The 144,179-nt window shown below is 31.0% G+C and overlaps 6 protein-coding genes across 7 annotated transcripts in view; 3 read left to right on the top strand and 3 right to left on the bottom strand.

Annotated features, from left to right (window-relative positions):
- LOC134838004 (uncharacterized) overlaps nt 1-2,939 on the top strand; it is a 42,110-nt gene extending 39,171 nt beyond the window's left edge. The window contains exon 4 of the mRNA XM_063853436.1: nt 2,124-2,939. Coding sequence (XP_063709506.1) covers nt 2,124-2,608 — 485 coding nt within the window. The 3' untranslated portion in view covers nt 2,609-2,939. The remainder of the gene's footprint in view (nt 1-2,123) is intronic.
- LOC134838001 (coiled-coil domain-containing protein 174-like) overlaps nt 1-8,332 on the bottom strand; it is a 13,074-nt gene extending 4,742 nt beyond the window's left edge. Inside the window, exons 1-3 of the mRNA XM_063853431.1 lie at nt 8,221-8,332; nt 7,767-8,146; nt 7,382-7,707 (exon numbers count right to left, since the gene is read on the bottom strand). Coding sequence (XP_063709501.1) covers nt 7,382-7,707; nt 7,767-8,146; nt 8,221-8,262 — 748 coding nt within the window. The 5' untranslated portion in view covers nt 8,263-8,332. The remainder of the gene's footprint in view (nt 1-7,381; nt 7,708-7,766; nt 8,147-8,220) is intronic.
- Nucleotides 8,333-8,536: 204 nt separating this feature from the next.
- On the top strand, nt 8,537-17,510 carry LOC134827984 (activating signal cointegrator 1 complex subunit 3). Its single transcript, XM_063840906.1, has 6 exons — nt 8,537-8,850; nt 8,914-11,542; nt 12,421-15,569; nt 16,049-16,295; nt 16,348-16,555; nt 17,348-17,510. The coding sequence occupies exons 1-6, from the start codon at nt 8,723-8,725 to the stop codon at nt 17,500-17,502; spliced, it is 6,516 nt and encodes a 2,171-aa protein (XP_063696976.1). The 5' UTR covers nt 8,537-8,722; the 3' UTR covers nt 17,503-17,510.
- Nucleotides 17,511-17,554: 44 nt separating this feature from the next.
- Nucleotides 17,555-19,327, bottom strand: LOC134827985 (alpha-1,3/1,6-mannosyltransferase ALG2). Its single transcript, XM_063840907.1, has 2 exons — nt 19,213-19,327; nt 17,555-19,160 (listed from the first exon to the last, which is right to left on the bottom strand). The coding sequence occupies exon 2, from the start codon at nt 19,156-19,158 to the stop codon at nt 17,923-17,925; it is 1,236 nt and encodes a 411-aa protein (XP_063696977.1). The 5' UTR covers nt 19,159-19,160; nt 19,213-19,327; the 3' UTR covers nt 17,555-17,922.
- Nucleotides 19,328-19,617: 290 nt separating this feature from the next.
- On the top strand, nt 19,618-21,192 carry LOC134838097 (vacuolar protein sorting-associated protein 16B). Its single transcript, XM_063853554.1, has 3 exons — nt 19,618-19,754; nt 19,821-21,038; nt 21,102-21,192. The coding sequence occupies exons 1-3, from the start codon at nt 19,692-19,694 to the stop codon at nt 21,147-21,149; spliced, it is 1,329 nt and encodes a 442-aa protein (XP_063709624.1). The 5' UTR covers nt 19,618-19,691; the 3' UTR covers nt 21,150-21,192.
- A 16,054-nt stretch (nt 21,193-37,246) lies between these two features.
- Nucleotides 37,247-131,116, bottom strand: LOC134827074 (protein eva-1-like). 2 transcript variants are annotated; one of them, XM_063839609.1, is made up of 10 exons: nt 130,975-131,116; nt 69,351-69,470; nt 67,931-68,067; nt 52,134-52,272; nt 49,732-49,881; nt 49,461-49,604; nt 46,738-46,983; nt 39,450-39,706; nt 39,117-39,282; nt 37,247-38,136 (listed from the first exon to the last, which is right to left on the bottom strand). In XM_063839609.1, the coding sequence occupies exons 1-10, from the start codon at nt 131,057-131,059 to the stop codon at nt 37,892-37,894; spliced, it is 1,689 nt and encodes a 562-aa protein (XP_063695679.1). In that variant the 5' UTR covers nt 131,060-131,116; the 3' UTR covers nt 37,247-37,891. The 2 variants fall into 2 exon arrangements, with proteins under 2 accessions (XP_063695679.1, XP_063695680.1); XM_063839610.1 differs by having other exon boundaries at nt 39,117-39,279.
- Nucleotides 131,117-144,179: the final 13,063 nt, after the last annotated feature.

Below are 144,179 nucleotides of genomic sequence, written 5' to 3'. Positions count from 1 at the left end.
TAAAATAGCCAACAGTCGTTTGTTTAAAAAAAAAAACGAGAATTAAAAGTATTGAAACTGAATAGCTTAACTGCATTTTAATGTATTTTTTATTATTTAAGATAATAATTTTTTTATAATAAAATCCGATTTTACAAGATTTTTCCGAGTTTTCCATGAATTTTCCAAGTTTTTAATTAGTTGCGGCTTCCATTCGGAAAATTATTGAAAATTTCCAAAAGTTTGGAACTTGAATCAAATTTCGCTCGAATCTCACTCATTCTAATGATACCACGACACTCGGAAGGACGGACAGACATACCAGTAAATAATCGAATTTTTTGAAAATACATTTTAAAATGCGATAAAAAAAAGTTTAAATTGTCTCAATCCTACGTGAAACGAAGACGAAACTAAATTTGTTGCGTTAGTAGTTTTATTTGTTTCTTTCAAAAGTAAATAAATAAAGTCTTTGGCGAGAAAAGTTTCTCGTGCAATTATATGTGAAATATGTGTTTATCGAAAGTTTTCATCGGGAGCTCCCAGAAACTTTAATTAATGTCTTTTTACATGAAAATTAGCATGTCAACGTGGAAATTCGCGCAAATATACGCACAAGTGTGAAACGCTTGTTTTGAAGCATCGCAGAATAATGACAAGCCATTGTGAAATATCAGCGACATATGCTGCTTGTTTCTGTTTTGTGGGGGGTTGGGAGTAGGGAAAATAGACACATTCACATGATAAGACGACAAAATAGCAGAGTGATATTAAATTTTCAGCTAAAACATTGTAGATACATACAAAGTATTTCAAAAATGATAACAAGCTAAATTGGCTTAGAACGAGAGAGAGAGAGAACGAGAGACATGTGTGTCATGTAGAAGCTAATAAAGTGACTGAAAACAAGACTCGTTGCTTATGCTAATGTGTCTCTGCTCTAATTTGGGACAATTTGTGCTCGGATTGCATTGAGAAAGTAGAAAAATTTTCGTATTCCAGACTTTTTGAGATGTACGATCCTTCAAGCTGAGACAAAATTAATTTTGTCATGTGCTTTGTTCTCCTGGATTTGCTTCTGTCTGTGATATTGAATCCTTTTATGTATTTTGCTCTTTCATTAAAATACACAAACAAGTTTGTCCTTGTTCTAACGTCGAAAATCAACATATAAATTTTATAATCAGTTTAACAAACAGAGGAAGATGCGGGAAAAATAAGAAATTTCAATTTATTCATTTTATATGAATTTCAAATTTTTTATTTTCAGTTCTTAAATAAGACTCTCATACTTTTACATGTAGAAAAATTTTTATTTATTAAAATTTTAATTATTTTATTAATTGAAAAATTCAAAATTTCGTAAAATTTCCATTAAAATTGAAAATTTTGAAAATTAAAACCTAACAATTGTGACTTATTGAAAATTAATTTTAGTAATATCAAAAATTGATCTTTTTGAAAGTTCGAAAGTGCAATGGCAAAAATTAAACAAAAAAGTTAAAAATTTCATCAATTACAGTTTTTGGTCTATTTTCATAATTTTTCAAGAAATTTAAAAAAAATATAATTTTTAGTAATTTTTGTATTGAAAATTGTATTTTAACATGAATTTTTTTATCCAAAAATATTTTGCATCAAATTACTGAAATTATAATTTTCAGATTTTTACGACGATTATTTTTTATAAAATTTTTATTTCTACTAACTTTATTTAATTTTTAACTTTATTCAATTAATTTTAATCAATCAATTTTAAATGTCCAACACACTAATAATATTTTGAAAACTCTCAAAAATTATTAAAATTTTGTCATTTTGTATGAAAAAAGTATTTCAAAAAAATTAAAACCGTACAAAAAACTGAATAAATTGAAATTTTTTCAAGTTCCCGCATCTCATAGGAGGCTAAATATGCAACGACTACATGTATGCAAATGCCTCCAAGGAAAAGTTTTGCTTTTAGTTGAGTGAATCGATACATAAAATAAATAACGATAAAGGGAATAATTGATAAAGGTTTTCTAGTTCATTAACTCAATTTAAGGAGTCAATTTCGATGACACACGACATTGAATTCCTCTGGTATCAATAAATTTCCTCAATTTCTAATTTCTCTCCACCTTTTCTCTCTCTCTTTGTAGGTCGCCGAGTAATCCGAACATGCGAAACTCGCACATTGAACGACACCAAGATGGCTAACGGCGTCATTTACTCTTACTGCAACTCGAATTTGTGCAATTGGAAGAAGGCAGATGTCACACGACGCGAACAAAAGGCCAAAGACAAACAAGAAAAGGAACGAAAAAAGGTGATTCTCCAAAGTCCTCCCACAGACGACGAGGATTTGGACGAAGCCTCGGGCATGGGTGACCCCAGTAATTATTCTGGAGAGCGACAACGTCAATATACCGTCAAACATGCAAACAATAACTACGGTGGCGGCGGCAAGGCGAAAGAGATTATGCAAATAACGCTCGCACCTGCGACCGAGGCACTCAATCACACGACACCGCGAACCGTGATGGGCAGCAATAGCGGTGCGAGTTCAAACGTGTTATCATTGGCACTTATCTTGCTGGGAGTTAATTTATGGGCACTGCGACAAAGCACAACCGGAAGGACTTAAATTTTTTTTTTGACAAATGCATGTGTTCCTCGCTACCATATATACTTGTTTTGCACTCCAGACCGCAAATATAATTTATTTTCACTTGACACACGAAGAGTCACCCACAAAATTACAACACGTGAAAAATCCTAATTATTGTTAAAATTTTTTTTTTTCGTGACACGAATTATGTTACATCACATATAATATTGAGTGTGTTTGCAGATTAAAAAAAACCGCAAAAATGTTGGGGACTCTCATTAATTTATTCGGTTTTAAAAACCTTTTTTTGGTACATTTTCTGTCAAAATGAAATACAAAAAAATATAATTAATTTATTAAATAAATACATGAGATTCAAAAAAGTGTTAAAAACACTTGTTTTTCACCATAAAAACAACACATTGATTTCACGATAATTTATTTAAGCGTATTGTTGTAGACAACAATAAAGTCAAATTTGTGATCGTAATTTTAATATAAAATGAAAAAATATATGATGATGAAAAATTATAAATTTTATTATTATTTTTATTGTAATAATATAAAAAAAAACTTGCATATTGTAATTTTTATTCAATAATTGTGTAAAACTGAATAAAAGCAATTTTAGCATTTTTCATTTAAAATTTAATTATAATACACAACAAAATATAATTGTTCCAGTAAAGTAAATGAATGGCCAAATTTGTATGAAAGTCGCCAAATAAATATCAACAAACTCTAAAAAAATAATCTTTGCTTAGGAGTTGATGTAAATGTTAAACAATAAAAAAAATTTTGTAGAATTTCCTTTCTACTTATAAAAAAATAAATACAAAAAAGTTAAATTAATTGGCATCAATAATAAAATACATATTACAACATTGAACACACACACAAACCATAGATAGTTAATAAAAATGAACTGTAGTGGTAGCTAATAATAAATAAAATATAAAAAAGATAAAAAAAATTATTGTGAAACAGATAAATTGAAGACACTTTTTATAGATGCTAGGGTCGTCATATGTATTAATTTTAAGTTATCTCTAAATTAAATTAATATTATCTGTATCTCTAGGTCCTAAAACATATTGTTAGAAAATAAATAATAAAAAATCCATTATTACTATACTGAATATATGAATAACTGCAAATTGCCCAAAATGATGAAAGAAAATACAGAAATTTCCCCTAAGTAAACTTTAAGATATAAAAATGATAAACTCAATAAATGCCAGTTTCGAAAGAACCGAATATTATAGAAAGAAGAGATTTTTGTGAAGTTTTATTTTTGAGAATATTTTGAAAAAATGGTAAGTTTCGAAGATGAAAATTCTTTTTAAACATATTTTAAATATTTTATTTCGTTTATCATTTTTTTGTTATACTTTAATTTAAAATTTTTGGTCTTTTTCACAAAATATTTTTTTTTGTTGTCGATTTGTGCTTAAATTTAATTAACAATTAACAATTTGGATAACTTAAAATCAAGAAAAAAATTGATAAACGGTCAAAAATGGTATAAATTTTTTAAAAAAGTAATTATTTTAAAACAATTTCTTATCATAAAAAATTTGGGATAAAAATTTGAACTGCCTTAAGCAACGAAAATAATTTATTTTATGCTCAAAAACATTTATTTTTCAACAAAAAGCTTAAGAAGAAAATTAATTTAAACTTCATCACAACTTCTTAGAGCACATTATCTCAACTACATTAAAACTTACAATCATCATAAAGTCCATTCATTACGACACCAACCGAAAACATAAATAACGCCAAGCAACAGTTTCAAAAGAAAATTAAACGAGAATCAAATTAAAACTCTAATCCATAAACCGTAATGTTAGACTCCAAGCAGCAGCTTACTGCACTCGTAAAATTAATGTTCTCCGGGCAAAATCGTTGTTCTTGCACAATATAAAATAACATAATGAATATGTTACGAAAACAGCTAAAAATCAACAAAAAAGTATCATCAAAACTAGAAAACAAACCAGATAGACGACTTTTGCAGAATGATAAATTTATCACATTCTCTCGTAGCGTAATTTTATAATAGTTACACAAAAAAAGCCACAATTTATTTATGAAACAGTTATTAAAACCTCAGACAGTGTATATTTAAATAGATTGTACTAGTTGCTGTGAATGAATAGGAAATTTTTTGAAAATGTAACCATAAGCCAAAATGCCAAACCTTTTGAAGTGAGCCAACAAAAATTTATTACTGGTGTGTTTACCAGAGCAAAGTCACAACTAAACAACAACAACGACAAAAAATGTATAAAAATTTCTCTGGTAGTGTCATAGGACAACATATTTATTGCAATTTCATGCGGTGCAAGAACAGTGCTCCAGCAAAAGTCGAAGAGCTACGAGTAAACAAGGACTCGTGGAAAGTTTTTTCGTGAATTACTGTGGTTTTTATAACAGTATAAAAAATTAATGTCTCGCAATTGTATCTACGAGACACATGCGAGACATGAAAAATTTGAAACTTTGGCGATCAAAAAATTTTTATTTTTCAATATTTTTAAATTTTTCTCGAAATTTCGTAATTTGAAAAAAATCTAAATTTTTATGATTTTCAAAAAATTATTAAAATAAAAATTACATTGAATAGCTAATTTCAAAACTTTTTAAAAAACAACAAAAACAAGTTTTTTTCAATAATTATTTTGAATTTTTTTTTTCGTAAAATCTTAAAGAATCAAATTTCAAAAATTAAAAATTTCACAAAATTGAATAATTTTCTGAACAAAAAATTACCAAAATAAGCATTTTTCTTTAAAATTCGATAAAATAATAAAATATAAAAGACGGTTAAAATCAATTAAAAAATTTTTGTAAAGTGTAGAATCTAAAAAGTTGCCATAAAAATTGATTTTTGATGATTTTTAGAGTTGAACAAAAAAAGGTTTTTGTATGACAATAATTTTTTTAGTTGAAAACAAAATTTAAAAAAAAACATTTAATTAATTTCGAGTTTTGAAATTTTTCATGGCGTCTCGCGGATAATTTTTGGTAGCGAGACATAATTTCTTTATAATGGACATTTCTAAAATAGAGAAAGAAACGACGACAACACAGTAAATGAATGAAAAACTTATTATTGTGTCCCATTGTAGAGGGACAATAATCATTATGATGTTTATATTTCATTATACAATCATAGTTACATATGTGCCTCTCACTGTGTGCGTGTCTGTTTGTGAAAAGCAGGCAACGTAATAGCTATTCTTCTGTCGCAAAATAACACCACAAACTCATTTTGTATTTGAGAATGTGGAGAAAAGACACACATTATGGTTTATCTCCAACTACCTAACGTAGTGTCGCATTAGACGAAAGAATTTTTTGATAAAATAATAACAATAAAATTGTATCCTTTTCTTCATTTTCTGCATAAAATTCTCGTTTTTCGCTTGAGGGTGAGCAAAAGTGAGACATTTGCAAAGGAAAAGTCGTAACTATAGTAATAATATAATAATGAGAATAGTTTAGACTTTAGAGCGGTTGCCAAGCTTGAAGGTCTTTTGTTTAGAACGGCAGAAAATTTCAAAAAGTACTGCGGAAAATATTAACGTTTTATGAGACTGCAACACGTGTAACTGCTAAATTGTTTCACCTTAGCATAAATTCATAAATCATTTCAATTGCCATTCAATTGTAGGTCGAGACAAAGTACACCGGAAACTTTAATTGAAAGAATTTGAGGTAATAAATCACGTAGTAAATTGCATTTTTGGATTTGCAAAGTAGGCAATTAGCATCAAATAATCTGTTAATTTTTATTTTAAAATAAAATCGCGTAATTTGCTTTTTGATTAGACGTTCCAAAATTATTTTGATATTTTTGTACCAAAAAATTTTTTGGAATAATTTTTTTAAAAAAATAATAACACGAATTCAGCCTTTTTTCACTTTTTGCAAATTTTCACAAATTAAATTTTTTACAATTTCTCAAATTTTTGTGTTTTATTTTGCTAAAAATTTTATTTTTTTAGTTTTTAAAAAAATTTTCATAAATTTAAAATATTAATTTAAAATTTAAAATGATGGAATTTATACAAATTTAATAAAAATAAGAAATATAAATAAATTTAAAATTTTTCAAAAAAAAAAAAAGAAAATAAAAAAAATGTTTTTGAAAAAAACTAAAAAAATTACCTGAAACAAAAAAAATAAATTAAATTTTTCTTTAAAAATAGATACGAGAAAAGCCCAAAAACAACAATTTTTCATAATTTTTGCCTTTTTTAACTTGCTTCAATGAATTTTTGATTTTTAAATTAATTGAGGTTCAAAAATTTTAAAATCAAATTTCAGTTACTTATTTATGTCGATTAAATTAATTACCTTAAATTTTGAATTCGCATAAAATTTTTCAAAAATATTCAACTTTATCTCATTTTCGTTGAACAATGCTAAATTCGATAATTTTATGCCACACGTCAAACTTTCATAACTTTACTACACGTTATTTCCGTTAATTTCACGTTTTATTCACTCAATTTACGCTCGCAATTCAAAAATTTTGCTGACATTGTTCAATTAACGTGACAACTTTTCCCTGCTCTCGGTCATAATTTTGTAGTAACAAACACACAGCAAGTCCATGACCTTGCATTACAATGTATGAAAATTTTATGAGAAGCAATTTGACGAATTTTATTAATAAAATAGTACATCGGAAGTGCATACTGCCGTTTACTATCGTTAAACAAAACAGTAACTAGGTTAATGTATTTTTCATGCGATTTTTTTTATGAATTACGAACATGAGATGAGCTTTTAACTTACCGTCGAACAGCACATCTTGATAGTGCACAAATTCCTTTTGCATATTTTCTGCTTCCTGTTTCTCCCATTGTTTCCGTTGCTCGATAAATCGTTCGCCGATGTCGTCTGGCTGCGGAACATGAAGAATTTTTTCAATTTCCTTCGAAGTATCCTCGCAATTGTCGTCGCTTTGTTCTTTTTGCTTCACGAATTGCTGTAAGACGCTCGTTTGTTCTTGATTTCGTGCCGCGACGACTTTTGACAGTGCTTCGTCGCGTTTTTGGAAGTCAGCTAAGTCCTTTTTAAGGCATTTTCGGGTGCGACCAAGACAATCTGTGTATTCGACCCTGTGAAAAAATTTAAAGTTAAATAAAAAACTTAAAAATAAATTTATTTAAAAATTTACCAATCCTCTTCTGGGTACGAGCTCTCATCAAAAATGTTCGGTTTATCGTTATCGTCGTCAGATGACTCAGATTCTGAAGGTATTCGAGGTTCTTGTTGCTTTTTACTGAACATGACAAGGTTAGTTTCGTCGCTAGTTGAACTTCCGCCAGCTTTGACCATTTTTTCGTAATATTTCGCTTTTTGTTCTAATATTTTTTTCGATCGCGCCAGTTGTGCATGGTCTTCTAGCTCAATTTCTTTCCTTTTTTCCTCTTTAGACTTACTTTTACTCTCTTTTGGTGGCTTGACGGCTTTTTTGGGGACAAAGTTGTTCAAGTTTTTCCTTGATTGGCTCGCTTCTGCTTGTTTTCGGAGTAGTTCGGCTTTTAAACTGAGCAGCTGAAATAAAAAAAATTAGAAATATGTTGAAAAAGTGGAAAATTTTAAAATATTTTCATGAAATCAACACTTACTGTACTCTTGTCGATGTTAATTCGCTTATTGGGATCGTTCATTTTGCTTTAATTGCTGTAAATTCAATTAATTTTGATTGATTTTTAGTAAAACGTTTGTCCGCGAACTGTTTGTTTTGGTTGTAAACAAAAATCAGCTGTTAAAACATATGATTTTGCAAAAGGCCTATTCTCAGTGCCCATTTTACCGTGGGTTCAGTGGCGTATTTGAAGAGGGGAAACAGGAATATCTACGCCACTGCGTTTGGTTGATAAGATTTTTAAGCGAGAATCATTTCGCAACCTTATTTAATAGAATTTAGGCTCTTAAAGCCTTAAATTTATACAAAAAGTCAACCAAATACCACTTTAGCTATTGAGTTTTTTGGAGAAAATAATTTTTAGTGGGAACAAAACTCCAAAATCAGTAAAAAAAAGTTGTCAAAGGTTGCCACGATACAATTTCTTCCCAAAAATTAAGGAAAATTTGTGGAAAAAGTGATTAAAATCCACTGCATTCACGATGTCGGAGCGACCGAGACTCACCCGGACGATGCGAAGCTTCACCGACTTGGATGCTGAGCGAGATTTGGCCTTCCGGACCGAAGAAAAACGAAAATTACAAATGGCAAGAGCGAATCAAAGCAAAAAGTATGTAAACAAAAAGCCGGTTGTTCATCAAATTTCACAAAAATATTTTTTTTATCTTTTTAGGGGAATGTCATGGAAAAATTTGAAGTTACTGATGAAAAATGAAACAATTCCCGAAAAATTTGCGAGTCTGGAGCCCAGAATGCAGGAATTATGGAACTTATCTAAGGAAATTGTGGGTTCCGAAGAGTCAACGGAAGTAATTGATGATGCCGCTGTGTTCCTTCTTCGCTTATTTCTGGACCAAAAGCTCGTTTTATTGAAACACTTGAGTGAGATGAAGAAAATATTCGGTCCCTTCAGCAATCAACTAGCGAATAAAATTTGCAAAGTAGTTTATGAAGCGAGTGATGATGTAAATGAAAAAGTTCGTGCCAAATTATTCGAAGAAGAGACCGCTCAAAGTGGAGTTCCTGGAAAAAGTTTCAAAATTCCGTTTGAAATCACGTTACCGCGTCCTGTGGACCAAGACGCCTCATTTTTGCAAGATTTAACGCCAGTTCCCATCGGAGCGCAGTCACTTGTCGCACAGGAATTCACGATGAAATTCGATAGCAAAGCTGCGAAACCGAAAAAACAGGTGCAACCAACAAAACCTGCCACAATTGAGAAACTTTCACCCGCTTGGCTGGCAAAACACATCAATCCAGATCTGCTTTCAGCTCTTATTAGTTTAATCAAGTCACCAAAATCGAATGAAGAGTTGCAAGGAGAACTTTTCGACATGATGGGCTTCGACAAATTCGAGGAAATTCAAGATATTCTAAACAATCGTCGAAAAATCGTACAAAATCTGGATGCGCACGACAAAAATCAACTTGTAATGGCAAAGGAACGTTCCAAGGTGGGCATTCAACCACATGCGCCTTCATATCTCATTCCGGCAGTTGTTCATACGGACAAAGAAAAGAAAGTTTTGAAGCAAATCCGAAAGGAGGAGAAAAAAGTGAAAAAATTGGAGAATGGCGGTGACGATGATCGCTCAAATGAACTAAATCCCGCACAATTACGACTTAATTTGCAAAAATCCTACTTGAACACTCTCGTTAATAAGCCCATTTTGCAACCAAAAACCAAATCGACGTCTTCCAGTGGCACGCGATACCCGCATGTCTACGACTCGTACGCGAATGCAAAAGCTCACATTGGTTTCCTGGCCGGCGGAAAAGTTACATTACCCGAAAATGCCGAAAGACATGACACCCGGATGTATGAAGAGGTCCGCATCCCCGCCAATGACCCGCCACCACTGAATGTCGGCGATATTCGCGTCAAAATATCCCAACTTGATGAAATCGGGCAGATTGCGTTCAAAGGAACGAAGGAATTGAACAGAATTCAAACTGTGGTGTATCCAACAGCGTATCATTCTAACGAAAATTTACTTATTTGCGCTCCAACGGGTGCCGGTAAGACAAATGTGGCAATGCTGACGATTGTACGAACGATACGAGCTCATGCGGATCAAGGAGTAATTCATCGGGACGCCTTCAAAATCGTATATGTTGCTCCAATGAAGGCCCTGGCGGCTGAAATGACGGCAAATTTTGGCAAGAAACTCGCTCCCTTGGGAATTAATGTGCGCGAATTGACGGGCGATATGCAATTAACGAAAGCAGAAATGGCTGCAACGCAAATTTTGGTGACAACACCGGAAAAATGGGATGTTGTGACGAGAAAAGGCTCGGGTGACGTGGCATTAGTGAGTTTAGTGAAACTTTTGATTATTGACGAAGTTCACTTGTTGCATGGCGAACGAGGACCCGTTGTGGAAGCACTTGTCGCTCGAACGCTACGTCTCGTCGAAAGTTCCCAAAGTATGATTCGAATTGTCGGATTGTCAGCTACGCTGCCGAATTATCTCGATGTTGCGAGATTTTTGGGTGTTAATCCCATGATCGGTCTCTTCTACTTTGACTCGCGTTTCCGTCCAATTCCGCTGAGCACGCAATTTATCGGCGTCAAAACGATCAAACCGCTGCAACAGATGCAGGACATGGACACCATTTGCTTCGACAAATGCGTGGAAATGCTGCGCCAGGGACACCAAGTGATGGTTTTCGTGCATGCGAGAAATGCCACGACCCGAACTGCCACAATTATCCGCGAAATGGCACAACAAAAGGGTTACACGGGACTTTTTACGTGCGAAAGCAGTCCGGAATACGGAAATGCCTTGAAAGCAATTTCCAAAAGCAGAAATCGTCAGTTGCAGGATTTGTTTCAGTCGGGATTGGCGATGCATCATGCGGGAATGCTGCGTGCTGATCGAAATCTCGTGGAGAAATATTTCCAAGATGGTTTGATTAAAGTTCTTGTTTGTACGGCGACACTTGCGTGGGGCGTGAATTTGCCAGCTCATGCAGTAATTATTAGGGGAACGGAGATTTATGATGCGAAACATGGTTCGTTTGTGGATTTGGGAATTTTGGATGTCTTGCAGATTTTTGGACGTGCTGGAAGACCGCAATACGATACGAGTGGCGTTGGAATTATTTTGACGACTTACGATAAATTGAATCACTATTTGTCGCTGTTGACGAATCAGTTCCCGATTGAGTCGAATTTCGTGAATTATTTGAGTGATAATTTGAATGCAGAAATAGCACTTGGGACGATCAGTAATGTGGAGGAAGCGATCACGTGGTTGAGTTACACTTATTTGTACGTCAGAATGAGAATTAATCCGCAAGTAAGTACAGTTTTAATTTAAATTTTTAAGCAGAAATTTTGTAAAAATTATATGAAATCTTGAAATTTTAGGTAAAAAATTTTGAGATGTAATTAATTTTTATCTTAAAAAAATTTTCAAAAATCATCAAAAAAAACAAAAAAAAATTTTGAACATTCATTCATTCAGAAAAACGATTCGGTAAAAACTGAAGGAATCACACGATAAAAATGATTTTTATTGTATTTTAGCAATTTTTTTTAATTTTTCTAAATTAAATTTTTTAAAAATTAAAAATTGGTTTAATAATTTCATAAATACCTAAGGCTAAGAGTTTCTTACTTCCTAATTTTTAAGAACATTGCCAATTATTATATTTTTTTTTTTTTGTAAATTTTTTATCAATGAGTTCAGTTGAGTTCAAATCAGTTCAAAAACTTTTTTTTCTTTTCTTATTCAAAGTTCTAGTGAATAATATTTTAATTTTTGAAGAAAAATAACCTTCTAAAATTACTCAAAAATTTCTAATTTTTTTTTTAATACTTAAAATATTATTTTATCGGCCTAACTTTTTTAATTTTAGAAGAAAAAAAAATTAAAGTAAAATTTTAAAAAATTATTACAAAAAATTACTATTTTACCAATTTTTTTGCCAAAATCTAAAAGGGTCTGAAAAAAAAATATTTAAAAAACCAAAATGAATATCACAAATTGAAAAATTTATATAAAAAAAATTATAATAAAATTATATAAAAAATAAAAAAAAAAATAAATTAAAAAAAATTAAAATTTTTTTTATAATAAAAAAATGCTAATTTATTTTTTTTCAAACTGTTGTTTTGCTTCACTTGCTTTTTTTTTAATAAAATAATTTTATCAATTTTTTATTTTTATTTTAGGTTTATGGCCTCAACTACAACGACGTTTACGAAGATCCATCATTAGAAAAACGTCGCCGCGAGCTCATTCACAACTCAGCAATGGCTCTCGACAAGGCAAAGATGATTCGTTACAACATCCGCACCGGAGATTTAAATATCACCGATTTAGGTCGCACCGCTTCCCATTTCTACATCAAATACGACACCGTTGAAATTTTCAACGAAATGTTGCATGCAACGATGAACGAAGGCGAAATCCTCAACATGATGGCAAACGCCAGCGAATTCCACCAACTCAAAGTACGTGACGACGAACTCGATGAACTCGACGATCTTTCGCACGAATATTGTCACATCCAGATCAAAGGTGGCAGCGAAAATATTCACGGCAAAGTCAACATTCTCATGCAGGCATTTCTATCACGTGGCTTCGTCAAATCCTTTTCACTGGCCTCCGATTTGCTGTATATCACACAAAATGCCGCTCGGATCGTCAGAGCTCTCTTCACGATAGTTTTGCGACAAAATAACGCAATTTTAACGAATCGCCTCCTGATGATCAGCAAAATGTTCGAGCACCAAATGTGGGATTTCATGACGCCATTGAGACAATTTCCAATAATTTCGTACGAAATGATTGATAAGATCGAAAGTAGGAGACTGAGTGTCGCAACAATTCGCGAGATGACCGTTAACGAGATCGGTGACATGTTGAGGAACCAGAAATTTGGGGCGATTGTGTCACGATGTGCCTTTGAGCTGCCTTTGTTGGAAATTGAGGCGACAATTCATCCAATTACGCGTACAGTGCTGAAGATTCGCGTTCAAATTACTCCGGATTTCAAGTGGAACGATCGAATGCACGGCAAAAACGTTCAATCTTTCTGGATTTGGATCGAAGATCCGGAAAGCAACTTCATTTATCACTCGGAATATTTCCAGGTGACGAAGAAACAAGTGGTTCGAAGGGAAACGCAAGAGCTTGTCATGACAATTCCCTTAAAAGATCCACTTCCGCCGCAGTATTACATCCGTGCAAATAGCGATCAATGGCTTGGCAGTAGTAACGTGTGTGCTTTATCCTTCAAACATCTCATTTTACCGGAATTACATCCGCCCCACACCGAATTGCTGCCTTTGCATCCACTGCCGAAAACAGTTTTGAACGATCACATGTTCGAATCTCTCTACACCTTTGAGTATTTCAATCCGATCCAGACCCAAATCTTCCATTGTTTGTATCACACGGACAATAATGTGTTACTAGGAGCTCCCACGGGCAGTGGAAAGACCATCGCTGCGGAAGTTGCCATGTTCCGCGTCTTCAAAAATTACCCCAAGGCTAAAGTTGTGTACATCGCACCACTCAAGGCTCTCGTTAAAGAACGAATTGACGACTGGAAAGTCCGTTTGGAACAAAGACTTGGCAAACGTGTCGTAGAATTGACGGGCGATGTCACTCCAGATGCTCGTGCGATCCGCGAATCAGCTGTTATTGTCACAACTCCCGAAAAATGGGACGGAATCAGTCGTTCCTGGCAAACACGTGACTACGTAAAAGATGTCGCATTAATCGTAATTGACGAAATCCATCTTCTCGGGGAAGATCGAGGTCCGGTACTCGAAGTTATTGTTTCTCGTACGAATTTTATTGCGTCTCACACGACACGAACACTAAGAATTGTCGGATTATCCACGGCCCTGGCGAATGCGAGAGATTTAGCGGATTGGTTGGGCATCAAAGACATGGGATTGTACAATTTCAAGCCTTCTGTGCGTCCGGTGCCGTTAGCTGTGCATATCAGTGGTTATCCGGGCAAGCATTATTGTCCGCGGATGGCTACGATGAATCGTCCTGCGTATCAAGCCATTCGACAATATTCGCCATGCACGCCCGCACTCATTTTCGTGTCTTCCAGACGACAAACCCGATTAACGGCCTTGGATTTGATCGCATTCCTCGCTGGCGAGGACAATCCGAAGCAATTTGCGCATTTGCCGGACAATGAAATGGAACAAATTTTAGTGGGGATTAAGGATAGCAATTTAAAACTTACTTTGGCGTTCGGAATCGGTCTGCATCATGCGGGTTTGCAAGAAAGAGATCGAAAAACGGTGGAAGAGCTCTTTTTAAATCGAAAAATTCAAGTTTTAATTGCTACGGCTACACTTGCATGGGGTGTCAATTTACCCGCGCACTTGGTGGTTATCAAAGGAACGGAATATTACGACGGGAAACTTAAGCGGTATGTTGACATGCCAATTACGGATGTTCTCCAGATGATGGGTCGTGCGGGACGTCCTCAATTCGGCAACGAAGGAGTTGCATGTGTCTTGGTGCATGATGTCAAAAAGAATTTTTACAAAAAATTCCTTTACGATCCGTTCCCGGTCGAAAGTAGTTTATTGGCGGTCCTGCCAGATCACGTGAATGCCGAAATTGTTGCCGGAACAGTTCAAACGAAGCAAGCTGTACTGGATTATTTCACATGGACTTACTTCTTCCGACGACTTTTGCGAAATCCCACATATTACAACCTCGAAAGTGTCGAACCGGAGCAAGTGAACAATTTCCTGATGAATTTGGTCGAAGACACAATTGATACGCTGCATCAAGCTGGCTGTGTGGAAATTGACGAAGACAATAGAACGCTCTATCCAACGTCAATGGGTCGCATTTCCTCGTATTATTACTTGTCGTATCAAACAATGCGACATTTTGCGGATAATTTGAGGGATAATATGTCGTTGGAGGAGGTCATGAAGTGCATGTGTGATGCTTACGAATTTTACACGCATCCCGTGAGACATAACGAAGACAAGTACAATGAGGAACTTGGCAGCAATTGTCGCTATAAGCCAGATGCCTTGACTTATGACTCGCCATATACGAAGGTCTTCCTCTTGCTGCAAGCTCACATGTCACATTTGCCGTTGCCGAATGCAGATTTCCTCACAGACACAAAATCCGTGTTAGATCAAGCGATTAGGATTCAACAAGCGATGATTGATATTGCAGCGGAAAAGGGATGGTTGGCGACGACGTTAAGGATTCAACAGTTGATGCAATGTACTTTGCAAGCGAGATGGTTGGATGATCCAGTGGTGATGTGTTTGCCGCATATCGAGGAACATAATGCCGATTTGTTTGACCGAATTAAATTGGAGTGAGTATTTTGAATAATTATTTCTGAATTTTTCCTTTTGAATTTAATTTTTTTGAAAAGTGGAAAAAATTTTTTGATAATTTTTTATTTAAAAATATTAAAAAATATTCTTTTCTTTCGTTGATTTTAATAAATAATTTTAAAATTTTAAGAATTCATATGAAAAAAAAATAATTTATTTGATTAAAATAATTTTTTTTTATTTCTAGAAAAATCCTTTTTTTAAATTTGAAATTATTTTAGTGCAAAATTAAAGTAATTATAATTATAATTATAAGATCTATAGATCTAAAAATCGTTAAAAATTAAAAAAAAAATAATTTTCTTTAAAATTCTTTTCAAAGCTTTTCATCCATTCTTAAAATATAAAAAAATCACATATTTAAATAAATTTTAATTAAATAAAAAACAAAAGGCAGCAAAATGTCAAATAAATTAAATTTAGTCACTTTACTAAAAAAAAATAACTTATTTCACAGATATCCAATTCTTACCTTGCCAACTTTAAAAGAAGCTGTTGGAAGAAATTATGAAGCATTAGCCACCGCATTACGTGGTGAACTTGAAGAACCCCAAATTGAACAAATTTACAAAGTAATATGTGATATGCCGTCATACCATGTCGATTTATTTGTGCGTGGATGCTTTGGAGATCAAATGGATTACCAACAGCGACTAGAAAAGCAATGCACGAAAGATGATTGGTTGGACATTCATGCTGGAATGGTAAATTTTTTTCCTTTTTAGAAGAATTTTTATTTCATTGCCTTTTTTGTAGGAATATATTTTGGTCGTTGATATGTGTCGTTTAGGTAGAATGACATCCAAATATATTCACAGTCCGAAATTCCCGAAACCCAAGGACGAGGGATGGTTTCTTACACTTGGCTGCATTGAGGATCGTGAATTATTGGCATTGAAGAGAGCTGGATATCGTGGAAACAAATCGTCACATCAAATTTGTTTCACAGCGCCGGAGAAATTAGGTAAGATTTATTTTTATTTTTGTTCACTTGAAATTTATTTTAAATTTTTTTGTCTTTTGCTTCCTTTTAAAAGTCAAAAATTTAATGCTGCACATTTTTGTTTAACGTTCAAGGAATATTTTTTTTAATATTTGTATTATTTTTGTAATATTAGTATTGCAAGTTGTAAATTTTTTCTCGAAAAGAATTTTTTTGTAAAAATTTTTTACAAAATTAATAAATTTTTAAAAAATTTTCGTTGTTTTTAGAATTTCGATTTAAATTTGATTTCAGAGCAATTAAACTAAAAAAGAATAAAATTTTAAAAAAAATTTAAAAATTACCATTTTTGGCTGATTTTGGAAAAAATATTTTTAAAGAAGGAAATTCTTTATAATATAATTTTTTTCATGAAAATTTTTAAAATGCAAATATGCCAAAAAACGGTCATTTTTATGAAATTTTTTTTTATATTTTATTGGATTTTTGTTTTGAAATGGGGCATCGTATTTTATTTTTAAAAAAAATCATTTGATTTTCATTTACAAACGGCAAAAAATTTGTTAAAATTGAGTAATGTATTACAAATCGTATTTTATTTTTGATCTCCAAAAAATATTTGAAATTGCTTTGTTTTTAAAATTTCTTGAAAATTATGAAAAACCTCAAAAAATTTTCAACTTACAATTTTTTTAAAATTACTGCACTGGGTTTTAAATTTTTAAAACGGAACAAATCCCAAAGAGCTTAGAAATAATTTAAAACAGCCTGAGAAACAAAATTTAATTTAATTGTAAATAATTTCCTTTGCAGGTCGCATCATCTACACCCTTTACATCATGTCGGATGGCTACATTGGATGGGACCAGCAATACAACATCCAGCTGAACGTCATTCCGAAACCGCATGTGCCTCCCAACGACGACTACGAAATAATGAAAAACAAATTCGAAAGACTTTTTGAGTAACTTTTTTGCTGTAAATTTTTTAAATTTTATTTGTACATCTACTTTTGAAATTGGTTTACGTACTTGCATGTAACTTTTGATTAATTTATTATTGTTAAGTAGTAGTAAATAGTGATTGATAAGAGTAACAAATTTTTGTTATAAAAGGCGCATGAAGAATTTTCTACAAATTAAAAGTTGTTAATAAATATTAAAAATGAAGATTAAATGCAACAACAACAACTCAATTTTTTTTTGGTTCACTAAAATACATCAATTTTTACAAACATCACACTTTTTTGTACAATTTTCGGGAGATTTTTGTCCCACTTTTTATCTGAGTGACCGTGCCGCTAGAAGTTGCATGAGACACACGCCAATCAAAATGGAATATTTCTTCATGTTTTCACGACGCTTCATGTCGTCGTGTTTCTGTAACTGTTATTTGTCTTTGCGCGTGTTTTGGGCCAAATTCTTCACGATGCTGTCGAGTTTTTCGCTAAACGCTTCAAAGGAGAATCTTTGTTGGACACGTTTGTGACCCATGTCGCCCATGCGTTCCAGCAGTTTTGTACTGCGAACGAGTTTGAGCATCGCTTTGGCGAATTCTTTGGCATTGGCGTCACACAAATATCCGGTTTGCTCGTCGATGATCGTCTCTGTGGGTCCGCCCGAGTTGACGGCAATTACGGGTTTGTGCATGTACATGCCCTCGAGTGGAACAATACCAAAGTGCTCGTTTGATGGCGTGTAGATGAGGACTTGGGACCGTTTAAGAAGCCATAATTTCTCACGATCACTGGGAGAAAGGAGGAATGTCACTTTGGAGCTGAGCGACAACTCTTCGCACAAATATTCGAGTTCTTCGTAATGCTCGACGTTTTCGAGGACACGTGTGTCATATCCGCCCGCAACGATGAGATAAACTTTTTCCCATTCCGCTTTCGTGAGATATGCTTCGAGTTGCTTAAACGCATACAACGCAAGTCCCAAATTCTTCTTCCGCTCATACCGGTTGATGGAAAAGAACACAAAAGCATCGTTCGGGATGTTAATTGGCGTGTCGCTGTCTTGCGTCTCGGTATTGTCAAAATATTCCGTGTTCAATGACGGATACAGCACCTCCGGAATGACATCCAGCGTCTTGAAAGTTTCCTTAAACACGCGACTTGTGAATTTGCTGTTCACCAAGACGCCATCCGCTTGTCCCGTGGTCTTTTCCTCCAAGTAATTCAAGGGCCAGCGATAAAGTTGCTTCAAACTGCCACCAGGCTTGGCCAAAAGTTGATCCGGAAAGTGGCAGTAAAAGAGTATTTTTGGGTTGTGTTGCGCCAAACGGAAAATCGGGATGCCCAACGAAATTAAATCGATGAAAATGAGATCGTATTGCTCGTGTTTCGACATGCAGAAGACGTAGTAGAAGGCGGCGTAGACCATGCGGAAGTACGCGCAAACAGCGTAGAATTTCCCGAAAATATTACGTGGCAAAAAGTCGCCAACTGTCATGACGTCCAACGTTCCGTCTTTTGTTTCCTCGAAACAGTGGTTCGGGTCGTGGTGATTTGTGAGCATTCGTACGGTGTGACCTTTGTTTTGGAGTGCGAGGGCAGCGTCGACCACAAGGCGCTCTGCACCGCCGATCCCCAAGTCCGGATGAACGAAAAGTATTTTTACCATAGCTGAAAAATAATTTTTTAATGATTTTCTTTATAATTTATGAAAATAACTCACCTTTGCAGCTCTTTTTTTATTGAGGGAAAATATTTTATTTTAATTTTATTGATTTTACTTGATTTTCACAATTTTCGTTAAATTTTCACAACAACACTGAAAAAAATTTGCTTTGGCGAATAATTTTCTACACGACAATCTGTGTTTCCAGCTTTGAATTTTTTATCATGAAACAGATTTTGAAAAAAATTTTTAGTGAAATATTTTAAAAAATTATTTTTTTAGTACAAAAAAATTAAAATTAATTAAAATCGCCGTAAAAATCATTGAAAAAATTAAATTTTTAAAGAGTAGATATTAAAAATTTCATCAGAGCTGATATTCGGGTGGAAACAATCCCAAATAACATTCGACGAGTGCTTTATTTGTAAACAAAGACACCAGCTCATATTTCAAACACACATTTTTTGATACGAAAATACTCTTTTTTCATTTTTTTGTGATATTATTAAGAAAATTACTTGGAATCTCGTTAAATTATGGAAGAAGACGATTATTGGAACTCTTCCGCCAATAAGTCATTCATTTTTGATGACATGGAGGTGAGTTGTCATTCTTTGTTTAAATTTTCCTCTCACTGATGATGATTTCACTTTCTATTTTTTCAGGGAGCTGCTTCCGATCTTCAAATAAAACATGACAAACTCGTGTTTGACGATGCAATTTCCGAGTCCAGCTACGAATTTCAGACGTCAGAAGGATTTCCGATGCGATCGTTGATTTCTGATGCCGATTTAAAGACAATTCTGGAGGAACAGTGTCGCAATGAACCTGTTTTGCAGAAAAATATTACGTTGGAAGAGGAGGTGAAAATTCTACGACGTGAAAAATTCGAGCGTTTACAAGGGGCGGATGTGGATGTCACCGTTACGAAAATGATTTTGGGCAAACCGTGTTCGTTAGAGGCTTATAAATCGCTGCGGGACAAGGAACGCTTGCTAGACGAAGCGATTAAAAGTAAAAATGGAGACGCGATATTGCATGTCGTGTTATTTCTCTCTCGCACGTTGAAGAAAAAGCTTTTTTACAACGTTCTGCAGCTGCGTCCCGTTGCCTTGACCTATTTCGTCAATTATTTAAAGCTAAAAATGCAGATAAACGAGTGCATGGACCTTCTTGCGATGTTGGGAAAAAATCAAGAGGCCGCAATGATCCAATTTGAGGCAGCTGCGTTGTCGTGCACGAACATCGACACGAAAAAATCCAAGTTGACACGGATTTACAGCGATTATTTCTCGCAGCCGGGCACAAATCCGTTCTATGCGAATTTTGTAGCGACTTATATTCATCTGCTCGAATTCCAATTGAGCGAAAAGGCAGCTGGGCATGCAAATGCCGACACAATTGTCGGAAGTCCCGTACTGGAAACGCTGAATTACGTGCTTGGACGTCATAAATGGGCAGCAGATGTGACGACGCCCGACAATCCATTCAAATTTGCGGAAATTTATTCCGTTATTCCGGCGCAATTCGAGTGGGTTGGACTCACGGAACGGAGTCGCGTGCAGGCATGGCGTGATGTGGAGTCGCTATTTGAGAAAAAATCGTGGCACAAAGCAAAAACCTTCCAAATTCACATTCCACTGGAAAAGGCAATCCTTCAATTGTACAGCTTGAATGCTCCGAGTCCGGTTTTGAATCATTTCATCAATAATTTGGATGATCCGCAACGGAGATTGGTTCTCGCAAAGAAGGTGAATTCGATAAGGAGTGTCGTGGATGCGCTTGTGGCTTTAAAAGACAAGACTGAATTAGAAAATTTGAGAGATAGTTTGGGGCAGGGGACTGAAGAGTGGTTTTACGCGGAAGCAGCACTAAAATTAGTCGTAAGTATTTATTAGAATTTCACTTTTAATCAAAATTTTAATTGATTTTTGATTTAATTTTAGTCAAGCAAGTGGAAAACGGACGTCTCTTCTATTAAACTTATCCGATAGTGGCAATAAATGACATTTAAATAAATTTTCTTATCAAAAATTAGGACATTTCTTCATCATTTTCGTCTTTGAAGCAGTATTGCAGTTCAAATAACGAATGAAGGATCTCTTCGACGCCTTCAACGGCTGTTTCGTCACCATCATTAAAGCCATTGTACAAATCTTTCAATTTTGTCATCAAATTATAGTACGTTGGCTCGTATCCTTCGCGTAAATTATTGATATCGGCAGTTGTTGGTTCAAATGAGGGACAGTTTGGAGAGCATTTTCTCGATTTGCAACGGAAAAACGTGGTCATAAGACGAAAAACATCATCAGATCGATAAATTACGAATTTTGCATCGTATCGAGTACGTGTCTTGCGAGTAAATTTAACTGGAAGCAATTGAAATTTCGATTCATCCTTGATTGCATCGACAAATAATGCTTTTTCCTTTGCAGTTAAGAGAGTTGTTTCCATAATTTGTGATTCGTCAAGGATTTGAAAGCGAATGGCACCGATGGCTTTTGATAATTTTGCTTTTACGTCAGTTTCGCCAAGCTTTTCACGCTTTTTGACATAATTTTCGAGTGCTTTAACCAAAAATAACTCGTTTTCGATGTTCATGATGTCCAATTTGTAGATTCGTTCGATGATTTGTGGCTTCAAGTTCATAAAACTGGCAGCTTCGATGATTTCTTGCGTGAATTTCGATGCAAAATCCAAGCAACTCTCTTCAATTAATGCATTTTCGATCGTTGCTGTTGATTCGAAGAACAAGTAAAATGCATCTACATCTCCATTTTCCAATAAATGCTCCACCACATGGTTTGTCAACAGCAGAAATGCTCGGTCACACTCATATTTCGATGCAAATTCGTACAACGACATAACCTCATGCAACGTTTCACTTTCGAAATCTTTGTTTAGCTTTTCCAGATAAATGATTTCCAAAAATTTGATGAATTGCGAAGGTTTTAGCTCAGTAATTGGCAGATTGCATGTCAAATGATGTCCTAATTTGCTAGAAGCGGCATTCAGTATCGAGCTGTGCGCAAAAACCACGATCCGGTTTGGGGTTTCTGCAATTTCGTCAGTTTCCATGACATTCTGGTCATGTTTCAGAGAAAATCCGACGGCAATATCACAATTTGTGCCGATTTTGTGCTCTTCAAACAGTTGAATGCGAGTTTTGGGGGTGCTTTCCATGATTTTTCATCAAAAATTTTACGCACGAAATGCAAGGAGAAACTTTGCTTTTTGGTAAATTGATGGTAACGCACCCTGTCGTCGAATTTAATTGAAACCTAACGATCCTTAGCTCACTTTTTTACGGTCCACAGTCTATCGAGCATGTCAATCAAAGTCAATTACGACATTCCTTCCAGTGTTGTCTACAAAGTTTACGCATTCATAATCACTTCGCAGTGAAAATGTTGACCTTTCAATATTTTTTTGCGCTATCTAAAATTACGAAAGTTCGTCAAAAGAAGGAATGTGACGGGAAAAAACGAAGGGAGAAAAAAATTGAAATTATTAAAAGTCAAAAAGCATATCGTTGTCGTTGGTTAACACACTTTTCAAATGCCTTTCGGCAAATTAATTACAACTTTATTCGTTGTCTTTATCTCGCGCACAGTGTCTCTGTATAATTTAGCAATATTACTTTTTTCCCTTCTTGTTTCGTTTATTCAGCCGTTCTCTCTCAATTATTATTATGATATGATACAACATTGTTTTTTTTTTGCCGAGACGAGGAAAAGTGAAATAAAAAGTTTCCACGTGTTTCTTATCGTCCCATATTTACAAAGTTTTACAAAAAGCACGGAAAAGCAAGAAAGCGGAAGCAAAGCGTATGTAAGTATATGAATATCAATATTATTCACTCATGAAGTCGAAATCATAAAAGAGGAAGTTGCAGAGACACGTTAACTTTTGTAACAAATTTTATGTTGTTCATCATTAAAAATCACAGCGACATCATCCACGACAACAATACACGGAAAATGTGCGGAAAATTTGTATTTATTTGCTGTTGCTTATTATCGCTCTCGTTTCCAACTTTTTGCAATGATGTCAATGTATTTAGCAGAGAAAATATGAAAGACAATGGAAACGCGTATGTATGGTAAAGCCACTTTTCAAACAAAACTTCGTTATTGTCAGTTTTTGAAACCATAAATGAAAACCTATTTGGTTTAATGTTTAATTAAATCGCGCAGGGAGGTGCGGGAATTGTAAAAAAAGTGATTTTTTAAAAATTTATTTATTTTAATTTGATTTATTCATTTACTTTATCATAAGGCCGTTTCAATTTTTTGTCCTCTACCCCATTTCAAAAGCCGAAATTCCAATGGGGCATTCCAATACTTTCAAGAATTTTCAACAAAAAAGAAAAGAAATTTTCAACAAAAATTTTTTTAAAATTTTTTGACACTTATTTTTTTGAAATTTTGCTGTCTAAATTTTTAATTTGAAATACTCTGATATCAATTTCAAATTTTCAAATCTCAATATTTTTACCATAAAAACAACTAAAATTTTCATTAATGATCAAAAATCGTTATAATTTTGTCATTTTGTATGAAAAAGTTTTTCAAAACTCTTTTTTTTTTATTTTGCCCACCCCCCCATTTCGAAAAAAGTCTTTGGGACAAAAACATCGAAAAATTTGGAACGGCCTAATTTATTATCAAAATTTATTTTTTCAAGTTGCAATTTTTTTTGTGAAAAAACCTAAAATTTGAAAAAAATCAATAAAATTAAATTTGTAAAAAATTTTCAGAAATTTAATGAACCTTAGCAAATTCGGTTTTTTGTTCACAAATTTTGACTAGAATTTATTTTGAAATGGGAGTATTGGTAATGGCCAATTTATTATGATTTTTTAGATTGATTAATAATTAGTAAAATTTTTTGATTTTTAAAATTCTATAAAGTTTTTGAAATTTCTTAAATTTTTTTTATTCCATATTGATTTTGATTATGCTGGATCAATTTTTTTATGACATACAATAACGATTTTGTTCATTTTTTGTGTGATTCTAATAAAAACTTTAATTTTTCAAATTTTTTTATCAAAAAAAATGTTCAAAAATGTCAAATATGTTTCCATTTTATAATTAATTTTTGTTTTTTCCCTGAATTTCTTTCGACAAAAATGAAAATATTAAATTTATTCGTCTAACACTAAAAAAATAGTGTTCATTTAATATTTTTTGTTCATTTTTTATAAGACGAAAAATAATTAAAAATTGAACAAATTAATAATTTTTAGAATTCCCGCATCTCAGAATGGAATAAAGAGCGAAAAACGAAGAATATTTTAATTGTAATCGTTTGATATTAATATTCATCCAGTGGCGTTTTGGTAAAGGTAAAGTAAAGAAAACGACGAGATGAAATATGCTTTAATTTAAATATTTTTGCCTTTCCACTACCCAAGCACTGAAACTCGAGACAAATTCTGTTGCAAAAATATTTTCAATTAAATTTCTCGCATTTAACGAAATTATTTTCATTATTTGTCTTCTTGAATAGTGGAGAGGAAAAAAAACATTAGCATGGCTTCCGAAAACATATTTACTGTTGTGTGTTTATGAACAAAGCGAAACCGAATGAATGATGAAGCAGAAATGAATTGATAAACAAACTGATTTATCGACAGATAGATGCAGAGATGAATTAATCAAAATAACAGAAAATGATGAGAAATATCAATAAATAATCAAGCAGCTGACCTATAAACGTGTTTCGGGGTGATGACGGAAAGTTGAAACAAGAAAACGGTAATTAGAGATGGTGGTTTTCCATATATTTCTTGCTTGTTTGGCACGAGGTGAGGCGGTGGATGCATGAGCAAATAGACAAGAAGCTGTGAGTTTCTGCGAAAATAAATATTTGAGTTGGTTTCTGTTTTGGTGGTGTCGTCTTGTTTCATGTAAATCACTTTTGATTTGAAAATGACAAAGGAGACGTCTGGTAATTTGTGAAAATTTTCATTTACAATTCGTGGTAATACATATTTGATGACAATGCGGTAGAATGTTAATTACTTCAATAAGAGGATTAGGAAATTCTATTGAATTTAGAGGAATTTTTTAAAAGCGACTTTAACATTTTAATAGGTTTTGTAAAAAAAAACGAATGCACGCTGTTTGACTTGTAAAAATTTTCTGCGGCGAGAATTTTTAAAAAATAAATGTTTCGCTCACAACTTTCATAAATTAGTTTTTTTGCATGACTTGTAGGTACTCGTTTGTAAATTTCATTTTTTTTTTAATATAAATTTTAAATGAATGTTTGTAAATTTAATTTTTTTAAATTATTTTTAAATGTATTTTTTAAATATATTTTTTTAATAATTAAATAATTTTTAAACATAATTTTTTTTTATCAACTCGCTGTCATTTGTAAATTTTATTTTTTGCACTGGGATTCGGTTTAAATTTACAGTTATAATTTTTTTATTGGGGAAAATTGTAAATTTTCCAAAGTTCAAAATAAAATATTGCTATATTAATTTTCCAAAATACCTATCTAAATATAAAAATAAAAAAATTTTTATAAAATTAATTAATTTTTCAAATTTTTTTCGTTAAAAAATCCAACAAAAATATTTATAGATTTATGATAAAAATTGTCGTTTTTCGAATTTTATACTTAAAATTGTTAAACTCATTTATAATATTTAGAAATTAGTTAAACTTTTTAATATTTAAAAAATTTTATACAGTTTTTTAGTAAATTTAATTTTAAAAGGAAAATTTCAAGTTACAAATTTTAAAAAATTAAAAAAATTAAAAATTTTCTTGATGAAAATTATGTTTCAAAAATTCCAAGAGCCTAAAAAGATGCTAAAAATTAAGCCTGATATTATTTTTTGTTAAAAAAGCATTTTTTAAATTTATTTTTTTTCAAACATTAGAAAAATTCCTATTTAAAATATTTTAAAAATTGTCGTTTTTCGAATTGATCGTTCTTTAAAATTTAAAATTTGTCCATAAGTTCGTTAAAAGCTTAAATTTATTTTTTTTCAAACATCCTATAAAATATTTTCGTTCTTTAATTTAAAATGATTTTTTTTTAAATTTTAAGCTTTTTATTTCTTCACATCCAAAGTATTGAGAAATATTTTTTCTAAAAAAAAGAATATAAATCAGAAATAATAAAAAAATATTTAAATTTAGATTTAATTAAAAATTTCATTTTTACTGCCAAAATTATTATTCTGTACAAAATGCAAAAAATTAAGGAAAAACAAATTTTTGAGCAAACTTTAATTTTTGTTTGCCTAAGTTAGCGTAAAAAATTGTTAAATAATAATTAGAAACTAATTTCTCATCAACTCCATATTCTTCCTCATTTCTCGGTAGGTATCACAACTACTAAACATTCATTAATAATGAAAAACAAAACAAAATTACATAATGTAATAAAAAAAGGTCCAGCTTATTTAAATAATAATCCAGCTTCTCTCTGCCACGCAGTAGATGATTTTTAAAGTTGTCATTTTGTTGAACAAAACACTCTTCTTGTCCTACTTGCACAGATAGAGGAAAAAAAACACAGATAAAAGACAACGTCAACAAACACAGTAGAAGAGCAAAAAACACGAAAAAGGTGAGTCACTTAATTATGTATTATTTTTTTTTGCTTCTCTCGGTGACTCTTGGAGTTTTTCACTGTATTTTTCAGGGGACGTTCCTGGTTGAGAATTTAAAACTACTTAAAAAGTTGTCTTTGAAGTACTTCCACAACCCGCAGGACGACAATGACAATGTTTCATACATGCGACGACGACGACAACAAGTGTGTCTGTTTGTGTAAAAGTTTACAATCTAAAGCCCCATGTTATGTGGTTTTGTTTTGTCTTTTTCCAACCGTTGCAACAACGTGTGTAAAAGGTAGGAAGTCACCGCATGTTGTGTTGTCATTAAACCGCTAAATTACAAATGAATATTAATTAACAGTTTTCCACTTTAATACCTTTTTTTGTCAGTGTCATCATCGTCATCATCATCAGCGTCATCGCTGTATCAAGAACAAAAGGAGCCACAGCGACGACACAAAAGATGTGCAAAGTAATTTGCTGTTGGGGAAAAATAAAATTTTTTGTAGTTTTTTTTTCATATTCTTTTGAGGGAAAGGTGTAGCCACAACCACCGTAACCACGACAAAAAGTAACAATTTCCGGTAATTTATTAAAAAAATATTGTTTGCGCCTCACCCAACGTTAGTCGGCCAACTTTTATGAGAAACTTCATTATTTATTAATAATTTTCTTGATCTTCTAGTTAGACATGAAAGATTAATGAAGTTCCGAAAGATGTTATCAAGTTCATGCAAAAGTAATTTTTATTCTTTCTTTTTTTTTTATAAATATTCATAGAGTCCTTCATTTTTTTTTAATTTTTTTTTGCGCGCCCAAGTTAAACAAAAAGCGAGCATTTTAATTGCCTTATTAATCAAAATTAAATCAGGTAGAAGAGGTTTTAATCTACTTCTTATTTTTATTATTGCTATTCTTCCTTGGAAATGGCTCTAGTTAATTACGTTTTTTTTATTAACAACCCTTTTTATCTTTGAACATAATGAGCTCATAGCACTGGACCTAACAACCGACATAATATATTACCGATTCTTTCTGCGAGTGTCTGGAGTGAAAAAAATAAATATAAGTACGCTACAATATATTGAAGTGCTTTCTTTAAAAAAATAATAATAATAAAGAGAAAATACTTTTAATTTTCTTATTAAGAGAAGCGTCTTCGTTCGTGTGGTGACTTACTTTTTGTGTGGTCGTCGTTATTAATACTCTTTATTATTTTTTTTATAATTTTTTTCGCGTCGTTTTTATGAGCAAATAATGTTGTTTATTTTAAAGAAAAACCTTATCGTATGAAAACTTTTTTTTCATGGTGAACTTTGGCAATTCACACTTTATTTAATGTCGTTGCTTGAAAGATGGTGTTAAAAATTTAAAAGAGATGTAGTTATTTTTTTTCTGCTTCTAAGAATAATGTTTTTTAAAAAAGAAAATTTTTGGTTGCAATATGAGTTTAAAAAAATAATAAAAATAAATAGACCTGAAAAAATGAACAAAAAATTTTTCATCGAAATTTTAATGAAAGCTGTACTTCATAACAGTCAATTTGTTGAAATTTAACTCAATTACCGTAAATTCCATTCTATTGTCGTTACATTTTGTAAAAAAATATCAATTTTATAATATTTTTGTTGTTATCTCAATGGACTCTGCATGATGACTTCTCTTCGAAATTATTATTCATATGAGGCTTTTTGTTCTTTTATTTTTGTGTTTACCGCATTTCGCAGAAAAAATACGGTTTTAAAAATAATTTTTTTTTAATGTACATAAAAGTTATAATAAAATTAAAAATTTTAACTAAGCCACTCTAAATTTTGAAAAAGTTGAAAATTTCATCAAAATTGACCGTTTTTTGATCTTTTTTCAAGAAATCTCCAACATTTTTTTTTTAAATTAAATTTTTAATAACTTTTGCATCATCTTTTTTTTTATTTATTTTTTTTTATTTCTCCCCCCATTTTGAAAAAAAGTTTGAAATAAATTTGGAGCGGCCTTAGTTATTAAAAAAATCAAAATGCGGTTCCATCATCGATTTTTCTCCAAATGACAACTTTTTATAAAACTATATTTTTTTGTAGGACAACAAACAGTCATATTAGCACAACAGCGTCAACAAACAATGGACAATGGGGACCATTGGTGCCAAAAAATTCTACATTATGCGAAAAAAGCATAATAAAATCGCTCATATTTGCCTATATATGTTGGACATCATTTTACACGTGCTCATGTTGTGCTCCCATCATCATGACAAAGAGAAGACCGACTACAACGAAAAAAAAATTACATTTTAGTTAGAATTAAATTTTCCATATTCAAAAGACTGCGTTCTATGATAACACAACCTACCATAACGTTAGAAGAGTTATTGCAGGGACTGTCGGGAGAGTGAAAAAAAAAATAAACCGACAAAAAGAAACAAAGAGAAGAGTGACCTCTCGACTGAAAGTTTAAATATTTAATCACAAAAGGGTCGAACAATGAAACGTTTTGTGTATGACAGACACGAATGAATAGAACGCTTCTTTTTTTTTCGTTGGTTTAGTTGAACGGTTGCTGGTTTTTTCTCGGTTGTGAAGTCACTGTTGTCCGTTTTTTGTTTGTTCAAGCTCATTTTACACTTTTATGTTTGAGTCTCGTCTATTTTGTAAAGTGTAATTTTGTGGTTTGTTTGTTTTTTGAAGTGAATGATGGTTTTACTCCAACGATAATTTTATCTTTTAACATATAAAAATATAATTTATTTAAAGAGATAAAAATTAAGATATTTTACGAATGTTTTGTTGGATTTTAGTTCTATTTCAATTTTTACATAAAAAAAAATAAAATAAGTAAATTTGTGGAAAAATAAAATTTTATTTAATGACAATAATGAAGTAAAATTAAATTAAACTAAAAAAATAAAAATTAAGAAATTTTTTTAAATTAATTAAATAAAAAAAAAATAATGATTAAAAACTGTAATTGACAAAGTTGATGAATTTTTTATAGTAAATATCAAAAATATTATTGCGTTGCAATAATTAATTCTCATTAAGATTATGGGAGTAAATTAATTATTCAAATAAAATAAAAGGAAAAGCCGCACCCGAGAAAAAAAATCATTGTGAAAAAATGTAGCAGAATAATTAATTTTTAATTATGATTGGAATCCGGTTTAAGGCGCCACTTGGGAAATGTAAGTAATTTTCAAACAATTTTTTGATTAGCAACAATAAAAGAAAAAGCCACGCGGAATGAGCAGCGATTAAACGTTTAACGAGCTATGTTCTGGTTTTGGGGGAAGTCATGAATTTTTAAAAACTTTTCGTCAATCTCAACGTTGAAAGAATTTTAGTCGGTTTTTAGTTAAATAAAAACTAAAATGAAAACGCCATCCATCAATTATTCGAATAAAAAAAGGGAAAAAAGCTAAATCTCCTTAGATTCAACACTTGCAAACACCTGTGTCAGACCATGCCACGGCATACAAAACTTTCAACTCTTTCGCCATGTAAGACAAGTTCAACGAAGATAACCTCTGACCATTTGTACAACTTTCTAAAACAAGACATGAATCATTTTGGCAATAATATATTCACACCACGATGGAAAATCTTCTCTCCACACACACACACACACGATATAAATAATATAATAATAACCGGAATACACCACAAAATCGCTTCGCATTGTCTGAAAAATTCTTACGATTTATTATAAGACATTTATTATATTTGAAAGGTGAAATATTAAATCACACAAATCTTTATTGCATTCATTTTTGCCGTTTTGTCTCGTGCTGCGCCAATTTTCGCAAGAAAAATTCCCATCTAATGCCATCAATTGAAGCGAATCGAGGTTGTCTGTCGTTGTATTAACAAATTTTCGTCTGACAGTCAGAATATCACTATTTTTTTTTAAATAATAATTTCCATGAGATATCTATTGTGCAAAACATTAGCATTGCCTACACACATGAGGACACATGCATGAACGGATTTGTGTGTAGCGAAACTTGAGAAAGAATTGTTTTATTGCAAATACGCAACAAGAATTTATAAATATTAAAGCCAAGTACGAGAAACTCATGAATCTGAAGCAAAAAAAAGAAGAAAAACGGATGAGAAAATTTTATTCACATTTCAAATAGAAAGCAAAAGAGACTTATTATTGTATCTCTCAAGACGCTGCTGCCGCTACTACTCAAGTTAAACTAGACAAAAGGTATATGTGATATGAGATGATAATAATGCAAGAAGACAAAATATATGATATTATTATTATTATTATGACTTTATGTGAGTCATTATATTGTTAAAGTCGTTCTTGTTGTGTTATTGTTATTATTCGCAAAAGCACGCTCTTCACATTTATATTTTTCGGTGATATCACGGTGTGGTATGCCGCAAATATATTTTCTCTAGCTGGGATAAATTATTATGATGAATATGTGTGGATTTTTGTTTTGTAATGAATTCGTTACAGCTAGTTTTGCGAAAAATGGGGATGGAAAAAATTAGTAGGGTGACTGTTTTGTTAATACTGAAAAATTAAATTTTTTCGATTTGAATGAGTAAAAAAAAAATTCAGCTAATAAAAATATTTTGATGAACCATTTAAGAGTAAAATAAATGGGACAAAAAAAATATCTATGAACTCCCAAAAAATGACTAAAATCCTGTTTGCGGTATTTTTAAAAATTTTTTTAAACAAATTTTCCAAAATTAAAATTTCAATGAATTATTTTTTTTCATAAAAAATCAATAGGGGACAAAGCCTTAAGTTTTTTTTTAATTTTTAAAAATATTCTGAAATCTATTTCCCGGGCGAAAAATGAAATCTATTAGGTCAAAAAACAAATAAATTTATTTCTCATTTTTTTCAAATTATTAATATTATATTTATTTTTTACAAATATATAACTTTAGAAGATTCTTAAAATTTTTTTTAATCTCATTTTAGTCATTTTTTAATTCAAAATTTCTTTTTGGAAACTTTTCTGCACCTTGAGTTTAATAAAAAAAAATTGAAATACTTTTTTTCATACAAAATTCTACAATTTTTGATCAATATTTTTGCTAGTTTTATTTTTTTGCATTGATATTTGTTTAATTAAAACTTATTTAAGAACTGATTTATAAATATTATAAAAAAAAACTTTCAACATATCTTTGGAAAAAAAATTTAAAGCAATTTTTATGAAAAATATTTTTAGAGAAGAAAAATCCCTGATAAAATACAATTTTCAATAAAAATTGTTTTGAAAAATTAAGGAAATTTTAAATTTATTTTCAAAATTTTTTAAAATTATATGAAATAAGACCGTTTATATTACCGTTTATATTTGATGAAATTTTTAACTTTTTTATTTTTTTTTTGCCCCACGCGTTTTTGGAATTTAAAATGGGGCACCGGACAAAATTTTTGAGTTTTATTTGGAGCGGCTTTACCAAACAAAAAATTTATTCTGGCAAATATTTACAAGAAAAAATAAAAATCTATAAAGGATTTAATTTATAGCGGCCTTATTCATAAATATTTATTTTATAAAAAAACTCGCACAATAAAAAAACTAAAAAACCCACTTTGAATACAAGACCATTTAAAAAAATTATCTCATGTTGTATTCTCATGTTTCAAGGACAAAAGAAATTTTCCACTGACCTTTCAATAAAAAAAAATGATTTCTTCACGTATCTGTAAATTTCCCTCGATTTATCAAGTACGTTTTCCCAGAACGGTCAGTCTAGCCAATGGATAAGTCGTCAAAAAGTACTTTCTCTCACACTTTTGTATGCGTACCTTATATGACGGCAAAAGGTTATGGTGAAATCTTTGATATCTAATAATGGTCGCAGCGCACAGCAAAACTAATGTGGGAAATCTAATACGAAAGATAAACGAATGTGACCGCTTATCTGTCTTGTCATGTCACAGAAGAAGTTGTTCAAGGCCATCAGTAAACATATTACACAATTTTCTTCGTTTATTTCTCAAATGTCGTCACAAACTTTGTCTTAATTTATTTTTTTCCTCGTGCGTATCGAATATCAGCTTTAAACGAATCAAATATGGCAGAAAAAATTAAAGGAAAAATAACTTTATGAACTTTATTTAAAAAAAACGTAATAAAAAAAATTAAAATTATTTGTTTATTAAAAAATTGTGTTGGTAAAAAAAAAATCAACAACGAAACATTTTCATTATTGCGTATAGTTGTTTCAATAAAAAAGATAAAAATATTATTGACCACGGAAAGTTTATTCAGAGTTTTTTTTTGCACCGATACTGTTAATATTTATTTGATTGATGCAAAAATCCAATTAAATTAAATTTATAACGGGATATTTACTGCATAAAATTAATGATGTGTGAAATTTGAATAGGGTTGAAAAAACACGATAAATAATAATTGTTTTTTTTCACAGAGTGTACTTACTAGGTTGGCATTAAACAACAAGCAAATTAAATTGACGTAAATCAAAAATAAAGTACAGGAATTTCAATCAAATGCTGGAAAATCTACCAAAAATTTAAAATGGAAATTACTTTTAAGCGTTTTAGCATAAATTGTACGAGATAATTTGAACAAACGCAGACGTGAACGAAATTTCAATAAGTTATATGACATAAGTAGGCAAATACAAAGAGCACACAACAATATTATTAGTCAAATTAATTAATTAGTGAGTTGCTACTGATGTTTGTTTGTAACACACCGAATAACAATAACCCGAAATTTATTGTTTGTAAGACAACAGAAATTATTGTCAGTGATCGACATGACCTACCGCCTGGCAATTTAACGTTACACAGGACCTGCATTGGCCGACCACCATTTTTCGCGTTCATGCGGCTGATGTTCGCTGAACAAAGCGGGCATTATTATTGCTATTTTGTTATAAAATTACCCAATTATCTTCGTCTCGTTAAACTCAAGAGCAAATATTTTATAATAATATAACAACAGAAATTTAAAGCCGATTAACTTTTTGTTAGGGCGATTCTCGTTTCGGCGAAGAGAACCAAAAAAAAAATGCATTTTAAAGTATTATGTCAAAATAATTTGATTGGTGTAATAACGTCTTGTGCGGCGCAGCGAGCGAAACAAAGCAACTCGTACACAACAAGAGAAAAAACCGACATGAAAATTGAATTACGCGCATTTTATTTGAACATTTGTGCGGTGTCGTTTCTCGGGTGTAGCGGAAGGCAGGCAAACATCTTATAAAATATTCCAAACATGTTTTATATAAGCGAAAAGCAACAGAGCAAGATATACACAAAATATACATGTTCGAAGAAATATTCGCGATACATTCTGCGAGCGTAGAAGGAGAGCAAAAAAAAAATTCAATGAACTCAAATTTAAAGAAAAAGCAACATTCGAATGTTTGTCGAGTTCAATTGAAAAATAATAATAACGAAAACAGAAGTGCGGAAATATATATCTTTTGAACTGAGGGAAAAGGCAATAATTGAATCTAAAAGACTTCCTATTTTCTGCTTTCATTTATATTTGCTTCACGATTTTACCATGACAGGGAATAAATACAAACAAGATGATGATGAGTTTCTTTTGAAGCTGTCGCGTCGTTGTCAATGTCGCAAAGGTGTCAGCCACATTTTGTTTGAGAGTTTTACAGGGTTGCGAATATGCAATTTTGATTTTCTACAAGGAACGTTTTCAGATTTTGTGGTTTATGTATGTTTCCTTCTTTAAAAGTTTTATTTAGTTGCACTGAGGTTTCTTTTAGAGTTGCAGTTGCATAAATAATCAAAAATGTAACACACTTATACTTAATTATGAGATTCTTAAAGAAGTATGATTGGATTATGATTATTTTGATATTTTACTCTTTGGGATTTTTTTTTAAATTTATTAAAATGTTTTTTATTAGCTCAATAGAAGGCTATTAAGTTTTTCTTAAAAAATAACAAAAAAAAAAAAAATAAAAAAATAATTCTAAATGGGTTTAAATAAAGGAGAATTTATAAGGGGGATTTAAAAAAGGCTGAAATTAAATTTGTTAAAAATTATTTTTTTTTAAATATTCAATTTTTTGTTAGATTAATTAATGAAATCATAGAAAAAAATTAATTCAACATTAAAATTGAAAATTTTTAATCAAAAATATTTTAAAATTTTTGCCAGTCTAATTTTTATTTTTTTTTTGTTAAAAATTTTTTAATTTAATTGAATTATATTGATTTAAATGAATTTTAATGAATATAAAAAAAAAATGAAAAAATAAAATTTTTCAAAAAATATGAGTTTTGAATAATTTCCTATGAATTTGTTGAAGCTCTATTTTATTTTAAACACCCAAGAACTAAAAAAATTATTTCGTCCCTCTAGATAAAACAATAAATCTTGTATCTTGTAATTTTGATTTTATTTTTTTTACATTAAAAAATTTAAGTTTTTTTTACTTGAAATTATTTGAAAATGAGCAATACTGATTATATTGACACACTAAAATTGTGTCTTTCATAAAACTTAATTTTTAACTTAAAATTAAAAAAATAAATTTAACTTAAAATATTTAAACTTAACTTTTTTTTAATCATTGAGGGCTTTAAAAAAAGATTTTCATCTGAATTCTAAACATGCAATAAAAAAAAGTTTCATAATGAAATTCTTGCAAAAATTCATAAAAACTGATCTTTCACAACCCTGTTCCGCTTGTTAAAATGGAAATGTCTGGTTTTTCATATATTCACCCCTAAATTAGGTGTCTTACCTTTTACATCAATGACTCAGTTAACGCCCATTTTTCCTCCCATTGAGTTTGACGAAAGTAATGACGAACGAATTCTTGTAATAACAACTTCCATATATCTAATTTTCTTCGCTCACTCTCTTTAATTTGTTCACAATTCGGCAATAAATAATCAGCAGACTGCTAAGTCGCACAAAAACACCCACCTCTCAAAGGTATACAAGATTCCACGAATGACTCCAAATGACGATGATTATCAATTTTTGCGTCATTCATAAGCTTTCAAGGTAAGTAGGTAGTTCACCGAACTGCCTGAGGGTAAAGTTCGCATGACAGAAAAAAAAGACATTCTAATTATTGTACAATTTCTTAACGTTTGATTATATTTCTTATTTCATTATAATAATTACTTTATGTTATCATTTAATTAATAACTTAACATTATATCTTAACGCTTCTTAAAGTTAAACTCTTTTTTTTCTTTTCTTACTTTTCACTGGAATTTGAAATGTCTTGCTGGAAGGACCGATTAATTTATACACGACGACACTATTAATTAGACTTTTTTTCTTTTTATTTAGATTCCTATATAAATTCCTTTTATTTATTTATTTATTAATATATTCAACTATCGATAAATTGATTCTTCTTCTTTTCTCTTTAAATATTCTTTATTCCCTTTAAAATTTAAATGAAATATTAAACAAACAGATAGGCAACATTTATTGACTTTTTCAAAGGAAAAGCTGTTTGGGTCGGTCAGGTTCGGAACGAATTAAATATTAGATATTTATTAGGGTGAATCGAAAATGTTTGGATTTATTTTTTAATAAATTATTTTTATTTAAATTTTTAGGAGAAATATAGAAATTGAGTAACTTTAAAGTATAATTTTTAGTTTAATTTTTCTACAAAAATAAAAAAATCTTTTAAAATTTTATAAAAATTTATTATTTTTGCACATTTTTAATTTTTATAGAATAGAATAATAAATATTAAAAAAAAAATATTAAATTTATTTTTTTTATTTTTTAAAAATACTTTCCTGAGTAAAATAAATTTAAAAAAATCATTGAAAAAATGAGATTTTTTTTTTAATTTTTACTTTTAAACTTTGCTCGATATCGTTCCCTAATGTTTTTTAAAACCAAAAATTTTTGCCTATCTTAAAAGTCTTTAATAAAATTTTACTTTAATAGTAACTTTAATTTCGGTTCCAAACCTCGACTTTCCCATTAAATATTTTCTTCGACACGTAATAAAAAGGCTTTTCAATAACTTGTTCAACTTTATATACAATTATTATTATTATAAAAGTGTTTCCTGTCAATATTCTTTCCGAGTTTATTTTTTGCTTCCTTTAATAAAATATAAAAGTTGTGGAATATAATAATAAAAAAATATGTTACTTTCATTCTTTTCATTAATCATCGAGCCAACATTTGATAGAATATTGTAGTGTATCTTTTGTTGTTATAAAGTATTTTTTATAAATATTTTTTTTTTAATATAGACATCCTTCTTCATCATTTTTTGTTCTTCTGAGAACTTTTACAATATTAAGTCAGTTTATAAATCTTACAATGGCATTAACTACATTTTTTTTCTGTACAAAAAATTTCTTCTGAGTAATTTATAGAGCTTTGGTAATTTTTTAATAAATAAATGCAAAAAAGCATCTAATGCTTCTAACTTAATAAGCGATTTTCAATCTCGAACAGTTTTCTCGAGAAATTTAATCAAAATTAAATGATGTGAGTGAACTAAATTGAATAGTTTGATTCTTGGAATTCGTAGCGCTAAAATTAATTGTGATAATGTGCTTAAATATTTTGTACAGATTTTTGATGATAAAACTGCAAAATAACGATGTATTTGCTTGCGTGACTGCTTTGTCATTAGTTTTAGTTTCTACATGTATTTTTGTGTTTTTGAATATAAAAGATTCTACTTACTTACAGAGTATACTATGTACACGTGTTTTGATTTGATTTTCCAGTTCCACCGTTTTACAAGAGTAATAATTCATTTACAAATACACTAAATCATGTTCCTTATCATTAAGTTGATTAAAATTTGTCTTGCTTATAGAAATAAAGTTTTTACCACTAATGAAATTCTTGTCAATTTTCCTAGCGTTACCTAAAAAATGTTTATTGCTGTAACTACATGCGATGAGTTCCTTCTAGAAACAGTAATTCCGATCGCTAGACGTATGTGTGGCATTTGTGGTAGATGTCGTGGCAGACGTGTGCGGCGTCGTCGTCGTCGATGATGATGATGACGAGATGATTGGAGCTACGGGATAATAATTGCCACTACTTGAGCTAATTACACTATTGGGAGTTTCTTTACACAGGGCCGACGCAGACATTGTAATGCCGTGTCCGTGACCGATGCCACCAGTTGATGCCGTCGACGAAATTGGATATTGATGCATTGGATGTCATCCGTAGTAGTATTGGGGATTCGCTCCCCTACTAAGGCTCTTCGGTAACGATTCGTCTAAGCTATGATGCTGCGGTTGCAATTGATGTATTTGCGGTTGGAGTGCTTGTGGCTGGCGTCGCAAAGTCGCCATGTGACCAACAATCGAGCCAGACATGTACTGCGGAGGATGCATCGCTTGCGCATGCAATGGCCCTGTACTGTGACGAGCGATGGTATTCATGCCGTAAGCATTCAGATTTGCTGTGTATTCAAAAATATATAGAAAAAAATCGCATGAAATATTTGCTAACATGTCAATATTTTATATCACGAAAAAAAATGATAACATGGAAATGAAATCAATTTTAAAAACTGACATGTGAGAGTAAAATTTGATCATGTCCGATAAAAACCACTTATATTGTTGACCAAATTTTCACTCTCAAATCAATGACTCTTAAATCTAAAGCTGCTCAGTTATTTACATGTTTACCCATTCCCTTTCCCAATTTTGATGACAAAAAATGAAATATTTTCCCTCACAGCTATTAATATTTTTTTTTACCGCATTTCGTAGAAAAAAAGTGGTATTGTCCTGGGATTGACGGAAAATTTTAAAATTTTTGAAGAAAGATATCTAAGAATTTTTAAAAATTTCTCAAGCACGTGGTTTGAAAAGTACTCTAGAGTTTTCCAGTCACGTGGTTTGAATATTTCTCAGGTCACGTGGTTTGAAAGTCTCCCAAGTCATGTGATTTGAAAATTTCTTAGGTCACGTGGTTTGAAAAAATTTTTAGGTCACGTGGTTTGAAAATTTCTTAGGTTTAAATATGTTTCAGGTCTCATGGTTTTAAAAATATCTCATGTCATGTGGGCCAAAAATTTCTTTGGTCGCGTGATTTGAGAATTTCTTGTGGTTTGAAAATCTTTCAGATCGCGTGGTTCCATATTTTCTCAAGTCACGTGGTTTGAAAAATACTAAAGTCACGTGGTTTCTTAATTTCTCAAGTCACGTGGTTCCATAATTTCTTAAGTCACGTGGTTTGAAATATACAGAAGTTACGTGATTTTAAAAATGTTCATGTACCTAACGTAATTTTAAAATTTTTCAGATAACTTGGTCAAAAATTTTTTAAAACCACGTGGTTAAAGTTATCACAAAGTTCAAAATGCGGTAACATTATTGGTTGTCCTTCAAACGACAACTTTATATAAATTTTTTTTTTCAAATATGGACTTACATTGCATCATCATCGGCGTTGTCCCACTTATAATGCTCGGTGCATGACTTGACATCATACTTGGTGGCGGAACTAGCATCGTACTGGATGTATGCGAGATATTTGATGGACCCAAATTGCCATAAGGACTGGGACTTGGCGTGTACGTTGGATAAGTGGGTTGCTGCTGCACATTCCAACAAAATTTTCCCATCAATGGCATTGCATTTATATGCAAATTAAGCAGTGGAGAAAAAAAAAATATAAAATTAACAAAAATTGGATTATGCAAAAATGTTTGTTGTTGTCGTTGTCAATAAATTCAAAAAAATGTACATAAAAAAATGAACTTACGTCATGTTTATTTACGTTGTGATGTATGCCGGAGGGCAATGATGTTTGCAAATCGATATCTGCATCAATTTCGGAGATGTCATCGGAGAAACCGTTCGGCAGTTGCGTATCTCCGGAATTCGAGGGTTCTGCCTTTGTATCGTCACTCGTTTCACGGCGTCGCTGTACTATGAGACGACCGATGACCAAAATCAGACACAGCAAGACAGTGGCCGTGACTATCGCAATCAAATACCAGTAAAACTTTTCTTGGTTTTCTGTGTGTCACAAAAAGAAAAGAGAAAACTCATAAGAAAAAGTAATAACATTAAACACAAAAATACACACACCAGGAGGACTCTTTTGTAAAAGAGAGAGAGAGAGAAAACAAATAGAAATTGGCTACAATATATTAAAAAAGAGTGGAAAATCGACCGAGAAGAAGACGATAAGTGATATGTTAACTCAATGTAAGACACTGTGAGCAGGTTATAAAAGGGCAAGACTATTGAATTTAATATTATTACATTTTCAAATCAAACAAAATTATTTTCTAGTTTGTTACGAGCATGAGTTTCGGTTTTTTTAGTCTTTCTTGCTTCGTGTGCACACACAAAATGAATGCGATGAAACGTAAAACAAGAGAACATGCTGTTAGTGGATGTCATGATGTTGTATTATTTGCTTGCATGCTACCTCTTTAATGCTTTTACCCATTTTTTCTTCATTCAAGTAGATGATAGTAGTAAGAAATTGTAATAAAACACTACACAATATTGGAAATCGTTTAGTTTTTGTTTCAGTTTCAGCAAATATTGAGACTATCAAGTGTTATCCTTGTTAGGACCGATACAAAAATTAAAATTTTTTTTTTGGTTTTGGATCCAGAGGGCTCTCCATGAAGGGGGTACAAGTCAATATTAAATAATTTTTAATTGCCATTTTGACCAAATAATTGACTTTTTTTTGTATTTTTAAAAATAAATTTAAATAAAAAATGTAAGTTTTTAAAATTAACAATATATATTTTTTTATACAAAATAGCAAAAATTTCATTGAATTTTTTTTTAATTTTCAAAAATTTTTTAAAATTAAAAAATTTCTTTTTAATAATTTTTTATCTAAATTTGTACTTTAAAAATTTTTATTTTCTGTCTCTTCTATTTTGTTTTTTGAAGAGAAGATTTTTTTTTATAAAGTTCATTTTTAAATTTTTTTAATTTTGAACAATTCTAAATCAAATTTTCAAAAAATTTATTTCTCCTTTGACTCAAAAAAATAATAGTTGGGAAGAATTCTAAAACATTTTTGATTATTGTATTGGCCTAACCAAAAATGTGTCAAAAAGGTACCAGACGTCTCCACTGACAAGTAAAAAAGATAAGTAACGAGATATTTTCGTATATCTCAGTTCGATCAAATAAAAAGTAATTCGGAGAAAATTCTTCAATTTATATGCCGGTCCCAGAGTAAGAAATAAGATTGAAAGACAAGAAAATGAAAATTATATTCGATGTCATGCCGAATGATTTTTTCTCTTCTCCTACTTCTTCAATTCTTTTTCTGTTAACTCGATGTTTTTTCGGTAAGGTGAAACTTACACACATATTTATTTAGTCGAACAAACAAACAAACAGTTTCATAATCATCATCCACTTACGAGTAACAACGGAAAAAAAATTGAATTCCCATCTGTTTATCATAGCGTAATATTAAATTCTTCAATCAGGCACACCTTTGCAGCAGCAAAGACATTCCCGTTGTACGACACATGACGGAGAAGAAAGGAGAATAAAATTGAAAAAATACACAAGATTCAATCAGACGTAACTCGACTCATGTTGCATGTAATGCGATGTAGTCAACTAGGGGTAGCAACAGTAATAGTGGGTAATGAGATAAATGAAATGAAATGAAAAATAAAAGAGGAGCAAAAAAATTTTTTCTTATGAAAAAGAGAAAACTCGAGACTAGTGAGAGAGATAACTTAAAGACATCCGACCAAATAATATTTTTCCGTTTTCTCCTTTCCCATAGCTGAACCTTATCTTTTGTTTATTCAACTTGAAAACTGCGGAAAATATTTTTGTATCTTCTTCGTTTGCGTCTCAAATTATTTTTTTGTTCGTCGCAATTATGATCATTTTTTATTATAAATTTTTTACTAGGAGTTTTCCTTTCCTCGTTTTTTTTTCTCTCTCGTAGCCCTTGATATTGCAATTCACAGGATACGCAACCGAAAATTCTTTCATGAACGTTATATAATAATAACAATCATGAGAGACTAAGAAAAAAAAACGAGAGAAGAATGTTAACTTCCTTAATAAAACTTTCAAGCAAGCTAATTAAAAATACATATTTTTTTCTTAAAGTTTGTTTTTTTTTTCTTAATTCAAATCGTTGAACACACGATTACTGAAGAAGTCACTAGAAAAAATTTAGTTATAGTTTTTTTTAATGAATTGTCTTAAATTTTACAAGTCAGTAAAAATATTGAGATTTTTAAAAATTGATTTTTTCTTGATTTTTTTTTGATTTATCAAAAATTTATTTAAAAAAAAAATAAATTAATAAAATATATTAATATTTTATATAAAAAAATATATTAAATAAATTAAAAAAATTATTAATAAAATTTTAAAAAATATATATTTTTTTCTACAATTAAAAAAATTCACAGTTTTTGTGAAAAAAAAAAATTATATTTATTTTTGAAACTGCAAATGATTTGTTTGAAACAAAATTTTAACTCGTCAATCAATGTGCGATTTAAAACGTCTGTTAAATTCAAGATGTAACATATTAGCATTGCAATAATTCCAAGAAATTCAACAATTTACACAATAAACTATGGGCATTGGTATTGTTTGTGTAAACAAATTTATTATTTATTTATTCTCTATTAATTATTTGTTCAAATTAAAATATTCCGCATCGATTTCCCGCAATCGGGCACAAATAAATGAATTTTAGTAAACCGATATTTTTTTCGCTAAATTAGTAGAAAGATGAATTTTGTTTTGTGTTAGAGATGAAAAATGATGTCGTTAATGAAGATTATGCGATAAGAGTCAATATTTAATCAATTTTTATTTCCTTCGATATGATTTGTCGCACATATATTTCATTTTTATTGTTACTTTGCGAAAGATAACGAAAAAAAAGTGATATAAATTTGATGAAAATTTAATGATGAATTGACATTTATGATCGCGGACCATGACCATGACATGAATATGATGACTATCGCATGCGAGTTTTTTTTTATCATGAGACATTAAGGATGCTTTTAGTTTCAGTTTTTATGTACATCTCATATAATATTATATATTTTTTTCAGGAATATTTATTTCTATATATACTTTATGATGATTATTATTTAACTTACGTGATAGAAATATGTAAGCATTCATCCATTCAGCAATAAACCCGATTGGTTTATGTGTTTCATCTTCTTTCGTTCCCAGAAAAAAATCATACAGGGGATGTCATTGTATTTGTGTTTGTATGTGAGTTTCGTTGCCATCGTCGTCGTCGTTTTTGTTTTTGTTATTGGACACAAAATCATTGTTGTTTATCGAAAAAAATAAAAACAACGATACATCGGGGAATCATGATGTTGTTTATTGAATTGGTTTGAGTGTTTTTTTTTTATATGGACATGGACAACAAGCCAAATAATAATAATAGTACAGCACCGCATCACCAAGAAACAATAAAAAACATTTTTTTGGAGTGCCGGACACACAAAAGTGTATGGCAGTAGATCGATCCCAGGATATAAAATATCACATCGGTGGTGATTCAGAAGAATGATGTAATGTAAATGGAATGGTCATCGAATATGTTCGGGCCAGCAGTAATTTTTTTCCATTTTATTTATTTTATTTTTTCGAGATTTTTTGTTTGGTTGGTGTTTTTTTTTCAGAATAACCACAGTTGATTTTTTTATTTGATGATGATGATGGCGTTGTGAATGATGTTCCAAGAGAGAGAGCGGGTAGATTGGAGATGTAGATAAAATCAGCAGTTATTTGTTCCATATTCAGTTCAAATGTGTGTGTGAGGATGGAGGGACGTATATGTGACAAACGCAGATTATTCATGTAATCAAAAGTTTATTGAATATATTATTAGTTGAGAAAAGTTGCAAAAAATATTTTATTGGAAGGAGAGAAAAATGAGAGGAGACTAGAAGAAAAATATTTACAGAATATTTACGATCTATTTTTATTAATTTTATGAACTTTTATCTTTGAACTCTATTTTATGGTGCATTGAACAGATAGTTTGGAGTGAAAAGTTGCTTTTTATTATTTTTTTTATTTACATTTATTAAAACGAGATAACTCTGCATTATTCGTGGAATTCAATTTTAATTAAGCACTTCAAACAATTTTTTTTATTTGACGAAAAAATTTTTATTAAAATTCTTTGAGTTACTTTTATAGAGCTTTATGCAAAATAAAAATAAGCCAATTTAATGATTTTTTTTTATATAAATTAAATAAAAAATTAAAGTATTTCAACAAAAAAAAGGAAAAAATACAAAATAATAGTTTTTTTTTAGAATTTTTGCAGTGAACGTTTATATAAAATTTACGCAAAATTCAACAATTTTTTGTTTTTTGGGTACTTGATAAAAAAAATCCGATAGAATAGAGATTTTCCAAAAAATATGATATCCAAGAAATTTCTTGAATTGTAATTTAATTTTTTTTTATCTTTAATTGAAAACCCTTTGAATTTTTTCTAAAAAATCTTAAAACCAAAAAAACAAAAACAAGTTTTTACACTTTTTGTGTCGCAGAGCCTAAGGCACCACCTTTTACGGAAGCATTTTTGATTATAAGTTAAACCAATTCCAAAAAAAAAAACAAATTAAAATCCTTTTTTCATAGAATTTTACCATCCCAAGAGACATCCAGTGACAAAAATGTTTGTTTTTACCTTTGCATTGGGCAAACCGTCGGACAAACAAAAATCCAATTAACTCTCGCATGAACAAGTAATGGAGTTAAAGATTAACAAATCAAAAATTGCATTCCCATTTTGTACACAATGCATCCCGATTCCGAGAAAAAGTTTGTCCTTTTCATTTATTTGTAGTCAGGTATTTGAAAAAAAAAGTGAATGAAAACCCCAAATTCATTTACATGTATGGATTTTTCTATGCCAAAGAGAATAAATACGATCCGATACAAAAGTCGATAAATTTATCTGATTTTTTTATAATTTTTCGACTTCCCACGTTACCTTGCACCAAAAGCGATGCACGAAAAGTTTCTGCTTGAAAGTAGGTTGCACTACCATCATGATTTTTTTTTATTATTTTAAAACGGGAGTCGTTATTAAATTCTATTCAATTTTTTTTTGTTCGTGCGGCAGATAGAACAATGATTTGCCTTTCCTAGTTATTCTTCTGACTCACTGATTTCGTGAATGAATTAAAAATTTGCTGCTCTTGACAACTAGTTATCTCTGGCAGGCGTATGGAACAAAAGCAAAATAAAAAAAACGAAGCCGAAAAGCGGATATGAATAAGTAAAAATGTTAACTAAATTGCAGTAAAAGTTACCAGGATTATTTTTGGTGCAGTGCAATTGGAATTAGAGAGAAACGCGTCTCAAGTGGCAAAATAGATGGCAAATAAAATTTCTTGAAATATTAAAGAGAAGCAAAAAAAAAAAACGTATGCGAAAAGAGATAATAACAATAAGAAGTAATAACATGTGGGTTTGTTTTCAATTTCTATCCAAATATTTTTTCTGTTGGCTTATCCATAAGTGAACGTTGAGTGAAATAGAGGGAAGAAAAACTAATACAAAATATACGTAAGTACCTAGTGGGACGAAATAACCTTTTTTAAGGCACTGGGGTGCATCGCTCGATTTCAACATTTCATGAAAAAATATTTAGCATGAGAAAATCAGTTTTTTTGTGTTAGTTAGTCCAAAAATAATCGAAAAACCCAAAATTCAAAAATCCTGGAATAAATTTTTTGAGATTTTCGACATTTTTAAAGGGCTTAATTTGTTCTTAAATCCACTAAAAAATTTCTAAAATCTCATTAATATTTAAAAATTAAAAATTAATCCCAAATTTAGAGTTTTTTGAATACTTCAGGTCTTTAAAACATCAAAAAATTTCATGTTACTGTTTTTTTGATGAAATTTTCGAGCGATTTTTTTGAGCGATGTGATGAATTTTTAAATGAGGTTCCCCAAAATTTTCATAGAATTTTTCAAATTTCTATTTTTCTTTAAAAAATTTGTTAAATTAATTAAAATTTTAAATTTGATTTAGGCCGCTCCAATTTTTTTTGAACTTTTTGTTCCATTTTGTCCCAAATTTCATCAAAATTGACCGTTTTTTGGTCTTTTTTCATATTATTTCAAAAAATATTCTAAATGTTTTTAAAAAATTTCAATTTTAAAGAATCTTTATATTGAAAATAGTATTTTAAAAAAATTAAGATTAATTATGAGATTGATTTTAAATTATCAAATCTCAATGAAGATACCATAAAAACAACTAAAATATTCATTAATGATCAAAAATTTTTTAAAATTTGTCATTTTGTATGAAAAAGTATTTCAAAACTTTTTTTTTTATTTTTTTGTACTGTCCAATTTTGAAAAAAAGTTTTTGGGACAAAAAGTTAAAAAAAAAAAAAAATTTGGAGCGGCTTCAATCTTTTTTTATTTAAAATTTAATATTTTTTAGACAAAAAAAATAAATATTTCTTAATAAAATCGAAGAATCTTAATTTCAAATCTCCAGGGCGATAAAAATTTGCCGTATCATCCCACTGTGCAGATATGGGAAGATAAGCGTTTCCCACATAAACATATATGACTAACAAGATGTCTGGAGAATACAAAATATCAAGTGCAGTGATTTTCGTGCCGTGATGAGGCAACAATATCTACAATTTTATGTGTGCAATGTGCTCGTATTAGCTTAATATTTGATTTCCTCATTGAGACACAGACACACACGTTCGAAAAGCAAACGACACACCAGATTTTGCCTTGAGAACATATTGAACAACTTTTTTTTTCCTTCCATAAACATCCGGAATGTTCTTTCTCTCTAATTAGTTTACTCAAGTGTTCCAGTGTATGTACATTAAAGAAGCAAAATGCAAGTGGTGGACATCAATATAAAAGTTTTTGCACACACAGACACGAAAAAAAAATCGTCTCGCATTGGAGAGTGTTCAATTCGTTTGCAAAAATGACTTTTTAAAAAGACAAAACTAAAATCGAAAATAATGATAATGACTTTTGGCTTTGTACAAACATACCTTCCAAGTTATTGTCGTCACCTTTGATGCGATCAATGATGTCGAAGCCAGCTAACGTAGCCACTGTCGAAATGTCGGAAAATTTGTTTTTGTTCGAGAGTTTCGGTGCTGGCGGAATTGCCTCGTTCTCACGATAAAACTGGTCGTCGTCGTACAAATCATCTTGATCTTGTTCCAAGTCAATCTGTTGCGGTTCATCGGGTTCCGGTGCACTGTCGTACCGGTCCTTCAATACTTTTCGTGGCACTATAATAATAATAATAATAAAATAAAATAACAATGATGAGAAAATGGAGATAAAATACACAAATAGCAGACAAAGTGAAGTGGAGACGCACACACACAACATAAACATAAATTTAATTAGAATTGTTTTAGCCAAGCTAATCGATGTTAGTTATTGTTTGTGTTGCTTGCTACTACTGCTGCTGCTTCTCGGAAGGCTCGTGTGTCTATGATGTGGCGAATTGGATAAGTTTTGTTTGTTTGTTTTGGATGCGAACAAAATTTTTAATTCATTCAAAAACAAACTTTTGTATGTGTTTCTCTCACATGTTTCAGAGGATTTGCATATTTTTGGTAGGGAGATGTTTGTTGTATGTTGCCACAGATTCCAAAATTTGTTTTTTTTTTGTACTAAAGTAGAGCTGGTGGAATTATTTTTTTGCTTTTTAAATAATCCAATAGATTTTTAAGGTACATGACTATTAATTTTTTAAATTACGTGGTCTATAAAACTAAAAAAAAATACAGATTAATTATTTGAATTTTTGAAACCACGTGGTCTTTTCATTTTTATAAGTTGCGTGGTTAGTTACGGAAACTACGGGGTTTTTTTTAAGGCGCCATCCATTTATGGCGTCGGAAGTTTGAGGGGGGGTGGGGGTCCATGAGTTTCCGATGGATTTCGACGTAGGGGGAAGGGGGGTTAAAAGGAAAATACGACGTCGCATTAATTCTCTATGGTTTAGATTTTTGGTTTCAATTTCTCAAAAATATTTGAGCGCTTCAAACTGTACAATTTTTCTATTTAAATTTGAGCTAAATTTTAAACAATTTTTCTTGAAAGGGGGGGTATATTTTGCTAAAAAGTACGTCGTTAATTAGGGAAGTGTTTAAATTACGACGGATTCCGATTATAGGGGGTCAAAAAATGTCCGTTTTTATCCGACGCCGTAAATAGATGGCGCGTAATATTCTAAACCTCTTGGTCTTAATATTTTTTTTAAGCCACGTGGTTAACAAAATTCAAAAACTACGAGATTTATAAAGAATAATTTTTTAAACCACGTGGTTCTTTAATTTTTAAATGCAACATTTTTAATATGTTTTTCAAAAATTTTTTACATGACACTTTTTCTCTGAAATGCGGTAAAAAAATTAAATTTAAATTTTCGAATTAAAATTTCCGTTACCCCTACCACCGTTCAAAAGTTATCCAATTCCTGTCTAAGTCTTATATTCGTTTGTTTATTTTTTGTTTTCTATTGTCTCTGTGCATCTCTTTCCAGCCAAGTTATTTGTGGGTATTGAGGTTAGGAGGTCGAATTTTTCTAACGCTAAATATTCTGTAGTGCAAATTTTGTTCTTTAAATCACAATTAAGCAAATTTCTCTCACACAGAACAAATGTATCATGCTGTGTTCATCCTAAATACACACATACACACCTATAAAACGGATTATAATTTATGTTTCTTTTTTTCTAGTTCAAAGCCATAAACCACTTTAGACAAAATGGTGAAAAGCATGAAAATTGAAAACCACTATTGGAAAAGTTTAGTAATATTTAATGTAGTGTATCTAATGCCCTACTATCAATTTTCGTGTGTGTGTATGGTGTTTGCGTTTGAGCTAGAAGCAACATTTTCGAGCACATACCGGATGCTCTCGTACATGCTGGACTAATTTTTAATCAATTTTTAGTAGTTGTTGGTTGTTGGATGGAATGGATAACAACACACAAAAAAAAATCTGATCGTCTGTGGAAATTTATTGGTATCAATTGATGTGGGATCAAAATAAAAAGGGAGCGAGGGAAAATAATGAGAAGGAAAGGATGAAAAAGTAATCGATGGAGAGACATTTTTATCGTACTTCCAGAGAATAATATTGGAGAAAAGTAAAAGGATGTTACGGTTCAAGTGAGTTGACTTTCTTGTTTGTCTTTATCATTTCATTAGGCAGAATTTTTTTTTTATTTTTTTTTATCATTCGAACCAAAAACCGTTTAATTCTCGGAAATTTTATTTATTACCGAGGTCATGATAAAACTTGGATCTTTAAAAAGTTTTTTTTACGAGATTTATTTAATTGATCAATTCTTTTTGTTGTTCCATTCTCATTCAATCAAATCCAAGTTATAATGTTTTGACGTCTTTAATTAACTTTTTGTTTAAAAGGGTAGAGCAAAAAAAAATTCAATATCATTAAAACATTCCCTCAATCCATTATGTGCTACTTGGAAACTTGGCAACGTGGCAGAAACGTTCGAATGCGAGATATGAGAATAAAAAAAAAGTTAAAAAGAATATTAAAAAAAAACACCCACATCTACTGTCAGCAATATAAGTTCTACATTGAAAATAATCAAAGGAAAAGATAAGATTTTCTCTGAAACACACGAGCTTTGAAAAGTTGAAAGAAAATCATTATCTGGCAAATTTACTGGCATCGTACCCTTAACTGGATCAGGACCACACAAAAAAAAAGAGTTCAACTCACCACACGTATAAACAACTTTGAGATATGGCGACAGTGGTTCCTTGCACGGTCGACCAAATGTTGTGCTGTCAGCCGAGAGACTGCATCGTCGACGTCCATGACACATTTGCATGACGGTTTCTGTCGCATATGACGCTAAGCAAGCTGTGAAGGGAAATAAATTTAGTCACATTAGTTTTCTGCGTGCTAAAAAATTTTTTTTCGGCTACAGAACGGCTAAAAAATTGCCGTGGATTATGATTTAATTGTTTGGAATTTTTCATACACTTACTTTCCTCGCGCGATCCCGTACTCTGGCTGCACTGCAGGCTCTCGTGCTCCGTCCGGCCAAAGCTGGCGCTATAAATTGCAACGCGCGAATACGGATTGCACACCAGTTGTATGACATCATTTTCGCATGCCACTTTGCTGCGGAACTCATCTGAAAGTTAAATATGTTGTAGAAATGTATTTTTATTTATGTGTGTTTGCTTGTGTCAAGTTTTCAGGTTCACTCCCCACATTAGACATGTTTTTATGATATCTCATGCATAAATATCATGTTGATGTTTGGTTAAATGCTCGGCACATGTGAGGGAGCAACTTTTAAATCATTAACGCGTCACATCGCAAATGAGTACTATTTTACGTTGCGCTTTTAACTCATTGACGACCGGAGGGACATTTTTGTTTTTACTGATAGTAAGTTATTTACGAAAAAATTCCTATAAAAACTTAGAAGTCTTTATTTTTGAACCCTCAGAGCTTAAGCCACTTAAGTATTTCAAATTCAAATTAAATTACGACCAGTTTTTTTTCGAATAGGGCAGATTAAGTCAGATTTAATTGATTAATCAATCAAACAAATTTTTGACATTGGACTTTTCGGTTTAACAGAAATTAAGAATTAATTGTTAACTGATGTTGATTAAAACTCTCAAAAATTTTTTTAGTGAGATTCTTCTGATCCTTTTATAATATAAAATTTATATGATCTTTTTCGCGTCTCCGGAGAGCCAGATTATTCCGTTAAAGAGTGACTTAGTTCTTGGCTTGTCAGAAATGATGCCAGAAAAATTTTCAATGTATTCATTTACATTCTTGCATTCTTAAAGGATGATTAAAGTAATAGAGGAAAAAAAATATAATCATATGGAGATCAAACAAGGTAACAGTCAATCATATCGCCGGAATGTCGTCGGTAGAGTCGGTATATATTTTTATTGTGCCAGCCTTCCATTTTAACCCATTTTATAGATCGATGCTTCTGAAGGTAGAGATAAATTGGTTCTTAGAAGTTTAGCATGCAAGATAAATGTAAGAATTTTCTTAGCTCCTTTAACACGGTTGGACAAAGGGTACAGATTTTACGAGATAGAAAGTACTCAATGATTTTAATATGGCGATTTTGTATGGGAGGGCTCCTTTTAATTTAGTTTTGTAATTTCTGTTGCCCATTATTGCCCATTTGATACAATAGGCGGTAAAACTTTGGTAAAAGTACCACCAGTCGTTAAAGAGTTATTTTTTTTATTTAAACGATTTGCACGGTTGGATAAAATAAATAAATACGTGCAAAAATTAATGATTCAACAACATTTTCCTCATCCATTAAATGTTGTCGCAGTCCGGGGAAATAAATTAAGACAGGTTACGTTGAATGAATGGAGATGCCTAGTAATTAAGTGAACAAAAAAGGAAAAACTTCATCGTCATGATGCTCTCGACAATTTTCTCGAATATCAGGCGATATCTTTGACATCAACTAATTCTCTGCAAAAAAAAAAACATTTACAATGCATATACGTCGTCGTGTAAGAGCATGACAAGCAAGAAATGTGAGAAGAAAATAAAAAAATACAATCTGTTATCCTCTTATCATTACCTTTCATCTTCAACTTTGTGTATAAATATGTTTTAGCAGAAACTGAGCGGGATGACGAGAAAAACACTTTTTAATTTCTTTTTCATCTTTTTTTTTCTGTGAATGAAATGAAAGAAGTGCCTGCGTGACACTTGTCTATCTGTGAGATATTTTCCTACTTGAATGACACCGAATGTCTCGAGGCACAAGTAATAATAATTTTAAAATGAAATAAATGGTATTTAGTTGGAAAAAGTTTATTTTCTCTCTCATTCTTGATATAGCGACACCGGAAGGAAGATGGTCACTTAGTTATTTCTTGGTGTATTCTCTAATGAATTGGAGTGTCGTTTTCTGTTTTTCCATTTGTTTCCATCAACTGCGTAGATAACGTATATAAGCGACGACGTTCCCTTAAATCCTGTGATTGACACAATAATAAGTGATTGAACAGTTGTGTGTTAATAAATCACCGATAACTGTCCAAATAAAGTATCATCCTCCATCAAAGATTCGGAAGAAAACAATCTTACGAGAAGGAAACGACGTGCGAGGGAATGAGAGAGCGACAGAGACTGAGATGAAGAAGGAAACATGACAACACATCTCTTATCAAAAACTTTGTAATTTATCTTGCCAAGTCATACTTTACACAGCAACGTCACGCTGTACGGCCGGAAAATTGTCTCGAAGGGAACATAAAATTGTTCGGAAAATCTTTTTGAAATTGATGTTATTTATGTATTATAAATTTTATTGTGTCCCCGAATAGACACACACAAACACACGAAAAAAAAAAAGTTTCCAAAATTTATAACTTTTGTACTTACATGGCCGACACTTGTATGCAATTTCCACAAATTTCTGCTTTCCCGGACACGGATCACCTTTAAAGTTCTTCGGCAACGCCAGGAACTTGCAATGCCGCTTCTTCTGGCAATTTTCAACGACAGTTTGGAGAAGTGAGTACTGCAAGAAACAAGATAAAAATGCCATTTAGCTAATATGACGAAGAAAAAATTTAAATTGGATGCAATGGAAAACATCATTATTAAAAAAAGAAGAAGTATAAAAAAATTGAATTTAGTTTTTGTCACGAATCTCTAAACTTTTATGTGTGTTTTAGAAGAAATTTTTGTCAGCGGTAGAAGTCAAAGTTTGGGATGAAGAAGCCTTCAGTTACAAACTTTTGCATTTCTCAACTTAGTTTTTTTTTCTCATTCCAACATTGTCATGAATTGATAATTTTTACAAGAGGAAAAAAAAGTTTTTTTTTCAAGCACGAGAAGAGTAAAAGGATCATAAGCTCAGTCGTTTTGTAATGGACTATTTCACTTATTTATGGAGTAAAATTCTTCAAAAAAAATAAAAGGTACAGTAATTTGTCGGCAATTTTCATTAAATTACATTGTTAGTTGAAAATGCTTCCTCGAAGGTTGCTCTTTTGTTTTCGCTGAGCGCAGACAAGTAAATTTAACCGTCTCTTTCAGCAACACCAATAATAATACAGTAACGGCAGACGGATAAAATTTAGAAGAAGATATACGAGATGGAGAGTATAACATCTCAATTTTCCTTTCAACCGTATAAAATGACAGTTTGTTCCACTATCTTTATCTTGTGTTTTGCTACAATAAACAAAATTTCTGCGAAATAAGGTAGAAAAGATTTATCTTCGAATATTGTATAAGGATTTTATGCAAAAACTAATAACAACTGAAATATACTGTAATCGCACATAAAAAAGAGACAAACGGAGTAAAATTGCGAAGAATTTTCTTCGTCTTCCCCTTTTTTGTTTGATTTTCTTGAGTAATATTGGCTGCAGGTTATGTGTTAACATTGATTTGTTACCAATTTACATGTTTGAAATGACAAAAAATGAAATTATGGGGCATGTTAGGAAAAAATATTGAAAATTTATCAGCTTTAATGGCAGGAATTTTATAAAATATTTTTTTTTACAGAGTTTCTTTTTAGAATAATTGAAAAACCAACTGACGTCAAAGAATATCTACCACTTTGACGAAAAAAATATTCAATGAAAGACAAAATAAATAGACATCCTTGAAGCCTCGTAAAAAAATATTTTATTTTCATGGTAAAAAAAAAAATAATTGACAAAGACACATGAAGCCAAAGTGTCTGAAACGTTTTTGTTTTCAAAAATATTCTTTTCAATTGATCGACTTATGCTTTAAGATTTCAATAAAAATTTATGTATAAAAAATATTTTCCAGTCTCGAGTGAAAATTTTAGCTTTTATATGAGATATGCGTCTCTTTTCTCAATTTGCTATCAAAGATTTTTTTTTTTCTAAATAATAATAATAATTTTTTATGCGTGTATGCCAGTCTACAATTTCCTGTGTGTGTGTTATTTTTCGCTTCATGCTTTTCATTTTTTGCTAAGTCTTATTTTGTGTTCTTCGTACGCAGCAAAAAAAGATAAATAAATACAGTTTTTTGTTGATTCAATGCATAAAATAACAAATAAATTTTCAGAAAAAAAACGAAGGGAGAAATGAAACATTTTTTGCGTTGAGAAAAAAATCGCTGACTTAGTGGAAAAAAATAATAAAATTTTTCCAGGGACTCAACTAGGGATTTACTGAAGTAATGTCACATCGTTATGCGGTCATTCGGTCAAATCTGGACACATCCTGATAAGAATATGATATCGGCAACAGCAATTGCGTTGACTCAGGACAAGAATATCGAATTACGCGCACGTCACAGACAAACACTTGACGAAAAAAAAAACATCCGAGACACATCTGATAAAAAAACCAAAACAAAAACCGGCATGAATGAAATGAATATAAAACATGATCGAATTGTGGCACGACAAAAAAAATGCAAATGACACGAAACAAACAAACAAAAAAAAGTGAAGAAGAGAGAGACAATGTTCAATGTTCCATATCACGGCGTGTTTGCAAATCCACTATCTACATCAGACACATAAATGTACAGGATTTCCTCTCTTTTTTTTTCGACTGACTTTACTTGCGATGATACTGCCGTGCACTGCGTGTCTAATGCTGTTTGTTTGTATTTCGCCTCATTCAAGGACATTGTCATATCCTTTGTCGGGGGCACGCAGTAGCCAAGTGCGACGACGACGAACAAAACAAAAGATAAATCTTTTGAAATTTTTTCGCAATTTGTCTCAAATTTGTCCACATCATTCTAATTCGACAACGCACACAAAATCTAATATTCAGTTCCCAGAAGGGAGAAAAAATTGTGATAAACGACATTGATGAGTTATATACTTTCTGTCTGTGTTTTTTTTTTCTCGTTTTTACTGGCATGCGATATGATCTATGGTAATTTTGACAGATTTTTTTTTATGAATCTTTGAATAAGTGACATTAGTAACACTGAATTAGCTCGTAAAGGCAACAAAATGAGGATAAATTACCGAGACATTGTCAGTTGACAGTCATTGGTCTTCTGAATTGGATACTTTTACGACCGACGGAAGCAGTTGTACATTTTTTTCTTTGAAAAAAAAATATATATAAAGTTATCGTTTGAACCACCATAGATTTGACCACGTGGTTTCAGTGTATTTGAATTTTTGAAATGGATGCCAAAATATTTTTTTAACCACGTGATTTAAAAATTTTTAAACCACGTGACTTGGCTTACGTGACCTATGAAATCTTTAAACCACGATTCATTTTCAAACCACGTGACCTTCAAAATTCCAAAATATGACATTTTTTTAACCACGTGATCAGAAACAAAAATTTATACCATATGACCAAAAAGCCTCTAAGCCACCATTCAGGTTAATTTTTAAACCACGTGAATTAAGAATTTTTAAACCACCTGAGAAATTGCTAAATCATGTGACGAAAAATATATCAAACCACGTGACCTAATTTTCATACCGCTTGATCTTAAAAATCACGTGATTCGGTACCAATTAGGTAAATCTCAGATTGATACCGTATTTTTCTTCGAAATGCGGTAAAAAATAAACTTTTGTTTTTGAGTCATTAAATAATTTCATTATTTGCTTATCTTAAAATGCCATCAGGAAACTGGCGGTTTGGCTGTTTATCAAGTAAGTAGTAATGAAAATTGCTCGTTTCAATTTCTCTAGAAAAAGACGCTGAAGAAGAAGAAGTCAAACGAAAGACAACATCGAAAGGAAAGGGCACAAAAAGGATTTAACTCAAATTTATGAGATGATTATTTTATCTTTCTATATTTAAATAGAAACAACAGAAATTCTCGTAAATAGTCTGAGTTACCCATTTAAAATAGTTTGTGTCTTTGACATCTTGATGCTGTATCTCGAGATATTTCGTCTCGAGAATGAGCCGGAGAACGAGTAATGATGATCATGATAGGCATATAATAATACAAACATCGCCTTAAGTGTATGACAATCAATTTCAAAGTAACCCCTAAAACCCTTATTATTACAAAATTTCCCTTTTTCCCTCATCTTGTGTCTTTGGCAATTTATAGTTTTAATGACAGGCTCCTCCTCGTATTTCTCTCTCTAACTCAAAACTTTGCTAAAAATAAATATAACTAGAAGTAGTAATTATATCATCAAACAAAAACTTAAATGGAACAAAACAATTATCGCCTTTGTGTGTGTTTTTGTGCGACATTTAGTTGCTCGCCATTCCAAATGGGCTCAAAGATAACGCACAACGAATGCACAAAGAAATTAAAGGAGAGACAGGTAGTGTTATTCATAAAAGAGGAAATAATTTCTAACATTTTCCATGCAAAAAGCCATGAAAGAATAGACGATAGTGCTAATGCGTGTCTCTGCTTTCATTAATTTAACAGTGATAACATTGTGAAGCTTTCTAGGCCACGATGCTGATAATGACTGTGTACAACGCATTATGTGCTCATGAATAAATTTCGGGCAAGTTCTATTGTTGTCGTGTTGTGTCGTTGTCTTTATTGTTCAAATCCATTTTCGAATTCAAATGAACATTTTCCTCATTTTTGCTCTTTTTAACGCATTAAAAAAAATAAAATGCAACAAAAATTCTTAAAAATAAATAACTAAAAATAAAAAAAAATAATTAAAAACCCGCTTTAGTTATTTTTTTTCTATTCACGAAATGTTTCAGTGTGAAGCGACTCGAATACCTTTTTGCAACCAAAAAAACAATAAAAATAATACAGACATTCTCCGAAAATAACTTTCTAAAACCCCATTAGATTTTTGGCTGCGCTGCTATTAGAAAAGGTTGTTCAAATGCTTGTGGCTAGTAAATATCCTTAGAATGTTTGAAATACTCACATGCACCCAACCAACACGCCCACATGATTGTGTGTCTGTGTAATAGAATATTCAATGGAATAATTCCTAAACAACCATTTACGCTCTTCATTTCTTCGGTATGGGTATTTCTCGTTGTTGCACATTTTGCTGGAGAAACAAAATAATCGTAAGCGTTTTATAACGAGACCGGAAACATTTGTGCGAAAGACTTAATAAATGGGACATTAGTCGAGCGTGACCTTTTAAATATTTGATTCGTGTGGTAAGTAGCAAAAGTCAATTTAGTGGAGACGCCACATTTGTGGTTGTCCCCATTATCGGGGGCAGGAGATTTTATATTAAACATCAATTGAATGTCGAAAACTCAAACAACCTGTCATGAAGTATCAAAAATTATATTTGGTTGTCAGTCAATTTTTACCGCATTTCCAAGAAAAACAAATTCGGTAATGCCCTGGGATTAACGGTAAGCTAGGTCACGTGGTTTTAAAAATGTATCAGGTCACGTGGTTTGAATATATTTAAAGTCACCTGATACGAAGATTTTTTAAAACACGTGATTTGAAGCTATCCTTAAATCATGTGATCTGATACATCTGTAAACCACGTGACCTGATATATGTTTAAATCACGTGACGTGAGAAATTTTCAATTCATGTGACTTCAATCAAAATCACGTGATTTGAAAATTTCTTTAGTCACGTGATCCGAAGATGTATCAGGTCACGTGGTTAAAAAATTAAAATACCACAGAATCTGAAAATTTAACTAACCACGTGGTTTAAAAAAACTAATAAATCCGCTTGGTTAGATTGTAAATTAAATAAACCACGTGGTTTAAAAATTAAATAAACGTCACTTGACTAATAGACTACGTAGTTAAGATGATAACATAGTTAACGAAATCGAAATGCGATTCCATCAGGAAAACGACCAGTTTTCCGAACAATAACGTTTTATATGTTATTTTTTTGACATACCTTCTTTATAAAATAATAATAATATACCCCTACTTTTCCATAATCTCAAACCCCCAAAAATGTTTGTTCAAAACATCTTTTCAATACGATGCTCGTGCTCGACCACAATATTATTTACAAACAACCTTAATCTTGTCATACACTAATTTACAAAATTATCAAAGTTGTTTTTGGCTAGAAAAACTATTTGTTGAACACAAATTATCCCAACATTCATTTCATACACAAACAAAGCACACACACGTTGCCTGGTGTATATGTGGCAAAGGTGGCCTTTTTCTACCTTTTCAATTTCCGAAAGACCGCATTTGTACAACAGACACACACACAGAAAATAATCATGTTTTTCCAAAAATATTATTATGGGTCATCATACGCAACATGTCTATTTTTGTTAACTTAAAATTGGTTGAGCATACAAAGTAACGTATACGAGATGGAGAGAGAATAAATATGGAAAAGGCAACCATATCATAATATCATTTACCAAATGGATTTGACCATACAAATGATTTTAAATATTCATAATCAAACAGAAACATAAAATTTTTGGCCTCACACATGCGAGAGAGCGAGAGATGGCCAAAAGGAGTAAAATAATAATAAGTGAAATGGGCAAAGAAAACAAACTGACCAGTACTTCTGGGAAAAATGAGCATCATAAACTCTTTTGATACGAAAGTGAGGGGGACATGGAGTAGTAAAGGATTATGATCTCGTTTTTGTGTTGCTGTTTGTTGTTGCGTCGATGCGATGTCGGTTACTGCTGTATCAATTTTTATTATTATAGGTTCTGTACCTTTTATTATTTTTCTTACATTACATTTACCTTTTCTATTTGTATCATCATCATCATCATAATAAGCATCATCATTATCTTGGTCTACTGGAGTACAGACAGCATGTGTGATTGAGAAAAGATCGTCGGCAGTAAAGTTTATTAACTTTCACTGAGAGAGAAAAAAGAAGAATAAAAAGCAGTCTTTGAAACAAATAGCTTAACCGCATTCTAATATGTTTCCAATTTTGCATAATTTTCTTATAAATATTGCGAATTCGCCAACCCGCTAATTAATGCATGCTATCAAAATGACATTAAAAAACAGCTATTTTATAATTCAATTTAAAAAAATTTGAATTAGCAAATGGCAAAAGGACTCGACAAACGGACAGACGGACAATCATGGACACATAATCGCTTTTCTTTGAAAATAAATTCAAAATGCGGTAAAAATCGGAGTTGAATTGGAATTTGATGAGCCAGAATAGTGGTCTTTATAGAAAATTGAAATCTTTTTGTGAATCGACAGTAATAATATTTTATAGACTTCGGAGGCTTCCGCTGAATAATTGAAAGGATTTTATTAGCAAACGATTTTGCACAATTACAAGTAAATTTCAGACGAATATGGTTTTCAATTATTACTCGAAATAAAAAAAAGGTTTATTAAATGTTGTAATAAATGCCTTTCAATCTGCATGTCTGGTAAAAGCTAACACTTTATACATTTGAATCGGATGTGTCTCGTTGCAAACCGAGAATTACTTCAATAAAGTGCCTCAAAAGACCTTTTATTGCAACAGGCAGTTAATAATGAAAAGCTTGTGAGTGCATCAAAGCAATATTTCCTTGTTTATTTATTCATAGGAATATTGAACGTTTTACATAAAGTGACCCCGTATTGCTTTTAGGGACTTTGATCACAGCATAACAAAACACCTTGTTCGACAGTTTTTGCTTTATCAAAGGAACGAAAAATTCCGACTCAAAGAATATGCTTTGTTATAAAGGCACTTTTCAACATTGTTGGATAAAAAAAAGAGAGAAAATCTTGGTTTTATTATACATCTTGCACCTTTATTGCAAGACGACAAGCAGCAGCGGCGATGGTGGTGTTGGTGTTGGATAACAATACATAAAGAAGATAAAGGAATTAGCAATTAGATTATGAGAGGTTATTATAATAATTGCAGAGTGTAGCAATTTTCTTCCGTGTTGAACAAAAGAGTCTGGCACTCTTGCTACAAAATAATAATAAAAATAATGATAATAAATTATGATTATGATAAAGAACGACGAAAGTAGTGCTAGTTTTATTATTATTATAACATTCCTCTTATTTATTAGAAGAACAGAGGCAAACGAAGACAAAAACAAAACTTTTTATGATAATGCAGTGATTTTTCTAGAATTAAAATGCATCGATGAAAATGGTAGAAAAAGAGAAAGAAAAAAAAAAATTAATTATTTAAAAACTACCCCAAGGATAGCTTAGTTAATTAATTTTACTAAGAAGTCTTGATGTTTTGCAAATATTTTTAAATTGCTCGTTTCTATTGAAAAAAAATCAATAGAAAGTTCTATTCCCATATACTTATATTTATTTTAAAATTTTTTATCGATGAGTATCTTTATAATCTAATTAAATTCAATTTATTAAATTATACTAAATTTTTTTTTAACAAAAACTTTAATTTAATGTTATTTTTTTTATAATTAAACTATTAAAAAAAGCAAACCCAATATTTTTTTCAAGGCGTCACCCATTAATGGCGTAGGTAGTTACGAATTTACGTAATTTACGACGGATTCCGACGAGGGGGGGAGGGGGTAAACAGAAATGTACGGCGTCGTAAAAATATGCCATATTCACGATTTAAAAATTTTTCGTTTTGAATTATTTAAAATAATTTTTGAAGTATTTCCGAGAGTATTTCAGACTTTTTAATCTTTTTTTTTCAAATTTTCATTAATTTGAGTTATTTTTCCAAAATTTTCACGAGCTTTTATTGAAATTTGAACTGGTACTAAAAATTTCCTTTTCAGTGAGGTGGAGGGGGGGTCATGTTAAAAAACACGTCGTAAATTAGGGGGGGGGGGGGTGTTTGTTAAATTTCGACGGTTTACGATTATTGGGGGGGGGTCAAAAAATGCCCTATTTTTGCCGACGCCTTTAGAGGATGACGCCTCAAGAAAATAATAAAATTTTCCATGTTGATATTTTTTATAATTGAAGTTATTAGATGAATGAGTCATTTTACGCCGTTTAATAAAAATAAATGAAAGAAAAAAATAATAATTAAAAAAATAGAAAAATAACTTTCGTATAACAATGCAGTCAAAACGTCAGATTTCTTGTTGCAATCACAATGTTTCCTTATTATGAAGATTTCTGACACTTCGTTAATTTTTTTCTCAAATATTATTTTATTCAGGATTTTTCCATTTATTCATTCATCGTAAATAGGAAAAAAAGAACACAATAATAAGAGGATTGAAAAAAAGGAGTAAAATCATCAGAAGAAACTTTTGTATTATTTGCAAACAAGAATCTTTAATATATTCGGTCACTGTCTTTGATTCATGAACATTGCATTTTATAAAATTTCCTCCTTTCTTTATTATTTTGTATTTAAATAAACTTTGCCATTCGATAAATATTATGTTACCAAGACATTTGCTGTCTTTCTGTCGGTCTATTCAAATTTTTCCATGCGCTTATGATTGGAAATAATGTCAAGCAACTCTACCATACTGTGCTGGCATGCACAATCACAAGCAAAACGAAGAAGAAAAAAAAATCAACAACTTTATTCGTATTTGTGTTTCGTAGAACACAGATCTGATTATTATGTAAAATAGAAGAAAAATAAATTTCATCGTATATTTTGTGTAATAAATAAAAGAGACTTACTTCACAGTTCAATGTTTCATTCTGTGAGTATGTCTCTTTACTTTTCTTTTATTTAAAATTTTCTCCTTTTCGCTTCTTTGTCGTATTTTTCTTCATTGCATTTGATTTCCATAAACTTTGATTTTGTTTCCAATTTGATGCAGTTCACTTGTTTCGTTATTTGTCGTCTTTGTTGTTGGAAATATCAATAAAGAAAATGGAAAGAAAAGCACAAGAGACAAGAAACAAAAAAAAAACAAGTAAGAGTGCATTTACAAATAATTTCCTGTTAATTGTACTTTTTTCGTTGTGAATTAAGAAGAAAAATAACTGTAAATAAGATTAACTGAATTTTTGCACATTTATCTTCAATTTGAGGGAAGAAAAACGTCTTTTCTCACACCTACCTACAAGCAACTTTTACTTTTAATTAAACTTTAAAAGTTTGTAATTTTGTTTAAATGCCTCGTCCCATGGGAAAGACGACAAACTTTTATTTTCACTTTTTTATTTCATTAAATTGTAATGAAAATTATTGTTATATTATTTTAAAACTGTTACAATATTGTGCCAGGATGGATTTAAAGACCTTGTTCCACGTTGAATTCCCCGAGATAATTAAATTTTCATAAATATCGTGAAAAATCTTCGGAACGACTTAAATAAATATATTTCGTCAGCGAGAGAGAGCATGAACTCTTTTTCATTTCAACAATTCCCTGTGAAATGCAGAAATCATCATTGTTCGTTGTTACTGCTGCCACATTACACCGAAAACGGCATGATAATATTTCAGCAGCGAATGGTGTGTTAAAGTGACTGCAACAACAAGCGCCTCTGGTAAGATAACATTGAAGATGAAATTGCGATAAGACAGGTGTCTGTTTAAAGTTGGTTTATAATGTCCGACAAGTTTATAAAATTGTCTTAAACTTTGTGTGTGGCTGTGCGAAGGAGAGCAGAATCGGTTGAGTTGAAATGGACATGACAGTTTAAATTTCTCGAGGAAGTGTCCTTGATTGTCAAGTGTAAGATAATAATAATAAAATGTCATCGTAAAGGAGCGCAAAGAGGGAAAAGGGACAATTTTCTGCTTAAAATGTGGCACAAGAATAATAGTTGTAATCAAAAAAGTGTAGAATACGAAAAACGGAACAACAACAATGACGTTGCATTTCTCCAACAATAAATTATTTTGCCACAATTTTTGTCGCACAAGATGGAACGGAAGTTTATGATTACAGTAATCTTATGAAATAAAACAAAAAAAAATAATAATAAAATTTTTAAAGTAGAAATATTTATGAGAGAAATATTTTATGCTCAAAGCGTCTCACATTTGTGAGGAAACTGTGATAAATTGCCGGAAAAAGCTTAAATTTGACAATTTTCGTAGGATATTCTGCAAAATCTCCTTTTAAAAGTTAAATTTGCCTCAGCAGATTTATCCATTCATTTCAAAACGTTTCTATTTGTTTATATTTTTTTATAAAATAAGCCAAGATAAGATAAACCATTAATTACTACCAACACACTTCCTGTAGTAGGTGTTTTTTCATTTGAAAAGTCCTTAAATGTTCCTTTTATGTGAGTTTTCATGTCACATCATCCTTTATGATGCACTCGGATGTGTGAAAAACACTTTTTGTAAAAAATTTATGTTTCGCAAATAAAGAAATATGCACGAGTTACTATAAAAATTTCAAAAATTAGTCAGAACAAAAAATAAAAACTGGGAGATTTTGTTCAAAATTATCAAAATCAAGTTTTACCCGTAAACTTCGTTCTACTTGTCATATTTTTGTTTTAAGGCGTCATCCATTAATGACGTCGGATTATAAAAGGAATCTTCCCCTATAATCGAAAACTGTCGGAATCATGCGAGCCCCTCCCTAATTCACGAAATATTTTTTAACATGAATCCCCCTCCCCCCTCACTAAAATGTTTAATATCAAAAAAATTCAATGGAAAATTAAATAAAAACCATTTAAACAAAAAAATTGAACATAAAATCTTTTAAACAGTTGAATTTTCCCCATATTACTGAATTTTTGTTGCTCGCATTGTGGAATCAATTAGAGGTGGTCAGCTGCTGGAATATGACGGCTATAGATGTAACAAACGAAACACCAATCTAGCCAAAACAAGGATTTATTGGCGCTGCGTCAAACGAGGACATAGTTGATACATTTGAATTGAATAATGTAGAATTCAAAGATGATGCCGTTACAAGGTCAACAGCATTATTCAAATATGCCGATCGTGTTTATGTAGTGTAGTAGTAGAACATATTAAGCCTAAGATCGAACATAACGAAGTACGAATGCATGCGAAGGCTGGCACTCGAGGTTCCAGTGGATCATTGTGGCGCACCACTCAGGCTTATAAAATTTGAAAAAGGACGAAAACGAGAACAAAACCATGATTTTACACCTTAAAGCTGGGCAACTAATATATATAAAAATATAAAAAGAATTCTGAAAAATCAACGATTTAAGATTTAAATTATTCTTTACAACGTCTTATATTGTCGATTATCCCCTTTCCCATACGTCAAAATCCATCGGAATCCATTCATAGATCTCCGCCCCCTTCTAAACTTCTGACGCCGTAAATGGATGGCGCCATAATCTATTCATTATCAATTTTTATTTAAAAATTAAAAATTTGAAAGAGAAAAAATTTTACAACTTAAATGGCAAAAAAATGGTTTGCGAGACACCAATTTTTCACAGTGCACCATGTCATTCTCGAAAGAGCTTTTAATTAACTTTATTTTTGTGTATGCTGCAGAGAAAAAAATAAATACACAAAAAAGGCTGAAAACCTTTTGACATGCAACGCACAAGTGATTTTTGAAAAACACTTGCAAAGCACTTCAATCACGTATTTGTCCGTATGAAAGGAGGCAAAAGGTAAAAAGAGGAGGATAAAAAACAAATCAAGCATATTTATTGATTTGATCTTCAATTATTATTGTGTTTAAACAACATAACTCACCAGAAAAACAGAGAAGAGATTAAAATCAGTTGCACTTTTGTGTCTTTTTTTGTGTGTTTGTGTGTTGGATCACAGAAATTTATAGCTTTGTTTTGCACATGTTTCTTTTTTGATTTCTCTGAAACATTTTTCTGTTACCAAACAAACAATTTTGTATGTCGATCAATTCAAGTGGAAGAAGAAAATGTCGAATGCAAAGTTGTTATTGCTTTGAAAAGCACACATACACACGAAAAGTCTTTAATATAAAAAGCGAAAGAAACATGAAAACAAAATGCATCATTTGTTCGGAAAAATCTCTGACTAGTTTGTCGATTTGTAGATAATCATGTTTGTTTTCATTTTGTACAAAATTAAAGTTTTCGTCTTGTTTGCTTTGTGTCTGTTCCTTTTCATGCTGTTGCCGCTAACAGCGCAAAATTTTCAGATAAAAAAAAAACATTTGACGATAAAAGACGTAATTCAATTGAAGATTACTTTTCTATCTACCGATATTTGACATGTACGTGCGGCTCGACTGAGCACGAAATGAAATGGATTATTAGAAAATAAATGATAGAATGTCACCAAAATAATGACATAAAATAACAGAATATTATCCTTTTTGTGACAGAAACGCAGAAAAAAGTGTATCAATGAATAAAAAAATGATATTAGTTCGTCTTTTGTATTAAAAGGAGATCAATACAAGCGAACGACGTCACATCTAAAAGATAAAAAGACATTTTTACGTTACATCTTGCGTACTATAAAACGAGAGATAATGTTCTTCTTCTTCGTTTTTTTTTTCGTTATTTCTCCGTAAGTATTGTATTTCAAAGACCATTTTTTATTATGATGAAATGGACAATAATCTAAAAAGGAATGAAACGTGAATATCCCTTTTCTTAGACATTTTCTTGAAAATACCTTTGCTTTATGTGTATTTACATAATTTTTTATCTGTCTTTCGTTGCTCGTCGATGACGATGAGGATAAATAAAATAAAAGGAAAAGACAAAAAAAAAAAGAGAGAAAACTAATGTTCTCTATAAAAAAAAGTCGGGTTATGTTATTTCAATATAGAGAAAATGTCGAAGTAAGCAGAAAATAAAATAGTTTCTCTATAATGTGAATAATTTTAATCCATTTAAATCAATATTGATGGACTTGGATGGATGGATGGAGTACCCCTTGCTTGAGTGAATTTCCTTTTGTCTTATTAATTGATTTTTTTCTCTTTTCACTTTATTTAATTTAATTTAGAAGTCTTGAATTAATTGATGCTTTAAAAAAGTGAAGGAGATTCAACATTTTTCTTTTATTTTGATTAAATTGAGCAAAACGATGTCATGTTTACCGAGTTGTTTGAGGTTAAAGTTCGACTATTTTGGATTAACTTTATATTCCTTGAAAAATATTTATTTACGAAAATGAAAAAAAAAAATGTTCTGTTCCATTTTGTTAATATTTTTTTTTTGCTTTTTACGAATTTTACAAGCTTTTTTGAGGATATCCACGAAATTTCACATTTTATGTTGCTAAGAGTTTTCCGGATAATTAATTTTTTTTCTACGAATTTTCATCGCCCGCATTTTTACGTGATTTCCGGAAGAGAAGCAATATACTGAATTTGCATTTTTTAAATTCATATTTAATATGAATAGTTTGAATTAACATATGGCAAAAAGGAACATTGTAACAGACGGACAGACAAATTTTGAAATGAAGCAAAAGTTAAAGTTCCAATATGAAAAAAAAAATGTTACTGAAGCTTTAGAAAATTTAAAGCCATAAATTAAGTCCTAAAAAACATGATTAGCTTTTAATCTATTTCGACCATCAACAAATTTAACATAATTGAGTCTATTCATACAATTGTGATAAAGAAAAGCCAATTCATTCAAAATTTGATTTTATATTATTTTAAATGGCAATTTTTTTCTCTGTATATTTAATTTAAAAATTTATTTTCAATTTAACAAAGAGTGAGACAGAAGTTTTCTCGAACGAGCAAAAAACGTCTTCTTTCAAGTGTAACTTTCAATTAATATACAACAAAGTGAGCGAGATAGAGAGAGAGAAAGAAAATGATAAAAAAATATGCGAATTTAAACAATCTGAACAATGTCTGCAATTACACAAAAATAAATTAAATGCTCACAAAGGCAAATACCCTTGTTAAACTCGCATTTCTCTCTGTGGATATAAAATGAATTGAATTGAATAAAAATGGCTAAAATATAAGTAGAACGACACGCATTCATTGTAGAGCCAAAATGAAAAACAACTATATGTATATACTTTAAAATTTCCCACTTAATAAAATGAATATCCAATTGGCAATGCTGCTTGAGCCCGAAACGAAACGAACGAATTTCTCTTTGCTGAAATATTTTTCAGTGTGTACGAGTTGGAATGTGCGATGGCACACATAAAATGTGCAATGTGAGCTTTTTTCTGTGTGTATTTTTTTTTTCTGTGAAAATCATCGAAACATTCGAACATCTGCTGCATTAATTTTCTGACAATTTTCACTAAATATTCAAGTGAAATGAATGCATTATGCACTCTCTTGATGTTGCGTGTGTATGCCAATATAAAAATTCAGAGTGTATTTGTGTGTGAAATCTAAAATTGTCGGATGAGGAAAAAAAAGTAGGTAGGTGCCGAGGATAAAATATCATCCTGTTCGTAGCAGAAGAAGACTAAAAATAGTTCATTCATTAAACGTAGTGACGATGGATGTCCATTGGAATGTTTTTTTTTTCGTGCATTTAAAAAGAATGTGGCAGAGAAAAAAAAGTTCAGTAGGACAGCTTTAAATGGCTTTTTAACACAGTAGAACATACAGCACGTATAGCTGCCCATCATCGTGCAAGCGGTGCCAAGTGGCGTATATCCGAATTAATTATGCAGAAAAATTAACACAGAATTAAATTGAACATTGAGGATAATATTCATTGAGTGTGTGATTTATCTTGCTTTTATCTTTTCACCGACGACGACACACCATCACCACTACCACCACCCAGATTTTTTTTCTTCTCGTTTTCTCTTTTATAGTTTTATTCAGCTCTGATCTAGTGACAGATATTCCGCACTATTTTATTACATTGAGATACAGTTTGGACCTTATCTTTTTTTCTCTCTCTCTTTATGTGGCAGGCAGCATCATATCGATATTATTTTAAAATAAAACACCTTTTTTCACTATGGCAAGTCTTTTAAATACACACACGTGTCCCATAGATCTTGAACAAAAGCAGACTCGATAATAAAAAAAGGGTGAAATACCCATTGGAAAGGTGTTCAATATGTTTGAACGGACAGGCAGCATCAGCAGCAGTGTGAGCTAAAAATTCATTCAATTGTTAAAAGCACACACAGCTTGTCGCTCGATATGTCCTGGAATGGCAGTGACAATATTTTCAATAAGATACGTGATATGGAACTTTTTGTCGGCATATATTGAATTTCTGTCTAATGTAGAAAAATAACCTAGAAAAAAATATCGGTCTAGCTACAAATTTATCACATTTGAATGCGTTATTAGGACAATTTTACAACGTTTTTTTATGACACACGTCAATCTGCAGATAAATCAAAGGTGTTGTCAATGCTTTGTCTTTGGTAAATGGCTTTTGTTTGCCATTGAATGCGAAAAACGCCAATTTCAACTAAATTCAATTTTTCATTCAAAATTTCTAATGGGCGGTACTTACTTGTAAAGCTTGTGGCCACGAGCATGTTTCTGGCGGTTTAATCTCCACTTGTGTGCCGCTATGAACTACGTCAGATATTGCATTTGTTGCGGGTGCCGCTGATGTTGGTGCCGGACAAAGATGTTGATTGGTATTGTCTGCAAATAAATATATAATGTGTGTCAGCGACATCAGCGTCATCATCATCATCATCATAGCCATCACCATCAACAACAATCAACACTTTGTTATTGTTATGACGAACGATGATAAAGTTTCTGCTGAAGCAGGTTCAAGTGGGAAAAGTTTTACATTTCGCGGACTAAAAATTGATATTTTTGTGAATATTTTATGGAAAGTAAAACAGGTTTTTGTTTTTAAGGACAGAATTGGAAGTTAAAGCTTTCTCTATTTTTTTTAAGTTTATCAGTTTTGAATTTCAAATTCTACGATTCTTTTACTTAATAATAGAGCTGTCGTCAATTTTTCAAAATTAAGCTGACAAATCGGGAACGGGCTTAAATTAAAGCTTTTGGATGAAGAAACAATTTTTTTGGGGTTTTTGAAAAAAATTGAAAATCCAGTGTACAAGCACTTTTTAAAGTTAATTTACAATAAAGTTTAACTTAAAATTTATTTTCAAAAGAAAATATTTTTTTTTTGTGTATTTAAAGGCTCGCAAACAAGTAGATTAATTTAAAGCATATTTCGGAGACTTTAGGGTATTTTTGAGACATAATTACATTAAAAATTGTTGAAAAACAGGAGAATAAGTCTTTTTTCAAGATTTTGATGAACGATTTTGATTTGAGGAAATTTAATTTTGGCAATAAGAATGATTTTTGTCATTAATTTTTTTTTCAAAAATAACTTAAAATATCAAAATTTTGAGAATCTTCTTCAAACTAAAGTAAAAGTATTATTTTTTTATAAAATTTTTTTTGGTGGAATTGTTTTTGTAAACTTTAAAGTTTTAAAATGTTTTTTTTTACTAAAAAATATATTAGTCCAAAAGCTTTAACTTGAGAAAAGATCTTATATAAGTTTTTAATTTTGACTTAAGGCAAAAAGTCAATTACTTTTAATTTGTTTTCGAGTAAAAGCATGAAATTGACTATTGACTGAACTTAACCTTCGACCCTGTTATTTTTTTCATTTTCAGAAGACGTCACGCAATCCATCGTGTAACAACATCCCAATTGGCATCACCCTCAAAAAAATGAAGCCAACATTTATGAACTCGTGAAATTGAAAAATTGAATTTAAAATGTATATGCAACACAATGTCCCACAATACTCGGTTTGTTATTCCATAAATTGCTTTTGTCAATCTAATTTCCCCGCAAAATACACAGTCGTTGTTGCAAATACAAAAAAAACTATCCCGATGATGGCATAAAATATGGCGTTGTCGAAAAAAAAAGTTGTCACATAAACTTACCCTCACTTCCATATTGTGCTAATTCAATTGATATACTCGTGCCACGAGGACAATTTAGTGTGATGTACTCGTTGTCACAACCAGCACGCTGATAAGTTTTTAATGTTGCCGATAACAGAGCTGTAATGAAAAAAGAGTGGAGGAAATGATGTTGTTAGTGAAATTCTATTTTGCATTTTGCGGATTTGACGTAAAATTTGTTTAAAATATTAAATAATGCAAAAAGCGAATGCAAATACAGGAATGTGTCCGAGTCTCCAAAACTCAATTAGTTTCAAACGCAAATGTTTGCTCGTTTTAAAAGTGTTTGCTCTCAGCTCCTTTTAATGTTTACATAAAACTCGGAAAATTAATATTCATCGTTTGAGTGAGAGAAGCCATCAAAACTTTCCAGACAGATGTTAACCCGTACAACTTTCAACAAGATATTTTTGAATTTTAACTGACGGGTGTTAAAAACACACACACACTCTCACAAGTTTAATTGTATCCCATATTTTATATCGATTGATTTGCATACATAAGTAACAATTGCATGTTATTGTCTTTAAATGAACTGTAAAAATCAAAAGTTTCGCAATTTTGCTTTAAAATTGTAATAGCTACTCGTAGCGAACCGCATATTAATTACAGTTGACGTAGAACTTGATTGCATGGAAAGTGCATCCATAAATTTGCTCCGAACAAACATTAGAATTTGATGCAGAAGATGAATTGGCCTGATATCGAATATATTCCGTACAGCGACTCGTACACCAAGTTTTAATTGAAAGATTAAGTTTGATAACATTATTGACATTTGAAAAGCCCGATAAATGGATTGAAAAGGACATGGAATGGAACAAGTGATGAAATATGTTATTTTATTGCATTAAAATATTTTAAATGGATTGTCCAACGTTTGGCAACATGCTGCAAAAATAAAAAAAAGTACGACAAAATATATTCAAACAATTATTGAAAATTAACTAGGTTGGTTTGTGGCAAAAAACCCACATAAAGTTTGTTATTTTCTCTGGTTTTCTCGTTTAATTGGGTTCCATTACTTGTAGAAAACTGCATTTGCACAAACACACATATCCAGTGGAACGCAATGGAATTTTTCACAAGGACCTAAAGGTTTTAAAAAGGCCTTTTTGGAACCCTTGTAGTTTTTTCTATGAAAATTATCCGAATTTTTATAAGAAAAATTTTAAAAAATTTTGTTTTTTTTTTGAATTTATGATAGAAATAGAAATTTAAAAAAAATTATTAAAATTTAAGGGACCTTGTTTTAAACCCACAGAGGCCGAAAAATACACTTTTTGTAGTTCTTTGTCAAAGAAAATTTTTATTTTTTTAATTTTCTAAAAAAAAATATTTGTTCGAAAAAATCCTTTGGTAAAAATTAAATTATTTGGCAAAAATAATTTTACAAAAAATTATTTTTTTTTGTTCAAAATATTTTTTTTAAATTAAAAAAATAAATACCTACAAAAAATATAAATTAAAAAAATTAAAAATTTTGGAAAATTTCCTATGAAAAATTGGAGGGCATTGAAACCTCAGGCCCTGAAAAAAATTAATTTCGTTCCACTGGGTAAATACTGACAACTAAATACATATTTAATAGAAAGTTGTGTTTAAATAATCAATTTTGAAAACTTTTCCTTGTGCCTTTCACGAAAATCTCGCAAAGTATTTAAAGCCGAAAAATGTCCCAGTTTCAGATTAATTGCAATTTGTAAAATATCTCAAACATTTTCCGCACACACACGAAATAGTTTAAAGTTTAGTGTGTTCAAAACAATGAAAACACTTGACAAATCATGATAAAGTGTTGTTTTTCTGTATAATCTTCACTTTCTAACTTTTTCTCTCTTTTTTTTTCAAAAAGCGTTTCAATAAAAAAAAGAAAAGTCCTTAAAAGCAGTAATAAATTCTTTGATTGCACATTTTCTTAGTGCACTCTTTTCTATGTCAATATTGAATGAATGTTTAAGTAAACATCTTAATTCTGCATGGTAAAGTTCCAGATGCGGCTATTGACAGACTAAACTTCTGTTTTTTTCACTTTGAATGGTCTCTGTGCTTTGACAAAGACTGTAAAAGTGAATGAGAGAACAAAAAAAAAATGGAATGTTGTCCTAATTGAGTCAATTATTCCACATGAAACTATTCCCACAATTTAAAATAATTTTATTGTAGAAAATTTGCAGGGGAAAAAAAACAAGGAAAAATGGAAAGAAAATACATATTTTTTAAGGAAAATACACAAATGTAACATCTGTAGAGTTACATGAGAGGAAAATGCAATATGTGCATTTTGTCGGCCGCAAAACATAAAATATTTCACAAATTATATACGAAAAATGCCTTCGTCTTTGAAAATTGTTGTTTTGTTATTTAAAATGAGAATTTTTGGCTCTTGTGCATTCCTCGTTATTTTGTGATGTACTGCAACATGGTCATCAACAGAGTGCTTCATCTTGGTAGATGTCTCCATGGTGTATTGATGAATGAATTTATGAAGCTTTTAACAGTTCGTAAATATTGTTGCGCAACTTTTTGGACGGCATAACAAGTGAGTGTAAATTGCCACATATGTGGATCAGCAAAAAATAAAAAAAGGAGGAAAATCGTCAAAACTCCAAATGCTTTATTTGACTCGGTGCCAATAGAATAAAGTCCTATTTGCAGTTTACTGTGGAGACATGGCAATTTTATTTATTCATTTTATTTTTTCCTGCTTTTGCATTATTAGAGACATATGTGATGACGTATTTATCCGGAAGAAATATTCCATTCGATATCCCATTGCTTTTTTACAATCATCATCATCATCATCATAAATAGAAAGTTGTTACAAGGACGCAGTAATGTTTTTTTTGCACAAACGTTGAGGCAAAAGAAGAGTTATGCCATGCAGTATTTGTAGAGGAAAAAAAGAGGAATTTTGTTCCATTAAAGAGAAAAGTCATGAAATTCAAATGATGCTAGAAAAAAAGTTTTACCTCAAATAATAAAGGACAGCCATTTGTAAGAAAAACCCACACAAGTCTCAAGAATGAAATGTGGTGTGGATTGTCTGGTTGGTTTTTTTCCGCATTTCGAAGAAAAAAATTTGGGTTGACTTTGGGATAACCAGAAAGTCAGGTGATTTAAAAAATTCTTAAGTCACGTGGTTTAAAAAATTTCAAGTCACGTGGTTTGACAATTTTTCAGGTGCTTTGCCACATGGTCACGTGGTCTAGAATTTTTTCAGGTCACGTGTTTTGACAATTTCTTAAGTATTTTTTAAATTGTTCACGTCACGTATTTTAAAAAATTTATAAAGTCAGGTGATCTAGAATATTTTTTAGGTCACGTGGTTTAAATGTGATTCAGGTCATGTGGTTTGAAAATTTTTTTGGTTACGTGGTTTGAAAATTGCTTTCAATATATGTCATATGACTTCAAGTTTCAAAACCACGTGGTTAAAAAAATATTTTCCATACAAGTTTTTTGTTTCAACAATATGACCGTGTTAAACCACGTGGTTAAAGCGATCACCAAATCTAAATGCGATACCATCGTAAGTTACTTTTCGAACAACAACTATAAAAATATTTTTTTTTAGAAAGAAAAACAACTTTTCCAATACATGTGGGCGAAAAAATGAAACGAATACGCTTAAACCCACAACATATTTTTTGATGCGAACTTGACGACGACTTCTTTTTTTTTGCTATTTGTAGACAACCATATAAATATATATCAAAAGGCTCCCTTTTTTCCGGGTGTTTATATAAATATTTTATTTTTTTTTCCTATTTGATGGGATTACATATTTTTTTTTTGTGAATATTTATCCAAGTCAAACGTTGACTAGAGTCGCATAGGCAACGACTTTGATGTATTTTGTTGAGACGCATGCTGGCAGTAACCACGTTCCTGATCTTTATTTAATGTTTGTGTGCTACCATATCACAAAATAGAAAATAGTAAGAAACCACATCAATGTTGTCGATGATCAAAAGCAAGCCAAAGTAATCCTTTAAAATGATCCCGAATTAATATGTATCACTTGTTAGAATCTGCAATACTTTTGAAATGACTTCAATGGATATCGTTTCCGGAGAAAGGAAAGCGCCAACAATCGAGCAATTTTTCATCGGGAAAAAAATGTGAAATCCAGTTAAAAAGTTGTAAATTTACGACAACCAAAGTTGAAAAATGCACAAAAAATGCCCAATTGTTCAAAAGCCTCCTCCTCACTTTTTTTTTTTTTATCGCAATAAGTGGATTATATTGTTTCATAAACTGTATAATGCAAAAAAATCTCGGCAAACGACGACACAGTTTGTCGACAATCACCGAATGCCTTTTGTCGTCGTCACAACAACAAATAAAAATGCATTATAGAGAAAAAGTTCAACAACATGGTTTATGGCGCTGCATTCAGATCCTCTCTCTCTTTGCTTTTGGTAATATGAAAAGTATGTTGACAAACAATTTTATGACCGAAATAGTTTTTAATTGGATTAAAAATTATTATAAAAAAACGTTTTTTTTATCATCCTTCAGCTCTCGTTGCACTGAAAAAAAAAATTCTAGCAAAGAATGCTGCTTTGCATTTAGAGGAATGCAGAAAAAAATATTCGCAGGAATTTGAACCATTTCTAAACGCAGAAGAGAGAGAAAAAAGCACGTTAACCGAGCAAGAGCGCAGTAAAAGTTACATCAGGTGAGTAAAATTGCTAGGAGGCAATTAAGGAATGGAGCTGGGTTTATTTGTTTGAGACGCAATTTATTGCCTCGAGGGCGACATTTGTGGGTCGCAATAATTTACATATCGCACACCGGCGACGTCTGTTCACTTTCGCCATTGCTTGACCATTGAATGGGTCAAACATGGACTACATCCGACCATAAACTATTCATTATTTGGTATTTTTCCTACTTTCAGGCCACTTTCAACATTCCAACAAAAAAAAACTTGCTGCATTGTATTTTTTTAACCAACATTTAAAATAGCATTAGATTCACATCTGAAAGGAAGAAAAAAACTTTTCAATTTCAATTGTAATGGTTTTTAACCACTTGCTTGAAACAGTTTTTCTGTGGGTTTTTTTCCTGTCCTCTCTGTAATCTCCTGTGAATCAAGTGAAGGAATGTGTGCGAAATTCGTCTACCTTCAACCACATAAATAATTTGTATTGTTGTCCATCCTACATTCGAAAATTGTTTGTTTCTTGCGTTCCCCGTAATTTGTAATAGAGTTTTTTGCCACAAACACACACACATACTAAAAGGTAATAAATTTGTGTGAATTTCCTCAACAGAAAAAACCCATTTAGGCGTGGCATTGTTCAAATAAACCATTTCCCGAAAATAAAATTTAATGTGCTGCTTTACAACAACAACACCACTACTCGCAGTTCAACATTCGCATGCAACTGAAAAGTACGTGTCTATAACAGTATCGTTATAAAATTTTCCACTCATCATCGTTGTGCTTCGTTTTTTTTTTGCTACAAACATCTCTCACGGTAGATGTGTCGTTTTTCTGCTGTTTTGAAAGGACCGAAATAACATCAGTAGCGACAGAAAAAATAATACTTTTTACAATGTGGCAATATTATTGTGGGAATAAAGATGTTTAATTTATTGTGGCACATAATGTAATTTTGTTAATGTTTTTAATGCACCATAAAAGAGGTTCTGGCTAGTACGTGAGTTTTGTTTATTTGGTGTTCGGTTCGACTACGTGTCTTTGATTGTGACAGTTCATTCGCTTCTAGTTACGTTTTCGATAAATCTAGACGAACGAAAGGCACAAAAACACAGGAAGAAAACTTCTATCGAGGAAGGATGGAAGTAATTAATAACCATTAAAAGTTAAGTGTTTGAATTATGAGTGCAACTGTAATGAGTATTGATCGTAAATTTTCAAAACTAGAACATTATTAATTGTTAAAAGAGACAGCTAGAGCCTTTTTTATTTTATGATGTTAAGAATTTTTTTTTCATTAAAATATTGTCAGAATGTTGTTTTTTTCTTGATGATGGAAAAATAAGTAAAAAAATCTTTTTTTTTAAAAATGTTGGAATTTACACCTTCGACGAAGAAACAAAGGAATGGATAGAATTTCTTGATATTTTGTTTTTTATAATTATAATTTTGATATACGATACTTTATGATTCATTTTGTAAAATAAAATAATGTTTCTATTGTACAATGAAATCTATATGATTTTACCATCGTTGAATCATTAATTTTACTTTGTTTATAATTAAAACTAGCGGACCCGTAAACTTCGCTCTACCTACGAGGTATGCTAGGCGTCATCCATTAATGGCGTCGGATAAAATATGACATTTTTGTACCATACCCTCCTTTTTTCGAAACCGTCAAAATGCTAAGACCCCTCCTTTTTTTACGACTTATTTTTAAAAGACGATCCCTCCCTCCAAACTGAAAATAAAATTTTGAATATCAGTTCAAGTTTAAATATTAAATAAATTAGTTGAATATGTAATTGAACAAAAAAGCTTTCAAGGTCAAAAATACTCTAAATACTCTTCAGATATATTCATAACAAAAATATTTAAATTTTTAATATAGGATATTTTTTTTGAAGTCGTACATTGCCGTCTACCCCCTGCCCCCTCGTCGGAATCCATCGTAAATTTGATGGTTTAACGTTAGTTTCATATAGGCATAGTATATCAATATAAACTTGACTGATTCACCCTCATGTTCAAGTGTGCTAAAAGAGCGGCTCATTTTATTGCGAAATGACGTTAAAATGTAATTAGTGTTTCGAGAGTCATCAATGAATCATTCAACTTTTATAAATTTTATTAGATGTTTGTATTGAAGCGATTACTTTTTCAACCAGTTGGATTTCAGTTCACTAAGCAAATCCCCGGGCTGGCAAAACTTTTCTCTTTCACAATCATTACTTTCTAATAACTTTTAATGTTATAATTTCTCTTTGAAAATAGTTTTTAACGTGAAAATAACTTTCTATCTCCGACTGTGTGAGTTAAATTACCTGTTTTTCTCTTTCTCGTTCGTTTTCCCAGTTAAACGACTCACGAAACATTTTCTGCATATTAAATTGCGAATTGGTGAATGCACTCGCGTTTTATAGCAAGAAGACGATGTCGCAGACGAAAATACTTAAATATACCATCTTAAATAGCGTTGATTTGTTTTTCCTTTTAATTCGGCGAATTTGGGTAAGAATTCGTGCAAGCGACTTGCTCATTACGTCGCATTAAAATATTATGTAAGTGTGACAGAAAATTACCGTGAAATTATTATTATCCCTCTTCAAAAGCTGTAATCACACTGTGATTATTCAAATAATAATAATAATAATCGTTATCTTCGTCTTATCGTGCCTCACTTTGCTCTCGCTCATTGTTGCGCGATATCTAACAACCACCATCATGCCTTCCCCATTAATACCAATTCGACACGGAGATTAAATATTCCGACAATATGATGCCCAGCACCGAGATAAGGAATGTGTGCGCGTACTTGCCCACCCGCCCGCTCGCTTATTCACATCTTCATTATATGACTCGACCTTTTTTTCTGTACTTTCCTAGACATTCGTTCGCAAAAGTTTTTTTTTGCTCCTTTTTTGTGTGCTCAACATTCAACTCTAATCTGTTGTTTTTTTTTCATTGGAAACATTCAAATGAAGTTGTTGGTGTAGTAGCACACGAAAAAAAAAAGAATAAAATTAAATACCTCGAAGGCATTTGGGGATTTGGTTTTCGAACAAATATTTCAAAAAATACAAATTTGAGAACAACAGACAAATTTAGATCTAGGTCTATAATTGTCATCTTCTGAAGTGTATTGTTTAAAATGCTGTATAAAAAAAATAATAAAAAATTCAGTAAGGCGAAAAAGTGTGGAATGTTAGTCCTTTTTTGTTAATTTTAATTGGAAAAATGTCAGACAGACACATGAAAAAACAGCGAATTGCAGTAAAATGCGAAGAAAAAGGGTTTTTTATACCCTTCAGTGCTTGCCTTGCTCGAGTGTCTCTGATTAATGTACACAAAAAGTTATAAATTGTCCCAATAAATTTAATCAGTGATTCAATTTAAAATCGTAATAATGATGGAACAACCACACTCGCATTTAACATTCGTCAGAATGTCTGTAGGCGGTCGACAATAAAACTGTGCTCCACTTTTTCGCTCTAAAATTTTGAATATGAATATTATTATTATTGTTATTATTGTACCGAGACAAACACAGAACGTCTGTTTATCATTAGCATTTTGTGTATAAAATTATAATTTTGCTTCGACCAAAATCACAGCTCTCCATTGCAAACTGTGTTCATTTGCAGCGAACGTGTATCTATGCATTAGTTGATCAAATATTTTCAGTATATGCATAAAATAAAGATATTTGGTGATGCTGTGTGCCAATACGGATCTATATTTGGGGTTTTTGCTATGCCGCCGTGCTCGATCGTCGTCGCATATTTGTGCAATCACAATAAATTAAATTAATAATCCCGGTATTCTATTCATAAAGAGTGTTAATCTTTGTCGATACTATAAATGCAAAAATAGTCCAGGCCTCTAACGGACGAAAAGTGGGTGAAGTTTGGATGAGAGGATCAGATTGATGTCTGAGGAGTTAAATTGACCTAAAGTTATGAATTTGACTCCGAAAGGAATCATAAAATTCACATAAGGGTCAACTCGACTCTTCGGGAGTTAATTTGACTTCTATGAAGTAAACTTGAGTCCTAAAGGGTTCATTTGAGTCCTTAGGGGACAATTTCAGAGCGTAGGGGTCAATTTCAGACCTTATGGGTCCATTTCAGAACTTAGGGGTCAATTTCAGACCTTAGGGGTCAATTTTAGACCTAAGGGGTCAATTTCAGACCTCAAGGGTTAATTTCAGACCTTAGGGGTCAATTTCAGACCTTAGGGGTCAATTTCAGACCCTAGGGGTCAATTTGAGTTCTTAAAATTCAACTGAGTTGACCCCTTAGAATTCAAATTGACCTCTTAATTTTCTGATCAACTTAATCCACTTTGGAGTTAGTCGTCTTTAGATCCAAAAAATTAATTCATTAAAGAAGTCAGTTCGATCCTTTAAGCATCAGGTGATCTAATTGACCTCTCGAAGGGATTAACTCTTAGGGTCTGAAGATAACAAACTCGACCAACTCTAAAAGGGATTAAGTTAATTAATTAAACGATCATTGAAGGTTCAATCTGAACCCTTAAGTTATCAATCTGACCCCTTTTTGTGTCAGTAGGATGTATGCCACTAACACAGAGGAAAGCGAAATATTTATCATACACGTTCAAATCACTGAACATTGAAACAATTTTGGATAGAAAGCATTCGTTAGCAGTGTGGCTTTAAACATGATTGCATCTAAAATTTATTATAATAATAAAATCAATACAATTGTTACCTAAAATAAAACCACCAAGCATCTTTCTGTCTCTCTCTAACTCATGCACTGGTTGCTTGTCCGCAATATAGTTTATATATTTTGATTTTGTCCGAAAATTTGCATGTGAATGCCCGAGAGTTTGTGGTATGCATTACAAGCTCACAGATTTAAGCCAATTTTGGCAGACATTAACGGACATTGACTCCTTCATGAATAATCATCATCACTTAGACAAGACAATCTCTCCCGTTCCCATGTCAAAAAACTCGATTAGATATTAAGTTGTCAATCAAACAGCTTTTCGCGCATTTAAATTGCTTGGCACTTAAATTCAATTGAATCACTTTTATTGTGATTGAGCAATGATTCAATTTTATTATCTTTATTTTCATGTTTTTTTGCCGCATTAACATGAAAAATCGTCTTGTTGCATGTCAAAATGTTGTCTCGGAGATGGCATGAAAAATGCGATCAAAATGGTTTTTGCGACATCGAGAAATGGCACCCCGCATTATTTTTTTTATTATTGAGAGTAGAAGGAGCAAACTTGTCTTTTGTTTCAATTTTCATCTCATACTTCGCGAAAAGTTTTTTTTGGGGTTCGCGTTTAAAAGGTGTCGTTCAAGAAGAAAAAAAAAAGACGAAGAGGAGCAATGATAATATGACATAAAATAATAACAAACAGCGCGACACACAAAGGAAATTATCATATTTCAAGTAGGATAAAAGTCAAATGTGTGTGAGGAGGTCTGCTTGCCTGACAAAACGCAAAAAATATGCGAGAAAGAAGAAAGTAATAATAAGAGATGGCAATAAAAAAGAAATAAATGCCAATATCAAAGGACACACAGACAAATGGGGAGCATTATAATAATAAAAAAAGCGAGAAAATATTCTAAAGACATATTTTATACGAAAAATATAATGCCATGCACAGACACGAGAGTTCAGAGAAAAAAAAGACAAAAACTTTCCATTGCATAAAATTTTTGAAATAAATTGCCGGAGGCCAGGAAGATCTAACATTGAATATATCTCCACGAATAATAATGATATATTTATAAGTGTTTTCCGTCGTCGTCTTCTTTCTCAAGCTACTATATATTGCATAAAACTTAAAAAAATTGCTGAAACAATATTCGAGTTAGAGTTTGAAAAAATATACGAAATACGGAAGCCACAGCCTAAAAATGCGATTTTTTATGAATTTTAGTCGGAAGATGACAATAAAAATGACATTGTCTTGTGATTTTCTATCTCTCTAGTCTCCCTCTTTTAACAAGCATGCATTGAAAGTCCCGACCTACATATTCGACGTACGTGACAATATTTAAGAAATTTCTTGGCCTGCCAGTGACTGCCTCAACATATTTTTTCTTTACCCGATTTATGAGTGGCTTAGAGAATAGAACCTTAATTGTGTCATGTGATGACTTGACAAAATTGCCGGTTGAAAAGGATTGAAGATCATCAGAAAAATGCACACGGAGTTTTCTAATGCGAGAGAAAAAAAATTGAAAGAAACTTCTCCCATTAAATGTTTGTCGTTTTTACTACACTCGTGTTTGTAAAATTCCTCACGAACATAACTTTTCGAGCCATTTTCCACACATCCTATAAATAAAAGGAACAAAGAAAAAAATAGAAAAATTTTACGATCATTATATGTATTTTTTTTCTCTGGTATATCTTTTATTTTCTTGCCCTCCTCTGGTTTGCATGTAAAGTAAGCTAAGTTCGCCTTCAGATACATTTTCCAATAAACAGGATATTGCATTGAGCATTCCAAGAATCCAGATGAGGATGCTTCTTGGGTATTTTTTCTACTTTTATATTTTTTTGAATAATAATAATCATCATTTACTTTTCTTACGGACGAAAAACGGGTGAGATTGATCGCTTGAGTTGCAATCTTAACCAGTCACATTGGCTCCTTAAGAGTCAACTTGATTTCTTACGAGTATTCAAGAACTCTTAGGAGTTAAAATGGCCCCTTAGGAGTCAAATAGATCATTATAGGAGTTTATTCAACCTCTTAGGAGTAAAAATGACTCTTGAGGAGTAAAATTGACTCCTGAGGAGTGAATTTGATTCATACGGAGTAAAGTTGACTCCTGAGGAGTAAAATTGACCCCTTATAAGTCACATAATCCCTTAGGAGTCAAGTTGATCGCTAAAGAGTAAAATTGACCTCTTAAGAGTAAAATTTACTCCTTAAGAGAAAAATTGACTCCTTAAGATTAAAATTGACCCCTTAGGAGCCAAGTTTACTCTTAAGTGAATTGAATGATCTCTTGAGACCGTAGGGTTCTTTTTCTTCTAGGAAAACCCGATGCTTGTAAATGTAACGCTATGTTTTGTAGATTTTTATGATTATGCTACATGATATTTTTTGCGTTACATATTTCACTGAATCCACAGCTGCATGAAAGATTAGAATTCAGCAAAATGGGAAAACATAACAATATAACGAACATCATCATCATCGTCGTCGTTATAGCATGCATGTTATGAAAAAAGTGTTGAATATCTTTGGCGCAGCGGTTAGATGTTATAAAAATGCATGAAATCAGTTTGTTTGCAGTTTTTCTCGTTGTTGAGCCAGATACGAGTTACAAGTTGCATGCTTGTTATAAAGTTTCACATTCGCAAGTAATTGTGAAAGCATTGAAAAAACAGCACGAAAGTCATGTCTCGCTAAAGTTTTTGTTATTTTTTTTTTAGGAAAAAAAAGTACTTAAAATCTTAGAGCAATAAAAGTATGACACGTATCTAGTTGGATTTCGTTCGCACATGAAACTACTTTTATAGAGTTCTTTTTAAATCTTGTTTGTGATTTTAAAGAACTTTGATTGAAGGTTATTTCAGTTGAATTAGCTCTCATAGGAATTTTCTTCAACAGGGCTGAAAAATTTTTGACCATATTGGATTTAATTTTTTTTTTCTTAAATTTGATAATAAATCAAATTTAATTGATTAATAATTTTTAAAAATAAGTTAAAATTAAGCTAAATAAAAAGAATTAATAAAAAAAAAATTTCACAAAAAATAGTAAAAAATTATAAACTAAAAAAGCATTTAAGCTTAAAATTAATTTAAAAGAGAAAATTTATTCATTAATTATCAAAAAAAAAAAAAAAATAGTAAATAGTAAAAATAGATTTTTGACCTATTTTCAAATTTAATTGTGACAAGTCTTAAAAAGTAAGTCTTCCAAGTTTAAGTCAAATATTTTTTTCAGCCCTGCTCCTCAATTCATGCAAAATAGTCAAAAAGTAACAATCTTGAATTTTTCTTAAAAACTTTTTCGTTACACACATTTTTCTTCCAAGTTCCAAATGAATACCTAAGCATCCTTTTTCTACACTTCCATAAAAAAAAGTTGAAAAAGGACTTAAACAGACGTTAAAAAGTTCACAAAATTACATAATTATTATAATTAGAAAAAAAAAGTTAATTCTGTTACGTGAAGCGAAAATAAAGTCTTTTGTTTGAAAGGTACGAGTGCCATTGTTTGAATGTTTCAAGATGATGAACAATTATTACAATTGATGATCTATGAATAAATAATTTAATCTCGTGCATGAGCAATTAACCGATTATCCGATTCAAATAATAAGAATTGACAGCGAAGGCATTCTGCTGGTTGTCGAGATTATCCTTGATGATGATGATGATGATGATTCATTAGCAGAAAATAATGGAGGTAGGCACGGACGAGCGTAATGAGAGGACATTGCTTGAATGTTAAATGCTGTCTAATTGCTCAACAGTTGTTACAGCCACATGATGGTCGTTAGGCCAAAGTTGAACAAAAAAAGAGAAGTAAATGATTTACTTGTGATGTACTTTTTTTGTGTGGACCTAAAAAGAAACGCACCAGTAGAAAGGATGTCGTAACGTGGAATGGGAGTGCAATTATTTACACAACTTTGTTCAAATACCGAACGACAAGCGAAACAAAACAGAAAAAGAAAGACTTTTGTCTTTTGTGAGGGAAAATGAGAAGTGTATATGTAAAAGGACAAGTTAGTTTACATTCTTGAGGGACACGAAAATGAAGCTAATATTTTTTTTGTTCCACTTTTTTCTTACTTTGTAGCCTCGATCTTCTTTGTGTTATTTTTTTTAGTTCAAAAAACTGGCAAAGAAAGAGAAACGGTAAAAGAAGACGGTGCAAGTGATTTAAAGATATATAAAAAAAAGAGAGAACGACTTTGGTTTTCCTTGGGGAGACACTTGATATATGTGTACGCACAACTTTCTTTTTTTATTCATCCAGCAAAAAAGAGGAAAAACTTTCTCAACCACTTTTTGCGTGTGTTCGATGTCATTGTTTTTTTTATATTATTATTCCATCTATTCTATTGTCTCTTGTTGTTGTACATTATCGACCTCGGTAGTAGCTTCACTTTGCATTCACGTGTCTCAAGTGTGAAGTAAATTGAATAAATGTCTTCTTTTCCCCACTTTTGTTTTGTTTTCAAACTCCAGAGTTCAGTTATTAAATTGTCTTTCGCAAAAAAAAAGTTAAAGTGCGAACGACAGCCTTACTTTAAAAAATCGTAAAAAATTTTTTTTCCTAATAAAGCGAAAGAGAGCGAAAGATCGGCAAAAATTAACGACCAATTAAAGGGCAATTTATTAATTTCATTTGTCATTTATATTTCTGTAATAACGGAAAATTACAAGTCAATTATCGGCTATAAATAATCGGCGAGCTGTTGCGCCCCCTTTTTATATATTAAAGCGCAAATAAAAGTAATCATAAAAAAAACTTCGGATAAAATATTGATGATCAGTAATTAAAATAAAACGCCTAACATTCACTTTTTTCGTTGCTTTACTAGAAATTTCACGCTGCTGCTGAGCGTTGTTTAACAAAAAATAATAATAAAAATCAATATCTATCATTTAGGTCCGTCATGCTGTCAGTGATGCGATTCGACACTGGTCTACATCGAATAATGAACAGCAATCCATTTACGTTAATTACAGACTGATACACTAACTTCAAATAATAATCATTCTCCGCTTCTCCTGCATCATCCCTTTTTTATTTTATAAATGACACGCCATCCATGGCAGCAGGTTAGCTGAATGCCAATTCAATATTTTCTATCCAAACATGGTGACGAACAAAAAAAAAAGAGTTTCGTAAGCACAACAGATGATGACAAGAGAAGAACTTTTAATTAGATTCACAATTTATCTTCTCTTTTTTTTCAATTTTTTATTTGCAAGTTGAATGACTACGAAGATTTTTTTTGCTCTCAATCGTCCACAATGATGTTCTGGCTCGTTTTTTCGCCATGCGATTGATGGAATGGCATTTTTTTTTGTGACGCGAATTACACCGTCAATAAATGGAGTAGTGTGGTAGAAAATTATGGCACCGCTGTGTTATTCGACATAACGTCAAACTATGAATGAATGAGCTGAGAGAAAATGATTGAAATTTGCTTTTATAGTGGTAAATCTATCGGCACCACAGTTTATATGTTTGTTTTCAATTTACATGCAGACAAAAATATTAGTTCGAGATTAATTTATGACGATGTCATTGGAATTTGTTCTGCTGTGTGGAGAAAAAAAATTGTTGAAGTGTAATGAAAAGGCGACAAATTTTATGATTTTTCACAGCATTTAAATTGGACTTGAAAATCGCGTTTTAGAATTTGTAACGAAATAACTCAAGTTCTGCTTTATGCATCTGTTTGGATTATTTTTATTGTGTCAGAATTTGTTCAAAGAAGGTTTATGAACAAAAATTAGATTAATTTACGGAAAACTTAAGAAATTTCGCAAATACCACATTCTATACTATTTATTTTAAAATTAAGCTGATTGCATAATTTTGGGGTCAATTATTGCAACAAAAAACTCTAAGGGCAAAACTAAGATAACGTGTATTTTATTTGAAAATTTAAAAAATTCATGAAAAATTGTAAAAACGTAAAAAGCTTTAAAATTTGGAAAATTTCGAAAAAAAAATCTTAAAAAATAGAAAATCTGAATGAGACTTTAAATTAAGTTTGAGTGAATTTTTTAAAAATATTTTGGCTTAAAAATTTTCGTATTTCGCATTTATTTATTTTTCATAATTTGATGAATACTGTAAACTGTTTAAAGTAAAGAAAATAAAAACAACATAAAATTCATCAATCCCGACAATGAAGTTAAAAAATGCTATTGCATGCAGTTTAAATATACTTAAACGGAATAAACTTCATTACTCAAGCAAATATTTGTTAAAATTTGTCATAATTATCAGCAAGACTTTCTTTCCTCCTCTTTTGTGTTTGTCGTTTATTCTCATTATACTCATTTATTTTATTCGACTTCTAAGAAAAATTTTATTCATAAAATAATAATTTTCAACGTGATAAATTGAGTAACTCTCATTTTATTTTTCGAGTTTGTGCATAAAATTAAATTCGCACATTTCTCTTATTATCATCTTTTCTCATTAATTCTGTTTTTTTTTGCAGAGTCGAGTCAACACACATAAAACAGAGTTCCACAACAACAAGCGAAAGAGATGCAATGCATACAAATTTATTTTAAAGTGATTTTGTAAAAGCTTATCAAAACATGGTTAAAACATTATTATGTTAGGTTGCATCTTGTGCATAAAACTTTCTCGAGCGAACTTCTTGCATATTCAGCATTCATGCGGAGCGTATAGATGACAATAACGATGATGATGACGACGACGACGTCTAAGCATTGCTGGGCCATGCAGTACGTAAAATTGTCTTAAATTCATTGCATTTGCATAACTTTGTAAAGAAGAACAAGAATTTCGTGTATAGCCTTTATTTTACACATAAGCCGAAAATTTTTCATACTTTTTTTCTTGCTCTTCTTATTATTTTAATATATTTAACCTTTTGCATGTAGTGCGCAGAAAAACACCCCTCGAGAGTTTTCTAATTTGTGTGAAATCTGGTTTATGTTCATGTTATTTTTTGTGTGTTTAAACTTTATAAAAGAGGAAAAAGAAGAAGATGAAGATAGAACTTTGTGCAGCATCATGCTGCAGTTCTGAGATCATAAATTTTTCATCATGCTCTTGTTTCTTCTCGAACACATTGCAGGAGAGACGACACAACACAAGATCTAATAATAATACCAATAATGCATGTTGTGATGAGATGCTTGCATAGAACTCTCTGTGAATATTTATAACTGTAAAGTAGATTATAAATATATTGCATTGATGGTAATAATTTAATATAAGCTGGGGTTCCTTTTCAATTCAGCTTGCACTATCTCTCTCTCCCTAGTTTACCACTACCGTAGTGGTGTATTGATTAAAACAAGCCACACACAAACACACGTATGACACGACATGAGCAAGCAGAAAAATCATAGCTAGAGAAGTTAATTTTTTCTGTGCATTTTTAATGCTCTGTCATCGAGTTTGTATAATGTTTTATCATCAGCTAAGCCTTTTTCATGTTATTTCATTGTTTTAACGGAAGTGACTTGAGGGAATATGGTAATTTAATATATGCTCCAATGTAGAATAAAAATGGCTTTAATTTAAAATTAACACAGAATTTTTAGGAGCGGAATGTAGGAACGGAAAAAGGAAGGAGACCCTTTGTGGAAATGTTATGGATTTTTTTTTTATTTTACTAAAATTAAATTGAAATCTTATTCTTGTATCAATAACACTGTTCAACAAAATTTTTCGACTTGCTTTAAAAAATCTGAAAGAAGTTAATTGGAATGAAAATATTCGATTTGCTCTAAAAAACATTTTTTTTAAATATTTTTTGTTTAAATTTTTCTTTTGCAAAATTTCTTTATTCTTTTATAAAAAAATCATTTGTGAAAAAAAATGTAAAAAAAAAGAAAAGTGCGCTTAACATATTTTTAAAAATTATTTAAGAAGTTAAAAAAAATCGGAAGAAATTAGAAATTTAAACTACTTTGTTAATTTATTAAATTAATTTAGATTTTGGAGTTTTTTTTAAATTTTTTTACAATTTTCTAATTAAAATTTTAGAATTATTTATCAGGGTTTTTCCGCTTTCCGCGCTGTTTTTTTCAAAAATGTTAAAAGTATCATAAAAAAAGTCACATTTAAGAACATTCTTACTAAAAAAAAAATTAAATTTTGAAAAAAATCAAGAGGCATGACGAGCTAAAAAGCCCTATTTTCAAATATTTTTTCTATAATAATTTTAATAAGCTTCAAATTTGTTAAAACGGTTCGCAAAAATTTGTTGAACGGTGTAACTTGTGAAAGTTTTATGAATTTTTATTTTGTTTTTCTACCATTTTCAAGAAAATCCTCCCCTTGGGTGTATTGAAAATAATTTTATACAATAAAAAATAATGAGAAAAAACATTTCCCTTTAATCTGCAGGAAAAATTAATATGAAAGTGAGCGACAGACAGGTGTCAAATATTATCATATAATAACATGTATTGTCATCATCGTTGCTACATTCCCGCCCATAGTTGGCAAAAAGTGTGTCAAAATTGATATTGGAAATATCAACACATCCTCATCACATCACCATCATTCTGTGCAAACATGCACAATATACACTCTATTAATGTTTAATATCATTATACGGGGGAAAATGTTCTGTTATTTTTTCTGCATTTTAAATTCCCGCCTTTACTTTTTTACATTGTTCCATCGATCGGGATTGTAATATTGGCACACAACCGACGATGTTAAACAAAGTTGTTTGAATTAATAACTTAAACATACATATGCATAAAAGTTGAATATGGAAGTGATTGTTGGAACAATTGAGGGAAAAACTCGTCTTTTCGTTGCACAGACAAGACGTCTCTGGTACTTTAATAAAACATGAGAAAAAATTAATAAATAATGGTTTTACCCGAGAAATTACTTAGTTGCGTCGAAAAATGGCACAGAATGTCAAACTCTTCAGCATTTCCTTAAGCACATAATCTCTGGTTCAGAACTAAAATTACCCTCTCAACTTGCGCAAATTCGTACGAATGTCTGATGCCTCGCTTTGCAAAAGTTGAATTAATGTTTCCCTTATGTTATTCTTCCTTTTTTTTTGTACAAAACATACAAACGAAAAAAAAAATACGAAATACACACTCGCAATGTTTTATTTTTTTTTGTTGTTCTTGTTTTTTATGCGCTTTCAAATGTAATTTGTAGAATTATAAACTTTTACCAGAATTGAAACTACTGCTGTTCTCTCTCTTTACCTCCTCGCCTTCAAACACTCATACGTTATTACAACAACAACTGCCTAGGCTTTTAATGTTTCAAGAGGAGCAACGCCGAACGCCGTGTGCGTTTATATGAATTTTTTAGTGTGTAAGTTCGAGTTGGAAAGCATGTGGAAAAATGGTCCTGGGGAAAAAGAAAGTTTTTAATTCAATTTTCATGACAAAAAAGAAAACTAATGGAAATGTAAACGATAAGGCATAGCACAGCATAGGCATGAGGCATGTTTATGGGCTGCACGAGGACACCGAAAAAAATAGAGAAAACGTGTAGAAAACTCGAATCAATTAGGTCGTACTGTAGTCCAACAGTGAATTTGGTTTTTTTTTTGACAAAACATTTAACCCCAATTTACGGTCCATATTCCGACATCCTTCTAACTAGATTTTGTTTTTAATGCCATTAAAAGTACACTCTCGTATTTATTATTATATTAAGAGACATCATGTTTTATTATACATGTGAGACAACTAGCATCACGACTAACATTATGGAACGACGAAATGATGCTTGGCATTAATTTTAAAGAGGGAACGTCTGTGAATTTCAGATTTTTTAAAATTTTTACTAGAGTGTAATAATGTTAAAGCCTTTAAAATGGTGAGCCTTTTAAATTTCTGAGGTTTTTTTCTGTTTAATTTTTAATAAAAATATTTATTGATTTTAGAAAATTCTTTTTAGAAAAAAAAATCAAGATAATTTTTTTAAATTAAAAAAAAAATCAAATTAAATTAAATTTAGACTAATATTTACAGCCGCTAATTTTAATAACATTTTTGAATAATATTTTAAATTTTTATTATTTTTTTTTATTAATATTTTAATTCAAAATAATTAATTAAATTGTGGAAATTTCTATTTTTTAATTTTTATTTGAATACGAATGTTTTTTTCTTCTTCAATTTTTTAAAGGTTTTTTTTTTTTGTTTTTTTCTTTTTAGCGGCTCGATAACTGATCACTAGTTTATTTTTAAAAGCAAACAAATTCATCTTAGAATAAATTTTTTTTTGGTATGAAATAAATTTTCGACGCCAAAAACCATTAAAAGATTCCCGATGCAGAATTTGAGTTATTTCGTTACAAAATGTATATGAACTTTGAGTTTCAATGCAAGAAATGTCAAATTTTCCATTTAAAAATTAAAATAAATTAATCCATTCAGGAAAATGAATCAAATAAATCGCCAAAATTACATGGATAATTTGTAAAAAGTTGTTATTTCAATTAGTTTATTGTTTTTCTAAGAATTTCATTAAAATATCACGAATACTTATGCTACCTTTGTCCTGCTATTACAAAACGAAAATACTTTGCTCTTGCTACTTTTCTTTTTATTTCAGTGCTACTTTGTTCTTTTGGCTGTTTTCATGTCGCACCATTCAGCTTTGACAATGTTTCGTTTATTGTGCACTAAAAAGCATTACAGCTTTTCATTTGACGCTACAAAGCAGTACTAATAGCAAAATAGCAGAGAAAAAGCGTTCACTTGATGCTCTTTATGTGCACCTCTAAATGATGATGCTTCACAAAACTGCAAACATTTCTTGTGACACACAACACAAAAAGGCATTCAACTATGCAATAAATTGTGCAGCAAAAGCAGTTTTGTGTGAGTGATGTGTGTGTGTTTTAAAGGGAAAACGTCCTTTTTGTATTTTCAGTGCGTTTTGTATTGCCGTCGTTCAACACGTTATTGACACACGAACGACACGAATGAATGGATGACTGTTGAAAGATGAGAGATCCTTTCTTTCTGGCGCGTATGGAAGACTCTCCTTGAATTCGTAATACCAAAGAAACTTTCAAGATAATTAAAAATTCTTTAGAGTGAATTGAATATTTTACGAAAAAAAAAGTTTACAAACACGAATTATGAGAAAGTTTGATGAAAAAAGGAATTTTTAATCAATGTACCCAAAAACAATACGAAATGAGAAAATTTCGCAACGGAAAATCGGCCAGCCTAGCGGAAAAATTCCATCTTTTTGTTTTGATGGCTTCATACTAAAATGACAGCGAGAAACGACGACGTCTCGGCACCACCATAACAGACATTTTGATTAACTTTGAGCGTCGTCAAAACACATTTTCATTGTCAGAGTTTTAAAAGGAAAACCGCCAACCAGCCGTCTTTAACTCAATTTGACTCGTACAGGCCCAGTAGGGTGAAATGAATTTTTTTAAAGGCCTTGGTATCTAAAAATAAAGATATTTGAATTGTCAGTGGAAATTTTTCGAAATTTTAATTTTTTTTTACAGTTTACCGTATTTCGAAGAAAAAATGCGATATCTTTCACTCTTTTATATATGAATTAACTCATCTGATCCAAAAATCATCAACATTGTATTAAATATGTACCATCTTTAACATCATTTTTTAAAATGGAAGCTTAAACTTTGCTTCTGATCATCCTTGACTAATTTTCTGTTAAATGAAGTTAAATAAATTAAAGAATTAAAGAATGTGAAACTGAAAATGTGCGTTGGGATGAAAATATTAAATTTTAACTCGGATAAAAATACAAAATGTCATCTGGGGCGATAATTTAAAATGTGCTTTAGGTCAAAATTCTTGATTATGCATTAAAATGTCAACTGGGGCAAATGTCGATTATGCAATACTTTAAAAACTTAAAATATGCACTGGGATAAACAATCCAATTGCATAATTGTTTAACCTGAGAAAGTCTCAGAGCCTTAAAAAAAGGACAATATCGTTCCACTGGGTAGGGCTCGTAAAATTTTTCACCAGGGTACATCCGTTTTTACGGTCGTTTCCTTATTTATCCACAAAATTGACAGAGTTAACTCCTCTGCTACAATTTATCTTCTGTATACGAAAAGCGTCGTCGTCGTCGCGCCATTGTTGTATTTTATTTTTTAATTTAATTTAATGGAGTGAAAATTGCTGGTCAATAAAAAGTTTGGTGCTACAACTACTATATAATTTATATTTGTTTGTGTTTCAGCTCAAAAAAAAAAAAAAGATTGACATTGCGAAAAATTTTTGTCCAGTTGTATTTTTTTCCTCTCTCTTTAATATTCATTTAAATAAATAAAAAATATATTCGACACAAATTCCAGTAACCCAAAATGATTGAAGCGAATTGATTTTCCTTTTTTTTCTCAAGGATACGACGACGACGAAATTGAATTAAAAAGCTTAAATTTTTTTTTGGGCGATGCTGAATTGTGATGACACGTAACGTAGAGGAAAAAAAAGTTACTGTTACATCATAAAAAATAAATAAGAAGTTTTTCATTTGTTTCGACGTGTATTGACACAGCAGCTGTCGAGAGTAGACGAAAAATGTCTGATGATACGAGTTGTTTTATGCATGTTTTCATACATTTTTCATTAAAGAGAGGCATTCGTTTACACTTTTCTTTCGTTCGTGTTTCAACGAGTTGCAGTAAGAAAAAAAAGTAAGTAACAGAAGTAGAAAAAAAAACAAAACAACTCACAATCTTTCTCTGTGTTTGTTTCACAATCAAGTGTTGTAGTGTACATTGTTTGTCTTTCTCAACTTTTCTCTGTCAGAGATGATGTACAATCGTCGTGTAATTTTGCTGACGACGCGTTCTATAAAAAGATTGAACTTCTCTCCGGTTTTCATTACAGAACAACGTTACTGCGAGTGCGACAGTGTTATTATTATTATCGTAGAATAGAAAAAATACACAAAGAAGAAAAATTTCTTTTCCCAAATAAAATAAATTCACATTGTGTGGCATGCGGTAGGCAGAGCAAAAAATGATACAAAAAAGTAAGAAAGATTTTTGTCATAAAAATCGGTCAAACCAATTTAACAGAAATACAACTTTTTTGTGTTGTTGTGTTTTTCTTTGTGTAACTTTTTTTTACAGTAGTAGATAGACGACACTTTGTATGTTGTACCATTGTAATCTAACAAAATTGAAGAGTTTTTATTAATAATGTTTTTAACCTTAGCAGAGTTGTGGGGATGGTCATGAATGTTCTTTTGCGTTTTTATTTTGTGTTTTTGCTGAATGAAAGCCACTTAATCAGGAAGTAGAAGCAATTGGAACCTCACTCAAGGATAATTAGATTGACCTTCTCTCTGGATGACAATACTACAAAAGATTATTGGACGACCCCTTTTCTCTCTTTGCTTCATGTGTCACCGCCCTAGATTTTTCATTTTCTCAGTTCTGACAGACATGCCACAACAAAGATTTGTTTTCACTTTTTTTTTCTTACCGCATTTCTAAACTTTTATTGAAAAAATGTGGTTATAAGCTGGTGATGCTGTTTGTCTGTCTGTCTGTCTGTCCGTATGTCGTGTCCATGAAGTTTTTTGAGCCAATTTGTGAAAAGGTTTACATTTTTGAATCTTCTATAAAAATTTTTACGTTTTTTTTTACATATTTTATGTTCGTGAAAACTCTTGGAAAAACTCCGGAAAAATTTCTTGTGCAACGTACAAATTTGTAATTCCTAAAAACTTCGGGAAAACTCGGAAAATTTTGTAGGTATCCAAAGTTGATTAATTTTGAAATACGGTTAAGTCGATCGTTTCAACGAATTCTTTTTTACCTCGTTTTTTTCCTTTTGCTTATTTCTTGTACTTGGCAGATGGCAAAGAGGAGGACAGACATACCACACAGCAAAATTGATTATAAAAACGAAGAGTAGATGTTGATTATTCGGGTGTTTGTCTGTGTACATCTTTCACTTTGATGTCGTAACTAACGCAGATTGCAGTGCACATGCCCTTTAAAACACTTTCTGATTTGAATATAAATGTACATTTTTGTAATCTATTTTTTCCTCTCGTTCTTTTTTTTTTCTTGTTCACGTTCCTAATAACAACAACAACACCGGTTCGTTGACGAGAACGAGATGATTTAAAGCAGATGATGATGAAAATGGAAGGCGTAAGAAACGATGCCGTTCAAGATAAAGATACTTGATATTGAACTTTTCATCGCAGTGACATTCACGATGAAATTCCCTCTAGTTTGTAGTAAGTTATTGCAAGATGGTGTCACATTGTTTTGCTTTCATTTGACTTACAATAACAGACCCTCGTCATTCGTTGTTTCTCTCTCTTACTTTTTTTTCTCGTGATTTTACTCCTTCGAGGAATGGCAAGTAACTTTCCAGATATATATGGCCAGCAAGGCGATATGTGAATCTTTGTTTCGTTCCGCGTTTTCAAAAGGGATGACGTTGTTTGTTTCATTAATCGCATCACCGATTTCAAAGTAACATGCGACGTCGACGACGACGACGACAACGACGTTGTTGCCAGATGATGCCATTTCCCGTCCAACTCAATTAAAAAAGTTTCAGTAGGACGAGCAGAAAGTTATGTAAGTCGATGATAGTCTGTGTGTCTCCGACAAATCACTCATCTTGAATAAATTTTTGTCCACACGCGCAGCGACAGAAAAGTTGAAAGGATTGCAACAATAAAATAAACACTGAAAAGTGTCCCCAAACTATAAGGAAAATTTTTATAAAATTATGTAAATTATTTATTATTATTTTCATATGAGAAGGAAGGAAATGACAAAAGACCGAGAGAGAGGGAGTTAGGAGAAGACACACATAAAACACACGATAAGAGAGACAGAGGATGATCTTAATATGTCACGGCATGACAGCGGAAATATGGGACAAATAAAGGCCGAAATGTGTCATGTTAAGAAAGGATTAAAACTTTTCATCGTTTAAGCGAAGCAAAAGTGGATGTTAACATAGGTCAGATTTTGGATGCCACATGCAAATGTGGGGGACGAGAATGGACTTTTTTTTCTCAAATGATAAATGACAAAAAAAGTGATTTAAAGATTTATTATTATTAAATTTAAGGAGATTAGCCACATGAAAGGATCACGTGTTGCAAAATTTTTAGTGCTTTTCTTGGAAGCTTGTCTCATTTTTAATTTTTTTTAATCCGAAATGCTGCACTATAAAAAAAATCAGGTATGCGGATTAAAACCAACAACAAAAACATTGTACATTAGGATAAGATTTTAGAAGGTGCACTGGGGTAAATTTTTTGAATGTTCTTTGGGGTAAAATTTAGGAATATGCAGTGGGTCATAAGTTCAAAATGTGCATTGGGACATGCTAAAATTTTACCATTGCACATTCTTAAATATTAGACCAATGCATATTCTCAAGTTTTATCCTAATGCAAATTCTGAACCCCATTGCACATTCTGAAATTTTTCTTGAAGAATTTCGTTAGTTTGTACCTAATCTACCTAATTTTAAATCTCGTGCTTGTCTTGTATGTATTTTTAGCTTTTTTCTAGTTTACTTAACTTGACTTGACAATTTTTCTAAAGAAATTTAAGTCAAATCTGACAATTTTACAAGAAATTTTCATCATTTTAAATTGTCTGTCATACTGACTGAATTTGATGCTTCTGCTCATCCTAGCATCGTCATGCAAGAGTCCACAAAAGTAAGATGAGACACAATAAAATGCAAGAAAATTAATGATTGCAGTTCCTAAATTTAAACACAACCAGAAATAAATTTTCTTCATTATTTATGCATTTCAGTTTCATTTACTACGACATCAAGTCGAGGACAAAAAAAAAACGAAAAACAAGAAGAAGATATGAACGTTTGTGACGCGTAATTAAAAAAAGGGAAAAGACGACAAAACGACGAATAAATGCAGTTTTTTCTCGTATTTAATTTCAAACTAACGAAGCCGTTTCGCATGCATTAATGAACATAAAATTCTATATAAATATAAATAAACAACAAAACAGAAAGAAAACAAAGCTCACATTATAATAATAATAATCAAGAATATTTGCGAGCGAGAAAAATACAAAAATCTGTTGAAAATTTGAATGGAGAAGTGTAAGTAGTGGAAGAAGAAGCAAAAAAAGTGTTATAAGTATATGAAAATGTGTTGTGCGAGTGTGTGCTCCGAATAAATTTATAACACGAAAGAAAAAAAAAAGTTTTTTTTCTGCTCTAAAAGTATAACAATAAAATATAAAATGGAAAATAGGAGCCTTATGGTGCCATGCAAGCATCGTAGTCGTCGTCCCAGTGAGTGAGTAGCAGAGTGTGTCACTGGCACCATTTTTATCTTTATAAACTCGGTAACAAGACGAGGTTGTATGCAAATTTATGTGTGTACGTCACATGGAAGACGGAAGTAGCAAACAGTAGAGAAGGGAAAAAAAGTATGTTGACTCAATTCAAACATCTCATTTTTTCACTTCTCGTGTATTTGCGCGAAAACACAAACGACGCTTCCTCCACTCTTCTTCTTCTTCTTCTCGTGCGATGTAAATTGAAAATAAACACAGTTTATGCGAAATTGTTTACTACTTTTTTTTTTGCCATACGTGTAAGTACTTCCTACTCCTCCTCCGCTTCCTCACGTTTCAGGTCATAAACTATCGTTCCGAGGAATTACGGAGTAGGAAAAAAAAAATAACCGAAGAAAGAAAAATGCCGAGTTTGCATGTGACAGACGCGTTTTCAATGTAAAACTTTGTTGTTTGTACACGACAAACCCAAATCTATAAGTAAATACCCGTCGTAGCATCACACACTGAAGTGCGCGCAAAATGCAATTTTTCTTCATTCTTCTCAAACAATTTACTTTGGAATTTATTTGCGTTCACCTATGATGTTGCGCTAATATATACACTCGATGTTAATGACATGCAAATGTGATGATAATGTGTGTACCTAAGCGAACGGCGTGGAAAAATTGCGGTGATGGTGGCGCGGTTGATGATGGCACACAAACACAAAACTATCGTTTGGCGGTTAGAATGTTATCGGAATGAAATGTAAGCAAAAAAATTTTTTTTCTTCCTTGAAACATGAAATGATTGATTTCGTCCCAAGTTTTGGAGAGAAAAAAAAGTCACAATAAAATTTCTAGGAAGGTTCCTTTCCCAATAAATAAATTGTTACATTTTTAATATATCTGGGCATGCGGAAGGCGACTGACAACGAAAAGGGAATTCTCTCCTCTTTGAGACATTATTATTCAATTTTGTTTGCTTAGGATAAATATGTTGACGACGCACAAACGACGGTGTTGGGCCAGTATTTACATAACTCTGCAAAGTAGTAAATGGCATTCAAAATCAATCAAGTGGTGAATCTAGTTAAGAAAGGTCAACTTTGATTGTTAATTTGAATATAATTTCCTTTGAAGCACAGATTGATTGGTTACGAAGGTTTATTTGATTAGCAAGCGCAGATAATGGATTCTCTTTGAACGGGGTAAACACTGAATAACTTTTGATAGGTTTTGACAGCTGAACGATAAATTTCAAAAATAAATTAAAATTTCAAAGTTTGGAGTTTTCAATTTAAAGTTTCTTCTTGTAACATGTCAATCTTTGTCAATCGTTAGGTTCAACGAATATTTTGACTTTTAATCACATCTTAGAGAATTTTCGTGTTGAAAAAGAAAAAAAAATCTCAAAATGCATGAAACAAATTTGCCCTGAGAAGAACATTTTGGACAAAAAAATTCACGAAAATTTTAACAAAATATTTTTTGTCTATTTACCTGGGTCCGGGGCCGAAGTAAGCCGAAAAGTTTCACATTCAGAGGGTATGCACACAGAACAAATAAAAATTTTGATCCTCAAGTTCTAAAAATGTCATTTAAAAATTCAAATTTGGGGGTAGGAGGGGGCTTAAGAGCCTCAGAGCTTAAATTTAAGACCCTCCAAAGTTTTTTTGAAATAATAGAACTCAACTTTTAAATTTTTTAATTAATTTAAATTTTACTTTTAAATTTTAAGTTTTTTCGAGAAATTTTTATTTAAATTAAATTTAAGCAAATTTAATAATTTGCAAAATTATATTTAAATGCAGAAAAATAAAACTCAACATTGAAATTTTCTCTATAATGAATTTGTAAAAATTTACTAAAATTTAATTTATTTATTTTCTTGAAAAAACAACAGAATATTGGGAAAAGTCAAGTTTAAGTCATAAAATAATGAAAAGTAATACGATTAAATTATTAGATTTTTTTCGTTTATTTTTGTAAAAAAAAACTTTCAAACGCATCATTATGCCATGTCATTATTATCCTCTTTCAATGTTAACTTGTGCAGCCACAGTCAATTTGCGGTAAATTAGTCAAAAATACGTTTGGATCCGATCAACTGTGTAATTAATTGCTATCATGGGATTGACAAATGTACGGAATTGCCACAAAATAATAGGATTTCACAATGGCGAAAAATTTATCGCTGAACATAAAATTGTTTATTGTTAGAATTATAATTCTCCCGTTCGTGTGTGCGTGCGTTTGCATCGTGATTTGATAAGTCAATCATTAATGCATTAATAAACACACGCGACACGCAACGACTCGCATGTAAAATAAATGTGTTTTCGTTGCAAGCGTCATTCATTTTGACACCTGATTTGTTGTAATTACATGCCGCGACGCTGCTTTTCAACAGTTTTCGCCGTGATTAATGGCACTCTGCTGAAATTGCATTTTTGCGGATCATTTAACGAAACTCCTGTAATTAAATATATCTCTCTCTCTTACATGAGCCAAAGGAGGAAGCAAAACAAACTTCATTAAAATATTTATGTTGATTGCGACTTGAGAGACGTGTGTGTGTGTCTGTCTGACTAATATTTGTTCTAACACAGAAACTACTTCGTATGAATATTTTTGTTACTTTAAAATTCATTCATAATTTACATATATTTATATAGTACTATAAATGTTATATATTATATTTGTACAAGTTTCACTAAAAACCACCACGCCATCAGTAAATTTAAATATGAATTTTTCATTACGAATATATATGTTTATATAACGCGGAGGCAGTAGGCAAACACATCACAGTCAGTCGCAATATTTATTCATTCGTTAGAAAATGATATGCGAAATGATGATGACAGGTAACGTCAAATGCAGAATAAAATCCTGGAGTTGCTGCTTTGGGACTCGATTTATTATTATTATGGCATCTCGTTAAATGTGAAGCCCGCAATGAGTGAGAAGTTGGCGTATCATGAAAAATCAGGTATTTAAAAAAAATATTTTTTTTTTAGTTAAGAAAGTTTTAGAAAAATCATAATGAAAAAATTAAACATAAATATTTTTTCATAAAAAAAATAATTTATGCTCTACGGATTGAAAATGAGTTAGATTTACCTCTGAAGAGATTAATTTAATCCTTTATGCTTGAAAGGGAGTTAATCTAATCCATCTAGTGGTAAATCTAGTCTCCTTTGGAGTTGATGATTTACAGCCCTAAAAACTCCCTTTTAGTGGTTAAAATAACATACTGAGGGATCAATTTAATTCCTTGAGAGTCTATTTCAATCCCTTTTGATGAGACTAGAGAAGAAAAATCAAAAGGGATTAAAATATTCTTTCGAGGAATAAAATTAATCTCTTTAAGGGTTATTTTAACCTCCTGAAGGAAAAATTTTTTAGGGCTCTAAATTATCAACTCAATAGATGGTTTGATTGACCACTAAAGCCCAGTGGGACCATGTTGCAAATTTTAATACCCTGGGGTCCCTTAAGACCCTTGAAGTTTTCATCGATGGTTGCTCAAAATTTTCTTTTACTTAAAAAATTGAAAAAAATAAAAATTACATAAAATTTTCTTTTAAAAATAGAAGAGTCTTGTCTAAAGACCCCAGGGCCTGATAAAAAAAGGCTACATTGTCCCATTGGGAGGGATTCCATTAAACCCTTTACCAAAATAATGGATTTAATTAACCCCTTGAGGTGTTACTATCACCCCTTTTAAATCCGTAAAATAAATTTGACGCCTTGGAAAAAAACTTCATAATGCTCTTCTAATACAATTTAATATTTTTAACTTTAAAATATGACTTTAAAATTCAGCATCTCTGGTGGAAACTTTTCAAATTATTTCCATAATTCTTATTTAACATTCATTAAAAAAGAAGCAGAGACCTCATTTTTTTCTTTAAAAAAAAACTAAATAAGAATGGGAAAAAAATTAAAGAATAATTATTTAACGTTCAAATTTTCCATTGTTCCATTTCCGCATTCTTTTCATTGTGTTTCCATCTACATTTAGGCAAGCACACAAACCAAAAATCCCTCTTTGGAGGATGAAAAACTAAAACTAAACGGAATAATTCATGAGATGGTCTCTCTGTCGAACAAACGACACCAACAACGTCGACCGAGAAAAATACACACCGAGAGAATATCTGGTAGTTTAACAAAATAAAATAATATATACAATACAATACTTACCCAATGGATCAACTCGGAAAATTTGTTCGGCAAATATGTGTGTCGGCAATTTGTTGTTGGTAACAAAGGCAAATATGAGAAATAGCCAGCATTTAATTTGGAGAGGTGACCAACAGAAATTTAGTCTGTTAAATATTTTCATAGTGTTTTGTTTTTATTTTTCGTGTTGAGCTTAATTTAAAATTTTTAATTATATATTCTAAGCTATTTTCCTCCGTTTTCTCTTTTATAACGTCATTTGCTGTAAAAAACAAAAATGTTTTTGTTGTTATGCCGGAAAATGTGACGCACACAGGAGCTGGTCTTCATTTTCGTCATCATTATTAATAACAAACACGAAGATTTAGAGGGAGAACGAAAAAAAAAGTCGGAAGAAAAGCTCCTGGGTGTAACGACGCTCAAATCATGACAAATGTGCTACAAAACGGTCTCACAAGTCGATGCTGTGCAGAATTTTTTTCAATATTCCAGCAAAATATATGACAACGTCATCAATTATTAACATGTTTGTTTTGTTTTTTTTTCCTCAGCTTCACTCCTGTTGACTGTTGCAGCGTTATTACACTTCCATTTTTCAGCGTTACACAAAATATATGGTTATGATTATAAAGCCATAATTCTTTTCTTTACTCTTTTTGTGTGTGCTGACACGAGTTAAATTGAAGCAGGGCTTCATTGCTGTTTAAAGGCAAACATCAACGAGAGAGTGAAAAAAATTATGTCAACATTAATCTCATGAGAGTAGGCATGTGTGAGGAATTTTTTTATTCCACATAAAGTTAAACAAGTTGTGGCTTTTCACATTTTCATTAAAAAAAAGCTTGACAAACTAATTAGATTAAAATTATTTAAAAGAATTTATTTGAATAAACGACTCCGCATAGAATTTTTTTATGTTTTATCCATCGTATCGAGTATTGTTTTATTGTGAGTTTTTTTTCCATGATGTGGTACACACAAACAATTTTTGTTTTAATTCTATTTCATAAATTAAAAATTTTTGTGTTTTTTATATTTAATTTGAATTTTTCTTGTTATTTTTCTCTCAGTCACGCTTTTGATAAAAACTCACAAAAAAATTGTACTTTGATAAAAAAAATTGCGGTAAAATTTTAATTTAAATTAAAAAACAATTTATGATACTTTATCTTAAATTTGATAACCCTAAAAAGTTTTTAATTTTTTTGGCTTATTTGAACTAAAAGTGTTAAAATTAGTTTTTGGGAGAAAAAAACACATTAAAAGGCGTTCTTCAAACTTTTTTTGCAAATTGAAAAATTAATTTTACTTTAATTTAATTATTTTTTTATTTAGAAAATTAAAATTTTTAATAAATTTGTCAAAATTTTCGTTTTTATTAAAAAAAACTTTTACATTTCAAATATTTTAAATTAAAAAAATATTTTTAAATTAAATTAATTTTTAAAATTGAAGTGAAGTATAACATTTTCGCTAATTTATTTATTATTTAATTTTTTTTTAATATATAAAATTTTAAAAATTTTGATGTAATCTTCAAAAAAAATATAAAAAATACTCTTTAGGTCGCTTCAATTAAATTTTTCACAAAAACTGTATTTATTCAATTATTTATTTATTTTTTTTAATAACGCTGTTGATTATGTGGTTTTTTACTCTCCTGACTAATGTCACAATGCTGTTTATTAATATTCATGCAGCGAATGACGCGGTGTATTTTGGTAGATTAAAATGCGTCATACCTTTATTTTAATTGATTTATAATAAATGAATTTAAAATTATACGCACGAACGTGTTAAATAGTCACACTTTCACACGCGCTTTGTTGTTTGCTGCCAGCTAGCCAAATAGTCACGATAGTAATCGTAGATCATAAATAAAAAATACAACGAATGGACATATTTTAGTATTTGAAACACGAATGATGATGATGTTTGTGGCAATATTGGATGATGCTACATTTTCGGTCGTATACTCTTTTTATATATTTTGCGGTAATGTTCAATTCAATGAGGAAATGTATCACATCACATAAATAACATTTATCACATGGGGAACATTGCTTTTTTTCTTCTGTGGTGTTAAGAGAAAAAGTGAGCCCGATCATGATCACAATCATCATTAAACGTTGTAATTTTCTCTTTTTCGCACGAAACTATTTCGTTCATCTCGAAGCGGAATGTTTCCCCAAACACAACGCACGAGATACAAGGTAAGTATATTAATGTCGTAACGATTACCTTTTCTCATGTGGCTGCAGAAGCAGAAGACACTACCGACTTACTCGGGATTCATTGCGAGACACAATATAAATATCCCTTTGCAGCAGTGCTTAGAATTTTGTCGGCGGCGTGGGTATGTATTGTGCATGGATAACATGTCTTTGTTATATGTGAATTACGTGATGTGATAAGATAATACATTTTATTTAATGCGACTTTTTTCACGTCGGTTTACTTTGGTACACCTACAGCTGCGAAAACTGTGTACATTTAGTTTGCCGAGTGCGATAGCCGGAAAAACGAGAGTAATTAAGATAACAACGGAGCTTTTCCACCGAAAATTTATGCTTTGTTTAGACGTTGTCTCGTAAATTATTATTTTATTAACGGCGCACAATGGAAACCAAGCGTCGTCATATTATTTTATTTTCACTTCACACCTTTCGTCGTTCGTTTTTAAAAGGAAAATTATTGTCATTAAAATTTACTCGGCGAGTGAACAATAAACGACTCGCTTGAACTTAATTAAAATTTTTCGATCGATGAAATTGGACACGATTGTGTGGAAAGCCACAAATACAACCACTTCACAGTGGGACGATGTGGTCTTGTTTTAAGTCTCTCTATTTTTTCAAAGGCCATTTTTTTTATTTTAATTTTATTTTTTTAACAAAAAAAAACTAGGATTTTAAAAAATTCAGGGCCTTGAAAACTTTAAAAGATGGACCTGTAAGTTTTCAGAGGTAATTTTTTATCATTTAAATTTTTTCCAAAAAAATAAAATAAAAATTAAAAAAAAATCCTATAAAAATTCGGAGGTCTGTAAGATTTTTCTTACAGTTTTAAGTTTGTTTACGTTTCCCAAAAATTAAAAGAAAAATAATAAATAAATAAAAAATTGGAAAATTTTTTGTTAAAATTTAAGAAGCTTATTTTAAGCTTAAAAAGTCTTAAAAATTTTCATTAGTTTTAATTAGAAATTTTTTCAATTTTTATTTTTTTTTAAATGAATAAAAATGTGAAAGTTTTCCTATGGAACTCTAAAAAGCCTGATTTTTAAACCCAAAGCCTTGAAAAATTCCAAATCATTCCACAGGGCTCCCAAAAAGCAATAAGTTCATGTTTTTCGGTCTGCAGCGCTTTTGTGTGCGCCGAAGTGTACAAACATTCAGATTTTATTACAAGTGGCATAGGTCAGAGCCGCATGGAGAAAATTTAATACAATGGGACGTCATAAAGTATAGATAGATCTCTTATATTAGATTGACAAGGGAGGCCTTTGTAACATTCAGTATATTAAATTAGAAATTATGTCTCTGTTTGTGTGTGAGAGAGAAGAAGAAAAAGATCCTTATGTCCTAATATAATCAGATAATAATTGCCATTGTGCGATAAAATAATATGTTTGTTCTTGTACTTCTCCCAACACAAAACAGGCAAGAATAAAATAGCAAATTTTATGGAATATGTCGTCGCTTGACTTTTTTCTTTTTGCTGAAATCATATAATAATTGTGTCATAGGCCTCGTTTTTTCTCATTTTCACTGTGTCGTCGCAAACAAAAAGCAACATGAATATGACTAAACGGTGAAAAGATAATGTTGTTATAATAGCAAATGAACGAGTGTTTGTTGTTCGCATTCAACGAGAAGAGAAGTGGCATAATATTTTGGCGTTAATAGGACAACAAAACAGCTTTGATTATATTTACACACACTCACACATGTATTCAAGCACATCCCATTTATTATAACAGCGATGTTGTTGTTGTTGCTTCCAAAAATAACGAAAATTATCAAAGAGAAGAGACATTCCATTAGCATTCATAGAGAGACAGCGAAGCAAACGAGATTCGGGCAATGAATGTCGTCGTTCGGGACGAGAAAATAAAAAAAAATATAAAGAAGAAGTTTAATGTAATAAATAAGGGATTTATGTTCCACTTGTCTATTCAAGTAGAAAGAAACATTTTAATGGAACACTTAAACTGCGAACGAAAAAAGATATAAGTAAAAATTATTAGTGTCAAATGTTTGCCTCTCCGCTCTAAAAAAAAAGGTAGGCATATACGCGCCGAAGAAGGGTATGCGAGACCTTTTATGTACACCTATAAATTTTGTGCATGTTTGGAAATTGATTTAAAGGGAATGCTTGTTGTTGTTATAAATAAATTCACCTCAAATTTATCATAATTCCTTGTTCATAAATTTCATTTAGACACGCCGAAAATTTGATAATTGTTTTTTATTCATAAAATATGCGAGCAATTATTTGCATAAAATTAACAAAAACCCAATTCCCATAACAATCACAAATATCTCTCCGTCTCTCCGTTTCTTCGCCGACGAAAAATGTTTTGGCGTTTTTGTGCCAGTAATCTACTTTATCGCATGCGACACAAAATGAGCGCGCGCGAGCGAGCGAATTCCCCGATCGGCACTTTAAATAAAATGGATAGAGCACGATTTAGCACAAAAACTTATTATTATTATTAAAACATTACTCGTGCAGAATATTTTATTATGCGAGCGGTAGGAGGAAGCAGCAGCAGCAGCGGTTCAAGCGATGATGATGATAATAATGATAATTATTCAAAAGTATCGTTCTGCTGTTAAAAGGATCAACATTTTGCTGCCATGTACGCTGAGTTATTCAATACAAACACAAACAAGTCGAAAAGGAAAATAATCTTTATTTAATCTTTGTTGTTTGTTTGTTCTTGTTCATCTCGTATTGTATTTCGTAAATACATTTACATTACAAGTCAACTACAAAACTGTCTTCATATTTATGCAAATACCTAACGGAAAATTCCTTTCCAGAGATCCCAGTTGGATGGATGGAAAATTTTCCAAATTATTATTCATAATTAAAAAAAAATCATTTTTATTAATTTTTTTGAGAAAAATTTAAAAAAATAAATGAACAAAAAATAATAAAAATTTGGAAAATTTCTTATATTTCAATATTTTTAAGTTTTATTTGATTTTTTTTTTAAATTATCTTTTATGAATAATTCTTTAAAATTTATTTATTTTATTTTATTTTTTTAAATTTTATTTAAATTTTTTTATTTTATTTTTTCAAATTTTATTTAAATTTTTTTTATTTTATTTTTTAAAATTTTAATTAAAATTTTTAATTTAATTTTTTAAAATTTTATTTAAATTTTTTTATTTTTTAAAATTTTATTTAAAATTTTTATTTTATTTTACAAAATATACATATTTTTAGAATTTCATGGCCTTGTACAAAACTCATTTTATTCCACTGGGTTTGCTTACACTGTAAATGTTTTGTTTGACTTTTCAAATAACAACTCTAATATATTTTTATTGAAGCAGGTTAAGTTGTGAATGTGTTCAAAATATTGTAAAGTCAAAAGTCTATTACTAGACTGACTTTACTTGCTATGTAAAATATTACATGTTAGTCTGTGCCATAATAATAATAAAGTGTTTCTCACAAGTGAGCGAAATTAGATGAACACAAGAAGATTTTTGTGTTCATGACTAAGTTTGGAGCAACATTTTTGGCTACAGACGAGAAAGCTTTGACAAAATTTGTCGTTGATTAAATAGAATATTAAGTTACGTTAATGCGTTGTTGATAACTTTTTGTGTTTGAAAAGGATTTACAAAGAAACATACAAAAGAGACTTGCTGCTCGAACGAGAGTGATGGTTTTGGTAAATATGAGAGAAATTTTGAATATGTTTATTTTTGGTATGTAGTATAATAAAAAATACTTCGACATTGCGTTTCGAAATGACAATTCACAGAAAAATTTTTGTCAAAAATATGTTTTATATTTAAAAATATTTCTAGGAAACAATTTATGTTGTTAAAATTGTAATGACCATGATATGTGATATTTTGGCTGCAACAGTAAACTAGACATTTTTTGCATCATGAATAAAAAAAAAATTAAAATGTTTAAAAATATTTAAAAATATAAATTAATAAAAATTATTAAAAAATTAAATTGAAAAATTTTCAACTTATAAAATTCTTAAACTTCTTCAAAAATAGTTTTTATATTTTTCCAAAAAAAAAAATCAATCTAAAAAGCATGAAACAAGTTAGCCCTGAATAGGTTCAAAATTAATGTTTAAAAAAAAATATTTTAAAATTTAATTTTTTTTTTGAATAAATTTTTAATTTTTGTTACATATTTCCTTTAATTCGCTAAAAATATTAAAATGATTTTTTTTTCTCTGAAACAATTTTGTCGGTTTTTGCCGGCTTGTAATAAATTTAAAAAAAAATAGTTTTTACAACTTTTGCTCCATCAATTGAAAAAAACTGCAAATTAATTTCTACAAAAATTTGTCCTCTCGTTTATTCAATGATTAAAAAAAATCATATTTCATCTACCATAAAATTCTCTATAACTTGTTAAAAACAAAAAAAAAAACTGTAAAAAGTAGATTTACTGAGAATTTCTTCAAACTTCATTAAAACGAAAATAATTATCATATCACGTAAATCAAAAATATCGCTTTCTCTTGAAACGGATTGTGCGCCCACACACACTGCAAAATTCTAATTATGCTCCGGACCATGACATTTAGTATAATTTTATGACAAGCATGTAGTGCGTGGTACATCAAAATATATTTTCAAAACACTCCCATTGTCACCCTTTAGCGCTGCTCTCAAGTCATGTGAGGAAAATGATTATTGTTATTATGATTATTATATGCAAAATACACACAATAATCCTTTTGTTATGAATAAATGATTAGCATTAGCATTAACGCATGGAATTTCGCAAGCAACACCACAAAGAGTTAAGTCTCTCGGATGATAATTATGATCCACAATTGAATAATCTGCTCGCGCGCGAACAATGAATCTCTTTGTTCTGCGGGAGCAAAAGAGTTACGAGTGGTGTCAGAATGTACTTTGGAGAAAAATAATATAATAAATAACTTTGTGAAAGTAGTTTAGTTGGCCTTCAAAATAACGGGATAACATCTTTTATCTTGCGAAAGTTGTTCTGCAACTTAATCCTCGGCACTTGAGAGAAGAAAAATTTCTTTACAAACTTTTTTTTCTCTTTTTTGAAAAATACCAATTTTCTCGGTGTATTTTGCTCTGTCTTATCCATGACTTTATTTCTCATGGACGTTTATGGAAGGAAGGACCACTTACTAATTGTTTCATCGCTAATTTCCGGTTCATAAAGATAATAATTGTGTTGCTTCAGGATACCACCTTTAATTATGATAATAAATTATTTATCTTTTATTAATGCCGTTGCGTGTATGGGGCACGCGTGCCGTCATGCGATAAAAGCGAGTCAAATCATTGATTTCCCCGAAAAACAATGGAATTTATCTTAATTTCAGCAGCAATAATGGTAATACAGAGATTCGCAGAAAATATCTGTATATCTTTTAGTTGGTGGAACAAGCGGAAGTTTTACGACTCCCTGCTAATGTTTTGCCGCAAGCTCTTCTAACGGAGATGTAGAGACTTATCTGCGATAGATATTAAATAAATAATAATTTCCTACGTCTTCGACGGAAAATTGTTTATTCTGATAATTGGTTCAATTTCCGGCCTCTTTTTTTTTGCATTGGTCGTGCCGCGCCACTTTAATGACAAAACGTGCCGTAAAACCACGAGAAATGTTGAAATGTATAATAATCCGCGATACAAATTTTATTCGATTAAACACACAGAGATAAGGAGGTGTAATTGCTCATCAATTCAGCAGCGGCAACGGCAGCAATAACAAACTGATTGCGAAAGAGAACGAGAAATTATTGAGCAACTAAATTGTTTTATCATAAAATGAAACAATGCTCAAGGCAGCAACAACGCTGTTTACATAACAAACATTTTCAAGCAGAGAAAAATAATAATAAAAGTGTAATAAAAGAGCTGAAATCGATATGCATCCGAAAACAAGCAGAAAAAAAGGAAGACGCAGACACAAATACACCGAAAGCAAATGTCTCTATTTATCTCGCAGGTATTTTCCATTCGTTTCTAATGTTATTTTTATTGCAGTTTTGTTTTTATTTTTTTTAATACACCAAGATTTTTACGGAGAAACAGATAAAGGCTTCACTAAATTTCATTTTTATTCTTCCTCCTACCCTTGTCTGGCGGAGATAGATTCTCTCTCATTTATTTTCTGGCACAACAACCACACTCACATCCTGTATCACATCATCACACAAACAAAGACGCTTCCTTTTTCATGTAGCTACAGTTCTTTTTTGTTTTGTTTCTATTTTTTTTCTTGCTTTTCCCATTTTCCGTTTGTTTCGTTTTCAAATATGTAAATTTTATTTTTTTTTCTCAAGTCATCAAATTCATTTTAATTTTTTTCCGTATTTCCTCCTCCACCTTTGTATTATTATTTTTTTTTTGTTTATATGCAGATTTTTGTATGAAGCTCTAGAAAAATTTTGTTAGACGGGAAAAATGCTCATTATTGTTGTTGTTTTATCTTGTTTTTTTTTCGTTTGTTTTGAAGTTCTAGGCGCAAAAAAAGCGATGAAAGCATTTCTTTGTCAGATGAGCATTTCATTAAATATCAAGCGGAAGATAGCAGGAAAAAAAGTTTCGGTTTTCTTGGATTTTTTTTTTCTATATTTTTTTTGTTGATAGCATGGTGTGTAGATTCAATCAAAACCTTTTCCGGTTGAGATTCGTGACATAGCAAACAACAAAGACGAGACCGACGAGTAGTTTAGTTGTCATGATCCGAGTGACATTTTCAATTGAACAAAAAATTTATGAGATTTTTATCCCTTTTTGCGCTTTACCATAGTAATCGTATTACATTTTTTGTTTCTCTTGACATTTCTTTGTGATTTTTCACAATAAAATATGAAATAAAATTGTATTTTATTCCAAGAGAGAAAATTGAATTTGTAACATTTATTTTTAAATTCCACTATTGTCGCACTATTTATTTTTTTTATTGTGTATGTCTCTCTATTTATTTATTTTTTTTTCTGTATATTCATCATAAAAAGCACATCACATGAGCAAGATAAATATTTCTCGTCGTATGATTTCACTGTTTTCTATTTATTATTATTTTTTATTATTATTTTTATTATTTTTTTTTGTTGTACACTATCACGTATCATATGAATATTATGAGGATGTCTCTCCATACATCACGAACGACGGCGACGTCGATGTCGACGATGACGACAGATTCACGAGACAACAAATAATTCACAATAGATTTGGACACGTTTTCATGTGTATAATATGCTATTCCTTGTGTGCAGAGAAATTTTTAGCTTGAAGCGAACAACATATAAATTTTCCCGGTCTATCGATGTTACGGGCGTCACGTTAATTTTCCTACTGACTAACAAAATCACAAAGTGAATGGGCATGATGTTATATTTTACGCTACCTACAGATTTTTCTGTGTGTCTGTATGTTCCATGCTTACCAACAACAACAACAACGGGACGACTACCACGCAAGAATGAATGAAGGTCGTACACCGCCATACACGCCATGTAAAGGAATGTTATCTTCTACTGCTGAAACAGATGATGATGATGATGCTAAATAATTTTTGCTGGCAACTGCGTTGTTCATTTTCCCATAAAATGAACGAAAGTTTCATGGAACCGGTATTTAAATTGAAAACATCTGATTTTCCCGAAGACACGAATGGAAGTTGCGGGAGGGGAAATGCGTGCGCATCATTTTTATCTCTCACAAGTTTTGGGAGATGAAACAGGTTCCCCTTGACCACTCATTTTCCGTGCGACATTTGAAAAGTTCGATGATTTTTCGCAATGGCACGACATTTAACGACTTTTGCGATGTTTTTTGGCAGGTTGTGCCATAAAATTTGTAGCAATAACCGGCAACCCCATATTCGTATGTTAATGGAGGAGTAACACATGTGGCATCGTCGTCATTTAACTTTTAATATTCATGATTCACTAATTAAAATCATGTCGAATATTTCCGCAATAAAACCGCTTTTTAAGACATTTGTGTAACCCTGAAAAGAGTCATTAAAAAACGCACAAACATTTCCAAGTAAAATTGTGTAAAGAGATATTTTTTTTTCAAGTTTATAGTTGGTTGAAATTTGACACAGATGTGCATCAGATTTTTGCACTACGGAACTACTTTTTTTTTGGTCAGAGCATGAATGTTGCAGTGAAGAAGATGTGGAACGAAAGATGACAGATTTTTTTAATGAAGAGTTTGTGCATATTTAAGTAATTTAAATAAATGACATTTTTTTCGTATGAAAAGATGCATTCATTAAGAGTACTTCAAAATTTTGTTATTTGATTATGTTAAAAATATTTTTTGGGATAACTTTACTTTAACAAATATCGTTCCTCAATTATTTTCAGATAACTACATAAGTCAGATATTTGTTACTTGGTTACCAAATAATTCAAAAATTAAACAAAATTATCAACAGGGACGATAAAAATATGTGTTTGATTAGTGTGAAATATTTAATAAAATTTAAGGTAAAATTTAATAAAAACTTCGATTAAAATTTAAAAAAAAAATACAAAAAGGTTTTTTTTAAATTATTAGAATTAGTTTTACCTATTTTATATTGAAATTTTAAATCTTTTTAATTGAATATCAAAATATTATTTAAAAATATATATATTGGCAAATTGAAATATGTACAAAAAAATATGTAATGATAAAAATACCTACTATAATATAATTTTAATAGTTTAAAAAATAAATTTAGAGGATTAGAGAAATCTGTTCAGATTTTGAACAGAATAATAAAAAAAATATATAGAAAATGCGGTAAAAAATTAAATTATGATTAAATTAAATTAAATTATTTATTTATTAGGTAATTAAATTAAATGTATAATATTTTCGGAAAATCATTTTGACTCAATTAAGTTCAAGTTCTTTAAAATTTTAAATGTTTTAATATTTTTTTGTCCCTGTTCAAAAAATATGCATAAATTCATTTACGAAAAATATCTGAAAGAGTAATTTAATCCCTTGTAGTACCAATTACTTTTGTGACCACTTGAAAACATTCCATAAAATATTGGAATAACTTCTACTACTACGAAATTTCATGATTTTCACTTCTGTCTAGGAAGCAATATTTTTTAAAAAATATTTGGTACTCAAAATTTTACTTAACAAGCAGAAATTTACATTATAACTCATAGTCCGTATTTTTATTATTTTTTTTTACATATTTATTGCTATTTATTTTCATGTCGTACATGCAGCTTAGTGTGAGCGAAAATATAAGCAATCGAGGTAAGTGGAAAGACTCTTTAAAGAAAATTAGTTTTGAAGGCAAAATTGCATTTAAGCTTGTTTTGTAAACAACACTTTGACGACATATTTATTCATGAGGTAAAGCAAAAAAAAAAATTTAAACCCTTTTCTCGCTAGTTCTGCGACAATTTTCCTCGGCAAAAGGATATGAGAGCGTACAACGACACAATTAGAGTGGTTTTAAACAACCAACAAGGTGTAAAGTTATTTAGCATTTTATTCATAAAACTTTGTTGTTTTCCATCCGAAATGCCTTTCCTTTGAGCCAAGAGGCTGCCTGCAAAGTTGCGCTGCGATAATAATGCTTGGCATGGCAAAGCAAATTCTAATGAGATTCTAAGCATACGCAAAGTGAAAATATGTGTGTGGAAGTAGTACAAAGCACAAGAATGTATTTGTCTTGAATATTAATGTTTTGTCTGGTCTCGTAGACAAATGTTCTCAAATCATGACTTTTGTTACACACAAGGGACTATTGAATAGATTAACGTTGACGTGTACTGCACGAGCACGAGTTGTGTAGAAAGTGCATTACAGACGCGCAGCACGCTACTAATTAACTGTAAAATTTTAAGAGCGTGTTCGTTAATTTGTTGTAAGATGTGCTGCTGCTGTGCTACTGTTTTACAAGCAGAGATGCATTTATGGAGAAATGAAGAAATTACTGGTGAGTGAAATGGAGTCAGAGATGTTCAAATTAATTAAGCTTGATTTTTATGAATTTTTCAAGGTTTTTTTTTAAACTGATTTTTTTTTAGTTCGTATGATACTCACGTGTCTTTTTGAAAAATTTTAAGAATTTTTTTTCTTATTTATAATATGCTTTCCTTAGGTTTAAGATTTTCTATTAATCTCCCGGGTTTTCCACAAATTTTTACTTTTTATGTTTTTTATTCATCCTCACGAAATTTTAAGATTTTTTTAATTTTTCCGATTTTTCTTAAATTTTTGAGTTTTTCCATAATTTTCCACAAAATTTCCACGAATTTTCTGTCTTTATTGCACAACAAACCATTTGTGCTCAAATCCAAATTTTTAAAAATTTAATACATTTACAGATTTTCTACAAATTTTCTTGTTTTTCCGATAATTTTATTTTTTTGCGTTTTCGTTTCTAAGGTTTTTGTTTCTAATTTTTTTTTTAATTTTTGTATTACCTCACTGCATAAGTGAAAATTTAAAAGCTTTTAAAAAAAAATTCACAACCGACTTGAACATCCCTGCTTTTTATTAAAAACAACCACGACTTCTAACTTTTTTCTGGCATTATGCAGATTTTTGCGCTATTTATAAAAAAACGAAGAAAAATTCATAATTTAACGGTAATAATTCCTCATCGGTGCAAGTGTTTCCCAGATGTCTTAATTATTTCATTCTTCTGTTATTTCTCTCTTCTATTCTTCCATTCTTCACACTGAAGTACATTTTTGTTGTTGTTATGCATAATAAGTACCTTTTAAGAGAATTATTTAAAATGAAAGAAATATCTATTGTTTTTAAATTAAAATGCGTCGAACAATGATGAATGCATCATAAAAATTTAAAATTCCTTTCAGTAGTTGTTAAATACTCGAATATTCTTTTCTAATATCTTAACATATGTACGAGACGTCCCCCAAACACAAACCGCATAACATCCAATTTACATACAGGAGTAATTTGAGCGTTTTTGTTACAAATATGTTTTTGTATCTTCTTCTCTGTTAAAATGTTATTTGTCTCTCATATTCTTTAATATTCTGTTATTACGAACTAGCTGACATTTTTACTACTGCTGCTCTTCGTCTGCACGACACTGACAAAGTTAAATGTGTTGTGTGTGTGTTATTCCGAAAAAAAAGGAACAAAAAAAGTTGCACATGTGTTTTCAATCATCTTTCAATGTGTTTTATGTGTTCTTCAATTTTGTCTGTCTCTCTTTATTTTATTTTTTATGCGTTCGTTACATGGATTTCAATTTTGGGAAAAATAAAAAAAAACTGGATGTTGACAGCGGACATACAAACATTTATGACCTTTGTCTGTATTTTCGATATTTATTGAAGAAGAAAAAAAAAACATGAAGTTTATTAACTTTTTCATAAAACTAAAATTTTGTTTAACACGAACGAAAGGATATTAAACATTTTTTTAAATAATTTTTCGAAAGGAAATCAGTCTGAAGTAATCAAGCCACTTCCGTAAATGCCGTTCGTTTCCGTATTTGAGTACGTTTTAGTGTAATTTATAGCGAAGTTAATTGCAGTGTACAGAGGTTGTTAGAAATATTACTCTTCCTAACACTGAACGTGACTCCGTTTATCGTATATGATCCACAGAGCTATCAAGTGCAATTAGGCAACAAAAACACACTTCAGACAAAAAAAAATATAAAGGGTGAAAAAAAAAAGAAAACACATTGCTTGCATTTTTTTGTCCTAACTGTCGGCTATTGACATTGCAAGAACTCGAATTTTTTAAAGCTCGATTTTTTTTTTCTTTTTCAGTTTAATAAAAATTGAGCTTCGAACTTTAAATTGAGATTTAGTGTATTTTTTATTTCCAGTCAAAAGTTATGAAAACGGAAATAATTTGAAAAATTAAAATATTGAAAAAAATAATAAAAAAAAATATAAAAATCCAAAAACTAAAATTTAAAATTTTGCAAAGATTAAAAAAATTCCGGAACATTTTTAAAAATTTGTTTTAGTTGACTTTTTTTTTTGCAATTTGTACTTATTTGAAGCTCAAGTTTCAAAAACACATCGAAACTTGAGCATATTCAAACATGATCGAATTTCAAAATTATTTTATGAAAATCGATTTTTTATGATTTTTGAACATTTTCGGGATTAAAATTAAAATTCAATAATTTTTTGTGCGCCAAATCTTTATTTTACAAATATAAAATGATCAAATTTCGCACATAATTCTGAATTTTCAATTTTTCACTTATAAATTAAATAAAGTAAAAATTTCTCCGTAATCTGGACTCCAAGAGCCCGCGTGGTTCCCAAGGCCAACTGTCGTCGAATCCCATTCACTTTGTTTCTGTCTGTACAATTGTACAACATTTTATCTTTATTTCCTTTTGGAAAAAAAGAAGCCGTTGTTCACATAAATCCCATACACCTAAATAGAAAGATAAATGAACAATTACTAACGAATGAAATTCCTTCTTTTGTCTTTGCAGGAAAATTTTGTTCCGACGCTACTAAACAAACACTCGAAAAAAAGGAGAGAGGGCGACATATATCATCATATCAGTCGCATGCACTATATGCCTTGTAGTGTAAAGTGCATCATAAAATACTTAATGGATGCCGTCGTCAACGTTCGTTTCATAGTCGAATGCAATTTGCGGTTATTTATAGCTGAAGATGCGCCGCATACAAGTGCACGACATTAAGAGCTCATTCACAATAATTAAAGAAAAACAAAGACTTAAAAGGATTATCGTCGTCGTCGTTCTCTTGTATCACACTATCGACAAAATGAAAAAAAAAACCGTTTGACATGAAGATCCCTCGTTTCATTGAAAGCATCCCACAAGAGATAAGAGAATCAAAGCGAAAACAAATGTTAATGAAGAGACATTAAAAGAGCGCGTTGCATTTAGCATGAAAAATATGAACAAAGAGAGATGAGAAAAAATCTACTATAAACAGTTTAGTATAGACAAAAATTGAAGAGAAATTAATAATCCAAAATCCAGTCATTTAACCAGATTTCGGTGTAGCGAATCCGATCATAATATCATAAATAAAGTCAAATAATTAAATAAGACTTTTTTGTGCAGATTATACTACAAAAAATCGTCTTTATAATTTACTTCTCTCCCTTTCCTTACTTTACTTTTGAATTGTGACACAAAGGAAAGGAAAAAGGCAAGCTCAGTCCTAATCCCAGTTGATCTTTGTCATTATTATTATTCCTGAGAAAGAAACTGCGTAAGATGTACGAATAAAAAAAGTACAAAATAATAAAAAAATAACTCGCTGTAACTTACTCTGAATTTCTCTGGTCTGGTTTCAAAGTAATTTTCGTTGTTTAATTTTTGTTTCTTCTTTGTAATTTCATTTTTATATTATTACAACTCTTCATCATGTTGCATGCTTTTTTTGTTCTTCAATTCTTATTTTTAATTTAATTAAAAACGAACCAAAAAGGTAAATTTTCTGAGAATCTAGAAGAATTATTTTTTTTTCTTTATATGAAAAAAAAAAATTTTTTTTTGAAGAAATCTTTGTTCTTCAAATCTTTTTTAGCAAATAAAATTAATATTTTCATCAGAGCTTTGATAAAAAATAATTTTTAAAAATTTTTTTGTTTTTTATTCTTAAACGTTTTTTGACGATGAATTTTCATAATTATTTGATTTTAATCTATTTTTAAATCTCAAATCAAAATTAATTAAAGAAATATAATTTAAATTTCCCTATAAATTTTGTAAAAAAAATTATTTTGGTCACATTTTCAATTTCAAAAGAAAATGTTAAAGTTCATTTCGGAAAAAAATAATAATAATAAAAATGATTTTAATAAAATAAATTTTAAATTTTAATTAAAAACTAAAAAAAATTATGTTATTTTAATTATTTCCTAAATTTTTTTTTGCGCAAAATCGAAGGATTTTGACAAAAACCGAAATAAAAAAATAATTTAATCGACCTAAAAAATAAAATAAATCTGTGGACAAATATTTATTTACGAGTATTAATTCCACGGAAAAGCTTCATTTAATTAAAATATATTTCGATCATTATTTTGCCATTTTTCCTGTCAAGGTAAATCATGAGGACATAATTATATTTTAATTAATAAGACAATTTTTTTACGCGACACCGTCATTTCTCTTTTCTCGTGCGACACTAAACCATCCGTGAGCAAACAGTGATTGTTAACCTTGTTTGCTTCTGTTATTCGTAACAAAAAGGATTGTCTCCATTATTATTACCTTTTCTTTCATTTTATTTTATCTCGGTGTGTGACACGGTGCCTCACAACCAAAGAGGTTCAAAGACAACTTTACAAGTGAAAGACGCAAAAAAATAAATAATACAACATAATATTCTTGCGAAATAGTCGCGATGTTCATCATTTAATTAAATCTCTTTGAGTTATTTTGCCGTTTATTAACACCTTTGAACGTGCCCTTACCCTTATTTATCATTGTCGTGTCTTTTTCCTTTCCTTTCTGTTTGATAAAAATTGAGCATCCTTTTAATAATATCATTAACTCGCTGCCTCTGCCCCCTTTTTTCCACTTGCTTTGTCACGGCATACCACGTCCGCAAGAAACCAAATGCTAACTTGACACTGAAAAATGATTTTTTATTTTAAACAGAATTTCGTCTTAATAAACACACACTTTTACAACCTTTTATTGGGATCAATAAACAACACCAAGAGCAAGATGTTAACAAATACACCCGTCATGCTGCTGTAACATCATGACCACGTGCCATACTTTATTTTTAGAGAACACACAGTTAATTGTGCCTCTGTGTGTTTATTGCCACGAATGGAAAAAATAAAATAAAATAACGACCAAATGAAACGAAAGCAAATAAACGGTGAAAAAAGAAGGGAATAAGATACACGATCGGCATTACATCTGGTTTCGTCTTTCCTTTTTCCTGGATTTTAAGTGCAGGAAATGTCTGGTTTCTTCGCATTAACCAAGAAAAGAAAAACGACGAAGTTGGTGGTGAAAGAGATAAAGAAGTATTTGATGGATTTTTTCTGTTTATTTATTTTTATTATTATAAACATCTGAATATTTGATAAAACGCAAAAAAAATTTTGTGTAGGTTATGGTCACTTAACAATTTATAGACAGCATCATTTAATTTCAACAAGAAAAAAAAAGCGAATACGATGAAAGACACAGGGCAAAAAATTAATCATAATATTAAATATTTATCTCTCTACAAACTCCAGGGATTCATTTAAAATTATTACACGGAAGAGGGTTAAAATTTTGCTTCTCGGGTCTATTATTTTAATATTAATTGTGTAAATTTTTCATTGTTCTACCTTTTGTTGTTACTTTTCTGGTGTCCTTTTAAACCTTTTCTAATTTAAATTCATTCATAAAACATTTTTTTTACAACTCGTGAATTTGTACTAAAATAAATCGAAAAAAGCCAAATTGACAAAAAAGCTTCAAAATTGAAAATATTTCTGTTTTCTATTGTAAAAGTGGCAATTGTAGCAATTGTTAAGGCAACACAATAAAAAATAATCCAAAATTGCCACTAACACGAGCGCACTCAGAAATACATATTTGAATCACAAATGGATAATAATGAACGTACCGACAACATGGAGATAAAGAAAAAATATTTTTTTTACCTTGCGGAATTGGTTATGATGTTATACGACGACGACGACGGTAGGTAAGTAAGAGATCACAACCTTTATCTGTTCTTTTGAATGCTTTTGCAATTCATATTCAACGCAGTGCAACATCTGGCTTTTGACATGTTTGGCTATGTTCGCAAGAAAAAAAAAATCGGAAAAATATAGAAAAGAAAAATCCAATCTTCTTCTCTAGAAATATGTATCAAAATATTTACTTGGCTGTATTATTAAGAATGATTGCTGTGTTGTGAAGATATTTCGTTTTGCTGTTGTGCCAACAACGATGAAAGCAACAACATTCAGATACATTCGTTTCTTGCATAAATAAAGTCAAATATTTATTATATTAAAAGTAAATAAATAAAATTTAGAACGGGATGCGTGTTTTCGCACCTTTGCTTCGTCGTCGTCGACGTTGGTATCTGGTGAATTTTCCCGGAGATAAGGATTATGTGTATTTATATCTGAAAATAACGTTTATTTATGTAATGTAGACATTCGCAAGGTGCGAGGCAACATAAGGTGATAACCAGCTTTAAAGCACTTGATTTTCTCGGGATTTCGTTTGCAGGCGTTAACCTGTGTCTACGCCCCTCTAGACTTTAAATACACTCTTTAAATATTTGGAAAACAAACAAATTTCTGGCATGACTTTGTATTTGTTTGTAAATTTGAGGGGCTTTAAATTCACGGTGCGACGAAATATCTCAAGTTGGTCCAAAATTTGTGAAATGATAGAGTACTAAAAATATTTTATACGAATTTTTCGTTTTCGCATGATTTTTTTTTTAATTTTAGAAATTGGAGAAAGTTTTTACTTTACTGCTGCTTTCTTCTCGATTTTCTTAACGGAAAAATTTAGGAGCATTCAAGTGCTATCAGCGGACCACGAAGGGGAATGCAAATCTATATAAAATCACCTTTTTTTTTGTTAAATTTTGTGTCATTTTTGTTATTTTTAGTGCTTTTTAAGCTGCGGACCCACCTTGGGGGCATTACAATTCCAAAATTCAGCGAAAACTTAAAACCCGGCCCAAGTCGACAAAGTAGACGACGATGACTCTATAAAGACGAGCGAAAGCGGCGAATGAGCGGAAAACCCTCATCTGGAAATTATGAAGAACTGCAATAACATACGAGTGAGACCCCCAACAAGGCGCGATGGCAAAAAGAAGCGAGCGGATCAAAATTCGGAGAGGACGCCGAAGAGTTCCATAAGGAATGTCAATGTGACCAGCGACAGGTTGTTACGACCTAATGACAAATGACACGTATATTTTATATTTTTTTTAGACGTATATTTTAAATCGTAGAATCAATAACCTGTGCAATCACCTGTCGTTGGTTCCGTGTCAAAGAAGGGACTTGGTTGCTTGAAAGCAAGAGGCGAGAACATGTTCCCGAGTACTTAAAAATTGCTGCTGATTTATTAATTATTTTTCAAAAAGAAGGTTTGGAATTTGTTTAAAAGGGCTTTTGGTTACAGATTCAAATTTTACTCAAAAAAAATTGATACATAGGTATGGATAGCAAATAAGTGAAAATAAGAGCAAAAACGGTCAAAAAATAATCAATTATAAAATTAAATTAATTTATCAAGAGAAATTTTCAAGAAATCACTGAAAAAAATGACTTGTTGAAATTAAAAAATCACGCGTCGAAGATTTTTTAGTCCTGGAAAAATTTTAATAATTTAAATTTTTAGCATTTTTGGAGCAAGTCAATTAATTTGTCCCACCGTGATATTATTGCTCTCTAAAAGATACCGATTCCAATTAAGAAGTTTAACTGGTATTAGACGAACTTCAAAGTTTGAACAACTTTTTGAGACATAAAAAAACGTCTTTATAGATGTGCCAAAATAACAATAAAATAAATGATGAACACACAGATTTTTGTCCGCAAATGTTCGTCTTATCGCGATAAAAACGGAAAAAAAGTTGTTACGACACATTCCTTATCGTTGTCGCACCAACTCCCGCAGACACAGCAAATCGCGACAACACATTATTAAACATATTAAAATAATGTCAAACAAACTGTTGTACCTTTTTTGGCAGGTACTTGCACATACCTATACATACTTCTGTCGCCTTTTTTTATAACAGTTTGTCACGCAATTTTATGCATCGCTAACACTCCCTAAAAATATAATAATTTTTCTATTTTCATACATATGGAAAAATAAATACCGTGACAATCCATTTTTCGGAGTGTGAGTCAGTAAGTCTGTGTAAAATAGCAGAACAATGTCGTTTAAAAGATAATTAAAATTCCTAAATCACAGGAGCCGCTGAATAACAAGCAAGCTAGGCAGGCAGGCAGGCAAGTGTGACACTGCCTCCAATTTTTCCATCTATTGTCTTTAATAGACGCTTTGTCAAATGGATGGGAAATGTTATGGTTTTGTAGGTTAGTTGTGTCGTGTCGTCGGTGCGTGTACTTTGAAGAGTTATGAGAGTGGTGGGCTTTGTTAGAAAAATTTGTTAGATGAGTTAATAATTGGAGCGAATGGAAATTTTTTGGTTCTCTTTGTGAAACGGTACAGTGCGAGGTAGAGTGAAAGGTGAACTTGACAACTTAATTTTCTGTTTTACGGTTCTCTTTTATTTTCTTTCCTTTGATTTTGCGTTAGCTCATGTCATTTCCTCAAATGGAGTCTCAATGTGAATTTGAATTGTCAATGTTGCCCTGAAGGTGAATTTCTTTTGAGTTTGATTTTTGCTTTATCAATCATTTTTTATGTTCTGTTTTTACTGTTTTAAAATTAAAAAGTTTATTATTTTTAAATTTAAACAGAAATAATTTAATTGTTAGAAATTTATATAGAAATGTAATTAAATAATAATAGAAGAATCGATTTTTTCAATACTTTCAATCTTTAACACTTGTTTTTTTGTCAATTTATCCTTTTGTTTCTTAATTTTCTTTCAAGTTGTTTGTTATGAACTGAAATTTGTTTAAATAATTAGTTCTTTGATGTAAATTGTACCTATGCACTTTCTCTGGACTTAAACATTTTTCTCTGCACTGAATTGTTTATTTTGGTTTATTTTATTTAACAAAAACATCCATCTGAGAGCTGTGCACAAAATTTCTCTGGTGCACCCCATGGGATTCAAATCTGGAACGTCATCGACCTGTGTGTGTGTGTTCTGGTTTGTTTTGTGTGTTTTATAAAATATTCAATTGGAAGTTGGTTTCGTTCTCTCCTATTTTTGTCCATTTATGTGAGAGTTCACATACGTCTCCAGTCGCTCCAGCAAATTACATTTTCATTTAATTTAACCAAAGTAATAAATTTCACAAGCAAAATAAAAATTATTGTTTCTGCAAATATATATTATACTACTTCGCACACACTTTACCGCAACGGCACACATATCGTCAGTTGTTGTCGTCGTCATCATCGTGCAACACAAAATAATATATTAATTTACATTTTCTCTGTAATTCTGTGCAACATTCAACATTTGACTATTTGCAGCCTTAATTAAATTTTCTCGTGCGTGCAACGTTCAAGTGAGAGGTTTGTTGTTTGTAATTATGCTGAGAATAGAACGAGTCGACGACGACGAAGGAATTGTTGATGTTTTGAGTAATTAATTATGAAAATGCTGTGTAATTTATAAGTTTTGGTTTAGATGACCTGTTTATTACCAGCTCAGTCGTCTAACTAAAAATTAAGCATTTAAAAAAAATCATTAAACAGTTTGAATCCATTAAGATAACCTGAGTCCCATAATTTACCAAGATTGAACGGCGAAACAGTTGCAACGCCCAGACAAACTTTGTGAATATATTTTAACAAGCAGTGTCAGCCGTAGGTCTAATCTTTTGTGCGAAAAAAAGTTACAAACATGTGAGTTTTTTTCACCTACAAAATTGCACATTTTAGATAAAAGATTTTGCATTTTTTTTAGGAAAAGTTGATGCGGAAAAAGTTTTAACAATGCATGATGGCTCATAAATCTGCGAAACTTTTTTTTTGTGTACGATTGAAGTAAATTTATTTAGATGGAAATGTGACGAAAAAAGAACCGCCAAAAGGAAACCACAAAACTTTTTTGAGGAAAACTAGATATTTCCTTCCGAAAATTCATTGATAGTTGACATCGGACGAAACATGTCATTCAGTTCATCCGCACTCTGTTAATCACTTTCCCATGATGGTAACACGTTACCCCAGAAGAGTAGGTATAATTGAATTCATTTCCATTAATTTGAGCCTAAACACAAGTTCAATTTCCGCAATTAAGTCTTAAGCATTTTCACACACAAATGCCATAAACAACTTAGCAGTGAAATGGGATTGTTAACTCTCTTCTACGGACAAAAAACGGGTGAAATCGATCCCTTAAGAGATCAGATTGACCCATGAAGTAAATTTTAACCCAGTGGGACGAAAACACCTTTTTTTTTTTGAAAAAATAAAAAAAAAACATTTTTTTTCCACAAAAAATAAAAATTTCGGAATTTCTCCACGTAAAGTTTGAGAGCCTTATTTTCAAGACCCCAGGGCTTGTCTGGACCCGTCTGGATCTTTAAAATCTAACGTTTTTAAATAAGAAATCAGATTAAACTTTTAAAAAGATTATTTGTTGGAGCTGAAGATGCTAAATTGTAAAAATAGCAATTTTGACCCCTATGGGGTCTAATTGATTCCTTATAGTGCTAAATCAAGCTCTTAAGGAATTAATCTGACCCCATTAGAGGTCAAAATGACTCCTTTTTCAAAATAACATCTCCATCCCCAAAAAAATCAATTCAAGAGATTCATCTGATCTCTTGAGAGGTTAAATGTGTTCATGTCTTGAGGGACTGACTTCCTTTTGGGTCCAACGGGTCTTTTTGGGAGAAAAATTACTACTAAAGGGTCAATCTTAGACTGATCGCTTAAAAAATCAATTAAATCCTATCGAAGTTCATCTTTAGACCCAATAAATTAATCCCTTCATGAGGTAAATTTGATAAATTAAGGGGGTCTAAAGGGGTCTAAAGATGACCAACTTCTAATGGTAATAATCATAAAATTTAGCTAAAATTTCAATATGACTCCTTGAAGATCAATCTGGTATCTTAAGAGATCAATATCGCCCATTTTTCATCCACAGGTTCCATTATCTGCTCGTATAATAACTTGCCCAGTTTACTGCCAGTTATCTTCTTGTGTTGCTGTAATGACCGAGGAAATTTGAAAGGAAGCACCAAATTAAACGTCAATAGGCTAATTTGCTATCATAATTAGGCCGTAAATAAGGTATAAACCATTAAAACTCTTTCCGTTGCTTGTGTTAGGACTGCTAATTTTCGTTCGTTCTCACAATAAAAGTTGTGTTAAAACAATTAAAATCTCTGTGATAATAATAATCATAATTTGTGCTGTTTGTTTTTCATGCATACACGAAAAAAAGATGAAACTTTGTTCTCTACATTAAAAAAAAAAACTTTTTTATATCCATGCATTTTTATGACGAGTGTTGAGCAGAATGATGATCACGGGATGCTGTGGGAGAGAAACAACAGAGAGAAGAGAGAAACATGAAATTTGTCTGAAAGAGACTGGGAAAAATTGGTCTCGTTAAATAACGATATGTCTCTTTTTTTTCTTTCTCGGTGCCGCGTAGTGAACATTCACGTTTTTCCTTTATCGTAATATTTTCACCCATTTACTGACATGCTGATATAATTTTTAACAAATATTTTTCTGTGTTTTACCTACAGAATTGCATTTTTTTGTCTGTGTGTTGTATGGAAGTTCATCTCATTGTTTTTTTTTGTGCTATATGTTGTTACAACAACAACGCTGGGAAACACACACAAAGAGTTTGCATCACAGGCAGACAGGGAGGAAAATGTGAAAACGATATGCGGAAATGGCTTATCCTTGTTTAATTTTCTCGACATGCTTAATATATTGCACATCAGGCACATTTTCCTTTCACTCCCTCCCCATGTCGGTGTAACATATAGCGTAATCTGTAATAATGTGGAGGATGCATTTTGAGTGAATGCGCCTCGCTATACTTGATTGTGGCAGTTTAATGTGTAATAAAACACGTTTGGATTGTCATAAGTGTGCGAGCGGCAGCAGCGTGTTAATATTGAATATTTTAAAACGGAATACAAAGTATGTGCTAAGTTTGAATGGGTTTATGGTGTATTTAAAAGGATTTGCATTGTCTATTAAATAAATGTATTGTTTGTGCGATGATGAGATTCGTTTCGTGCACAGCGATAAAATTTAGTTTACTATTTAATTACAGGGCCACACTAAGTACCGTTATTTGAATTCAATTATCAATTTCAGAACTATAGATGTGATGAGCAGCAATTTAATCAATTCTAAAAAGTGGTTTCTTTGTTAGAAACTATTTTAATTAGTCCAATGAAAATTAATTTTACTCATTTGTAATTTAATTTTGACTAATAAAAAATTCTGAAAATATCAATTAAAAAAAAATTAGCCACGTGGTTAAAAATTGTCTAGAAAACGTGTCTAGAAATCTAACGTGTCTAGGAAATTCTAACAAGTCTAAGTTGTATATCTGATTGATTTTATTTGTAAAAAAAACAAACAAATCGCTTGAATTCTAAACATGGCAACGAGACAAAATTCAAGGAAATCATAAGAGGGTAAGGATAAAGTATAGTTTATTTCAAGATAAGAGCTTTAGAGACTTGTAAACTTTATCCTAGACGATATTTATTATTAGTGACTTGTTTGGTTTAGTTGAGTGGTTATCAGAAAATATTTGATATTTTGATACAAAATTTGATATTTTAAAACTTAAAACTTTATCTTGCCATTTTTTTACCTTATTTTTATTTAATATTTTTTTTATTTTTAAATTTTTAATCAAATTTACTATACATTTTTATTTATCAGACAAAAAAATATATTTAAAAATACAATGTTTAATGTCATAATGATTTTAATGTAAAAACAATCATTGTTTAACAATGAGAAAATTTTCTTGTTCTTTTTACAAGGGCTTTAAAAAAATTTAAACTGTTCTTTTGGCGATCATAATTTTTATTTTTTGATAATAAAAAAGTTTTATTCAAATACTGAAAATATTTTTCTAAAATATAGCCAAAAAATTTGTTATACTTTTCATTTAATCTGCAGTTGACAAGCTTTAAGTTTTCTTGTCATTATACCAATTTAAAGTGTACTTATATTTTTTGACAAAATTCCATGAAAAATTCGATATTTCAGTCAGCTTATTAAAACTTTTCTTTCTGTCTCGAAAATTTTCTATTGTTGTGCATCTCCTCTCCAGGAGGCACAACAAGAAGAGGAACAGAAATCCAGGAAAAGTACGATTTTTTTTGCCTGGAAGCACTTTATTCATAATATCATCAACATTCCCTTTATTCCTCTGACATTGTTTGACGGTTCAAGCCTTGCTGTAACTCCGTAACCGAAAAAAAAACCATTATGTTGATCCTTCTTAAATACAACATTTGACTTGAATGGAATTTGAAAAGGATCGAGATGTTTTTCTTTTTTTCGAAAAATATTATATTTTAGTTCAAGTATTCCGCAGAAGGCAGGCGATTTGCGGCATTTTTAACTCTAATCGTTGTCGTGAATGTTTTTGTTATTTGTAAGCGTCGTCTTCGTAACATCTAAAAATAATACATTTTTATTGTTCTATTTCGACGTTGTTTAGGGTCGTTAGGTTTTTCCTCTTCTCTGCACTCGATTCATTTATTTATCTTTATTCATACACTTGAAAAATTGCTTGACTAACGTTTCAAGGCTCCTTTTGTAAATGTTTATTGTAATTTGACGTAATACACGGAAGAGATTGATGGAACGCATACCGGACCATTAATGAAAAAAAAAGAAAATTAAAAGTATTTGTTGAAACGAAAAGCTTAACCGCATTTCAATTTAAGAATGTCTTTATTTTAATTGTAGGAATTCCCAGATTTTCCATGAACAAAGATATTTAAGAAATTTTCCATAAATTTTAAAATTATTTTTATAAAATTTTTAAAAAAATATTTTAAGATTTAAGAAATTTTTTAGGAATTTCCACGAATTTTCCGGATTTATCCAAAATTTTCCGAATATTTTGCGAATTTTTCTGAATTTTTAATTTTCTACGAATTACCAGAATTTTTTTCCGAGATTTTCCGGGTCTTCCTCGAATTTCCACTGAGTAATAATGAACACGTGGAAAAAATTTTAATAAAGTTTCTAAAAATTTTCGATATTTTGACGACAGACGAACATCCAAATTTTGAACTAGATTTGAATGCGGTAAAAATAAAGTTCAAACTCATTTGATTGATTTTTTTTATTTGAAGAAACTCCAATTGGTCAATCAAAGTAATCAAACGAATTCATCGTGGCTGGATGAAGAAACAAAAGAATTCACTTTAAATTAACATGCAATGTTGTTTTAAAAAGAAAATGAGTGCAAGTTTCTGTTACAGCAACACATTTAAGGATTAAATGAAAATGGACGGATTATGAGAAAATGCTTTTTGGCTTTAATGTCCGTTGTCATCATCATCATCATCGTCGTCGTCTCCTTTCTATCTCGCTGAGACAAACTTGTGTTGCGTCGTAATTAGTTCTTTTGGTGTAAATGAGATACGTAGCGATAGCGACAGAAATTGTTAATCCCCCTTTTAAAAGGCAGGCAGAGCGCGTTAATGACGACGACAACGTTAATGAAACGAAATATATTTTCACTGGCGAAACTTTTGTATTCTACTGTAAAAGGTCAGCTTTCGCATGTGTGAGAATTATAAATTGCCGTCGTTCATCATAAGTGCTCGCTTGGATGCGTGCTCATGTGTTGCTTCTCCAGCGGTAAGAGTCTTTGCAAAAGCACACGAATGATGTGAACAGACACGTAAATTAAGAGTGGCATAAACAAATTTCATCTTAGGGGATGCTTGTGACATTGCCAAGTTTTCTCCATTTTGCACCATCAGTGGCTAGATCAAGTTTTGCACGACGATATCAAAGGTATTCGGTGTCAAAAGCGTCATTTAATGTACTTTATATATAGTTTATGAATGTCATGCACACGCAAAAATAGCCAGGTATAGGCAGGAAACTGTTTAATTATGGGAGGATTGATGTCAAGAAGTAAGGTTATGGTTTTGAAAGCACCACTCACTCACACACACACACTCCGACGCAATAATATTATTAATAGGCTAGAAAAGGAACGAGAGCAGAAAGTATTTGTCAAAAAACTTTTTCACGATATTTTGGGGCAATAAAAGTTGGGATATTAAAAGACATTTATCATCGGAATGTAGTCCCTAATGTAATTTTTGGTTTTGGACTTTCACCTTTCCAGGTCGACGTTCGGTCGTCTAACGTTAATATAAATAATAAACTATTGTCTCGAACGCTCGTTTTCTTGCAAAATTTCTGTTTCTTGCAGAAAACTGCAGACGATGGTGTTGAATAAAGTATTTTTGCGCATTATACTATCATTATTATAATATCTTCCACATGCATTGAACGAGGCAAGAGTCAAGGACAGCATGTTATTATTATAAATATTGGAGTACTCAAACAGAAGAGAAAAAGAACAAAGACACCATTCATTGCGAGTAAGTTGTGTAATGCAGTGACCCATAAGGTTCACATTGCGAATATAACGAAAAATAAACACTAAATCATAATATTGAAGTAATTTCAATAACACTGGCTTTATATTCAAAATAAAATGAAACGGAGATAACTTTTACGATTTGATAACTTTTTCTTCATATTTTTACTGAACAATGATGGTGAAAAGTTGCTACAAATGAGCGACCGTCTGTTGATTTTTAGGTTCAAAGTGAAACTATTTTGATGAGTTTTTGACATAATTATTAATAGTTTACGTACAGGAAACCTTTATCATTAACAAACATTTTAGTATCTTGTCAAAAGAGAAACTTTTGATAAAAATTGTGACACCTTTCAATTTAATTATTGCCGTAATATTAGTTTGAAAGACAAGAAGAGCGAAAGCTAATTAAATATTTCATTTAGGTTAAATAAAAGGCGAAACATTTTTGACTTAAGATTTTTATGAGAATCAAATTTAAATTAATTTTTTTGACTTAAAAAAAATTTAATTTAATTTAAAATTTAATAAATAACGTCAAAATATAAAAAAAAATTAAATTAAATTTTTGATTCAACTTAAACTCCAAGTCAAACGGTCTTAAAGAACTTTTGTATTTTAATTTAGTGGAAGTCAAAAAATTTTTTTTTAATTTATTTTTAAATAATTCTACGTTAAATAAAATTCAAAGATTCCTTTAGAAAATCCCAAAAAAATTTTAAAAAGAATTTTCGATCACAATACGCTATTGTCCTTCTTAACTTTCTTTTCACAAGAAATCTTTCGTCATTTTTATTATTCTTGGCATTACATTTTGGAAGATAATAACACAACCGAACAGTTGTACCAAGAGCAGTTCATCAATAGTAATAAAAGAGCACATACTCTCACACATCCTCACACATGTGGGAAAGAAAAGACATTTAAACATATTTATATGAGTTTTTCATTCGAATCAGATCTTTTCCGATCATATAGATGGTCTCTTATAATATCAATATTGTGTGTGTGTGTGTGTCATGTGACTGATGTTTTGTCGTCTCCTTGTATCATTTTGTGTCGTCGTCTTAAACCTTTCTCCCCAATAACGTTGTGCACGACACTTGATATATATTTTAGGTGCAGGGCAAGTCGATCTCCTTTGTGTGTCGAATAATGTCTCATCAAATATACTTTATTCTGCGTCTTCTATTCGTATCTTTTTCGAGGAAATGCGGTAAATTGTGAAAAATAAAAAAAAATTATTTGAGATGTTTTGACTTCAAATAAGACTTTAACTATTTGAAAAAATAATAATTTTTGAAATAAATTTGAAATTAAAAAGTGAAAAAATTGTTCCTTAAAAAATTTATTAAAAATTGAAATTTATTTTTTCTTGAAAAAAATATTTTGATATATTACAAATAAATTATTTACAAAAAAAAAATAATAAAAATAATAGTATAAAAAATAAAAATAATAACAAAGCCATTTCAGTATTTTTGAAATATTTACTGAAAAATCTTATTGTTGAAGAAAATAACTCAAATAATATTTTTCTCGATTTCATCACGTTTTCCCGCATTTATTTTCAATATATCGCCTCGTGTACATGAATATGTCATTTGGCATATTATTGAAGCACATAAAATATTGAATGATCTTTTCGTTCGGTTTTCTGATATGTTTCCGAATGAATTGGATAACGTTGAGGGAGGAACGTCTTGTTTGCCGAACAAAGGCGTATTTTGATATTTTATCTCTCACTCTTGAAGTTTCTAGGTTAAGTTTTCATAATACATAAAATATTCAAATTAAAAGTGGCACACCATTGATTCAACCCAAAAAACAAATGTCACAAAGGTGACTGAACCTGCGGCAACAACATACACCGGATGGCAATCTATCTCCCCGAAAAACCGATAAAAAAATTATTATATAACTTTTCTCCCTCGCACTGCGATGATGATGATGATGATATGTTGGAGACACATGCAAATAGTACCTATCTGTCTATTATAATGCCATACAAACAACACACCCAACTTTATGTTTTTTTTTTATATCAATCGACACATACACGACATCTATATGAGGTAATAATGATATTCAAAATGTATAATAAGGATTTTGGTGCAAAATTTTCATCTCTTTCTACAATTCTGTGGAGAAATCTTGCTATATTTTCATTTTTCTATAAAAGAAAGGAGTCGACTTGACTCCTATGTACACAAATTCGATGCCAAGACACATTGACACAGAGGGGGTTCGGAGATATTACAGACGCAGGGACATTTACTGATGAATCACACACGTCTCTAATAGAGACATTTCTCTTTTTTTTTTTGTTGTTTTTTATTAAGTTTTGCTAACACACTGATGTGCATTCGTGCTGCTGTGACACAAATTGAACTTCTCCAGAGTGTCGAGCAATTTTTTGTACTTAATAAAATAAGTAGTAGTTAGTGTCGTTTTTTGTTTGTTCTGTTCTTTTCCTTCCATCTCACACATATATTTTTTATTTGTAGATAAATTTATTTTCGATTCGAGCTCTGTACTCTTTTGATGAAAAACGTGTAAGATTGATTCTTAAAAGATCATATTGACCTCTTTGGAGTCAAATTTACCCATTAAGTGATTTTTCCGATCTCCTTAAAGAATTAATTAAACTTAATAAGGAATCAACTTAACCTCTTTTGGAGTTTGTCATCCATCAATAAAAAAAATAAATAAATGAATAAATGTTCAAAGTTATTCTGATCCCTCAAGAGGTCAAATTGATCCTTTAACTAAAGCGTTAAGTCTTAATGGATCAAAATGACCTCTCGATGGATTAATTATTTGGGTATTCGGATAACCATTTCCAAATGAGACTAAGTTGATTCTTTAAGGAGTTAAGTTAGTACTCTAAGGGATCATTCTTAAAGGTCAATTTGAGGTCAAATGTCTAAGGGGTCACTCTGATCTTTCAAAAGTACCAGTCTCACCCAATTTTTGTCCGTGGGGTATTGTACCAACTGTACGTTGCGTTGATTGTTATCCTTTTTTATTTCTATATCATATTATTACAGCATATTTGCTCAAACACACACACACACTTTGAAAATTGAGCTGTTTCCGTTATTTTTTTTCGCTCACAAAACAGCAACATCGCATGACATTCACGTCACTTTCAGCTGTGTTTCCGTTTGATAATTTCATTGTGAACTGTGTTTATTTACAATTTACTCTTGTCATGAAAAGTTTGAAACTTTTTTTGTTTTTGTTTTTTTTTTGTTACAGAACGCATGTCTATCGCAAAATTTCAGGCTGTCGCTTGGGAAGACAGCATTCATCATCATCATTGTCATCATCAAGGGTTTAATTGAAATCCGATACTCAATTAAAATTAATTTTTATATTATTTCGAGTCGAGTTGGTATCTGCTAATTAAATAGCGTGGCCAACTTACAAATTTCATTGTGGGTTGATTAAAATATTCCGCTAATTAGCTTGATTTTATGTTTATTATTGTTCTTACTGCTCATCATTTGTTATTCAGTCATGCAGTAATGTCAAATTTTTTCCACTGACCTAAATTTTCTTGGGGAAAATTCCGTTGTTAAGCACCATTATTTAGATCCACGTATCAGATTACCTTACAAAGTTAAGAGCAAAGTACTTATCTACATAATAAAAGCTCTGAAAACTGCAATCTCTGCAGTTGAAATGTCTTCGTATTGATTTCCGTGCAGAAATAAAAGACACAAAATCAGCAAAAACGTTCGTTCTTCATAAACATCATCGGTTCGTTATTAATATGCTGCCGTATTACCCTCTGAAATTGCTGCAAGTTAAAACAAGGATACATTATTTGTCTAAGGAATCGAAGGAAATCAGAAAAGTTCAATAAGTTGGCTAGAAGCCAATTTTCTTCCCAAATGTGTAGGAAATTCCTCTCCCTCACTCGGTAAACAGTTGTTGTCAGTTACTTATTGATGATACTTTACTGAAGGAGCTTGTATTACAAGATGACTTGTATCGATCAAAACTTGTTCCATTTATGCCATACGACGAGAGAATGTATGAAAATTTAGTAACACTTCTTGTTCAAGGAGTCAACGTTTTTTTTTCCTTTTTTTCTGTTCAAAAAGGGAGCCTAATGATGATGATATCAAATAATTAGCCAGAAAATGTACATAAACACGTATTAAATTTCAATAAATTACAATAATCCTCTTGTGACAACGTCAGTGCCTTTGATTTATTACATTTTTATTATGTGTGCGAGGATCGTAGGGTTTCTTACACGCGCAATAAAGAAACATAAAAAGGAGCTTTTTTTTCTTACTCACCGAGATTGTCTCCCGCATGGATGCCAAACTTTTTTATTACCAAGATCAACACCAGCAAAACTTTTGCATGTAAATATTTATCCATTTTCCTTGCTTTTGTTCCCGATGCACGTTGCTAGAAGCCTTTTTATTTTTTTTTCGAAACACACCGTATCCCTTATCAAATTAACAACACATCACCCGGGTTTTGTTTGTCTTTTTAATCAGTTATTGGCAAATTTTGCTGTATCGAAAAGGGTTCCACTTTTCTATTAATATTTATTCCCTTGCCCGTGTTCAAAATGACTTTTAAATATTTACACAAACCTTTGTCGATTGTTGAGAAATATTTTGAAATTTTCTTCGATTGAATTTTTCCTTTGTTTTTAATATGTATCTCATTTCAATCATTTAACACTTCAACATATCAGTTGGCACACTTTTTTATTTATTTTTGCTGTGAATAACGAACTCGAACAAACTTTCGAGACGACTGTGATAATAATAAAAATAATGACACTCTTCATATACTTTCCCTGCTATTAATTCCGTTGCCGACACAATACTAAAAACTTCAATAGAATCAAATCTTTTGAGACACACACAACACACTCGACACATTCATCGCGCGTGTGTGTGTGCGAGGCTCTGTGTGCGCGCTACGTCGGAGTAAAACCAAAATAAAATGGGGTGTCTGATGTGCCTTTCGCAAGCTACAATTTCGTCCTACCATCAGTGTGTCGTTAGTGTGTCTCCCTCGTGTATGCCGCTATACGCCTCGTGTATAGCCTCAAATCATTTATGCTCAGAGAAATCTGTTGTGATATTGTATTATTTTACTCAATGTTTTGTATTAATGGCAAAAAAAGCTCTATACGCTATTCTGTGTGGGATTGTGTGGTGGCTCCCGTCGAGTGTTGTATATGTGCTTGTAGGAACATCAAACAGGAGTTGGCTGTAGGCATTAATGTTTCAACAATACACAGACACAGACACACACCGGGGACACAATAGACACACAAAAAAGAGAGAGTCTTAATATAATAATGTGGGACAAGATGAGATAATTGCATTATATAGACATGAACTGTATGGCTCGTTCGTATGGCTTGTGACTTCGTTGTGAAGGTATATGACACTCGTCACCCACTTTTTTTTAAGCAGTTCAGTTCAATTGTTGTGATTTCTTTCTCTCTTTCTGCCGAAAAATGCTGACTTTTGCCGACTTTTCATCAGGGAGGAATAAACATCCGTCACACAAAACGCAAAACCAACAGGAGGAGTTTCCACTAGGATTTTTTGAAGGGCGAACCAGGGTAACTAGGATCACTAGGTAGGCTAAAAAATAATAAAAATTTTACATGAATCGACTATACCTACTTAAGTTACATAAAAAATTTAATAAACACTTACAGGGACTCTACAAAGGCACAGATTTGAACATAATTGAAAGAGATCACATTGGGTGCATTCAAGATCACTCATCGCTTCCATCATGATTTTTTTCTGATATATTTTTTCCATCATAATTGAGTTTTTTGATGAATATTTTTGACTTTTATGATATATTTTAACGATTTATGATGTTTTTCGATAAATCGAACCATCCATCTTATATAACTTGAACGCGTTCGATGAAAAAATTTTTTGAAAAAATCATTGATGTCAATCGCTTCCAGTCCTTGATGGTAAATGGCCAAGTGGAGACGTCATAATTGGCAACATGAAAAAGAAACATGTAAACACAAATAAACCGCCCTGAGTGTTCAATTAATTTTGATAATACGACTTACCAATATAAGAGATGAATCCCACGGGTGAACTTGTTGACATTGGCTGTGTTTGTGACAGATCCGGGTGAAACAATTGATCATGTAGTAAACAATTTTGTGTTCAAAGATCCTACTGATAAAATACCAGGTTTTGATTTAGATCACAATTTTTGAAAAAAAATTAACTGATGGTTTGGTAACCATAGCTCAAATTATCTGATTTTGTACAAAGTAGTACTTCGAATGAGACTATAACGAATTACATAAGATTTTCTGATTAATTTTTGATAAAAATTATCCTATTGCACAAAAAACCTCTAAATCCGGTGGTTTTAGCTTTCCTGTGTTGTTTTAAAGGAAACTTTCCTTTCAAAGACTTCTTTCTTCATCTTATTAAATGAAGACGTGGAAACCTTCCAGGAATACATAGTTTAGAATTAAATTTAAAATGGAGCTCGATAGTGTAATATGCTACAAGTTTTTATGTTTATTTAGCAGAATAAACTACTTACATGTCAACGTACTCATGTGTATGCGACACATCTAACATAAGCAGCTTAACTCGCGTGGGAAACATTTTATTTGCAAGTTTTGCATTTCAATTCAAATTTATTGCACAGCATTCGTCAAAAAACATTTTCAACAACCGGGTTGTGGGTTTAACTGCGTGGAAAAATTAAATGATTAGAATTAATTTATTTTATGGAGCTTACAAGTTGCTCATCATCAACATAAATAAGTCAAGTGGAGCATTCATCTGCGATGTTTTGAAAAGACCATTAAAAAAACTAAACAAAAAATAAAATTTCATTCGCATTTTGAAAGGAGCGAAGGGCTCTCTACATTAATTACAATTATTAATTTTGTAAGATTTCATAGAAAATTTACTTTTATCTCTACAAATTGTAGTTAAAAGTTGTTAAATAGCCCTAGTAAAAACTTAAAAGTTGAAATCCGCGATTCCGGGTAATTTAGAAATAATCATATAGAATCATAAAAAATGGATTTTAAGTGAAAGTAATTTTTTTAAAAATTTTTAAGAAGATTTAAAAAAAATAAAAATTGGAAAAAATAAAAAAAATTGAACCCCATGTTGTCCCAAAAAAAACCGCGCCTTTGAGTTCCATTAGAAGCTCTTGCCTAAGCTTCAGCCTTAAATTTAAAAAAATCCGCAACTCGCAAGTCATCAAACTTAGAAAAATTTCCGCGATTAGGTAACTTTTATAAAAAATTCCAGTTTAAAATGAAAAAAATTAAGTAAAAAGATTTAAGTTTTTTCAAATTAAAAAATTCAAAAACCAGCGAATTTGAAGTTCGCAAAAAAAATTTGCAAAAATATTTTGAAAAAGTTGAATACTTTTCGCGAATAAAAACTTTGGGGCAAATTTGTTTTAGAAAATATTAAAAAAATTTTGTCCCATGTTGTCCCAAAAAAACGCGCCTTTAAGTTCCATGCCTAGATGAATTGCTGGTGAGTGCTTTTTAAATAATTTTCAATTTTACGCCTCGGATTAAATTTCACTTTTTATTTATTTTTCCAACACTTGCATCCAGTCATCCACAGACTAGCCTGAATTAATTTTTTCCATTAAAAAGTAATTTCTGTGGGCGTATTATTTATCATCATAATAATTTTTTTTCTACTTAAAAATAATACTCTTTTTTACAATAATAATTCATTTATGCATACATTTTTTTCCAGTTTACACTCATTTACGGACATTGTTTGAATTACATTTCAGCCGTACATGTGTGTGCACTTGCGATTTCGAGCATTTGGAATAATTCAACACACCGGAATGATATAAATTAAACAAAATGATGATGATTCAGCAAAGTGAATTTATAACATGTTATTAAAATTTTAAAATAATAAGTGGGTTAGAGGGAGAATTTATTACATTTTATTACGATATGAATTTATTATTGTATTTTTGTCGGTAAATGTGCCAGTAGCGAGCCCAATATTTTGACGCTTTTTTAATCAGAATACAAGATAGATTTACAAATTTATTAATTAAGGAATTAAAAGCCAATTATGATTGAATCCCGAAATTTTGTTCACACATAACACACAATTAAAGTGGGTCAATTAATTTTTTTTCATTTGCTCAGTCAATAATAAAAATTGCACGCAAAAAAAAGTATGTGTCATCCACAAGCGAGCCTTAAAATAATTTAACTAAAAATTAATTAAATAAATACTGTGAAACCGTTGTGGCTGATTCGAAACAAAAAAGTGGCAAAATTAAAGGCAATATAAAATCGTTTAAATTGCGGCAAAGATATTAACAGGTTCACAGTTCGTTTTTCAATCATCAAACACAGAGAGAAAAAAATCCCTGAAGCAACAAAAAAAACGAGTAATTTCAAACATAATTAAATAAAACGATGTGAAGCTAAGCGAATATCAATAAAAACGCAGAAGCAACTTTTTTTACTTTGTTTTTGAGCAAGTTTTTAATATTGTCATCTGATGCCTTTTTGGCTACGTACGCAAAATGTACCTACGACAACACAGGGGAATATTTTCAACCCGTTTTCATTTTATCATCTGGTGAAACTTTTTTTTGTGGACGACTATAGGAAAAAAAAGAAAATTAAACTTTAAAAATGTTTTGTAAATATGAAATACGTATATACGCTGCGAAGCCATTTTCTTGGGGTTGTAATTCAAATTGCTAATTTTATATATTTTTGTCTTTCTTCCTTTTTGCTTTTTTTTATTTTTCTTTTTTCTCTGGTAGTTGCTAGGCCTGCTAGCGATATGTGGGTTATGGCACGCTAACACACATAAAAATAGCCGCCAAAAAAGAAATGAAATTAAATATGTGTTATGGATGGGAATGTACTTTTGCGTTCCAATATGGAAAGAGACACGCAGCGAAAAAAAAAGTAATTTTCAGTTGCAAATAGCGACGTCGCTTCCCATTGGATATGTGAGATTAGGGTGATCGTGTTTGTCATTCTTCAAATTTTTAGTTAACCGCGAAGAATGTTTTTGTTCAAAACATTTTTGTGGGAAATCTTACTGCGTCAACCTTGGAAAAGAAAAAAAATGTTGGGACTTCCTAAATTCACACCAAAAACAAAAAATAATAATGAATTTTCCGAGTTGCACTTCTTAGCTACTTTAGATATATTTTAAAAAGTATTTAGAATACCAAGCCGTCTCGTGCATACATACGGAGGAGTCGCAGCGCAGTAATACCCAAAAATATAAAAAAAAACACATAAAATGGTTTACATTAGAAATATATATTTGTTCAAATGCAACTAGAAAGGTACTTGGAGAGTTGCCAAAAGAATGTTCGCACACACAAAAGTTGCTACAAACAAAAAAAATTATAAAGTTTTCGTTCGAAAAACAATCGAAGATGTTACCGTATTTCAATTTTATTTTGATTGATCGTTTCATTTTGACCACGTGATCAGAGAAAATCTTCAAACCACGTGTCCTGTGCAGTTATAGAACCACGTAACCTGAAAGTTTTTTTTAAAACCACGTGACCTGAGAGTTCTTTGTATCCCCATGTCCTAAAAAGATTTCAAACCACGTGACCTAAAACATTTTGAAAATTTTTTAACCACGTGACTTGAGAGATTTTCAAACTACTTGACTTAAAAAGTATACAAATAACGCCACCTTCAAAATGTTCAAACCACGTGGTCGAAAAATATTTCAAGGCACGAGGCCTGAAATTTTCTATCCCGTTATTTGAAAAAAATTTAATACAAGTGATCTGAGAAATTTTAAACTACGTGGTTTCTTTAGAAATTTTCAGACCACGTGACCTGAAAAAGTTATTTGAAGTTTTTCATCCCCCTCCCTGACCAAAAAATTTTTAAACCACGTGACTTGACACTTCACTACCAGGGAAATATCGCATTTTTTTTTGAAATGCGTTAAAAAGGAAGATGATTCGCCGTATCGAATGAGTTTCCGTATATGTTTGTGTGGTAAGTTATAAGAAACGAGTGTATTTGGCAAATATGCGTCTAAATTTATTTTTTCCGTGTGTCTGTATTTCACTTATTTTTCTTTCAATCCACAAATATCCGTAATAGGAAGATGATGGTTGCACCAGCCATTTCTGTCGCAGGAAAAAAAGCAATAATAAAATAAATAGTAATGTGTGTGTGTGTGCCTGCCATAAGCAACTGCCATCTTTTGGTGTGCTTGATCATGCAATTTGATTCTAATCAATTTCACGTCGTCGTCGTTGTTGTTTTAGAACTCGAGATATATTGCTTCAGTTCAATGAGATGCACATATAAAAAAACGAACGAACAAAAAAAAAATTGTCTCAATATCTCTTTTTCTCTTCAGCAATCCATTATACATATGATGACGATAAATAAAAACTAGAAATAGACAAGGAAAAAAATTCTAGTGCGGTAGACAATTTTGGCAGACGAATATATTAAACGGGAATTTTTTTATTATTTTATTTTACGTATATAAAAATCTCGTGCTTTGACTGTTTTGTAGTTAAAAAGTAGGATGTGGAAGTAGCAGGCAAGCAAGCAACGTGTGCAATTTAATGCGACGTGGGACAGTTTTGTCTCTTCAGCAGGAGTTTCGGAAAATGATGAACATAAAAAAAACTATCAAAATCGTGACATAACTGTTAATATTATTTAATGTGGATTAAAAAGGTATTAAATTTGAGCAAACGAGACACGAGGAGGGCATCAGAAACACGCTAATATTTTTTTTCGGACATGTACGAACGTTGAAAATTTTATTGGCTTTTGTTTTATTATGAAAACATTTTTTGTTTTTACATTTTTATGATGTTGTCAGTTTATTGGATTTTTTTTACTGATAAATGTGTTTGATTTATCGTGATAAAATTGTTACATTTATATCAGTTGACGGGAAAAAATCGAGGGAAAAAATGTCTGGCTTTTTAATGGTTCCTCTGAATATAAATATTAAAAAAAAATAAATGAAGTCTGAGATTTTTTGTTATTAAATATTGATGTACATAAAAAATAAAAACAGTAAATGACCTGACGTCTCCATTTTACCATCATCAAATTTTACATCAGCTTAAGATATTTTCATAATTTTTAAAAAAATTTTTAATAAAATATTTAATAATTTTCATTTTTAAATTTTTAAAAGCAAAAATAATTAAATTTTGCTCTCCTTGAAAACTACGATTTACAACTAACAACAATGTAATTTTCCTTCAAATAGCCACTTATCAGTTGCATGAATTGTTTCATTGTCGAAAGTGCATCATGTTACTACATCATCAATTTTCAATTTAAAATTAATTTGAGTAACGGCAGCTAAGCATAATCATTGGATGCAATCAATAGTTCATAGTTTGATTGATTAAGTGAATAATATCAAATTTTATTGCACATGAGAAGTTTGATGATTTATGGTCATTTCAGCAATTTAATCAATCGCCATATTTCTGGTGGAAATTCTTGCTTTGAAATTTCTAAAAATATTTTCAATAATTTCGGTTTTCTTCATGTGTAAATAATTTTTTCACACCAAATTCTAATCAAATATTTTCCGCACATTCATTCATCGTCGTCAAAATGCGTTGTCCAGAATTATTAATTTAGCGACTTCATTAGCTGCTTAGTGGTTTTCACTTCATTAACATACAAAGTGTGATGATAATTATTATTATCGTGTCCACTGCGTATATGGCTGACAGTGTAACTGAGCAATGGATATGACAAGCTCTGTGCAAACAATTAAACGAAAAACGATAATAATAATGTTGTCTCTTGCTCAGTTGGCAATATATTTAAATTCATTATCTATGCTTGCCGAAATGAGAGTGCTAAATTTTACGCATCGTTGAACATCAGTCAATTTTGCGGTGTCTCGGTACACCGCACTACTGTGGTTATTATCTCGAATCATAAAATCAATACAAATTGTATTGTACTCCGAAACCATTTTCAAGGTGCGTGGCATACGTGTATCGCACGCTCCCGAAAAACAAGAATGTTATTCTGCTATTATTTAAATCACGGAGTATGTTTGTGTGTTTATGTTGTGTTAAACTAATTAATGATTTATAAAGGATACTTTGTGTGAAACATTAAATCACGTGTCGTTGTCGATAGAATTTTAATTGGCAAATTGGTGGTTTAGCATTTAAAATCAGTTATGCATGGTAGTTGACTGTGATTTTTTCCAGGAAATGCGATTAATTATTTTATTTAATAATGCAATTTGCGATGATTGACTTGATTCGCATTTTTTGCATTCATATTTTCCTTAATTGGAAAGAATTTCGCTGAAACTCAATTAAAATCAACCAGGTGGCAATCAAAATGTTATCACCACAGACTCTAAAAAAAATGTTGAAAGAAGTTCATTAGTGCATTTGCAACTTTTTCTTGTGTCCCACTTCACAGTCCAATCAGAAAACTATAAATTTTTTTGCCTCCTATAAAGTTTCTTGTCCCCAATGAATCACGACTCGACAAAAAAAAATTGTTAAAACTTTTTTTTCATTGATTGGCATAGAAGTACTACACTACTTGAATCCACTTGAATGTGAAGTCACACTTGCTTGATGATGATGGGAAAATAAAATAAACTTTCTGGTGACACGACATTGAATCAAGAAATGAGGCAAGACGACAACTCTGCTAGAGACGAGAGTAGGAACGAATAGAATATAAAAGCAAAATATATATATGTGAGACATTATTCAATCACGTTGTCTGTCTATCACTTCAAGTTAACTCAAGTTAAGCTCACAACGAATGTTTTGTTGAGGGACATTTTGCTGCGAAAACGAGTGGAGATGGATTTGTTGACAGTATTTTTGAAGTGGATAAACCAATAAAGAAAAACGTGAAGGATTTCGACGATGTTCACTACGAAGTAAAAGAGACATGAATGACGGGAAATCGTCATCTCTTGCTGACAGACAACAACACCGTGCATGTGGTGCATTGAGAAATTCCAACTGTGTTACGGTTACTCATTTTTATGGCGACACCCTACGAAATGAAAAGGAGTTAGATGGAGATGGAGATGATATTGGCTCACACGGCGGTCTATGGGAAAGTCTAATTGTACCGGGGAATGCGTCTTAGCTTTTGACTTGTCATCCTAAGCAGGCGCTCTCAAATTTCACTCAGCTCTCGCAGAAGGTCCCAAAGAGTTTCTAAAAGATCTCAGTAAATTTTGAGCACAGAGTCAGATTAAGGTCAGATTTTTTTGTGATATGACCTTATGCCACAGAACGACGTTGTATCCTCTAAAGGGGGTTATAGAAGGCCTATTAACTTTTAAGGTGTTAACTTAATACCTAACTTTGTTTGGATTAGCCCCTGACTTAAGTTTTGTTCTTAGTGAGATATCACAGATAATGGTCTCAGCCTATCGTTTACATATTTCTATATTTCCTATTTCTTGTAGTTCGGATGCCAGGTCGCCTATCAGCAGGTGACAGTCAATCGTAAATGGTTAATCGTTTCGTAGCTCCTTCCACAGTCGCATTTTGGCGAGTTTCCGATCGTGATGTGGTTTAGGTGGTTTGTGATGAGCCGGTTTCCCGTCACAATAGTCAGCCTGTTGAAGTCCTTCTGTCTGAACCATGGTGTCAGCTTCACCAGCGGGAAAATTGAATCTCTTAAGGTTCAAGAAGCCAATTTAACCTCCGTTGGAGATGATCTAAATTCTACATACTTAATATCTTCAAGAAGTTAATTGTTTCCCTTGAGAGGTTATTTTAATCCCTTTTGATATTTTGTAGTATTAAAAGGGATTTGAATAACCTCTCAATAAATTATATTACCCTCTTGAGTGGATTATTTTTTTTTTGGATGAAGATGATCAACTCGAAGGAGGGTAGATTGATCTCTTAAGGGTTTAGTTTGACCGATCAATGAATTATATTAACAAAAATAAAGCTAAAATAAAGGATCTATAATAAGGAACCTAACTAATCCCTCAAGGAGCTAATATCTCACCTTTTCATTCCGTAGCGAAGGAAATCTTTTATGCGTGTCATGTTGCGACTGACTCACTTGTTTTTAATATGGTAAACATTGAGTTGGTTACAGATTTTTTTCTGCTGTGAATGTACCGTGCTCAGTGGAATTTTCTCACAATTTACATAAAGACCGAGACTTCTGATGACTACTGTTGTTCTGGTATGATTTCTACAGGGAAAAAATGAAAAAGACAGGTACTCTCCGGTATTATTTTAACGTGCCATGTGAGTTTGTGTTATCCTCCTTTATTTTCTTTTATAAACGTTTTTCCCTTTAGAAAAAAAACAAATACGGAAGCAAAAGAGATTCCACAAAAATATTTATATTCATTTCAGAACAGTGATACACCTGCTTTTTATTATTCATCATCCTTTTTGTCATCTTTACTTAGAGAAAAGCAGATATACCAGAAAAAAAAGCAACAGCACAAACGTGCTCTGATATGATCTTTCAACGAAAAATGTCATAAAAACGCCGTACACTTAATTTTGGAAATGTATATTTTACGTTTTTTGCGATGATTTTTGGTGACAGTTCGGTAAAATTGTTTTATTTAGTGAAGCGGAGTTGTTGAAAAGAGTAACAATTTATTACCTACACATTTTTTTCAGTTTCGAGTAGGGAAATTTCGCTGGAAGGTTTTCTGTAAAATTCACATGTTAACTGATTTTTTTTTCATTTCCAGATATGCAACAGTTCGTCCACACCGTAACAAGCTCAATTTCAAAGGAATGACGAACGACCAAGCGTAAAATTCCTTTGAAAATCTCCCCACAAAAACAAGCCAGAAAAAAACAACAACAACGATATGATGCTGTAAAGATCGTATCAGGGAAATGGCGTTAAATAAATTCCATTCTGATCAATTTCATCACTCTCTCGTACCACGACGATATATTCTATTAAGGCAAAAATTTTATGCTCCATTAAAAATGTGTCAGAAAAGTGCCACATTCTCCTCTTTTGTGTGAGACAGAAAAAAAAATAAAAATAAAATCAGCATACCACCCGAACGTTCAACATAAAACAATTCCATCAAAAATTCATGACTCAGAAAATATTGTTACCCTCAATTGATTCTGCATGCGAGTATGTCTAAAAATATTTGTTGTGTATCGTTTAGGCGCTGAGAAAGTATATTTAATACAATAAAGTGAAGAAACGAATAAAATAAAATAAAATAACGAATAAAACCACGAGGAACAGTTTTTAAAACAGTTACTGAAATGTGTCACTCTGCCTTCTTCCTCATTTTATGACGTAAATATTAAGAGATTTGATTTTATTTCTTTGCGCGATACGTTATCTGATGTTGACTCGTGTATCAATTTTCCACGAGTTTTAATGTGATAAACAGATTTTGGCGGTGCAAAATTTGTACAATTCAATTTCTTTAATTGAATTTTTCTTTGCTTATTTTTTGTTTTATTTTTTTCAAAAAACAATCCTGAATGCTAAATATTTTGTAGTGAAACTTTCATTTTTGTCAAAATAAAAAAAAACTCACCTTTTGAACAAACAGATTATTTCACGATGATGCTCCTAATACGATGGCAAAACATTTATCCTTTATGCTGTAAAATTGTCCGTACATAGAGCAAAAAGTTTGTGTTTAAATGTGCTTCAACAACAAAAGATGCAAAAGAGTTAACTCAACTCAACATTTTTCAAACAAAAAAGAGTATAACGATGTTCATGTCATCGTTCATTCATATCTGGTGCATTCGATGATAAAAAGTTGCTTTTTTGTTGTTCCTTTTATTTTGGTTTTCATGTCGAACTATGAGTTTATATTTTTCCATTAAGTTTTTTTTTTTTTGAATCAAATAATTTTAATTGAAAATCTAAATAAATGCGCTTAGATGGACGCAAAAAAGCTTAAAACTCTCTTGTTTATTTTGTATTTTTTCAGAACATGTAAAGTTCAAACTTATGAGTTTTTTTGTTGAAAAAATATATCATGTGGAGTTATGCCTTCTTGATGTATCTTTAAAAGTACATGTTTTGAGTATTTTTAACTTTTCCTCGATTTTTGAGTAAAAATAATGTCGATGTAGAAAAAATTCTCATTTGTCAAAGAATGAATTTGCTGAGTCACAAATCAATTTTTGAGTTGTCTATATAATCATTTTTTATTTCTAAATTAAATCAGATGATTTTTTTCTCTTTTGTAATTCTTGGAAATGCAAAAGTGATTATTTTAACACTTAATTAAGAGGCAAGGAGTGTTACAATCCATTCTCTGAATAAAAGCAGTAAATAAAACAGAGAAGAAAAGGAACGTAGACACATAATTGAAATATCTTTTCCGTTTTCTACACAATATCATTTTCTTTTTTGCCCTTTTGAGCACACCACACACAAGATAAAACAATTTAAACATCATGTTTGGTATATTTCTCGTAAATAAAGAAAACTACAACAATTTGTACATTGGATATTCTATACACAATGTGTGTGTAAGGATATAAAATATAAATGTAACATTAAAATTTATTTTAAACATGTTACGAGATACAAATGTTTGAATTATTTAAACATAAAAGCATTTGAAGGATATCTGTTAAAACAATTACTTATAATTTAGATATGTATGTTGATGATACATAAATTGATGTTTGTTGTGTGTGAGAGTGTTACGAATACTTTGGAATTCAAGCAGAAACTGTTTGGTGAATATTTTATTTCATAAGTAGGGATTGGGAAAATTTTGTGGTAATAAACGTTTATTAATAGAACATGTTGTTGTATATCGTTTAATGTGTACTCTTCCTCCGAGTGCTGTTAATAAATGTTGTCTGCTTGCCAATTAATGTTGTTAGAACATTTATTTTCGGTTTAAAGGCTTTTTGCCATTTATGATCGTTGATCAATGTTCTGTTAAATTTTCGATTAGCTATCAAAATGAAGAGCTTTCAAGATGAGACTTAAATAATAAAGATTTATGTTTTGATTGATTTTCGAGAAAATACTTTTAGTTTTCTTGTTGATGAAAGAATGTTTAATGAATCAAAATATCAACGAAGATAAGTATCATCAAAAGCATCAAGAGTTTATACATTTTTGGTTGAATTGATGGCTCTATGAATTTATGAAGATTTTCATGAAAATTGGTAATCGAGCGTAGTCTTTTTTAGATTCTTAGTAAAAGCCTTTCAAAGTTTTTTTTTTATCAGTTTTTCAACTTTTTGAAGTATTTTCGAGAATTTTTTTTAGAAGTAGGAAAAAACTAACAAATCTGTTAAGAAAACTTTAAAAGCGTTTTACTTTAGACGCTGAGGGTCTGGAAAAGGTTCAAATATTCGACAACAACGTTTTTTGAAAGTTATTTTGTGGATATTGTCAGCGTGGTCAGATCTCCAGTTTTTTCTTGGAATCTCCCGGATTGTTGTCGAGGACAATTGAAACCAATTTTATCTATCTTGATTTATCGTCGAAAAGAAGTTCCTCCAGTCTCAAAAGCAA

This window comes from Culicoides brevitarsis, chromosome 1 (assembly GCF_036172545.1).
Source record: "Culicoides brevitarsis isolate CSIRO-B50_1 chromosome 1, AGI_CSIRO_Cbre_v1, whole genome shotgun sequence".
In the NCBI taxonomy this organism is placed as follows: Eukaryota; Metazoa; Arthropoda; class Insecta; order Diptera; family Ceratopogonidae; genus Culicoides; species Culicoides brevitarsis.
This window is presented reverse-complemented; position numbering and strand designations above follow the sequence as displayed.

Bases quoted from the DNA above. Each gene is read 5' to 3' on its own strand.
- LOC134827985 (XM_063840907.1), bottom strand. From the start codon at position 19,158: ATGGTAAAAATACTTTTCGTTCATCCGGACTTGGGGATCGGCGGTGCA.
- LOC134827074 (XM_063839609.1), bottom strand. From the start codon at position 131,059: ATGGATAAATATTTACATGCAAAAGTTTTGCTGGTGTTGATCTTGGTA. The intron at 69,471-130,974 runs GTGAGTAAGAAA...TTTTCATTACAG, and splicing joins CCATGCGGGAGACAATCTCG to CTCTGTTATCGGCAACATTA. The intron at 52,273-67,930 runs GTAAGTACCGCC...TGTTTCTTGCAG, and splicing joins CGTGGCCACAAGCTTTACAA to TACTCACTTCTCCAAACTGT.
- LOC134827984 (XM_063840906.1), top strand. From the start codon at position 8,723: ATGTCGGAGCGACCGAGACTCACCCGGACGATGCGAAGCTTCACCGAC. The intron at 11,543-12,420 runs GTAAGTACAGTT...TTTTTATTTTAG, and splicing joins GAATGAGAATTAATCCGCAA to GTTTATGGCCTCAACTACAA. The intron at 16,296-16,347 runs GTAAATTTTTTT...CCTTTTTTGTAG, and splicing joins TGGACATTCATGCTGGAATG to GAATATATTTTGGTCGTTGA.
- LOC134838097 (XM_063853554.1), top strand. From the start codon at position 19,692: ATGGAAGAAGACGATTATTGGAACTCTTCCGCCAATAAGTCATTCATT. The intron at 19,755-19,820 runs GTGAGTTGTCAT...CTATTTTTTCAG, and splicing joins TCATTTTTGATGACATGGAG to GGAGCTGCTTCCGATCTTCA. The intron at 21,039-21,101 runs GTAAGTATTTAT...ATTTAATTTTAG, and splicing joins AAGCAGCACTAAAATTAGTC to TCAAGCAAGTGGAAAACGGA.